General features: G+C 33.3%; 3 protein-coding genes, 3 long non-coding RNA genes and 2 pseudogenes across 8 annotated transcripts; 1 reads left to right on the forward strand and 7 right to left on the reverse strand.

The window, feature by feature from the left end:
* Positions 1-14,835: 14,835 nt before the first annotated feature.
* On the reverse strand, positions 14,836-16,014 carry LOC129889459 (protein ENHANCED DISEASE RESISTANCE 2-like). Its single transcript, XM_055964754.1, has one exon. It carries the CDS (start codon positions 15,907-15,909, stop codon positions 14,968-14,970), a length of 942 nt encoding a protein of 313 aa, XP_055820729.1. The 5' UTR covers positions 15,910-16,014; the 3' UTR covers positions 14,836-14,967.
* Positions 16,015-24,097: 8,083 nt separating this feature from the next.
* LOC129889460 (uncharacterized) lies at positions 24,098-57,658 on the reverse strand. 3 transcript variants are annotated; one of them, XR_008766917.1, is made up of 15 exons: positions 57,307-57,658; positions 52,104-52,227; positions 51,611-51,854; positions 50,458-50,499; positions 46,820-46,891; positions 46,335-46,470; positions 45,730-45,887; positions 44,692-44,773; positions 39,887-40,086; positions 39,597-39,758; positions 36,932-37,081; positions 26,396-26,656; positions 25,633-25,896; positions 24,696-25,109; positions 24,098-24,599 (listed from the first exon to the last, which is right to left on the reverse strand). XR_008766917.1 is itself a non-coding variant. In XM_055964755.1 (14 exons), exons 1-14 carry the CDS (start codon positions 57,359-57,361, stop codon positions 24,861-24,863), a joined length of 2,199 nt encoding a protein of 732 aa, XP_055820730.1. In that variant the 5' UTR covers positions 57,362-57,658; the 3' UTR covers positions 24,099-24,860. The 3 variants fall into 3 exon arrangements, 2 of the variants coding, with proteins under 2 accessions (XP_055820730.1, XP_055820731.1); XM_055964755.1 differs by having other exon boundaries at positions 24,099-25,109; XM_055964756.1 differs by lacking the exon at positions 57,307-57,658 and adding an exon at positions 57,085-57,251 and having other exon boundaries at positions 24,099-25,109.
* A 1,354-nt stretch (positions 57,659-59,012) lies between these two features.
* LOC129889461 (uncharacterized) lies at positions 59,013-59,446 on the forward strand. The gene is made up of 2 exons (XR_008766918.1): positions 59,013-59,190; positions 59,285-59,446. It is a non-coding gene; the product is annotated as an uncharacterized LOC129889461 (long non-coding RNA).
* A 23,194-nt stretch (positions 59,447-82,640) lies between these two features.
* LOC129888414 (uncharacterized) lies at positions 82,641-84,676 on the reverse strand. The gene is made up of 3 exons (XR_008766656.1): positions 84,443-84,676; positions 83,537-83,578; positions 82,641-82,697 (listed from the first exon to the last, which is right to left on the reverse strand). It is a non-coding gene; the product is annotated as an uncharacterized LOC129888414 (long non-coding RNA).
* A 5,337-nt stretch (positions 84,677-90,013) lies between these two features.
* LOC129888415 (uncharacterized) lies at positions 90,014-92,035 on the reverse strand. Its single transcript, XR_008766657.1, has 3 exons — positions 91,816-92,035; positions 90,910-90,951; positions 90,014-90,070 (listed from the first exon to the last, which is right to left on the reverse strand). It is a non-coding gene; the product is annotated as an uncharacterized LOC129888415 (long non-coding RNA).
* A 2,840-nt stretch (positions 92,036-94,875) lies between these two features.
* On the reverse strand, positions 94,876-95,627 carry LOC129890696 (mitogen-activated protein kinase kinase kinase 20-like; annotated as a pseudogene).
* A 9,636-nt stretch (positions 95,628-105,263) lies between these two features.
* On the reverse strand, positions 105,264-109,008 carry LOC129889462 (uncharacterized protein At4g14342). Its single transcript, XM_055964757.1, has 4 exons — positions 108,872-109,008; positions 108,448-108,533; positions 108,215-108,338; positions 105,264-105,520 (listed from the first exon to the last, which is right to left on the reverse strand). Exons 1-4 carry the CDS (start codon positions 108,875-108,877, stop codon positions 105,473-105,475), a joined length of 264 nt encoding a protein of 87 aa, XP_055820732.1. The 5' UTR covers positions 108,878-109,008; the 3' UTR covers positions 105,264-105,472.
* An 18,050-nt stretch (positions 109,009-127,058) lies between these two features.
* LOC129888625 (mitogen-activated protein kinase kinase kinase 20-like) lies at positions 127,059-128,026 on the reverse strand (annotated as a pseudogene).
* Positions 128,027-135,731: the final 7,705 nt, after the last annotated feature.

Below are 135,731 nucleotides of genomic sequence, written 5' to 3' on the forward strand. Positions count from 1 at the left end.
TTGAGTAGACACACATTTTATCTTTCATTTACCAAAACAAAAATATTTATCTTTTGATCTGAATGTCCTTGAAATAAAAGGCATAATCAGTTCTTCCTGATAGACCTCTAATTTAAAAAAATATATTCTAGAAACAAGGTTGCAAGATTATTATGACAATAAAATAGTATGATATCAAAGCAAACCAAGCAACATATAATCTTATATATATTGAAGAATAAGAGACTACGGAACGACCAAATAACCTCCATCTCTCCACATAAAGTGCGACAACACACAAATACTAACTAATCTTCTATCTTAATCATCGACCTCTAAAACTTTCTAAATATTACAACAAAATAATATGATATTAAAGCAAACCAGGCAACATATAATCTTATATATTGAAGAATAAGAGACTACGCAACGACCAAATAACCCCCACCTCTCCACATAAAGTGCGACAACACACAACTACTAACTAATCTTCTATCTTAATCATCGACCTCCAAAACTTTCTATGTAGGGTCATGTTCTCACTAAGCTGAAGTTGTGTTATGTCATTTGTAATCACCCCCTTTGTTCTTTTTGTCTTTCTTAATTTCCGTTACTGTCAACCTCTCACGCCTCTTTACTGACACCAATCTACACAGTTCCTCTTCTCATGCTCGAATCATCTCAATGTCACTTGCCTCATCTTATCAGCCACGGAGACCGCTCCCTGCTTATCCCGTATAACTTCTTTTTTAATCATATGTCTCTTAATTAATAGTTTCATACATCTATTTAAGCATCCACATTTTCACTACCTTCATCTTTTGGTGTGAGTGGGTGTTCTTGATTGACCAACATTCCACGTCATACAATATTGGTCTAATCACCACTCTGTAGAACTTATCTAAGCTTCAATGCTACATTCTTATTACATGTTATCGCAGAGGCGAACCACCATTTTAGCCACCCCGCTGAAATATTCTGTCGACATCATTGTTAATCTCCATATCTCCTTTAAATAGTGATCCAAAATGTTTGAAGCTCTCTCTTGTGTATAGTTTGACAACAATCTTCACTTGCACCTTTATGCCATTAAATTTGTACTTCAAATATTGTATTTTAATCCTATTAACTTTGAATCTTTAAATTCTAAGGCTTATGCTTATATCCAAATTTCCATCTCACTGTTAACTTTACTGCGCATCTCGTTAATTGATTCTATTTTGAAGGTTGTATATGTTAAGATTCAATTTGTTACTAAGATTATATTTTCCTGACATAAAAGTTAAATGGAACGAATGAAATATATGTGAATGAGGTTATATATACCGCAGAATGCAGATCATTTATGAATATCAAAGATTGATGATACCTATATAATAAAAATAAAAATAAAGGGAAGTGGACCAATTAAAATTTTAGGTAAAATAATAAGGATCTAATTTGCAAGTATACATTCTCAATGAGTTAACCGACAATCTTACTTTATTTAGTGACAATTTCAAGCTAGCATTTGTTTCATATTATATCATTTCTATTTACCCAGTTCATATCTTTGTTTCGTGTGTTCCTGGGAGGAATTCGATCTCGGAATACCATCTAAATAACTACGGTCAGAGAGTCAAATAGGTCGCTTAATTCTACAAAAAAAAACAAATTTTAATTATTCAATTCTATATCAAAAATAAACAGTTGATCCTATGAAATCAACGTTAACTTTGTTGCAGGTTCAATGATCAAACAAATCCTATCCCAACGAATTCACGACCACAAAAAGCAAAAGAAAAGTTTCCAATTAGAAAAAACAAATAATTGAGAAGACAAGTAGTAAAGTAGAGACAAAACATTCGTAACCAACCCAAAGATTAAAAAGATATGTAATAATTCCTAGACAAACTATACTTTTCTTTCTCAACTTTATTCGACAACAAAAAAAAGTTTTTGAATAAAAAAGAATGAGAATATATTGCATGATTCGTCCTTCAGTATTAAGACGACTTGTTTGAAGTAGTGACGGTTTAGCACATCACAAAAATAAAATCTGTGGGGTGGTAATGGCATGGAACATGACTTTTCACTTTTAAACCATTTTATTTTTTTAGTTTTGAAAAAAGGCTTAAAATGACTTTGAATTATAGTTTTTAGTATAATAATATCCTTCGTTAATTTTTCAGGTTAAAAATACCTCCGATGTTAATCTTTTAGCTCTAAATTATCCTTATTTTTAACAGTCTTCTTTAAAAATACAATTACGAAATTCATTTATTAGATGGTACAATATTATTGACTGATTTTAAAATAAACTAATTAATTAAATTCTCAACCCACAACCCAAATTCACCTAATAACCCATACCCGCCCCACCTAAAAGCCCTATTAAAAGCGAAGAAAAACCTTCAACTGATACATATTTTATAAGAACAACTTAAACGGCAAATGCCCTTCTGGTGTTCCGCCGTTCAATTCTCAAATGAATTCATTAGGCAAAGCTTTGTACTTGTACTGGTCCACTTCGGTGATTTCGAGTTTCTTCATCCACATAATTTTGATGAAGAAATTGGTGAAATCATTTGTCATCGGTCCATGCGGGCACCCACTCTATAACTTAAGTAAGAGAACCCTTAACCCCTTATATAAAAAGCATTGCGAATTTGAATCAAAACTTGAGTAAATAAACCAGATTTTTATAGAAATCTATAATAATACACTTGTACAAAAAAATGACACATAAACCCCCCATGAATACTAGTCTAAAACAGGTACAAGAGCTCTATAAGAACAAGATATAATACAAATGAAAGACACAACTCCAACCATAGGAAAGGAAAAGTAGGAGTTGTCGGAATATCATCTTCACCTTCACCTAGGTAACTCCACTGACCCTATAACCAGAGTATGCCAAGTGGCATAACAAAAATAGTATCAGTATAAATAAAACGTACTGGTAGGCATCATCGTTCAATCTGATACCTACTGCATATTATATGAACAGAAAAATAAGAGAGATCATAATAATTAAACTTTATTAACTTGTCCACCCCAACCAATAGGTATACTCCTTACCCTCACCCTAAAGGTCTTTATCACTCTACACTCCAGAGATTCAGTACCCACTCTAGTTACAATTTAAGACCTGTGGGTTATGGGCCCACCTTACTATTGTTCATTCACTCCAACGGTCTTCACCTAACAACCTTAACCGCCCAATGATTTCTCCCAGCCTTCACTGATTTGGTCTAATTGTCTCACAACATAAGGGCCTATCTATCTCACGACTGCACCTCCTAACTAAACCCGGTTTAGACAATTACTACTACTTCCACCATTACTCGTGGGAACTTCATTGATAAAACCATCTGTGAACAAACAACTTTCCACTCTAAGCCTATGAACATAAAATACTTCCTACAACACATATATCACACGAAGCCTAATACATGCCAATTCTCTTACCACCATAAGTTTATACATACTCGCATCTCTTTATAACTATCACACCTCAACTCAAGAGTTCCTTCATAGGTCCTTTATCAAGGGTTCATTTACCCCTAATATTATTATTACATGCAAATACCAATATCATCAGGTCCTCTCATGGAACCATCCACACACACATATTTGGCCCTCTCAGAGGATCCAATCCAATCATATATGTGTCGGAACGTGACACTCAATCCAAGAATGTGTCGAAATGTGACACTCGATTCAAATATGTGTCGGAACGTGACATCTGATCCAAATATGCAAACCAACCACAACTATAAACAATAGACCACTTTATATCACCAAAAACTGATTCATCATAAAACAAGCCAACAATTAATCATTTCATCAAGTCTAACTTGTTTCCCTTAATCATACACACTTATGCATATCATGAAGCAATTTAATAAGTATATAAAACACATACGGAAAATCAAAACCATCACGTACACTACCAAACCTTTAAGTTTTATATGTATTTTTTATTTATCATTTTACCTTAAATGTATTTTTTATATAGAAGTTATTAAATTTTTAAAGTTCTTGCCTATCTTTATTACACCCTTTTATAATAAAAAAAATAATCATGATACATATAAGATCACAAGTTCTAATACTTTCTCCATTTCTTTTTAAATGATGTTTTAATCTTTTAAATTTGATCCAAAATAAGTAAATTTGAAGAAATTTAGAAGGTGGTATTCTTTTCTTCACAATCATCCTTATCTAATTTTCGGTTTTGAGTGTGCGTATGAAAAAATCTTTGATAGAGAGCAATTTTTCTGAAATGAGACCCTACACAACGCGAATTTAGATATAATCGACCACTAAGGTGGATATTAACACCCAGTGGGAAATATAAAAAAATTAAAAATCTCTATCTAATACCTAAGATTGGAACAGTTTTTTAAAGAAGTTTTTACAATTCTTATGAGTAAAATTGGGAAGAGATAAATATTAATATAGTAGATAATATTCTTAATACATTTTTCTTTTACTAGTTTATTTTAGTAGATTATTTATTATTCTCTTTTAGTATTATCTTTATATTAAATAACTACATAAAATGCCAATAATTAAATTAAATTTTTTAAACATAATTTAATAAAATAAATTCCTAAGAAGAATGTAAAATTAACAAGAGAAATGTAAAATAAAACAAAGGAAGTAAAAAATCAAATAAAAAGAAATGGAGAGAGTAGTATCTTTTATTTGAGTAATAAAAGTAATGCTCAAAATTTATGTTCAGTCAAGTATATTCGTAAAAAATTAAATGGATGGAATACTTTCTTTGATTAGAACACACCTACTTTCATTTACAAATTTGACTATTCAAAAATTTATTCAGATATTGACAAAAAAAAATTGATGTATTAGAAAATTGAAAAGAAATACCGTGTAATGCAATAATTCAAGCTCAAAAACAATAAAAGAACTGTTCAAAGAAAAGAATGGCTACTCATTAAATACTACCTACTGTTATAAAATTAATAAAATTATAAAAAGAGTAAGCAAAAGACAAGAAAGAAAGACAGAAAATGAAGAGAGTTGAGAGAATTGTTTTCTATGTGTATATCATTTCCACAGAGAACATATGGCTATTTATAGCCAAACTTTCATGAAAAAGAGAAAGAGTCACATAACTTAATTTTGTCATTATGTGGCCCCATTACTAATGGAGCATCCATTTTTCTCTATTTCATAACACTCTCCCTTGGATGTCCATGTATAATGTGCCTTATTAAAAACTTTACAAGAAATAATATATATACTTATCCTGAACACTCATAGATATTGTGCCTCGTTAAAACCTTACTAGGAAAAACTCAATGGAGAAAAAGTCTAGTGAAAGAAAAAGAGTTCACACATCTGGTAATAAACCTGAAGTGCTGCCTCATTAAAAACCTTACCAGAAAAACCTCGTGGGACAAAACCTTGGTTAAGAGAAAAAGAGTACAATGCGTATTTTACTCCCCCTGATGAAAACTTCATTTGACATTTTGAGACAACGCTTTCCAATCTTATATCTTAGCTTCTCAAAAGTTGATGTTGGTAATGCCTTTGTGAATAAATCTACAAGATTATCACTCAAACAAATTTGTTGTACATCTATTTCACCTTTCTTTTGAAGATCATGAGTAAAGAAGAAATTTGGTAAAATATATTTTGTTCTGTCTTCTTTGAGGTATTCTCTCTTCAGTTGAGCTATACATGCAACATTTTCTTCATACAATATTGTTGGAACGTCTTTTTTCAAAGAAAGGCCTCATATTTTTTTAAATGTGTTGAGTTATTGATTTTAACCAAACACATTATCGACTTGCTTCATGAATGACTATTATCTCTGCATGATTTGAAGAAGTGGCAATCATAGTTTGCTTTGTTGAACACCATGATATAGTTGTACCACCACATGTAAATAAGTAGTCTATCTGCGATCGACCTTTATGGCGATCAGAAAAATATCTTGCATTTGCATAATCAATCAATTGTGACGTGGATTCATTTGAGTAAAATAATCCCATATTGGTGGTCCCATGGAGGTATCTGAATATATATGTTTGATTCCATTCCAGTGTCTTCGTGTTGGAGAAGAATTAAATCTTTCTAACAAATTTACAGAGCAAGTTATATCTGGTCTAGAATTGTTGGCAAGATACATTAATGCACCAATTGCACTAAGATATGGTATTTCAGCACCAACAAGCTCTTCATCATTTTCATGAGGTCGGAATGGATCTTTATTAATATCAACAGATCTCACAACCATTGGGTACTCAGTGAATGTGCTTTATTCATGTAAAAAAAATTTAAAACATTTTCAATATATGTTGATTGATGGACAAATATCTCATTTGCAAAATATTCAATTTGTAGACCAAGACAAAATTTTGTCTTACTGAGGTCTTTCATTTCAAATTTCTTTTTCAGACATTTTATTGCCTTTAAAAGTTCATTAGGAGTTCCAATGATATTCAAATCATCAACATATACAGCTATTATGACAAATTCAGATCCAGACCTTTTCATAAAGACACAAGGATAAATTGGATTATTTTTAAATCCTTCTTTTGGCAAATATTCGCTAAGACGATTGTATCGCATTCTCCCTAATTGTTTCAGCCCGTATAAACATTTTTTAAGTTTTATTGAACAAGCTTTTCGAGAATCTTTATATATGTCAGCCATTTTAAATCTTTCGTTGTTCAAAAAGCCATATAAATAGGTTGTAACGATATTTATCAGATGCATGCCAAATTTTTCATGAACTGCCAGATTTATAAGATATCTGAAAGTGATTGCATCCACTACATGAGAATATGTTTTCATATAATCAATGTCAGGTCTTTGCGAAAATCCTTGTCCCACAAGTTGTGCTTTATATCTTACGACTTCATTTTTCTCATTTTTTTTCTCACAAATACCCATTTGTACCCCACTTGATTTACACCTTCAGGTATTCGGATTATCGGTCCGAAAATTTCACGTTTTTCAAGCGAAGCAAATTCAATTTAAATTGCATCTTTCCATTTTGGCCAATCATTCATCTGTCTACGTTCCTCAACAGATTTTGGTTCAAGATCCTCATTTTGTTGTATTATTTCAATAGAAACATTATAAGCAAAACTATTGTCGATAATTACATTATTTCGGTTCCATATATTTCCTGATGAGATATAATTTAATGAAACTTCTTTATTATTTTTAGGCGCCTCAACCTCTTCCAAGGTTTTATCAATTGTTCTGTCTCCTCGCTCCTCTTGAATAGTTTCTTCCATATTATGACCATCTTGATTGTTTGCTTTTTTTCTTTTTCGAAGATTTTTATCTTTAAAACCGATCGGTCTACCATATTTTAAGTGTGATTTAGACTCATTTATATTAATTAATTGTCTTAATGGAACATCAACTTGAATTGGAGCATTAACAGCTGGAATATGAGATTTAGTAACTCTTGATAGTTCAGTGAATGCATCTGGCAGTTGATTTGTAATATTTTATAAATGAATTATCTTTTAAACTTCCAGTTCACATTTATTTGTACAGGGATCTAAAGGAGATAGTGATAAAGCATTTCAATCTATTTTCTTTTTTAATTGCTTATTTTTTTCCCCTAATGTTGGGTATACTGATTCATCAAAATGCAATCAACAAATCTTGCAGTAAATAAATCTCTAGTCATAGGTTCTAAATATTTTATGATAGAAAGAGATTCATACCCAACATATATCTCCAACCTTCTTTGGGTACCCATCTTTGTATGTTGTGGTGGAGCAATTGAAATATATATCGCACATTCAAATATTTTTAAATGAGAAATATTCGGTTCCTGACCAAAAGTCAATTATAATAGGGAGATTTTATGATAACTTGTGGATATGATCCGCACAAGACTTGCTGCATGCAAAATAGGATGACCCCATAATGAAATGAGAAGTTTTGTTCTCATAAGAATTAGTTTAATAATTAATTGGAGATGTTTAATCAATGATCCCGATATACCATTTTGAGTATTAACAAGAGCAACCGGATGCTCAACTATTATCCCAGTGAACAAACAATAATCATTAAATGCCTGAGATGTGAACTCACCTGTATTATCAAGACGAATTGTCTTTATTGCATAATTTAGAAATTGTGATCTTAACTTAATTATTTGTGCAAGTAATCTCGCAAATGTCATATTACGAGTTGATAATAAGTACTCATGTGACCATCTTGTAGATGCAACTATTAAAATCATATAATATTTAAATAGTCCACATGATGGATGAATGGGCACACATATATCACCCTGTATACGCTTCAGAAATGTTGGGGATTCAATTCCCACTTTGATTACTGATGGTCTAGTAATCAATTTGGCTTGAGAACATGCAGAACAAGATAATTCTTTAAATTGAAGAATCTTTTGATTCTTCAAAGAGTGTTCATGTGAACTCTCAATTATTTTGCGAATCATATTAGAGCCGGGATGACCCAATCAGTCATGCCAAATAATAAAATCATTTGAGTTAGTAAACCTTTGGTTTACTATGGCATATGTTTCAACCATGGTAATATTTGTGAAGTATAAGCCGGATGTAAGAGCGGGTAACTTTTCAAGTATAAACTTCTTGTCCGACATCATTGTAGTAATGTAAAGATATTCATTCTTTTCATCATTTGTAGTCTCAATATGATAGACATTTTGACGAATGCCTTTGAAACTTAATAAGTTTCTTTGAGACTTACTACAATATAATGTTTTATTAATTGTTAAATTTGTTACTCCGATAAGTACAACTTTAGTTTTTCCGGATCCTTCAATTAATCTTGTACTATCAAATATTGTATTAACATTAGCTTCTTTCATAATCAAATAAGAGAAATATTTTTTATCTCTTAAAATAGCATGTGTTGTGGCATTATCAATAAGACATATACCATCATAATTGATTTTGGATCCAGCTGATAACTAGGGAACTTCCATATTCTTCATAAACAAAAAGATACATTATAAGAACGTGAAAAACTAACAACATAAGAAACCTTAAAAAATTGCATTGCCTTAAGAAATATTTTTACGAAGAACAACATAATATCAAACATAATAGGAAAACAATAAATATTTTTATAATATTTATCCCTAATTAGATGATCAATTTTTCAGTCAATATTCATAAAGTCTTCAGCTTCCAAATGAGTAATATTTGTTAGACCATCAAAATCATAATCTTTATAAGTAAGATTTGCCTCAATATCTTCATATTTATTTGAGGGAGCTGTTTTACTATCATCATTCCGAAAATTCAAATGCGCCTCCATATTATTATTTTTTCTTTTGAGAGAGGCTTGATAAAGTTTCACAAAATGATCGGGCGTACGACATTCACGTGCCCAATGACCCTTCATGCCACACCGGTGGCAAATATTGAATTTACCACTGGAAAGATTATTTTGAGGAACTTTATTATTCTCATGTTTATTTTCATCATGATGACGATAATTGTTTCATCCTCTACCACATCCTCGCCCACATCCATGACCATGGCTATGTCCGTGGCCACGATAATTATTTTATCTTGATTCAGACTGATTATGTGTTGCTACAACATTCGCTTTAGGGAATGGAGCAGACCCAGTGAGACGGGCTTCATGATTTTTCATCAGCAAAGTATTATTTTGCTCAGTCACAAGTAGGCATGTAATTAATTCAGAATATTTCTTAAACTCCTTTTTCACAATATTGTTGTTGTATCAACACATTTGAAGCGTGAAAAGTGAAAAAAGTTTTCTCAGGTAAGTTATCATCAGTGATAGTATCTCCACATAATTTTAACATGAAACTTACCTTGTGAATAGCAGAATTATACTCTGTCACAGTTTTAAAATCTTGAAATCGAAGATGTATCTAGTCATACAGAGCTTTTGGTAACAAAGTAAGTTTTAGGTGGTGATATCGATCCTTCAAATTATTCCATAATTCAAGAGACTCTTTCACAGTTAAATATTCAATTTTTAATCCTTCATGAATATGATAGATGGAGAAAAATCATGGCCTTTGCCTTATCTTGGCTTGATACTTTATTTTCTTGTTTAATAGTATTACCAAGACCTTTAGCGTCAAGGTGAATTTCAGAATCAAGGATCCATGACAAATAATTTCTTCCGATAATGTCAAGTGCCACAAACTCAAGCTTTAATAAATTTGACATGACAAAAACTGAGATAGAAATTAATTTAGAAATAACAAAGACAACTAAAATTAAATTTCTTTCGTAGATATACCTGATATAGAAGTTAATTTTTCTGGAGAAAATTAGAACTTCGTGTTGATAATGTGTTATAAAAGTAATAAAATTATAAGAAAAGTAAGTAAAAACCAAGAAAGAAAGACAGAAAGCAGAGAGAGTTGAGAGAATTGTTCTCTGTGTGTATATCATTCCACAGAGAACATATGGCTATTTATAGCCAAACTTTCATGAAAAGGAGAAAGAGTCACATAACCTAATTTTGCCATTATGTGGGTCTGATTACTAATGGAGCATCCACTTCTCTCTATTTCATAACACCTATTAAATTATCCCTTTTTTAAAAAAATCACAATTTAATACGCACAACTCTCTATTTTACCACACTAACTGATCAATGGTAAAGGTAAACATTAATAATTTGTTAAAATTTTCTAAAATAACAATAATTTTGAATCAGCTTTTTATATAAGCACGACAGTTAAAATGAGCCGGGATGAAGTAAAACTTACCTCCTAAGTTTAATTTGCTAGGCAGTGGAAATGCATTCAATTGAATTCACAGCGTTCGAACTTCTGTTAGCTTAATTAACTTGAACAATTATCTCTTCTTTTTTAACTTCTTCGTGTAGTTAAAGTCCTTTTTTTTATATATGAAACAACTACTTTAGACTATAAAGCGGGAGATTCGAATTATGAAAATATATATAAAAAAGATAATGTATATACTTATAATAAGATTTCAATCGTCATTTCAAATTTACGAACTCTGACAGAACAACCTTTATATATCATAACCTTAGACAATGAGTGTAATCTTCCTGCTCTAAACATCCAATATATTGTTGCATATGACCAATATATATTTTTCTTCATTCCAAAGGGGCATCCTTTATTAGACAAACAAGTTGCATATGCTAGTTCATATTGTTGACTTCAAAGTTGCAAGTTGATTATTTAGTTTAATTTCTATCCAACCTACCATCTAAAAATCTAGTAGGTAAAGTGAAGATATTTAAGAATCTCTTTCTTGCCTACTCATGCTGAAAATTATTGTATAAACGTGTATTTAAAGTTGGTTATAACTTTCACAATGTCTTGGAGGCTAAGATTTGTTTCCTTCTTTGTGAAATTATAAGTTTTGATAAATATACAAGTTAGGGTCACGTCATAACTCTTTCCGATGTACCTTGAATTTATTAGAAAAAATTAAAAGTAAAACTCAAATAATGGCCAGTTTGTTTAATTTTTAATGGAAAAAAGTTTTTAAATGCCTACCTTCCATCTATTGGATTAAATTTGCCTTCTTTTTTTTCATTTATTGGGTCAAAAATGTCTTTAATGTATTAGAAATGGTTCAAACATGCCATTTATCCACCTATTGGATTAAAAATGGCCTTAACCTATTTAAAATGGTTCAAATTTGCCCTTCCCTCTACTTATTAAATAAAAAATTCCCTTTAACATATTAGAAATGACTCAAAAATTTAATAATTCTAATTATATATGTCAATAATTTTTTTAACAGTACTTTGACAATTATTTAGTTTTTTTATTTGTATTATTTTTGAAAAATTCTTGCTTGTTTGTATGAACTAACGTGTGAATTAACCCGAATGAATGTTGTATAATAACATTGTCTTAGTCACGGAGAAGAGGAATTTCATTATGTATGTCCATAAAAAGATAATATTTGTTGAGTTTTTCTCTGAGTGTAAATACAATATCAGTTAACATAATTTATACAAAAATTTCAATAATTTTAAAAGACTAAAATTGTTAGACAATGAAAAAGATATATATAACTAAGATGCTAATAGAAGTAAAATGAATTTAAAAGGTGAGTTTTAATTTATTCAAATTTGAAGGCCAAAAAAATTTTTAAAAAATATTTTGATGTTATAAAAATATTATATTTGTCGATAAAATATATTAAGATTGTACAAAATACGAGCATATTAAATAGTATTTAATAGTTGATAAACATACTTTTAGGTAGAAATATGGCAAATTTGAACCATTTCTAATAGGTTAAGGGCATTTTTGATCCAATAGATGGAAGGATGGTATTTTTGAACAATTTCTATACGTTAAGGGCATTTTTTATCGAATAGGTGGACGGAGGACATTTTTGATATAATAGGTGGAAATAGGATATTTTTGAACCATTTCTATACGTCAAGGCCATTTTTAATCCAATAGGTGGAAGAATTGACATTTTTGCACAATTTCTAATAAGTTAAAGACATATTTGAACCTTTTCCGTTTTTTAATTTAGAGATATAACTAGAAATAGATTGTTGGCAATGGAAATTTTTCTACTCCCACATTTTAATTTTGATTGTAATCTTTTAATTTGACACGAATTTTAAAAAAAATAAAATTTAAATCTTATGATTCTAAAAAAGATATGTAAAATGTTCTAAAATATTTTTTGATTTTATGGCCTTAAACATATCATATGGAAAGTTCAAACTAAAGAATTGTTCAAAGAGACATTCTTTTTTAAATAAACTAAAAAAAATAAGACAAATAAATTAATATGAAGAAAATATTATTCATCTCACCCAACTAATCCTAATTATATAGGATGTCTGAACACAAAAGTAAAAGATTGGAATTTGTTTTTCGTGAGAGAAAAAGAAGTTAGCGTGCGTTCATAGTTTTCCAAATATAATTAGAAAATCAAATTTTAAGTGAAATTTGAATCGAAGTTTTAAAATATATTTGATCATAATTTTTGAAAATATATTTTACTTTATTTTTAAAAAAACATGAAATATAATTTATACTCCTAAATTCTCTATCAAAATTACTCCTAAGTTTGGTAAAAGTTCTAAATAATAAATTAATTTAAAATCATATTACTATATTTTAATAAAAAATAGTAATAACACAATTAGTAGTTACTACAATTCGTCATCACATTACAAATTAATTATGAAGATCAATAATTAAAAAAAATAACGACAACAATAACTAGCTTTTTTTAATCTTCATAGATTCTACGGACAATTTCTTCATTACTGTACATTTCGAGATCACTGACCAAAAAAGATAAGATAGAAATTTAGTTGAGATCATAAATAGACGTGTTTTTATATTTTGTAATAAAATATAAAATCTTGGCCTAAATGGTCCTTAATAACATGAGACACATGGTAAAAGATTTACCTTAGAAAACTTAAGAAGGGTACTTCTTAATATTTGGGTCCAAAGAAGGGTACTCTAATAGCCTTGATAGATGTGCAAGTGAGAATTTATCAACAAACTTTTTCTTCTCTTTTTTTTTTCTTTTCTTTTGGTGGCTTTCCCTATGCTGCACAAGGATTCCCCTCAATTAGAAAAAGACGCATGGAGAAATTTTGTTTCAATATACGACATTTTCGCCCTCACGTAGTTTTTGGAAAAAATTGACAAAATCGCCAAGTTCCTAAGTTTTTAAAAAAAGTACAACTTAAAAATTTGAAAAGTTTTAAAAAATTTAATAATAACTCCAAACTTTTATATTTTATAAAAATATCAATCATTTATTAATTTTAATTAAATATTTATCTATTAATTTGCTTCATTAATATGATCAATCAAGATTTTATAAAAGAATAATTTGATAATACTTCCTCCGAAAAAAAATAGTTTGAGTGACAAGATTTAGTAAAAAAATAATTTATTTTTAATTCAATTAATGTATTGCTCTTGTCTATAATGCTATTTTATTTATTGATTGTTATCAATTATGTTATAAATTATTTTTTAAAAGAAAATATTTATTATAAAATAATAACACAACCTTATGAATATTTTTAATAATTTTTAGAATTTACAGATATAAAATAATATTTTTTGAAATTTCATCAAAACTTGAAAAAATTTGAAGTCAAACACATAATGTAATTTCATCAAAGCCAAAAATATTTAGAACTTAAAAGGGCGTGGCCTAAGTATTTAGGACAAAGTTCAAGAATAAAATAATTATTTATCCCACCGTAATTTGTCTGTATCTATCTCGATTATCAATTAATTTAAACCACAGAAACACGTGTCTTTATAATCAAACTAACATCCAACTGGCCTTTAAACAGAAAGGGTCAAGCCAACTTTGGAATCGGAGTGCACGCATATAGAAGAATCATTTATGGAACAATCAATAGAGTTATATACAACACCCTTTTCCCATTATTCAGTAAAGGTAAAACAATAATTAAAGTGTCACCAAAAACAAACAAAAATGATGTATTTAGAAGCCAGAAGTACAAATTCCAAATCCATATACGCCGGAACAAGGCAATGCCAGTATTTATTTTAGTTAATCAACCCATAATTGCGATACAAAGACAAACAAATCGAATCCAAACCAAAAAATGACTCATTCAATCCCCATTTTGCTTTTTTGTATTTTATTAGAATTTATCTTATCATCATAGAACATTGTGCATATATTTAACTATATTAGAAAATACATTATCAAAGAGAGTACAAATAAAGTTATATAATTAAAGTGTTTCTTGTTTAGTTAATTTTCTGATCGTAAAGTGTACTAAAAATTTACCCCAAGCCTGAGTTTCCACAAATGAACATTTTGGGTGTGTCAGTTTAACAGGTATGATCAAAGTTAAACTGATATGATTAATAAAGAAAACTAATGAGAGGAAGAAATGAAACTTTTATTAGACAAGAAAAGGTTAAGCTTAAGCTTAGACATCTATCTACATGGATTCCACCAACAATTTCCCACAAAATATGAGAATATCAAATAATTTTGTTTTAATTTCTTCTTAATCATTTTCGTTTTCACCGTTCTCCTCAGCTTGGACTCTGCTACTATTGATAGGATTATGTAAATTAGCACTGGGTAATACCTTCCTTGACGACGTCGTATCAATAAACGTAGCTGAGCTCATCTCCATTTGACAAACCCTAACTGCCCCAAATAGCTTTTCGGGCAACTCCTCCTCCGTCTGTGATTCCACCAGAAAACCCATGTCGATCGTCACCGACGTTACGTAACCTAACGCCAAGTGCAAAATAGCGCTAGCAATCGCTGAGCTGCCGATATCGACGTCAATTTCTAAGTAATTAGGACCTCTATGATAGTAGCAATTCAACGCTTTTCCGAGTATACAAGCTGAGTAATTCCCTACTGCGGCTTTCACGATCCACGGGCCTTTCACGATCCGGTTCACGATCTTAAACCTGCTGTTCCGATACGAGTCATCGCCGTTGACGAACCGATAGAGGAGAGAACCCGGTTCGAGCGGCTCATCGTCGTTTGTAGCGAAGTAGAAGACCGCGCTGTGTTGGTCACGCCCTGGGACTTGGAGATTCACAGCGAATATGAAGGTTTTGAGAGACTTCCCTTCGGAGTGAGATTTCCTCAGCGCGTTCATCACACGGTTGTCGTGTCGAGCGAGGACGTGGTCGAGCTTGGAGTTAGATCGGAGCCAATCGACGCCGGCGGGCTGTAGAAGCCACGCGCCAGAAGGTATTTTCGCTTTTTTCGTGAAGTAATTTGGCCCTCGCAGATTAAACAGGTCTCCCGGTGGTGATGCCCAACCGTTTTTTCCCTTTTCCAAATCCACATGCTTTAGTGATCCGCCGGCTATGGATTCTTCCCTCCAGTCCCCGGCACCTCCACCGCCAGCGACGGAGGTAGAGGTAGGCACGGAGGAGCGCTGATTGTGGAGCTTTTGCTTCTGGTTTTGCTTAGTGGAGCACATTTTCCGGCACCGCTACTTTTCCGTATGGCGATTGGAGTGTAGTATTAGCAGTAATAGTAAAACTCCGATGAAAAAGGGCGCTTCAGTATCCCTTTTGGATGTGTATTTATGTGAGACAGTGAGAGTAGCGGAACAAAAGCACCCTTGAGTTTCGTAGAAACTACGATAATGCCACCTTTTCAATGCCACTGACAAATGACAGCTAATATTGTCAAAATAAATAATGACAGAAAAGTACTCTTCTATCGTTCACTTTTAATATTTATTATTTACAATAGACATCCCTTTGAAAAATACTACACTACTATAAAACATATATTTTTTAATATAATATTTTATATTAACTGAGATTATAAGAATCATTTTTTAGTAAAATTGAAATTTTATGTTTAGTAGAATGATAAATAAAAGTGAAGGGATTAAAACAATTGCACAATTCTTAGAGGCAAAGGTTTTCCTGTTTTGGAATATTAGTGAGAGGTCCATATTCTTTATGGCAGCCTGACCATTGGAAACTATACATGTCAAACCTAGATGGGCCACCGGTACGGGTTGATGCTGAGTCGTGTGTTCTAGGTAGGGTGGATACAGGCAGGCTTAACTCTTAAAGGGTCTTATTCTAAACTTTTTGAAAATAAACGTCAAATGCTATTTTTTTGGTGAACTAAACTATCTCATTTCATAATAAAATTTTTGAGCTTAAAACATGAGAATTGATACACATCTCTTATGTACTTTTTCCTAATCGGTGTGTTGATGATCAATAAGTCTTATTAACTTCTTTATTTTGAAAGTAGTCCATATTCTTGTTGTTGTTTTTTTACTGTTCATACTATACAAAAAATTGTCAAATGTGCATATTTAATTAATATGTAAAAATTAATATAACGTACGAACAAAATAAGCACACTATTGAACACAAAAAGCTACAATTTTAGTTAAAGTTTCAAATTGGAATTTTGGGTATGAAAAATTCTTGGTAGAAAGTGCTTTTCCCAAACCTTATATGTCGCAAATTTAAATTAGTCGGGTTCCAATGCGGATACTAAAAGAGAATTTTTTTTTAAAAAAAAGATGCTCCAACTCGCTAAGGTCCAGAGCGTTAGCAAGTAAAGCATGGTGAAGTGTTTGAATTCGGAAGATTGTATGTTTTTATTTATTTAATTATTTTCAGGTTTTTTATTCGCTAATATTGTAGTTAATATTCGACCCCAAAAAAGGTTTTTTCTTGCAATAACTACAAATAATACTTTTAAAAGGATATTATTCTTATTTAAACAAACTTTAAAACTCGATCAACAAAAGGTTACATTTTCCTCCCATTTGAAATATTTGGGGCTTGGGCATACTATTTGCGTATTTGATTGTTTATCTGGTATTTACAAATCTAACATTTCTAATTAAATACAAAAGAATTTGAAATTATCAACAGAAAATAAGAAATATTACAACTTACTACACACAAAAAAAAAAGCAATTGTTTCTTATTAATGGCTATGTTTTCTTCATTGTTTTTCTTTTTTTCACTTGAGCCAAGGCCTTTCAGAAACATATTTTCTTAAGGTAGTAATAAAATCTGCGTATACTTTACCTTCTCATACCCCACTTAATGGGATTTCAATGAATATGTTGTTGTTTCCGGCTAATCGTGGAATTTAAAAACTTCAACTTCACATATTGATATTGATAGCCCTCAACGTCATTCCTGTTGTGGTTCCCCTAATGAAAACTACTCCTCAACATCAAAATGCAGTTGATATTATCAGTTGGGCTAATTTCATGCCCTTTCATTTAGGAAAATTTTTAGATATGACAAACCTTTTAACTATAATTATTTGATATGGGTATTGTTTCTCTAATTATTTATAATGATAAACATAAATTTTGCTATTATACAAATGTTGTAGCGAATTATACAATCGTTATATACCCACGAATTATTTGTATATTGAAATATACAAACACTAGTATACATAAACATTTATATATCTGGCAAGCGAGATTGAGAGACAGGAGGAGAGAGACGAGCGAGATCGAGAGATGGAGGAGAGAGGATATTGAGAGGCGAATTGTATATGTATATCTGTCAAGAAATTATATATATGTAACTGGTATACATATGTATTTATATATCTGACAAGCGAGATTGAGATAGAGGAGGAGAGAGGCGAGCTAGATTGAGAGAGAGAGGGAGAGAGGCGAATTGTATATGTATATCTATTGAATTGCATATGCATATTTATCAGAAAAATTGTATAATGGTAACTGATATACATATATATTGTATATCTGGCGGTGAGATTTGCCATACCGAGTAAATATGTTTGCTGCGAGCCGTAATTATTTTAAACTATACTCTTATCGCATAATATAGTAGAAAGGTTTGTCATACCGCGTAATTTTCCATTTTATTTATGATACATTTGGCCGTTTAATTAGAAACGATAATCAGTTTAATGAGAAACACCTATGTTAAGGCTGTGGAATTTGATCTAATTGCTAGTTAGGATATTAATAACTATAGGAGGATCACCAACTACGAGAAAAATACAAAATTGTGACAGAGTATTTGGGACGAACAAGTTCGTCACAATTACATGGAAAATTTGTGATAATTTCATGATAGAATTCATTAATGTGGACAAATTTTGTGAAGGACTGGATGATCTGTTACAATTCAATTATAAATTTGTGATTGAAATGATGGTTTGTCACAATTCTGTTACAATTTATAACAAAAATAAGAATCCATCACAATGTCGTTAAATTTGTGACAAACTTATGATTTCGTCACAAAATTGTTACGTAAATAAGGTTTGTGTCACCAATTTTTAACAAGGCAAAAGTTAATAAAAGTACTCATGACCTTAATATTCTTGTACTGGTCTGTATGTTCCTTGGAATTTTATTACTTGCTAATTGAACTCAAAGTCTTAAGGAAAAAATTCTTAGTCTGTTTAGAAAGTCAACTAATAATTAAAATTAGCGTAATTATTAAGTAAGTATACGGTCTAGTAATTACACAACAATTACAATGACCTTTTTATTTTTCATAACATAATTATAAATGTATTATTTTGTTGCATAAATATAATTACATAATTAAATTAAAATTTTAAAATAAAAATTAATGATCAAAAAATTAGAAGTTAATGTTTAATAAAATGTGCCTTTATAGATAATATTACATTAGGTATTTGACATACATATTGTGTCTTAAAAAATATATTAATTAATAAACATATACTCATAATTTTGAATTTTGCATGCCTCTATCTTTAGAAGCAAAGACTAATATGAGTATATTGCCGCAACATCCATATTAATTGATGTATAATCTTAGGTCTTAAAGAATATTTTGAGAAATAAATAATTAATATTCATGCTAAAATATAAAATAGGTATATTTTTTCTCTTTGATATGAAACGTATTAGGTAAAGTTAGAAATGTATTTTTAGTGTAGTGAACATTTTTTTTTAATTGGGGTAAGAAAAAGTAAAATGAGGAAGAAAATAACTAGATAGAAAATTAAATTCTCACAAATAAAACTTAAATAGTAAACTAACTGGACTATAAATTTCTTATATAAAATGAACAAGTAAAATTAAAGTAAAAGGAATAATTTTCTTAAATGATGTATCACGCTCAAAATTCATTTATTTTATATTACAGAAAGTAAAAGAAAAGAAGAAGTAATTGATGACACCAATTGTACGTGGCACTAGAATATTTATTTATATTAAACTAAGTTAGTTAGTTTTAGCTTCAAAATCTAATAATGCCACTGGCTCATCTCCTAAATATTGATGCAACATCTCACTTGAGTATTCTACATAGCTTAATTTTAAAGTAAGATCTATCATACCATCAATTTGAAAAAGAAAAACTTAAAATAGATATGCTATATTAAAAAATATATTTATTATTTATATATTTTTTATTGAATATTTATAATATAGTTTTAGTACATATTATAGAGAACAATTTATAAAAAACATATAAGATAAGTTTTATTCATGAATAATATATTTATCATTCATTTTAATACACTTATAATATATTACATTAATTTTTTATCAAACAAACATAATATATTTTAAAACACTTAGAAGATATTTAATATATTTTTATGGCATGTATAATTTATTTTTTAATACATATCAAATTTATCATATTACTTATAACACATTTTTACCAAATAATTTTTCCTTCAAAAATTAGGTGAAATTGAAAAAATATTAACCTTTTTTTTCTTTATTTTTTCCATCGAGAGTAGGGATGCGGATCGGTCGGTTTGGCTCGATTTTAAGTATTATCGGTTTGGTAATACGCTAAATCGATAACCAAACCAATAAGATATTTGTTATCGGTTTTTAGTTTATCGGTTTTTGGTCTTTAACGGTTCGGTTTTTGATTTAACCAATAAGAAAATGTTTTCAAAATAAATATACGATTTCTCTGACAATTTTCAAAAATCTTGAACATTGCTGAAAAAGTAAAAAGAGTTTTAAAAGGAAAATATTTAAATGTTCATCAAATTTAACCCTAATTAGAATGAAATAATCTCTTAATGGTTTACCAACGAAGTCGAATTTATCAGCGAAATCGAATTTTTTAGAAAGTGGGCATGAAGAAGAGGAGAAATCAGAAAAGGGAGAAGAAGAGAAGTAAAAAAAAGAGAGAAATCAAATTCAAAATTCACAACTTTAACCGTTGCCTAATCCGTGCCTCTTCGTTGCAACTTGCAAATCGTATCCGCTACTATTCTTAGTTTTTTAGGTTTTGAGTTTTGATGTTGTGAACCTAAAGCGACAAAGCCTAAAGGTAAATACAGTGTGAACTGTAAAGTAATGTGAATTGTGAATTGTGTAGGATACTAATAGTTTGTTATAGTAATAAATATATTTATATTAATATTTTTTGTTTGATATTTGTGTATGAGTAAATATTAAAATAGTAAATTATTATAATCTTAATGATTTATCAGTTTACCCAATAATCCAATGTTAAAAAATCAATACCGAATTAATAGTTCAATAATTTTTTAAATAAAATTACTAAATAATCATTAACTCAACAATCCAATTACAATAAATCACTAATACTTTTTCCGATTTAATTTTTTTTCACACTACGAATCGAAAGACCACCATCGCAGTGAGGCCCCAGCATTTTTTTTCCCATTCCAGTCACCATCACGTAAGATCCTAGATGTTTTTTCTGAATAAATTTAGTTATTTTCAATAATATAGAAGTTCACGTCAAATTTCTATTATTGACATTAAGCTGTTATCTAACTAAAAAATTAAGAATAATTAAATACAAAATAGCCTCAGATCAACACGAAAAGAGTCACTACAGATTTTGTCACAAATTTGTCTTTTGACGTTAACATTTCGGGCTTTCAAATACTCCCTCCATCTTATATAATTATATTAATTGTTCATATTATAAAAATAAATTATTTATTTATAAATTCAAGATAAAATTACTTATTTTTTCTTTATAATTATTTTTTTAAAAGTGAAACAAATTTGTAAAGTCTTTTTTAAAAATAAATTAATAAAATTATTATTTTTATTTATAATTTCTCAACTAATGTTTAAAAATAATAAAAAAAAATAGACAACTAGAAATAGAAACTAGTTAGGATAAAGTTGTAATTTGATGGAACAATAGGGCGGAGAAAGAAGTGGTTGACGGAAAGTAAAGGGAATCCTTGGTGACACGTGGCTAATGGACAGCGACTCCTCGTAAGGTATCAAAACAAACCAGTTAGGGTAAACTGGGCAGTAGGGATAACAATGGAGCAGATGCGGAATATATTATAAGTGTGATCGATTCTAATTTAATTTGTAAAATTTTAATCTATTTCTGTTCTGCACCGCATCATATAAATATTTTCACCTACATTCACTTATACCACATTAAATCCGTATTCATTCGCCCTGCCTCGCCTCGCTCCATTAACCCCAACCCACCATCACCTACCTCTAGTCTATCTCTCACTCTTCCCCCTCACCTAACTCCATTTTTAAGAGTTAGTGACTTTATCACGTTATATTTTTTTAAATATTTTCTACTTGCTTACTATATACGAAAACATGTAGAAAAAAAAAGTTTTTTTCCCCTAGAAAATATATTCAATCATTTATACTAAACGTAACCCTCAACTCTTATTTTTCTATGAAACATTTTCAATCCTTTATATTAAACATACTCTTCACGCACATACACATCTTCTAATATTTAAGAGTAATTGAGTCTAGAAAATCTTCAACTATTTCCCCTCAAAACAAATACTCCTAATTTTATGGCGATAGAACTAAAGCTTTAGGCACAAATGGTCTTGAATGAAGTATAATGGAATATCAACTCTTCAGTGAAGTCAATGTATTCGATATAAAACAACTTTACTTTCCATTTTGAAAGTCTCACTAGTGATTTTGTCTTTAGTCAAATGACTCAAATTTGCCATTATGTTTAACTAATAAAAATTAGTATATTTATTTTTTAAAACAAAAAAAAAATACTCCAAATTAATAATGCCGTATACATTAGGGATATATTATGATAAACTTTATGCATATTTTATTTTATATATCTTAATGTAAGGGTAGGTTAGCTTGACATTCGATTTTTTTTTAAAAAGGATAGGTTAACTTACGCTTTGTATACAAATAAATATACATCTTATTGATACTAGCGCATTGGTCTCTCCTTTAGGTATTTTGTACAAGAGAATACAACTTCTTCTTTCTCAAAAATGGGGGTAAAAGAAAAGAAAATACGAGAGAGGAGAGAGAATTACAACGAGGAGCACTGAATTTTTACCAATAAATTAAAGTAAAAATTCAAATAGCCAACTACTAAATTATTATTATTATTTTTTAATTAGAATATAACTTAGACTCAATATGGAAAGAATATTTTAAATTGCTTGTGTACCATCCAGTTAGTTTATTGTGAAACTTAACAAAGTGGAACGAGTTTTTTTTTTCCTTATGAAAATTGTGCACGTTTGTCTTAAACAAGTAAATTGCCTGTGACCACTTCATAACTTTGTTATCATTATGTTCTCTTTAAACTAGCCTTTTCCTTTTTTGGATCTTACTTTTTGTGTGTGTGGGGCATCTGTTGTACAATTGATTCTCCCTGATTAATAGCTACTAATTTGGTCTCTTAAATTCTTATATTTTATTTAATTAATTTTTAGAAAAATCATATATTTATGTAATTTTTTTCATACATGATATATATTAAATATTAAAGATTTAGACTTAAGATTTAGGCACAAGAAATAAATACTTCTCTTAATTATTTGTTTTCCCGCAAAATAACATAAAAAATCTATAAGAATCTATTATTGGCTCGTTGTATCCTAGAGAAGATTATCAATATTTTTTCCAAACCCATATTCAAACAATATCGGAAAATCGTTCTTAAGCCTCAAGCCTTCTTTGTTTTCGTTTCCACATTATTAATTTTTCGAGCTGTGTCATCATTGTAATTGTCAATCACAAGTGTCCGACTCCCCCCTAAACGTCTTCACTCGATCATTTCACATCATCTTTTTCCTAAATCGAACTTATACATAGTGTGCCTGTATAAAATTCTTTTATATTATCAATGCATTTTGATACATGTGCAACTAATAGTTAGATGAAGCTTTTGAGCAGTCACAAATTTTACTGAAGTCCGTCTTCAGTGACTCTGCATGCACTGGCTCAAAAGTAGATGGTGCCAAAGTTCAGTTCACGGGTTCCCCTTTTTCTTTCTTTGGAAGTATAACTCTGTTGGTTGAGAACAAGTTATTCTGACATAAATTATTTCATCATGTATATGAAATAACTTATTCCATCACTATAGTATAAATGTTGAAATGAATAATTCAATAACTACTTAATATCTCAACCCAAACGCAGGATAAAATAATCCTACATTTTATTCCAAAATTATTCATAATGAAATTTTAGTGCACAAATCAAGTAATCTTTTAGTAACTTTCTGCGTGTAAATCCAGATATATTTTTATAGATAGAACACAATGGCTGAACGTCCCAATGTGTTAATTGAGTTTCTTATTGGAATAGTTAGTAGATTATAATGACATTTTCATACATTTAAAGGACTCAGAAAGGGGAACAATCACTCACGTCCTTTATACTCAACCGGACAAGAGCATATGTACACATATAAGTGGGTGAATAGAAGCTTGTCAAACCGCCATTCCTTATATCGAGGGTCAATCAATTGGTAGTCCTGCAATTTCTTTTCAAATGTTTATAAGAAATAGCTTAGACAGTGTTGCGCGTGGTGCGAAAAATAGAAAGGTACCGGCAAGAAATAGGATGTTATGGAAAGAGTATAATGCTCCAAATACTTCATGCTACTACTGTACGTCAGCAAAAACTTAATACAGACGACGGACAAAAATGAGTGTCTTATCACTAAGCTAGTAAGCTTATCATTAAGCTATACACTATAACCAACTTCAAAGTGTGGAAACACTCTGGAATTAGCGGCATTTCACAGAAACCTTAGCGGAACTCTGCTATGTTGAATAGTCTTTGATACTATTAAGTGTTAGTAAACGAAGCGACCTTTGTAGAATGTCAATTAGCTCATTTGAAGACTCTTCTCACTCTGGAGCGTATGCTATATTTTCCCCTCTTGATCCTGTTAGTGTCTGTAAAACAAATTGACGTTTGTATAACGGGATGCTCAGCTCTGTCCCTCCATCCAAAAACGAAAGCAGTCAACTCTATGAGATCCAAAAACATACCTTCAAGCAGAGTGCTTGAACCCACTTCTGACGGCATAATATATGCAAATTTCTCTATGATCTTGAAATTAGTGATCATTCCCTAATCAAACACAAACTCGTTCCATGCATTTCTAACAAGGCCGTAACCATAGATACATAAACGAGAGCACCAACCTTGCTACATCACAATACTTCACCTTCGTCTTTATCAACCATTCTATGCAGTAGCCGAGAAATACCCATCCAAAAGCTGACTGGAAGGTGATACTTGAAGTGACTGATCAATGCTGAACTTACGTCACAAGCAAATTTCTGGAACTCTGGCTTCACCACCATGCGAATCAGCATTGCTGACCACAAATCCGGAGCCAACTTCACTGCACGTCCTAGGGAACGAAACCCACTCACCACCCTAACTAGAATACCCTGTTCCTGAAAAAGAGAAGGAATAATGATTCTCATCAACTTTGCTATGCGTGAAATCAAAAAAGGCCACTAGGAAACTAAAGTACCAAACCAAGAACTTAAGATGCAGACTACGAAGTGGTCACCAAATTAAACAAGAAAACCACAAACCGTCTGCTGACCAAGCAAGAAACTGAATTTCGAGAGATATAGCAAAAGTGACAATGGCATCACATGCAACAATTTACAATGAGTAAATTACACACAACAGAATCACCAAATCAGTGATGACAAAAGAAAATAAGATAGTAATTTTTCTAGTAGGGTGATATATCTGCTTATAATTTCGTATCTCCTGTAATTTGTTTTATATTAGACTGAATATTTGGACTTCAGTGATGAAGATTGGTTAAATTGCTTTGTCCAGCTAATAGTATCACGTTTCATCTGAGATCAGAGCACAATGTTAACAGTAGTAAAATGCACTTTTCTTGTTTTGATAATAAGCAGTGTCGCTCAAGACTTGCATAAATAACAAGATGAAATATACCTCATATCCAAATAAACGTCTCGCTCGAAGCTTCTCATCAAGAAGATTATTTAGAAATTCATCTTGATAGAAAACATCAGCTGCTTTAACTATGTCCCTGACAAGGAATATACGGACTCTTGAACCCTTGTCTGACAAAATAAATTGGAAAAGGTCTTCTGTTGCAGAGACTACGGCCCGTATATCAAATGATCCCAATGGATCCGAATAACTCTCCTGAGTTTCTCCTTCTGTTTCAGAAGCCTGCTGAGATATTGCTGCAATCTGCAGGAAGATACATTTTTAACAATTCGCATAGAAGAGTGTTCTAATGAACAGGAGTCTCCTAAACAACCCATCAGCTCCTTTATCAGTCTCTGTCTTAACAGATGTTGAAGTATTAGAAAAGATGTCAAGCTTCAGAGGGTTGTTTTCTAATAGCAAAATGCATCGTAGCCCAATGAGATTTCTATTTGGACACATTTGAGGGAAGTGTTTTTTTACTGTTTATCTTATCAAACCAAAAAAAAATCCAGAAAAACTGACAACTTCCACTGAGTACTCATCACATCATACTAGTAAATGAGATAATATTAAAAGGAAGACCTAGAAAATTCACATAAAGTTTTCACATATAATAAGTTTTGAATCCAGCAAGAAAAGAACTAAGATAACTTTCTTTTCACGATTTAGACAATGGTTCCTGTGCAGGAAAGAAATAACCTCACTTGTGCTACCTGCAAGAAACAAGTATAACAACACAGAGAAAGAATAAATGACCCACCAGTCTCTCTAGCCGATTCCACCTTATAGAACCATCATTGCGGATGAGAAGCTCCCTCAATATTCTCCTCATATCAGGAGTTGGATCTACCAAGAGTCTTCCAATAACAAAAGGATATGCACTTTCAACAACTTTGAAATCCGGATCCAATGCTTTTGCTGTTCCTTCAAGGGATCCAAGCGCTCGCATCACCAAAGCATAGTCCGGAGGAAGAGAAAAGTTGAACTCATACATCACATCATACAATTGATTCATTATGCCCTGAAATCATTTGAAGTGCTACTAAGTACTTTCAAGGTCATGATCAAGCTAGCACTCGTGTCTCATTGAAGAAGATATCCATGGTATAAATTATAATTGCAATTGGTCAACCAAATTTTGAAGGAAAAATCATCCTTTAGTACAATGACGGGAGGTTCATCCCTGGCATATTCCTTAGACACAGACTAGCTTTGAGAAGTTTATCACATAACTCAGGAAATCAAATCAAGCAGATATAACCAATCCACCTGAGATTGTTAGACTGGTAGAGACATACGAGTATAAAGTTATCATGATCCGCATAGAAAAATGTAACATTTGGTTTCTATCTCGTCAGTTAATATGTGTCTTGATGCATTTTACCTATCTCTCACATGGTATTAGAGCCTCTAAGATTTTTACTAAATACAAAGGCGTTTACACCTAGCGTCAATGCTGTCAACGACAAGCATCGATTCCAACCTAGTTGGAGTTTAACTACATAAATCTTCAATATTCATTCCCCTCCATTGGACTCATTTTAACAAGACTAGACCCTCTTCGCATCCTTCATTGAATTTATCTTGTGTGCGCCACTTGCTTTTTTTTTTTACTTAGATTTTTTTTAATTATATATATATTTGGAAGTATCATAATACAATCATACGGATGGGATGGGTTCCTAGCCCCACCTTCCACCTACCAGCTAATACTTTTTTTTTTGTTGACATATACTATAATAGATTCCTTAAGGCCCCATCCTTAGGAAAAAGGAGAAAACAGAAACCAAGATGACCACTAGCTTTTATGCTTTAGCTCCCCATTCCCCATTGTCTCCTTAAAGGTGATACTCTTATGTATGCGCTGTTTAATTTATCATTGTTTATGATCTTTCTCCCTTTTGTTTCCATGCCGTTGAACTCTGTAAAAATGCAGTTGCCTTAATCTAGTGCATAGTTTGCTATAATCTGCAAGTCGGTTGCCTTCCCTCATTATATGTTGTATTCTGTGTTGCTTTCCTGTAGACATTCCATGATTTCCTCTACCACCTCCTTTATTATCCAAGGGACCTTCCAAATCCCCCCTAACACCTTACAAAGTAGCATAGAATCTGTTTGGATAATTAGTTGTAGATACTGCTTCTGCTTGCAATGTTTAGTAGCTGCTAGAATAGCTTTTGCTTTTGCAAATGTGTTGGTAGTGCTCTCAATATTAGCTCCTTCTGCATATAAAATGTCCCCCTTATAGTCCCTTACACAGAAAGCATAGGAACTAGCTCCTGGATTACCTCTAGATGCTCCATCTGTATTATACTTTACCCATCCTTCAGAAGGCACTTCCCATTTAACTCTTGTCACGTTCATCTGAGCATTTCCTTTCTCCAATTCTGCTAGGATATCTTGCCACACTCTAGGGACCTTCATGTTTGGCCTTCTGACTTTTATAAGCATATAAATGCTCCTGGTGATATTATGAATGACCCTTGGTAGGGAAGTATTTTTTCCTTCGTGCTTCCTCCTATTTCTTCTCCTCCATAATTCCCATATTATAAAGCTTGGAATAGCTATGAAATATGGTTTTATGGTAGAATTGTTGTTTGTTCCCCACCATAACATTACAACTTCTCTGAGTGGTAACCCATCTATGTTTAAAGCTGCAAAAGAACAAAAGTAGGATCAAGTCCTGTTAGCAAAATCTGACTTTAGGAACACATGAGTCATTGTCTCCTGGGCAGGTTGATCACAACACCAACATCTGGAAGGACCTTCATATCCCCACCTTCTTAACACATCATCAACTGGAATCGTGAACTTCCATAATCTCCAGCATATGAAAGTCATTTTAAATGGTACCCCTTTAGTCCATATCCATTTGTAAACTCTGTTAGGATCTTCCTTATGTCTGATATAGTTCCATGCTGATTTGACAGTGAACTTCCCTCTTGATTCCAACATCCATAAAGGCTTGTCCTTCTCTATCCTCCCTCTGGGTGGTTTGATATGAGTGAGAATATGTTCTACTATTTCTGTTGGGAAGATACCTTGCATAACTTCAATATCCCATTCCCCTTGATTAGTACTATCCTCAATCTTTTTATACCTTTCATCCCACTCCCAATTATCTCCTCTAATTGTATAGATATCTCCTAGCCCTGTCCAGTTGTCATGCCAAACTGAAGCTGTTCCTCTTCTTGTCTGCCATAGAATCTGATGTTCTATTAAGTCTCTGGCTTGAAGCATTTTCTTCCACACTTCATCTATTCTTGGGCTAGAGCGTTAATATAGCTTTTCTCTTTTATATGAGAACCTCCTCCTCCTGGTCTCCACATTACAATGTTGGGATTAACCCTTTTGCAATATTTATTTGTCATATAATCACTCCATAGGGACTGCTTTGTTCTAAAATTCCACCACAATTTACAAAAGAAAGCCATAGCTACATCCTGCATAAGTCTGAAACCTAGCCCTCCCTCTTTTTTTGGTAGAAACAAGTTGCTCCATTTACTCCAATGTCTTCCTCTTCCTCCCATGCAACTGCTCCAGAAGAATTGTGCCATCAGTTTTTGTACTTGATTAAGTACATTGTTAGGAGGATTCATCACTGACAGACAGTGAATAGGAGTACTCTGCAAAACATGCTTTATCAATACTACTCTCCCTCCATATGAGGGTAGTTTGCCTTTCCATCCTTGCATCTTTGCCCCTATTCTTTGAATCATTTGCTGGTAGTATGCCTTTTGCTTTCTCATGTAGAAAATAGGGCAACCTAGATAAGTAAAGGGAAAATCCTTTCTCAGGATTCCTGTAGCTAATTGTGCAGTTACTGATTCCCCTCTCTGAACACTGTGGTGCAAATATATAACACTTTTTTCCTTATTCACCTTCTGCCGAGAAATCTTCTCATACCTCCTCAAAGTGTCTGTAATCATCTGCATTGTATTTACCTCTGCCTTGCATAAAATGATCATATCATCTGCAAATGCCAAGTGGTTTAACTTCAAGTTCCCCCTTGGCATGCCAAAACTTTTAAAAGCTTTATTTCTCATAAGAGCATTGAAAGATCTGGATAACACTTCAACAACAATTATAAAAAGAGTGGGAGATAAAGGATCTCCCTGTTTCAACCCTCTAGTTGATTAAAAAAGCCTTTAGGTTGTCCATTCAGAAGAATTGAATACTAGTTATAGCTGATCACTCTATAGATCATATCTATTATACTTTCTCCAAATCCCAATCTTCTTAGCACCTTGGCTAAGAATAGCCATTCTACTCTATCATATGCTTTCATCATATCTAGCTTAATGACTAGATTAGAGGGCCTTCCTCTTTTCCTTATTTCTGATATTATCTCCTGCACCAGTAAAATATTCTCTGATATACTTCTCCCTTGCACAAAACCAGCCTGCTCCTTAGAAATGATATGAGGTAATACTTTCTTGATTCTCTCATGAATAATTCTTGAGAAGATCTTATTCACAAAATTACTCAGTGAAATAGGCCTTAGATCTGAGAAAGTGTTCACCTCCATCGTCTTTGGAATAAGGATAGCTTGGTATGAGTAATATATCTTGGTAGTTCAGCACCTCCAATAAATGCCCTGACCATTCTGTGAATATCCTCCCCTATTATGTCCCATGTACTGTGAAAAAAAGCTCATGTCATTCCATCCGGACCTCCTGCACCATCTTTGTTTAATCCCATAACTGCATTTTTCACTTCCTTCATCTCTGGCATTGCCTGCAGTTCTTCATTCATATCTCCATTAATCACCACTGGTAATTCATTAATCATCTCAGCCTCAACTCTGATATTTTGCATTGTGAATTGCTTCTCATAAAATTCCACAGCAGCACTTGCAATGTCCTCTTGGTGTTCCCACCATTCACCTTCTTCATTTTGAATTCTATTCACTCTTAATCTGCTCCTTCTTCCCTTCACTATTGTGTGGAAAAATTTTGTGTTTCTTTCTCCTTCCTTAAACCATTCCATTCCCGCCTTTTGTCTTCAAATTCTTCTTCCCTTTGAAGTTGTCTTTTTAATTTTGCTTGGGTTTTATGAAGTACTTCTCTGTTGCTGCCTGTTGGGTTAGTTTCAAACTGTGTCTCCTGCACTCTTATTACTTCTTCAAGTGTAGCTATTTCCTGAAAAATGTTTCCACAAGTAACCTTGCTCCATTGAGTTAGAGCTTTCTTGACCTTCTTTAGCTTGCAATGGAACATGCTAAAAGGATCCCCCTCAAAATCTGCCATCCAGTGTTGTTTGACCACCTCCATAAATGAGTCCTCCTTTAACCAGAAATTCAGGAATCTGAAAGGCTTGACCACCTCCCTAGAACTAGCTTTGAACTTGACCTCTATAGGAGTATGATCTGGTCCACTTCTAACCAAATGCTCTCCTTCAATTGATGGAAACACATCTTGCATTTTCTCATTACTCAATATTCTATCAAGCCTTTTAAAGATACACTCCTCTATCCTCCCATTCCACCCTGTGAATTTACTTCTCTTGAATCCCATATCTTCCAAATTACACACATTAATAAAATGATTGAAATCTCTTATTTCTGCCCCTGTAACTGCTGCTCTGCCCCCCAGTTTCTCCTCCTCATTGCAAATCACATTAAAGTCATTCCCTACCATCCATGGGAGATTAATTGTATTAGCAATATCTTCCATAGATTCCCAAAGTTGTAGTCTTTCTCCTTGAGTGCATTTTGCATATACTAACGAAATATAACTTCAATGCCTGTATTCTGATTCTTCAAATTGAGAGTTAACATCTGATCTTCATCCCTTACTGCATCATACTCTAAATCCTCATCTATGAAAGCCCATATCTTCCCATTGGAATTAGTTACAGCATGTTTCATCCCTAGTTTTCTTCTATTCTCTTCTACTCCTTGTTTCTCTTCAAAAGGTTCCATTAGACCCACCAAATAGTATTGATTTCTTTTATGAAGATTAATCTGCCTAGTAAATGCTTTTTGAGTGTTCACTGACCGAATATTCCATAATAGCACCTTCATTGATACCTGAGATTCTTGACAATCGTTCTCTTTGATTGTCTAGATAATGCTTGAGCTTCTTTATTTTCTGCCTCACTTTGTTTCTTTTGTTTAGTGTACATCTCCTTTAGTTTTCCATTGTGCTTGGGAGATAGATCTCCTTCAATGGCAGCCTTTTTAATGTTTATGCTCATATCAATTTTATCACTGTTAACCTTCTTCTGTGCATCCCCTTCCCCTTCATTCTCGTTTTGTATAGCTAGTGGATTTAAATCATCCAGATTCGTTCCATATACCACCATAGTCCCCTCACTCCCTTTGTTTTCCAGTTCTCTTTCATTTGTTTCATTAGTACCATTATTTGGTTCCTCTTGTATATACTGCCCATCTTTCTCATTGCTATCCTTCCCTTTTTGTTTGTCTTCAGCCATAGGTTCTATAGTACAAACCCCTTGTTCCTACTTTTCTGATTCTTCCTCCTCCACTTTTTTGCCAAAATTCTTGTTGATCCATTCTTTGGTGCTTTCTTTATTACCCTCATCTATTTTGTCTTTCTTATCACCTTGCTCTTCTTTTTCCTCCTCCTCCCTAAGTGCCTCGAAAGAATTTTCATCTTGGTAGTCAATTACCCCTTCAATATGCCCATACTTGTCTTTCTTGTATTTATTCCTCCTCCTCACCATCCATTCTTGTTTTATACTTGTTTCCCACTACTTTACCACTTGTCAATGTCTTTCTTCCATTCGCTGCTGTGCCCATTATTTCTTTTGTCTCCCCCTTTTCTTCTACTATTCCTCCCCCCTCTTTACTTGCATCATATAGTTCCGGATGAAGATTCCAACAGTCGTGTTCATCATGACCTTGCAAGCAACATTCTTTACAATACTTTGGCATGTAATCATACTGCACCTTTATCCATTTGTACTTAATTCCCCCGTAGTATCATCTTCTTCATTAATTCCCACCCTTTGTGGCAATTTCGCTGTCAGATCCACCTCAATTTTTACTTTAGCACAACTTGGTCTTGTATGATTTTTTGTTGCCATATCCACCGTTAGTGGTTTTCCAACTGCCCTAGCTATAGAAAATATTGCCTCCCTCGCAAAGAAGTTTGGAGGTAGATCACGAAAGGATATCCACGCCACTCCAATTGTAGTTTCTACATCTGGTTCAAGCCATGGATCCCACTTTAGGGTCCTCATCTGCCAAAAATTCTCTTTTGCCTTTACATAGAATGTTGCAGTTGATAATAGGTGCACAGTCTTCCATTGTCGTCAATCTGATGAGAATATGCCTAGTATCCAAAACACCAATTCTGCAAGATGCTATCATTTCTAATTTTGCATAAGCGGACATCCATCTTAAAGCAATAATTCTACAAAGTAAATTAATATTATTGCTAATCTTGCAACAATACTATAGAACCGGGCTTTCACTTTGATAAGGATCCTTCAATCACATCACACTTCCGCCTACTTGCACCTTCTGCAAGATGCTATCATTTATGATTTTGCATAAGCGGACATCGATTTTAAAGCAACAATTCTACAAAGTTAATTTTGTGGATATATAATATTGCTAGTCTTGCAAAACACTATAGAACCGGGCTTTCACTTTGATAAGGATCCTTCAATCACATCACACTTCCGCTAACTCCTCGATTTTCAACCATCGAATGTTAATCACATGCATTATATATCATCTTATTTTCCCATAATGTTAAATCTAGATATCTCAATTGTTGTATTTAAGCACTGCAACTTACCATCAATGAAACTCTAATCATCTATGATAATCCTTCCAAACAAGCGCAAAATTCTTTGATGAACAAGTATAAATTATAAGTCATTGGCAATGCGATCTTTCTTTGTGCTTTCACAAAGGAAGGATTTCATCTAATCTCAACAAAACTTTATTCGAGTTTTATGTATTTTGTCCTACCTCTACTAATCCTAAAGTCCAAACTTCAGGTTGCATCTCCACCTTAATCTCTAGAATGCATCTCCAAAGTCCAAACTTCACATCGATTCCCCGCTAGTCTCATCAATAAACACATTACTTTCTACAAAGCGCATATATCATGACCAAGGTAAGCAAGTACCGGCTCATTGTAGATCCTTGATATAAACCCACAATAACGGAAAATCCCTCTATATCTCCACATTGTTCTCACACTTGTCATAGAGATTGTCACCATCATGGCTCGACAAATGATTGCGAGTGTGACTGCTCAATGGCAAATACTGGTGCTTGCTTTAATGGTGTTGAAGAAATATGAAACCAAATGTGATAAAAACAAAGAAGAGATGGCGGAAATTGGCCAGACGGAAGGGACAATAATTGTCTCTTGGAGGCAGAGTCACACTAATCAACTCTGTTCTAGATGCCATTCCAACTTACATGATGTAACTATTTCCTACCCCAGCAGGGATTATCAACAGATTAGACACAGTCAGAAGGACGTTCCTATGGCAGGGGAGTAAAGGAAGGGTATAACCTAGTTAAATGGAAGGAGGTGACAATGGAAAAGAGATGTGGGGGACTGGGAATAAAGAACTTGAAAAACTACAAGGCCCACAGAATAAAATGGCTCTGGAAGTATGTAAAAAAACAAACAGCTTTCGTGGGCGGAAGTCAATGATGCAAGATATGAGGATAGGTGGATGACAAAAGAAGTTACTGCACCATACGGAGTTAATTTATGGAGGTCTATCAGAACTCCATGAATGAACTCGAGCGAACTCAAGCAACACCAAGATCAAAGTGAAGAATTGGAAAAGACAATTTTTGGAAAGATGAATGGCATGAGGCAAACATCGTGGAAAGTCTATTCTCATACATACCAACATAGTACTACAACAACACAGAACCATAGCAGAGATGTGGACACGCGAAGGGTGGGACGTCACCCACAGGAGACAGATTAATGATTGGGAAATACCAAGAGTGGCAGAATTTTTCAACATTATTGGTCAGTTCAGTGGTACACAAGCGAGGGAAGATGAGCTATGGTGGCAGGGCAGTGAGAAATGCACATTCGAGGTCAGCAAAGCATACAAGAGACTGAAACTTCCCAACCAACAACTTATCAACTGGCCTTGGAAGAACATCTGGAAGGTCAAAATTCCATATAAGGTAGCCTGTTTTGTCTGACTCATATCCAAAGAGGCAGTGCTTACACAAGATAACTTGATGAAGAGGGGGATAGCCTTATGCCCTAGATGTTTACTTTATGGGGAGAAGGCAGGAACTGTAAACCACCTCTTTTTGCATTGTAAGTTAATAGGACAATTATGGAAGTTGTTTCTAAATTTGAGAGGTATATCTTGGTCTATGCCAAGGAAGGTCACACAAACACTCCAAAGCTGAAAAGAGGTAGGGACTGTGATTTGGACGGCGAAAGGCGACAAAGGTCTGCCTCGTCACAAGGAGAGGCGCTCGCCTTTTTGAAGTGTGGCGCCAATTAATACCAAAAAATTAAAATATTTAATTGCATATATAAATAATCAAAATCTCAATAGCAATAACATATTATTGCATATTTCAATTCAAAAACCGAAAATAGATACTCCCTCCATCCCTTTTTAGTTGTGATGATAAAGTTTTCCCCAACCCTTAGAAAAAATTAATTAGAAGCGTGATTAATGTATCCCTTATTAATTATTTAATTTTTTTTCTATATATGTGTCTCTTAATTCTAGAATAATTAATGCTAAGAGCAAAGTTGGTAAAAGATAATTAATTCTCTCTTGATTGTTTAAATTGACAACTGTTTTGGAACAAGTGTTTTTAGTAATGACAACTAAAAAGGGATGGAGGGAGTAGTAGCTACTAAAACTGTAGAGCTTGAATGAGAAAAAAAAAACAGAAGTCAAAACAGTGAGGGAAAAAACAGTAACTCTGAAGTCTGAAGAGGAAGAAGGAAAAAGGAATACAGGAAGAAGAAATATGAAGAAGAAAAGAAGGAATACGTATTGGTTGGAATTTGGATTTGCCGGAGAAGTCTAGTCGAGTCGACTGGTTGGAGTGACAGTAGTAGTCTAAGAGTGCAATTGTGCAAATTTGGAAAGAAAACCCTAAAATTGCCTTTTAACTTTTAAAACCCTAAATTGGTCGCCTTTTTTAAAGAAAATACAAAAGGCGACGCCTTTCTCGCCTCTTGCCATTGTCGCCATGTCGTCGCCTTTTTGAAGATTAGCTTGCCACAAAGCTAATAGGCGATGAAGGGTCGCCTCACCTCGCCTCTCGCCATTGGCGACAAGGCGATCGCCTTTCACAACACTAGGTAGGGATATGGCCAAAAGCAGAAGTAGATGGAGAATCATACCAGCCAACATATGGTGGACTATTTGGAGGGAAAGAAATGTTAGGTGTTTTGAGAACATAGAGAATAGTATGCAGCAGATCAAGTTGAACTGCATATTGATATGTGTTTTTGGTGTAACAGGATTTGATCTAATGATCCTATGTCTATTATTGATGTTCTAGATTCATTATAGACATAGGATTCTGTAAATATGGTTATTGTACAACCCATGTACTACTCTTCACTTATATATAAAATACAAAGTTACCAGTTTAAAAAAAGAACTTAGAATTTTTGGCAAACAAGGCCATGATCCTAACTAATTTCCGATAGAATAAATGTATATCCACGTTGTCTTATACTACTATTTTCCTTACTTAAAATTTAAATATTTAAAAAGTGACAATACTTTAAGAACTTATTATAGGAAGTAACCTTATTGAGTAAAAGACCATTACACCGCCAGTGGGTATTATTTGAACTCCATAAGTAATACTTATGCAGGAATCTATGTGTTATTTCTTGGGGATAGAATGTGGAATAAATATGTAGGTATTAGTAATAAATAGTTTAAAATAGCTAAAATGACAAAACCAACCCAAACAAACTCCCATTTTGTTTAAGTAGTAAGCATATTAATGCATCATATGCTATTTCTAAATACGTCAACGCAAACATCCATCAAGGAATAACCCATATATCACAACTCCTAGATTACTAATTCCTGGATAACTTGTCTTTAAACCAAACAACTCCATAGTGCCTAAAGAACTCTCTTTGTGGCTTTTTTTTCTTTTGGATGGGGTCTCTAGTTTAAACTCAGATCGAATAAAACATTTCCCTACATAAACTAGCACTGTTAGGTCCTTCTCTAGAGCTCTACTGTACTACCTATATGTATACATCGGAGAATGAGCTTTAGTCTGAAGCATTCTCAAACTAGGGGAAAAAAAGAAAAAGGAACAGAGAGGGAGCAGGTTAAGAACCTGGAAATCTTGGGATTGTCTGGTTCCATCACCAAAGGACGCTCGCAAAGCTTCTGAAACAGATTGAATGTCTACTCCATCAGGTAGAAATCCCAGCGAGAGAAAGTCATTTGCTAAACCCAGAGAGTCTCGATTAACGAAGTGAACAAGCTGCAGTGCACGATACATATCAACTACCAAAAAAGAATTTTCTTACAGAACCAATTATGTTAGCAATAGTATAGTTACTGAGAAACCTTCTGATTCAGAACAAAGCACAGGTGAAAAATAAATAAGCAAATAAATAATAATTGCAAAGCTCTTGAAGTGCAGTCATCTATAGAAACACTGGACGTGTAATAGATCAATGAATACTTAGACAATCCATGCAGACATCAAAATATGCAATGCCTCATAGAACCAAAGTTTCAAATTTTAGAAATTGTTTAAAACGCATGCCAACGCTTTGCTGCTTTTGTAATGCGATCATCTATATAACACTGGGACATGCAACAGGTCAATGAATACTAAAGACCCCATCCATGTGGACATCAAATTATGCAATGCCTTAAAGAACCAAAGCTTCAAATTTAAGGAACTGTCCATAAGCGCATGCCAATACTGGAATTGAAGATGTGACCTCTTCCTATAGAAGTATTTCAGAAACTCAACAATGAAGTTCAAGGAGATAACAGAAACAGAACAGATGAGGATACGCAGAGAAGTTTTTGATTTAGGAATGCAATGCAACTGCTCTTGGTAACAAACCTCATATCTCTGCAAAGATACAGTAGGAACAAATAGTTGATAGACATTTTGTGTTAAATTTTGTAGTTCAATGAAGTTCTCACATCATGAATGATTAAGTGAAGGGTGACGTTAGTCATTCGAGACAGTAGGAACAAATAGTTGATAGACATTTTGAGTTAAATTTTGTAGTTCAATGAAGTTCTCACACCATGAATAATTAAGTGAAGGGTGACTTTAGTCATTCGAGACTCTTTTGTACTCAATACATGCCAAACTTTCATCATCCTAACTCAATTTATTTACTTTTAATTGAATCATAATAAGAAATTGGTGTTCTCGCTCCTTCCCAAATTATACCCAAAATCTGATGCTGCCTACATCATCTGACAAAAGAATTTGGACTTCGAAGAGTTGTTTCATCTCATTTAGCTCATTCTAAGAGATTAATATGTGTTTTCCCTTTTTGTGCTTTTTTCTGGAATCAAGAAATCATAGTTTCACACAGCTTATGCTTTAATTACAAGGTCTCTAGCTCATAACACATTAGCTCAGCACTTAGCATGTACTATAGATTCAGATGCCAAATATCACACATTCATACCTCATCATCCTTCTGCTAAAAGATCGTGGTGGAGCTCAGTTGTGATTGTATGGAGAGCCCTGTGTTTTTACCAAGAGGTCGGTTGATTTTCTGTCATTTTTTGGGGGCTTAAAGTAGGATTTAAGGCACACAATGGGCAGCGCTTACTTCTTGTCTGGGAATGGACAAGTATCCTCGTGGCGGAGGCAAATGAGGCTTTAGAGGGCATCGCTACTGGCAAGAGGACAAAGTTAAGTTGGGCAAGAAAATGATGAAAAAGAACATCACACCAAAGAAGAGAGAAAATATAATAAAAAGAGTAAAGGTGCAATGGGACCCCAATGGATCAGAAAATAACTGTGACAAAACAGGTGAGTCGGCTGGAAAGAGCGATAAAAGGGGAGGTTTGGTTGCACAGTCAAATGTTGAGAGGATAAAGATAATTAAAATGCTGTAACGCCTTTAGACCTGTGATTTATATTTAGAGTCCCAAAGCATTTTTTATCACAGTATTCTAGTATAGAAGCTATACGAGCATATGGGAATGAGATTGATTCACTATTATACATTGTCCCTTAGCCTTATGCGTCTAAATATCTTTTGTGTGATCCCACCAGTTTCAGCGTACCAAGGACAACAGCTTTAATTACCTCCTTCCCTCCCTTCCTTCTCAGAAAGAAAATCTCAATCAAAGAGGGATGCTCAAACAGAATTAGAATGGAAACAAGTTAGAAGAAATATCCAAAGAGTACATGCTCAGCCAGCTCCAAAAAAAAAAGGAGAAAACAAAAAGAAGTCCTACAATCCCTGGTGCCTCAAAGAAAACCCCAAGAGATGATTTCATGAGGACTTAATTGTCTTTAATATATTGCAAGAAACTGCTTTTTGAAAAAAGATATAGTAGAAGAAAGAAAACTGAAATACGTAAATAGAACTATTCATTTTCTAACAGCTCAAGCTTTCAAACACTGGTAAAAAAAAAACTACACGAGCAACTATAGGTCTTGCAGCCCCACCTTAAACAAAGTAAATCATTCACTCTCAAACAATTTTAAACTTAGATGAAATGGTCGCACAACTATATGAAAACATTCTACAGGAATTGATGGACCACAGTACATGGTGATATACAACAAAACAGGATCCCAAAGACATTCAGAAAAACTAAAGAGCGATGCCTGTCAGTAACTACAAACAATTGATGAAGCTAGCCAATACAACTTGAGCTAAAGGTGATGACATAAACCCAAACAGATAATAAAATTTGACACATGAAATGCATCCAAACTATATCCCAATACTCCTATTAACACACCAGTCAACCATGAACAATGAGAATTTATCACTAGAGCTAACCATTTTAATAAGTCCAACACGATAGTGACGTGGAATGTCTCCCATCATGCCAAAGTCAAAATAGGCAAGAGATCCGTCCTCAGTAGCAACTAGGTTCCCAGGATGAGGATCAGCATGGAAAAACCCCACCTCAAGCAACTGCATCAATGAGCAGTATAACCCCTGATAAAACAAAAGTCATTTCACAGCTCAAGAATAGCACAGAGAGGAGAAGATAAACTCGACTAAGAAAGACAACTTCCATCTTATTTTTTATTTTTATTTTTTGTTAAAGAAAGACAGCTACTTACCTGGTCAATAAGTCTCCTCCTATTTAGGTTTGCCTTCCTCAAACGACTTTCATCTGTCAACTTAATCCCATCTATCCACTCCATCGTAAGCACCTCCTTACGGGTAAAGTTCCAGTATATTTTAGGGACCTTGATACCAACAGTTTTCTGACACCCGACATTATCATTTACTGCACTCCCTGGGACAGTTTTCTCTTTATCTATAAGTAAAGGCTAAGTTAGAATAAATTGAAATGATAAGGTTAAGGAAATATTTACTGAGCACTCAAAAGAAGTTCACACGCATTAAGTTCACCTACTTCAAGGTTGCCAAAATATTGATTTTAGTTCACTGTGCTCTACAACTAAGTGACACATTGTCAGAAGGGAGAAGGGAGACGAGAGATGAAAGAGAATGGAAAAGAACAGAAGAAAATGGGAGACATGAGAGAGAGTACAAGAGGATATAGAGAGGCTGTTCACGGAGTCTACATCAAGTAGAGTATGTTCGAATGAAGTGCAAAAGAACCCCCAAATATAGTGAGGGAACCAAGACCAAGCTAGATTCTTAAACTATTGAAACTGAAGTGACAAAGATAAAGATAAAAGCATATAACAAAATAGAATCTAATCTAAATAATGATATAAGGATACAGGTTAATCTCAAAAGGCTCAGGCTAGTCTAAATATATAATAAACAATATAAAAAGCAAGAACAAAAATTCCACAATAGTTAATCTTCCTCTACAATGAGATTTCCCAAATGCTTTAGAAGTTGCATCATTCCTTAGGATCAAAGGGAACTTGACACCGACGAGAGAGACTGCTGGCACTACTCCAAAAGAATAGGATCAAGCCATCAAAACTCATCCTCACCAATCCATGACACATAATGTGATGATTGATCTTTCCAATGGACAAGATACCACACATTTCTACCTGAATCATCTCATCACTCCACACATACTAATATTTAATGTAGAGCCTTGACAGGTGGAGGGGTTTGGGATCTAAAATACCCACAGAGGTACCAATAAATAATGTACCTCTAAAATAGGAGTCAAGTCTTATCTATATTATTATAGAAGCATGAATGTAAATGTTGGTTGACAAAATTATCCTTTAAATATTGAATGAATTTACACTCTTAATGAGCTCCAATCCTATTTCTTAACATAGTTTTTAAACCTATGAGGTAGGAATATAATAAACTGAAATAATTTACTTTCAAAGAACATCATCTAACCCTTATCTTTTAGTTTTCCAGTGCAATAAGATCAATTCTTTCATACAAGAATGTCAATTTCAAATTCCAATATATGTAGCTCATATTATAATATAATATTATCTCATTATTACAATTATCTATCTAACTATCTATCTATATTATTTCTTTGAGAACGATTTTTTTTTAAGAAAGTCTATCCATATCATTATAAAAGTATGAATATAAATGTTGATGGATCGAGCTATTCTTTCTATTGGAAGACTCTTAAGTTAAAATTTTCTCTAAAACATAATTTCATATTGAATAAACTTTAATATTATTTCCCCCTAATATCTAGGATTTCAAATTCAACTGAAAACATAAATTCTCAAACCAACGTAATCCCTAGCTACCTTTCTTTTTTATAAAAAGAATGAGTTACAAGAGGAGAACAACACCTATTTACTCACCGATTTTAACCAAAAAATATATATATTTCTGTGAAATTTAAGAAATTAGCTATATGTAATACTATAATTTTTTTTGCTTCCTTTAAATATGTAGCATGACATGTTTTGTTTCAATACCCAAAAAAATGAAATCTTAAAAGGATCAAACATTCAAAGATTTAATACATAGCAGATAGTTCTAATCCAAAACTCTAATGTGAAAAAAAATTGTACAAATAAAATAAATTATTGTGCAGCTTCAAGACGTCATTTAAAACTTGTGGACTATTTTAAACAAAAAAAATATTAGCTGCTGGTTGTAGCTAAATGTACTTACTTTTATTTTCAGAATGCTTTAATGATACTTTTATTTTAGTGTTTTGCATTTCTTACTGATAACAATAAAGAAAGTGATCTTTTTTTCAACTGTATGTAGGGATATTAATTTCCAGGCTATGATAAATAAATTGTATTTACTTGAGTGTTTATCACCATATTTGTAACCTTTTATTCTAATAGTTCTATTTCATATCGGAGAACTTCATAAAGTTTTTAACTCATTATAACTATCTTATACTATTATTCTATTAAGAAGAAGTTATAAAGTTCTAGAGTAATATATGATATCATATTTACACGCAAGACACTCAAATTGTCAAATCGATAATTTTTTCAAGATCATATGCATAATCTTCATTTCGAATTATGCGAATGGAATCTATAATCATAAGAATATTTTTTTATGTTGATAGGATATGAAAGGCCTATGATCTACCAGAAAATGTCTCATAAAAATAACTCGTCGTTATAATCACAATGCTCAAAAATTGTTCATAATTATTCACGTGATAACTTTTTTTGGGTTCTTATGTTAAAGCTTTGTAGTATGTTTCTAGAAAACTAAGTTCGCAAGGATTTTGACGACCCAAGCTTCTTATAATTAAAAAATGTTTGTTAATATGTATATTTCCTTTAGGTTACAACCTAACTATCCTTTCTAATGCTTTAAAAATGTATGTTGACTCAATATTTGTCTTTCATTAATGTTATTACATCAATTGCATTTACACAAATTCTTTCTTTTGTGTGGTTGTTTATTATAATTGACATGGTATTATCGTGCAACGCATGTTCATAGAAACTAGTACACTTAAAAAGTATACTAATGGCTGTATAATTAGAAACAAACTAACATATTAGATTCCGATTTCTTTGGAATATGATACAAGCATGCTTTCTATCCATTCCTCACCCATGATAAGATAGATGCCCTTGTTAGACCATTGGGGGCCAACCATCAGCAACACATACAAATATTTCATGTAGAGCCTTGACAGGTGGAGGGGTTTGGGCTCTAAAATACCCACAGAGAAACCAGTAAATAATGTACCTCTAAAATAGGACTTGGGAGTCGAGCCTTATACGCTTAAAAAGTATACTAATGGCTGTATAATTAGGAAAATTCACCAAATAACATATCAGATCTCAATTTCTTTGAAATATGATACATCCTCGCCCATGATAAGATAGATCCCCTGTTTAGACCATTGGGGGAAAACCATCAGCAATACAAGTATGTTTCCTTGATGTGTCTGATTCTCACATCAATGAGCTAAGGTATTTGTTCGCTGCGAAGGTTTTCCAACTGTAGCATATAATAAGGTTTTGGTTTATGAATAAAATAAAAGCTAATGCCTCCTAAGGATAACCTTAAAGTTCATTTTAGCAGAGGTGCTGATTAAAATCTCTTTGCATGTGCTAATTGGTAACACTCAATCCTACACCTAGAAATAAAGTGTAGCACGGTCGTAGAAATAATGAACCCAACAAGGTTAGGGTTGATCCCGTGAGGAGTGCGTTTTGTGTTAAAAGTAAGTGTCTAAGAGTATGTAAATCCGGGGATTCCTAAAATAATCCCCAGATAAACAAGTGATTGAGCAGTTACTAAATACAATTACAACTAAAACTTGACTATTACTAGGCTAGGACTTTTAACGAACACTTAGAACGAAAGAAAACTAGAGGTGGTTTCTATAATGAGAAGGACCGAGGCTGTAATCACAATATGGCATAACTAGTTCAGAGTATACTTAGCTTGCTTGAATACTTTGGATTAGTGATTATGATCCAATTGTTTATTGCCCGCTAGAATATTCTAATTCTAACAACCTTATCCTAAGTGTCTTTCTAAACCCAAATAAATGCATTAAAATCCAATTGATAATGACCCAAGTAGAAATCTCCCTATTCCTAGTTTGATTTCATTAATCCAGCATCATTAATTTCTTAATAAGCTCAATTCCTTGCCACTTGTTAAACACCCCGTCCAATTTTCACATTTCCAAGCAAGAAATATATATTCTAGGGCTTAATCTAGTTTTGCAACCACCAAAGTGATCGGAAGTAATGTCCTATTTGACTTTTTACAACTTAGAATAATTTGTGGGGGGTGCTATCTGGCCACACAATTTTTATGACTAGTCAGCACAAATGTAGAGTGATTGATTAGCTATCTGTCTCTTTAGATATTAGGAACAGTAGAACCATAGCCCTCTAAGCTTTTGATAGGTATACAAATAAGGGGTCGTTTGGTAGAGTGTATTAACAAAAATAATGCATGTATTAGCTCTGTATATTAGTAATACCTTGTTTGGTATACTTTTTTATGCTATGTATAACTAATGCTCTATTATGTATTAAGGCGTGTATTACTAATACCATGGATTTCTAGGTATTAGTAATGCAAGGAGATATAATGCATGCATTAACATGGTTAAATACCCAATTACCCCTCAAAACTCCTTTTTTACATCTTTTCCACCATAATTGTGGAGGATATTTTTGTAAATAAATATTTTTAAGCAATGCATGCTATTTTGAATACACCAAACCAAACAATGCATAAGAATTAATCTATGTATAATTAATGCAAGCATAACTAATACAAGTATTATTAATACACTCTATTTAGCATTATTTTTATACACCCTGCCAAACACCCCTAAGATCATTAGAATATCCAGTTGGACTTCGAACATTATCCTATCACGACCCAAATACACTCCATGACATTCAATCTACATTTGTACCGACTAGTTCCAAAAAATGGAAGGGAGAAAAGATATTCCATGATACCAAAACTACTAAAGCAATGTCTGGAAGACACTTACTACTGCATGCATAAAGAGATGCGAATCTTTCGGCATTCTGTGCTTCCAGGATGTAGTCAATTTCTTCAAACATGTGTCTCACCTATCCATGTAAGCAAATCTGTGGGGTTAGCTAGTATATAATAGACAACTATTTAAATAAAGTGCAACACTTCTCTCACATTTACAGAAATGGGAAAATAAGAGGATAATGAACCAATTAGGAAATGAGACATAGGATGAGCAAAAAACAATTACTTAAAAAATACAACTTTGCCATCTTTCTTTGATTTAATCTCTAAACAAAAGAATAGGTTAAGAACTAGAGGCCAACTGATAGTGTCGTTTTAAAGTAACTTTGAGATCTTTTCATCTGCCATGATATCTATTGGTTTGTTCAGTTTCTAATCAAGGTTTTGATTTTTCAAATATTGCAGCTGTTTCATTCAGCTGTACCAAGTGCACCTTGTAAATTTGACTAATACATGCATTAGCTGAATCAGAAATTCACCACACAATCATTCCAAAGAATTAGCAATAGATTAGTAATATACTCTTTGAGATAAAGACAGTCTTGGAGCCCGTTTGGATGGGCTTAAAAAAAGTAACTTTTATGTATGAAGTGCTTTTAGAACTTTAAAGTGCTGAAAGTTATTTTTATAAATAAGCAGTTGAGTGTTTGGATAAAAATGCTTAAATGAGGAAAATGATGTGAATTTTAGGGTTAAAAGAATAAAAAGGGTAGTTTGGGAATTTAGTTAAAATATAAGCGATATAAAAGTAATTTCCATGGTCAAAGAAAATGACTTTAAGCACTTACAAAAAAAAATTTAGGAATCCTAACTTTTCATTTTTGACTGACTTTAAGAACTTTCTGGCTTAAAGTTAGCATTAGGCAAACACGTCCAAAAGCTGAAAAGGGGCTTTAAGTTGGTTTTGACCAACTTAAAGCCAATCCAAACGGGCTCTTGATGTATAACCCATCACACCCACTGACATATTGGCTGCCAGATTCATCTTCTGGAGTACAGAAACATAAGATGGAAATTGGAATCTCACCATCTCATTTACAGCTACCAACAGATCCTTACGAGCTTTTGCAAATCTTTTTAGTTGGCCACCAATCATGTGAAATAACATAGCGTCCAATGTCAGTAAATGTGACATATGAGGCCTCTGGACCTTAACAGCCACAAGCTCTCCAGAATGCAAATGAGCTGCAAAACTTGAAGCCAAGAAGAAACATTAAAAGCTTGAGTACCCCTTAAGCACGGCACTCACTCTTCCAAAACCCGGTACATTCCCCAGTAGAATTATCTTCTCAACGAATTAAGCTACAAAGAGACTCTCAAGAGCCAGAAGTATTATAGGAATGGGTGCATCATGACATCGTAAGATGTCTCGCCAGAATGAATTAATTGGTACTAAAAATGTCACAAAAAGTGAACGATATCTTGGATCAACAGAATGACCAGTTTTGTCTCCATAAGCGGCTCTTACGGCAGGTTCCATGTGGAGTTGGATATAGAAGTTTCCTTCCGGAAGATAAGGTAGAAGGTTAGGAGAAAGGAAGAAAGTGAGAAGTAATGAAACGCCATAGAACTAATAGTTAGAGAACAACTCAACAAGAGTGGCAGAGATTCACAAAAAGTTCAAGCTCTAACCTTTATATACTTGCCCAAGAGATGCTGCAGCAATTGGCTCCTTGCTAATGTCAGCAAATACTTGTGAAACGCGAACACCCAACTGAGACTCAATAGATCTTCTTGCAACATGAGTTGGAAATGGGGGGATTTGATCCTGGCAAGATGTGAATGACAAATTAAAGAATAATACATTCTGTTGAGAAATCTAATACAGGTTTCAAGAATACAACACTTCTTTCCTCCAATTTTGAGTAAGCAATTAGGCCACATTTTTTAAGGTTCTTACAGGATACTTCTGGAAAAGAAGGCCAGAAAGCGGAGATACAAATCAGCCATTTTAAGAATTTGAACTTTCTTTTGAATGAAAGTTTGAGGTCCAGGATATCTTTTTGTAATAAAATATTAAAAGATGAAACATGCTTGGGACAAACCAGCCACAAAAAAAAAATGTAATGGTAAGTTGGGAGATGACCCTAGCAGCACCATTGATGCATTATGTTTACCTGTAACTTTGCAAGTTCTTGACAATAAACTTTTGGTAATATGTCCGCCCTTGTGCTTAAAGCTTGTCCCAGCTGTTATTCAAACAATTGCAGAATTAACCATAAGACCTTTTTCCCTGCTGGAGACAAGTTACAAGCTCCTGTTGGAACCCAGGGCTGATGCACCATGTAAGCAATCTGAAATTACAAGGGCTCTTTGGCCCATTTAACCACATAGAATTGATATCACACAGGAATACTCTGTTTAAAAGCTTATCATAGAATCAGATATGTAGTCAATAAACAGGAAGAATATCACATCAGCACAATATTTCTTCCATAATGGTATTCTATCAATGCTATTCTCCTTATGAGTAGCTGATGAAGTGACATCACTGATCAAACATTCTCTTGCCATTTCATAGATACATCAAAGAAGACCTCAACCCCCCCCCCCCCCCGCCCAAAAAAACACACAGATGCGAGCACATCAAGGAAACAGATGAAGAAAGTATAAATTTTCAATCCCGTTCCAAGCAAATCCAATTGTGTGGAGAAGAATCAGAGACAACCAACCATCTTTTTTACATTGCAAGTCAACTGAACAATTTTGGAGGATTTTCCTTAATTTAAAAGGGATCATGTGAGTGATGCCCAGAGATACACTTGAAGTGCTGGAACAAATATAGCATTCACTCAGAACAGAAAGAAAGATGGAAGATTGTCCTTGCTTGCATTTGGTGGACAGTTTGGAAAGATAGAAATCAAAGGTGTTTTGATGACAATTATAGCTCTATCCATAAACTGAAGATGAAGTGCCTAGCCCTTCTCTATTTTTGGTGTAAACATGCATATATGGAAGACAGAGAATTTTCTGTTGATGTTCTAGGATCTCTGTAAGTAGGTTATAGCTTAGTACATTTTCCTATATTCCCTAGTAAGTATGGACAGGTGCAGTTTTTATGCAGCAAATAGTAATACAATAATGATGCCTTCTCAAAAAAAAAAAAAAAGGAAAAGGGTCAAATATACCCCTATACAATTAGAAATAGTTTAAATATATCCCTCGTTATACTTTGGGTCCAAATATACCCTCTCATTATACTTTGGCACAAATATACCTTTAATTTTAAGGGAAAGACACATGTCAAGCTTAGAATTAAATGATCCACCCCCAATTTTAAATACCCAATTTCTATAGAAACTCACCCATCTAACCGACCCGCCACATTTTCTTTTCTTTTCATCTTCTTCACTTTTGTGTCCAGAAAAAGTATTTCTGGGGATTCTTCCTCCATCTCCTTTCTCAAATCCCAGTCGCTATACACCAAAAATGTAGCCATCATGAACAGAAACATACCAATTTGATTCATCATCATGAGCAGAAACATAAGCTGCCCCTTCAGCTAGCTCAATCAAGAATTCATTGGCAGTTAAATATGATCTGAATCTCAACCCAATCACGACCTGTAGCATGTTGTTAGCAACATCAAGGATCCAAAACCCAATGATGAAAACAGCAATGGCACGAGGTTTAGATCCTTTTCCGAGGGGATCACTGGAGGCATGTCCAAGGTCGGCGACAAATCTGATAAGGAAAACAGCTTTAGTGACAAGTGCAGGGCCGGCGGCAATGAACGGCCGGTGACATCCGAAACGGGATGAGCAATTGTCACTATAATAACCGACAACTGGCTGAACAATCATATCAGAAATTGGTGCACATAGCCAAATAAAAGAGGCAAATCGATGTGGAATTCCAAGCAATTGAACATAAGGTGTAAGCAAAGAGAGCTGAAGTGCTCAACCAAATTGAACAACAGCAGCTAGCCACCATTATAATTTTCATAGCTTTGATGGTAGTAAAGACTGTTCAACTTGTAGAGAAGAAGAAACAGTAAGTTTGATTTATGGGTCGGGTAGTTAGATGGGTGAGTTTCTAAACAAATTGGGTGTGTAAAATTGGGGGTGGGTCATTTAATTTTAAGCTTGACATGTGTCTTTTTGTTAACACTAAGGTTATAGTTGTTCCAAAATATAATGAGAGGGTATATTTAGACCCAAAATATAACCGGGGGGGGGGGGGGTATATTTGGACCCAAAGTATAACGAGGGGTATATTTAAACTATTTCTAATAGTACAGGGGTATATTTGACCCTTTTCCGGAAAAAAATTGAGTCCCATCTACATGTATCTTAATCATTCTTTAGCCAACAACGAAGCAGTAAATGTACTCTTTGCACAATATATATACACGTAATTAGTGCCACCTACACCTCCTTCTCAACATCTGTTTTGCATCATTCCTATGCCAATGAGGAAGATATAAAAGCATTATTTGCACAAAATACCCAGTAAGGAGCCATGTTTAGTTATTCTCTAAATATGCATTTCATCTTTGTCCACTCTTCTCGTAACCCACATGTTTGTGAATAGTATTTTCAAGGTAAGGCAATTGGACTCTGATTGACTTGAGGCTTTATGCAAAAAGCGCCAGCTAGGTTACACGACTGGATTTGTAAGACTCTGACTCTCCAGCCCACCCCTCGGTTGATCAATAAAGCAGGGCGGACAATTTTTTGAGCATAGTCTAATTCAATAGAAAAATACTAAAATCTAAGCTACACATATTACCTTGGTTAGAGTAGAATAATTCAATAAACCTCTCACAGTCTACTTAAATTTTTTGTATTTGAATTACTATCAGCATTTCCAAAAGAACAGGCAGAAGCTTCTGATCTACTCCTATGTACAGGTAACCGGAATTCAAGATACATCCTCTTGACTTCAAGGAGCATGTAAGAATGAAATTTCCTCTATTAATTTAGGATGTAGATGCTGCTTGACAATCAAATTTCGCATGTGAAATTAAATGTACCAATCTATTAGCTATAAAAAGTGATATCATGATAAAAGAAATGGAAGATGACTTAAGATTTGGGTTTAAATTGAAATAAGTGACAATCTCGCCTTGCAGTTTACAGGTCTCAAGATTCCACTGAAGCAACAACTATGGTCTTCTTCAACCTAATGTTGGCCCCTCAATTCTTATTCTCGTTCTTTGCCTGACCCAACAAGATTCTTTCATGCAAAATGTATGCATATCAAGCAGAATCTTAAACAAGAAAAAAGAAACCTGCTAAGTGAAATACAAGCACTTCCGGTGGTCAAAAGCTTTTGCATAAAAAACAGTGTCCTATCTAGTATTGTCTATGTATAACAGAGAATTTAGATTCTGAATAACTTGGTCTCTTTTAGGTCTCTAGTCATGCCTGTAACCTGAGCTTAAACATCTTCCATATTGGTGTGTCAATGTATTCTACAATCTGAAATGCAAATTGAGAATGGAATAGAGTGGTGACCCTGGCCTCTCGGCCGGGGCAGACTTCACCCAAAAACCTTAACAAGATAAATTACTTTCTTTAATTTATACTCCTTCCATGTAATCAGAATGAGGAATGCCATCATGTACATTCTCCTACGAAATTAGTTGTAAGCCTATTGAAGCAGTATCCTCACCCCCTCGTAAAAACAGCACCAAGGACAGAAGTGGTAATAGACAATATCACAGCAGACAGATATGAACATTTCTACAAACAATGATGTTAGTCCACCAACATGAGAAGATAAGATAGACATAACAGATAGTGTAACTTGCCTTTATGTAGAAAGGACCCAAGTGGATAAGAGTTTCACGGAACTGAAAATAAAAGAAGTAAACTCATTGTTAAGGCCTGCGTGGATAGCCAATTAACCACTTGAAATTCAGTAATAGATAGAAAGAAGTAGAAATAAGTAACAGTCATCAGATAACTCGCCCTGAAAAGTATCAAATACTTTAGTAAAGGCTAAGGTCAATATGAACAATAAACAACAGTAAAGAACAAATCAAACCGGAAACAAGAAAGCCTCTGTCTTGATAAAATCTGAATACCAATCTAGTGAATTAATTGAACATACAAGTTAGATGAAATATGAGTGGGGTAAAGTAAGCTATGAGTAGAACCACAAAATTAACTATCAAACCAAGACCACCTTCCACCCAGCACAAAGTGCAAGGCAATTGAATTCGTACTTTTTAACAGCCAAACTCTTTTAAGAAGCGGCAATTGTACGATTCAAAGACATATAGGTGTCAACACGCTCGGAACAACTGCAGGAAAGCATATCTTAATACTCAATTCAATGACAGGTGATTGCTTGACAAAAATGCATTGGAAAGTTCCCATTCAGATCACTGTAATAAGTAAATACCTAAATGAAGGTATTCCCAGTAAATTTAAAACATATAGTATCAAAGAACTACATTCGAATACAGTGTCGCCCATTTTCGCCTTCTCTATTTTTATTTTTTTTTGAGAATCAAAACCCCACTGTACTTAAACACTCCTATTTCTTTCTTTTTTCTGTCACATCAATAAGGAAAGGGTGTTTCAAGGCACACTACCTGTTACTTGGGATAAATAAAGTTGTAAAGCATGTGAAGTTAGTTCCAGTACTATAACAAAAAGAAGAATTTGAGGGGGGGGGGGGGATTTCCTCAACTTTTCCATTTTATCATAGCAAGATGCTAGAAAACAGTGAACAAATAATGGCAAGTCATTTCACAGCTTTCATGCTCTGAAGCTGAAAAAGCCATTCTTGCAATTCTGTCAAAATGCCTATAGAAGACCTACAGTAAAAAATATCTGATCCATTGTATGCAATAGACCGAATAGACAGCACACTGTCATCTGCCAATATGTTCATAGAACACCTACAGTAAAAGATCAAAACTTTTAAATAGAACTTCATTGGAGAACTGAATATACCTTAACAGCACGTCTTCTTAAGTCATGGACAAATAAGCGCCAAATGGTTAGCTTTAACACATAGAATGAAATAATGGCTGCTCTGTACAAAGCCATGAATGGGCCAAAACGATACAATGATGAAAGGTTTTTCGACTTATAAGTAAGTGCATGACCAAATTCACTTTCTAGTGATTCCTTCCTCAACTTAGCATACTCAGCAGTTGGCCTTTCTCCATGCACACTTGAAAAACCGGTAGAAAAGCTGCACCAAAAAGCGCATTAACTCATGAATTCGGAGGTGACAAAGGGAACTCCTTGGGAAGAAAATATTCCACCACAGAATGTATGCAAAAATGTTAGACTACAAGATAAAAATGAGGGGGGTGAAGACGATAAATTGATCAATAATGCAAAAGAGAAGTACAAGGGCGTTTCGGAAGCAGCATTGAACTGGTTCAGTAATCAGACACATATCAAGAGAGAGAAAGTAGAACAATATTCATTCACTTACTATTTTGGGGTTGACAAATATGATCCCACAAAATTGCCATGCTTTCCAGCTAGAATAACCTCAGGAAAATTACCGGATGAGTATTCACACAAAGCAGTCTCAACTGAGCAGCCAAAACGCATAGCTGCAAAGAAATCAGGGGTGGAAAAGTTACCACTTAATTTTTTGTTATTAATTGAACAAGTTGGGTGATAACATAATATCAGAAACTAATTTAAAAGCTATAACTTCATCAATAATAAGCAGAGGGTAATGACAGCTACAGTGAGAAAATTGGCCAGAAATATTGAGGGACGCTCAAAAAGGTGACACCTGGTTCTAAAAGCTACAACAGTTAAACACTTCACAAGCAAGAGGCTGGTTCTATGGGAGGAGATAGAAATCCAAATAATGTGAGTGAGTTCAAAAGGGTCCTGTAAGTTTTGGTACCAAAATTGTACACTTCTATTCATCCACATAGATACAAATTTATAGTACAAAAAATTAAACTAACTAGCAATCAGATGCCTTGATTCTAGGAGAATTCAGAATCAAGGGATGATTTTATTTGATCTAATATCCTAAACTAATTAATAGCATATCAAATATGATTTTAGCGGATCAATTTAAATCCTTCAAAATCATATCTGATCACACTTAGATATTTACAAATCAACACTCCCCTCAAGTTGGCATGTAAATATTTGTCATGCCTAACTTGCTTACAAGAATTTCAAACTTTGGTTTAAACAAGCCTTTTGTGAAAATATCTGCAATTTGTTGATTTGCTGGGACGAAAGGCATGCACACATTTCCTTCTTCAATCTTCTCTTTTATGAAGTGCCTGTCCTCTTCAACATGCTTTGGTCTGTCATGTTGAACTGGATTGTGAGCAATATTTATGGCGGCTTTGTTGTCACAGTATAACTTCATTGGTAACACAAACAGTTTTTTCAGTTCTTCCAACATCTTCTTGAGCCAAATGGTTTCACAGATCCCATGGGCCATAGATCGGCGTTCAACTTCAGTACTGCTACAGGCTACAACATTCTGCTTTTTACTCCTCCAAGTCACGAGATTTCCCCAGATAAAAGAACAATATCCTGATGAAAACCTCCTATCAATAGAAGAACCTGCCCAATCTGCATTTGTAAAGCTTTCAATGCCCCTATGTTGACCCTTTTTAGATATCTTAGAATCCTGTAGACCGCTTCTTGGTGCTCTTCCTTCGGGGAGTGCATAAATTGACTCACTAAACTTACAGCAAAAGCTATATCAGGTCGAGTGTGTGACAAGTAGATCAACTTCCCCACTAGTCTCTAATATTGACTTTGGTCAACTGAATCTCCTTTGTTTTCGAATTTTATATTCGGATCAATAGGTGTTTCAGCAGGACGACAACCGCTCATCCCTGTCTCTTTTAGAAGATCTAGTACATACTTCCTTTGTGAAACCATTTATACATTTTTATTTTTTTACTAAAGGAGTGTAAGTTGAGAAAAAATGGGAATTCCATGTCATGTGATCACTAGCCTCTGAATCTATGATCCAAGGACTTACACCAGTTGAATCTGTACCCATAAAAAACGGATGGTACATTACCTATTTAGGAAAAAGAACAAGAGGGAGTAGAAGGATCAGATTTACTGGTTTGGAGGACTTGGAGGAATTTGTGCAGGAGCTCTACTTGCTCCTTAGTGAATGGTGGCATTTCTAGAGAGCCATTGTTGTCTGCCCTTTTTTGTTCCAGCTAGATGGTTTCCCATGGATATTCCAGCAAGTCTTACGAGTGTGCCCATATTTGTTTGCAAAAATCACACCACGGCTTCATTGTTGTATCGGAACTTTGTTAATAGAACTCTCGGCTTCTATTGATGCCGCTGGGTGACGAAGCCCAGTCAATGTTGTTTTAGTTACAAGAATAACCTTGCACTGATACCATGTAAGTTTTGGTACCAAAATTGTACATTTCTATTCATCCACATAGATACAAATTTGTAGCACAAAAAATAAACTAACTAGCAATCAAATCCCTTGATTCTAGGAGATTTGAGAATCAAGGGATGATTTTATTGATCTAATATCCTAAACTAATTAATAGCATATCAAATATGATTTTGTCGGATCAATTTAAATCCTACAAAATCATATCTGATCACACTTAGATATTTACAAATCAACAGGTCCCATGTAAAATATGTTGAAAGTATTAAATTGAAGGCATAATATAAATCATACACTCAATCTTGAGCTCAGATGACAAGTAAGCACTCCAACTTTGAGAGTGCATGCTCAACTTGGTCTCAAGTGACAATCAAACACTCCAACTCGTCACACTTTTGTCTCTTTGATACTGTGAGAAATATAGGAGAAAAATATTATTGAATTGTGTAAGAACAATATTACACAAAGTCCCTATTTATAGACACTATAAAACATTCCTTTTCCAAATAGGATACTTTAAACTATTCTTAATTCTATTCCTATTCTAAGTAGAATTGTGTACACATATTCCTATTCTAACACTCCCCCTCAAGCTGGTACATACAAATCATATGTACCTAGCTTGTTACAAATATAATTAATACCAGGACCGGTGACGGACTTGGTGAAGATATCTACAAGTTGATCACTTGACTTCACAAACTTTGTAGTTTGTACTAGTATCTCCTGAGAATATCTTTTCTCTGACAAAGTGACAATCAATCTCAATGTGCTTAGTCCTCTCATGGAACACTGGATTTGATGCGCTATGAAGGGCTGCTTGATTATCACACATAAGTTCCATATGATCGGTTTCTCCAAATTTTAGTTCTCTCAGCAACTGTTTGATCCAAACTAGCTCACAAGTTGCTACAACCATTACTCAATATTCTGCTTCTGCACTAGATCAAGCAACCACACTTTGTATCTTACTCTTCCACGACACCAAATTACCTCCTACTAAAACACAATATTTAGATAAAGAACGTCTATCAGAGGGTGATTCTGCCCAATCAACATCTGTATATCCGGTGATATGCTCATGGCCATGATCCTCGAAGAGTAGTCCTTTATCGGGAGTTGACTTAAATATTGCAGAATACGAATAACTGCATCCCACTGACTACCACAAGGAGAAGTCATAAACTGACTTACAACACTCACAGGAAAAGAGATGCCAGGTCTAGTCACTGTGAGATAATTCAATTTCCCAACCAGTTGTCTATACCATTTACGATTACTGAGTGGCTCCCCCTGTCCGGAAAGGAGTTCAACATTTGGATCAATAGGAGTGTCAATGGATCTACATCCTGTCATTCCTGTCTCCTCAAGAATATATAAGGCATACTTGCATTGAGAAATAACAATACCTGATCTACACTGAGCAACCTCAATACCTAGAAAATAATTTAGTCTACCGAGGTAATACATAGATTTGGTGCAAAATGCCAATAAAAGACAGAGTGATCAGCTCCACTACGAGTCATGTCAAATATAACATATGTCACGAGTGTGCCCAAGTTTATGACAATACTACAGGACTAGCTAAAATTTGGTCACGCACTGAATCATGGTCAGTAGGAAGTCCAGCAAGTGTAAGAACTAGAAACAACATATGTCTTTGCTCTTGTTGTTTTTCCACATTCGTAGTAACTGGCATCAACGTTTCAAATTCCTCCATGACTACTTGTACCTGTCCCAAGTAAGTAGACATATCGGATTCTTGTTTCTTTAAGTTGGTTATTCGAGATATCACATCATAGAATCGAGATATGTCATTAGTGTATAAAGCACGAGCCTTTTTTCAAACTGAATAACATGTCTGGGATGGGCAAAACAATGGCATCAACTTGGAATCGATAGTTCGCCATAGGCGACTACATAATTGAGCATCAACCTTCACCTATTGTGCTTTGACTTTTGCATCTTCCTCACTAGCCTTCCCCTTTTCATCTACCACACAAGAATTATTTGTTAAGTGATCTTGAACAACTTGACCCTTGCACCACAACTCAATCGAAGAAGCCCAAGCTAAATATTTGAACTTCCCATTAATGGTTTTAAAGTGATTATAGGGGTTGAACTTCCAATCCCTATATTCTTGGAACAAAAAACACCACACGCAAAAGACATGGTGTGAAATTTATCTTGAAAACAACAAGAAACACTGGATTACAAAGATTTGGTTGCCAAAAAATCAGGACCTCACCGAAAACAGCCTGGAATTCGCCGAAACCCTAATTTCGGCAATCGAATATGGTCAAAAACTGCGTGAATCTGATCGGAATGGCTGGACGACCACAACTAAAAAACAAATTGCTCAAAAAAATCGACCAGATAGCCCTCACTCGCCGGCGCGTGAGCCAAATCTCACCTGAAAATTGTCACCTCTGGTTGGCGCGTGAGAGCACATGGGGTGATATTTTTTTCGGTGGTTCTAGCTGGGGTTTGGTTTCCTGAACCTTCCGAGTCTCGTGGTGGTGTTGGTTTTCGCACAACACCCATAGAACAAAAGATGACACAATCAGTCCCAACAGCCACCGAAAATTGACGCACGGTGACTTGTTTCTACACTTGAATTTTCTCACCAATGCTCTGATATCATGTGAAAAATATAGGAGAAAAATATTATTGAATTGTGTAAGAACAATATTACACAGATACCCTAATTATAGACACTATAAAACAATCATTTTCCAAATAGGATACTACAAACTATTCTTATTTCTATTCATATTCTAAGTAGGATTGTGTACCCCTATTCCTATTCTAATATACCACAAATTTTAGAGGCGTATGGATGATCATTTAGTAAGTTGGGTCTATTGAACTGACACAGTAAAACAAGTCGGGGTGTCTACATGTGCACTCAAAGTTTGAGTGCCTACTTGCCCACTAGGCCAAATTTGAGCATCTATTTATGTATTATGCCTAAATTAAACCATAAAGAGTAAATTCCACATAGGAGTTTCACTCACTCTCTCTCCATAGCAGATGAGGATAGCCAAAAAAAAAATACCTAATTTACACCAGGAATCGGCAGCCTGTAGAAACCTTAATTATGGAAAGAACTAACACACACCATTATATGGTGTAAGCTATTTGCTGACAATATTGTGTCATTTGCTAACAATATTGCTATAACAGGCAAACAATATTCTGAATGAACGAACACTCTTACCTAAAAATAAAATTACCCAGCTAATTCCGTGAATAAGTATTAATAAAAATGGCAAATTACTTGGGGACAGCACTGCACGACGCCGTCGTTTAAGGCATGAAATGATACTCCTCATCGGCAATTTTGAGTGTTCATATAACCTTGCACAGCGATGTATGTCCCGTCCAGTGCATATAAAGTGTTTGAGAATATGCCTCTGAAAGCCTCAATTCAGGCGCAGCGATTGAAGCTGCGGCAACGGTGCTTCTTTTCCTGCTTTCTTTGCTGGTGAGGGTACCTAAGAATGTGCCACGTTCCGCATACGTGGCTCCCAGTGAGAGTGAGCAACTCGAAATCTAAACTTGCAATTGTATTGCGGAAAAACAATATTGCAATCTCTAAACTGTTCAGCATAGGACTATTTTGTCCTAGATCATTTTATTTAATTCTTTAAAGTAGTTGTTGTATTTAGTTATATATTTTTGTCCTTCATAAAAGGGGTGTTTTATTTGAAATTATGAAAATAAAGATAAAGTTTTATAAAATAAGCTATCCATTGTTTTTCAAACTTGGAATGCAACTTCAAATTAAATTTGATATTTCCTTGATCAAATTTTAAATAAGTGAATTTTTTTTAAAAATAAATATTTTTTATAGTCAAATGGGCCTTAGTTCATACACATCATTAATTAAAATAAACTCTACAAATAAAGGCTCAAAATATTAATCACGTCTAATTAAATTTATACATATTCAATTGGGTTGAACTCAATCTAGTCTAATCAATTATGACGCTCTACCATCGAGCTTGAGTCGAATCTCTAATATTTTATACATATCATTGCACCTCAAGAAAGAAGAAGAGTTATTCAAGATGAACATATTATTAAGAAAATATAGAAATAATTGGTTAGGCAAAGATTAACTCTAAATATAATTGAATTATGTGACCTAATTAACTCTAAAGAAGTATTCACTGATTTAAATTATAAATTATATATGAATGTGACCTAATTAAATTAGCGTTTGGCCATCTCAAATATTTTGAGAAATCATATTTGGGTACACTTTAAATTAAAAATTCAAAATATGTTTACAACAACAACAGACCCAGTATAATCCCACAATGTGAGGTCTGGGGAAGGCAGAGTGTAGCAGACCTAACCCCCACCTTGAAAGGTAGGGCGACTGTTTCCGAAAGACCCTCGGCTTTAAGAGAGGACAAGATAAAATGTCAGATAGGGACAAGCATATAGAGAACAAGATGGAAACACGAATAGCAAAAAGAGAAAGTCATGGTAGAGTGGTACGGGAAGAAAGAGGCATTAACTATTATAAATAAATAAGATAAGATAAGATAGATAAGACAGTCAAAGTACAACGGCTCCACAACTATAAACAGCAGTACAATGCAGCAATCAAAAGACAATAAACAATGGGTAGAACTACAACTACTATGGTGCAAAGGATAAATCACCTAGCCTTTTATCCTAATCTGAGTCCTCCACAAAGGAAATTATAGTGCACTAATGCGCCTACTAATAGGGTAGGATAACGCGACTATGTACTAGCCTTCTACCCTAATGCGGGTCCTCCACACACTTCTATCTAAGGTCATGTCCTCGATAATACATATATTTTATTCTTTAATAAATAGTGTTCAAAAGAATTCAAATTTGTACGATATAATATAAGTTTTCATTTATTTATTCTTTTTACCTCATAAATCATTTTTGATAATTAAATAAAATAATTGATTACTTGTAATCATACATTCGAGGCATACATAGTAGAGGCACACGTTTGAACGAAATAGAACACTGAGCGGATGAGAAGCAAAAATATAGGCATACCTATTAGTTAAAAATTGAGAGAATCGGAGATTCGATAATGGCGAATCAGATTCATCTTGAAGCAGTACCTCTTCTTGTAGTCATTCTTATCGGTGCCCATGTCCTCGCTTTGGTACTTTCTTATTCTTTTTCAATTTCTGTTTCTGCACCAATTATGAACATAGTAGAGGGTATAATGTTTGATTCATATGATGAAATTGGTGTAGGTGTACTGGATTTATCGGCTAGCAAATCAGAAGCAACCCATGAGGCTTAAAAAGCACTAGGATTCACTTCGTTTTTTAACTCCTATGTCTCTCTTTTTTCCTGTTGAAATTTTATGTTTGACGACGGTTGAATTAATTGACATTTTCAGTTGAATGGAGCAATTGGGTTTGTATATATTATGTTTTGTGCTTTAATTGTACTGGGGTGGCAACCTCTTGGTTCCTTTTTAATACAATTTTGCTTTTGGTTAAAACTGGTCAACTTTAGTTATTCCTTAATTCTTGAGAGTTCGGGTTCTTGAAAGTCCATTAGGATAGGCTATAACTTTATTGTTCTTTATTTTTTTTGATTGTTAAAGGTATTTCATTGAAAATCCAGCAACAAGAAAGTGCTCTAAAGGTATATACATAGGGAGAAGATTATCACTGCTGCAATTGAAAAGAGCCCAAAATTCTGTATCATTTGCAATAGCCATGTTATACACACAAAAAGAAGTAGAAGTAGAAGATACATTTTCAATAGCCTGGTGCAGACTGGCACTGAATGCTCAAGCACCCATTCAATTTGTGGCCAAAAGCTATTATTTATATTGAGAAACGTGGTTATGCTTACAAATATTTTGCCTTAGCGCCCGATCTCAGTAGCAATTCCAGATTAAAAATAGTTTAGCACCCATCATTTAACATATTTTGGGTTCGCCACGCTCTACTGCAGATTTGACCCCCACCCCACACCCACCAACCCTCTCTCTTGGAGGTTTTCATGTGTTAAACACGCTGCCTGAGAAACGAACCGACTGAAGCATTCCAACTTTAAAGGTGCTTTGTTCCTCCGGATACACTTCATGGCTAAAAGGAGATGCTGGCAGGTAAGTCACTTTAATGTTTGTAACGTGCTCTGACTGTTGATTTCCCTTTTGCATCATACTTCCACATAAGATAATATGATCTGGAACATGAAGGCGTGCTGCTATGAGCTTCTTATTCTCTCTTTTGCTTGAGAATGAAATTTGGTGGGGTTCTGTTCAATTTCTTTTTATATTTGTTCTTTTAATGTTGACAGTTTTAAATTGTTTTCTGGATTTTAACGTTGAATTTGTGTTCTTGATAGTTGAATTGGGTAATATATTATTCAGTCAGGATATGAATATGTGCTTCGTATCGTTGCTCTGGTATATCTGCATGAAAGGCCAAATTATGACCTCTTCCCTTGAACTTCTTTCTTTCCCATTAAGTAAAGGCAAAATACTTGTACATAAAAGGCTAAATACCTAGATAGCCCCTTAAACTTGACACATTTTGTTAGATAGCCTTATAAAGTTAGAGAGTGACGAAGACACTTCTACTTGACAAAAACAGATAGCCTTATAAACTTAGAGAGTGACGAAGACACTTCTACTTGACAAAAACTTGTCTTCTAAACACATAAATCTTCAAAACCAAGCGCGTAAAAATCATATGCTGATGATGTATCAATTATCAAATGAAATAAAAAAAATGTGTCAAAATTGAAGAAAATTAAAAAGATAAAGACAGGCCACTCCGACACGACTACACCCAAACTACCCCGCTGATGATTCTTTTTCATCTCCACCCTACAACAACCCCTCATTGACGTCACCCTTTCTGCCTCACCCCCACCCCTCTACCTATTCTTTCTTCTCTGCAGTCCCCTACTTCATTGGCTCCCAGCTCTCTTTCTCTTTTATTTCTTCTGTGTTATATATAAGCATTATCAACGTACAACTATATATAGGATACAGGTGGGTCTCGAATTTTACTTTGATGGTGAATATTTTTCAGAATTTTATAAAACCGGAAACTTTTAAGCATAAGCATTGTATTTTTTTTCTCTATCATACATAAGCACTATAATTTTTTCCTTTTTTTATGTGATGAAGATGAGGGAGGCGCTCCTTTTTTAATTCTCTGTAGAATTGTGAAAGGACAATAATCATAACGGATGGAGCATAGCTATTTTTTCTGGAGTGAGAAGGTGAAAGGTGGGGACAAAGAAATTATCAGTCTTCATTTCTTGATTAGTTTAGATCTCTTCTTTGATTTTTGTTTTCTACAATATTATCTGAAAAGAAAAAAAAGAAAAAAAAGCATAATTTTAGCTTTCTCATTCACCCAAATATGAGTATAAAACACATGATGAGGTGCTCATGTGACCCATTTTTGTCAAGTATAAGTGTCTAAGTGTTCATTCTATAAGTTTTTAAGGCAATCTTACAAAATGTGCCAAGTTTAAGGGGCTATCTAGGTTTCAGTGTACATAAATTCAAAAATTTTGAGTTCACAAGTTTCACAGTGGGTGATGGAGAGCCGATAGTGTGAGCTGTTGACCTTCTTATTCCTTTATTTATTGGGGATGAAGGTAGTGGGGGAAATGGATTGTCTCGTGTTTGGCCTTGTTCATCTGATTCTTGAAAATTCTTTTCCAAATATGGCATTTTTAGGGAGATTTTGTGTCTGTTGGGTCAGATTTCTATCATTTCTGGTTATTTTTTCCTGTTAGCTGGTCAAAAGTATGTCTAATGGCATTCATTGGTTTGCATGTATTTCTTACAGCACCTAAGGCGAAATCAACTTCTTCTGTTATTCAAGTTAGGTTATTAAGACAAGCAATGTGTCTATTTACTTGTAGTCAAAAGGCCTGTTGTATTCCAAAGAAATTGACTTAAAACTATTCACATGCTAAGAATAGATAGAATGTAGAATTTGACATTTACTTGTGATTGTAGTATTAAATTAGATAAATAAAAAATGTTAACGGGACAAAGGAGATGTTTTGCTTGATTTGGATTAGGTTTTTTCCAGAATAAAGAAAAAAAAAACTGAGGTCTACAAGGTGTGGAGCAATTGTTCTACTAATTGGAATGAGCAGAGTGAATTTTCCACTGTGTAGCTTTGAGGAAGTTCTCCTTTTGCTCAACTTAAAATACCCAACTATTTGGAAGTGATAATCTAGCTGGATTGGCCTCTAATAACCTAGTTGTATTTCTAACTGCCTCCTCTATTGGGTGGGTGGGGGGTGACGGAGGTAGGACTCCTATACTTTTTTAGTGCTTGCGCTCTTATTCTGAAGTCTGAATGGATAGGAATCAATTTCTAATTAAGTAATTTGGTTTGGATTCTCAGGCTCTTGCCAAGTCATGGCGACCTTGCCCCCAGGTGTTGGCTCAATTGGCAAATGTTGAGGGACTTGTGTCTTAGGTCATAGATTCGAGCCCCGTGTCAAGAGAATTAACTATGGTGTTTAAGTGGAGAAGAGTATAGGGGTGGGCCCGCCCATCACCCTGAGTTTCGAAGCCTATGTTTGGCCCAAAGGATCGGTTCCAGATGGATTTCTAGGTCATAAAGAAAAGGTCATGGTGCCGTGGAAACATATGAATTATGTTCCTACTTCTGATAGGACTTGAATCATGTGAAGAAGTTCTTACCCTTACCAAGAAATAAAGTTGAGTATTTCGAAGGAGAGACCACCTTCTATAAGTAACTAGCAACGAGTGATAAATATTGAGGATCTTAGTAGTTAGAGATGAGGAGGTTCTGTTTGAATGGTACGACCAAGGCACTTTGAATTGTACATTCTGCAGTGTTTATGTGTATGTTTGATCAGGTTGAGAAAAAAGGTTGAGTGCCTTTCTTAAAATTCCATTCTCGTCCCCCGTGCTCCAAATGCCATGATCAACAACTCTATAGTGCTAGGGTTTTCAAAGAGAGATGGATGTTATGGGAACTCCACATTTCCAGTCCTCTTTCTTTAGGCTTACTCTGTTTCTCCATGCATCCCACCCTCTCTCGCAAAAGGTTAGGTTTTTCTTCTGTTATCTCCATCTAGGTCTCTCTGAATGTATTTATTTTTCTGTTTTTATTTTATTTTATGTGTTGATGCTTGCTTTGCTATTCTGTGTATATTTGTTTGTTGTATATGTATATGGTTCCATAACCTAACCACAGATCCTTTGTCGGGCATTATTGGTAAAATGGATTTATTTTCATTACGTTTTTAATTTGAAAATCGAGTTTTTAGTGGGTATTGTAAACTTTGGCAAAGTAGAGAAAAAGGCAGGTTTGGAATCAACAGGTTCAATAGGAACAGCAAGCGTGATAATCCTCGTCTAAGGTCTCAGTATAGATAAATGCGGAATTGGTGTATAAATCACATGCTGGAGATAATGCTCAGAAGCATTTATGAGCGTCAATAAGGCAAAAGCATTTATGAACATGAAACTCTTGTGTCAATGTCATCTTCAACTGAAACTGAAGGGAAAACTATGCCAAAAACCCACTGTAGATAAACTATTTGCCTCACTATAAATTAAATACGGAAAAGGGCCAAAATTACCCCTGAACTTCAAAAAATAGTTCATTCATGCCCTTCGTTATACTTTAGGGCCAATTATACCCTTACCGTTATAATTTGGGCCAAATATGCCCTTGAGTATAATAGAGTGCCACGTGTCGGTTTCTTAGTGGCCAACTTATCTCCCCTCTTATTTTTTCATCCGGATCAAATAATATTAGATTCGACCCAATCAATTTAGTATCCGACCCATCAATAATATATCATACCCAAATAAACCTAAACCTAACCCATCAACAATGCTACTCTCTCTCTGTTCTCTCTCTAAAAAAATGCATACCACCTCTCTCTATCGTCTTCAACCTCCATTGATGAAGACTCTTCAACCTCAGTTGAGGAAGATGATGAAGACCCTTTTCTAAGGCCCATAGTGATTTCTGAATTTTCCACAAGACTTCAAATGAGGCAGAAAGCGCAAGAACCAACAGGTAGAAGGGCAATAAACTTTAGAGGTGACGACAATGGTGTTAGTGAGGCAACCAATCTTCCAGTCTCATTAACAAGATTAACTTCGCAAGGGAATGATGCAATTACTACCAGCAAGTTAGAGGCTAAAGCTCAAGAGAGGATTGGAAAATTGAATCCAAGAAGGGGACCTAACAATTGATTTAGCTTTATGAAATGTTATTGTTTTTTGTGAATTATGGTGATGTATTTACTGCTTAAGACTTGTGGTGTATTAGTTTTTGAAATGTCCAGTTATTTTGTCGAATTCAATTATGTTTAGTTTTACTGAAATATTGATGAATGTATAGTTGTGTTGTTCAGTTGAAATATGCAGTTGTAATGTGCAAAAACTGCAGTTGTGCAGTTGAAATGTGTATGGAGTGTAGTAAATTGAGATCTATCAGAAGCAGTAAAGTTTGATACATGAGAATATGATACATAAACTTTCATCTTATATTCGAGTTTGATACATGAGAATAACTGATACATAAGTTGTAGCTGATATATAAGTTGACTTAATACATAAGTTGTAGCTGATACATAGCTAATACATAAGTTATAGATGTATCAGAAGCAATAAGTTGATATATAAGTTGTAGCTGACATATAAGTTGACTTGATACATAAGTTATAGTTGATACATAAGTTGACTTGATACATAAGTTGTAGTTGTTATATAAGTTGGCTTGATACATAAGTTGTAGCTGATACATAAGTTGACTTGATACATAAGTTGTAGCTTATACATAAGTTGTAGCTGATACATAAGTTGACTTGATACATAAGTTGCAGATGATATATAAGTTGTAGCTTATACATAAGTTGCAGTTGATACATAAGTTGTAGATGTATCAGAAGTAGTAAGTTGATACATAAGTTGTAGCTGATACATAAGTTGACTTGATACATAAGTTGCAGCTGATACATAAGCTGTAGTTGATACATAAGTTGACTTGATACATAAGTTGCAGCTGATACATAAGCTGTAGTTGATACATAAGTTGCAGCTGATACATAAGTTGACTTGATTCATAAGTTGTAGCTGATACATAAGTTGACATAATACATAAGTTGTAGCTGATACATAAGGTGTAGCTGATATATAAGTTGCAGTTGATACATAAGTTGTAGATATATTAGAAGTAGTAAGTTGATACATAAGTTGTAGCTGATACATAAATTGGCTTGATACATAAGTTGTAGCTGATACATAAGTTGACTTGATACATAAGTTGCAGATGATACATAAGTTGTAGCTTATACATAAGTTGCAGCTGATACATAAGTTGACTTGATACATAAGTTTCAGATGATACATAAGTTGTAGCTTATATATAAGTTGCAACTGATACATAAGTTGTAGATGTATCAAAAGCAGTAAGTTGATACATAAGTTGTAGATGTATCAAAAGCAGTAAGTTGATACATAAGTTGTAGATGTATCAGAAGCAGTAAGTTGATACATAAGTTGTAGCTGATACATAAGTTGTAGCTGATACATAAGTTAAGCTGATACATAAGTTGCAGCTGATACATAAGTTGCAGCTGATACATAAGTTGCAGCTGATACATAAGTTGACTTGATACATAAGTTGCAGATGATACATAAGTTGCAGCTGATACATAAGTTGTAGATGTATCAGAAGCAGTAAGTTGATACATAAGTTGTAGCTGATACATAAGTTGACTTGATACATAAGTTGCAGTTGATACATAAGCTGTAGCTGATACATAAGTTGCAGCTGATACATAAGTTGTAGCTGATACATAAGTTGACTTGATACATATGTATCAGCTACAACTTATGTATCAAGTCAACTTACTGCTTCTAATACATCTACAACTTAGTATCAGCTATTCTCATGTATCAAACTCGAATATAAGATGAAAGTTTATGTATCATATTCTCATGTATCAAACTTTACTGCTTAAAGTTTATGTATCATATTATCATGTATCAAACTTGTAGCTCAAAAATTCCAAGAATTCATCCATAAATGGTTTCTTCAACACATAAAACTCAACTCTGTGTCCATCAAACACCGGCTAACACAGTGTCTGCAGTTTCTGCACATCTCAATTTACTATACTTCATAACCTGTTGTTCTGCTCTTTTCCTCAAATTGGGTGTTCAAAAATGTCCGACTTCAAGAAAACTACAAACCCACTTCGTTCTTCAAATTCATATAATTTCCTTTATTGCCCTTCTACCTGTTGGTTCTTGCGCTTTCTGCCTCATTTGAAGTCTTGTGGAAAATTCAGAAATCACTATGGGCCTTAGAAAAGGGTCTTCATCATCTTCCTCAACTGAGGTTGAAGAGTCTTCATCAATGGAGGTTGAAGACGATAGAGAGAGGTGGTATGCATTTTTTTAGAGAGAGAGTAGCGTTGTTGATGGGTTAGGTTTAGGTTTATTTGGGTATGATATATTATTGATGGGTCGGATACTAAATTGATTGGGTCGAATCTAATATTATTTGATCCGGATGAAAAAATAAGAGGGGAAATAAGTTGGCCACTAAGAAATCGACACGTGACACTCTATTATACTCAAGAGCATATTTGGCCCAAATTATAACGGTAAGGGTATAATTGGCCCTAAAGTATAACGAAGGGCATGAATGAACTATTTTTCGAAGTTCAAGGATAATTTTGGCCCTTTTTCGAATTAAATATCCAAACACCCATAAAATCTAAACTATTTACCCGAAGTGACGGAAGAGCTGGGTATATGAAAGGGACTGTCTACTAGGCATGTTAGCTTTTAGATAAAATGTTCCTTTCCCCTCGTGTGCAACAGGCAATCAATGCATTCACTATTTTAAAATTATTTTTAATTAGTGTTTTCGTCCTTTTCTGTGTTTGTCTCCCACCTTTCTTACCAAAATATTTGAAAAAATAAAAATATTAACTAATTATTTTTAGACTAAGACTAGTTTATTTTTAACATTTTGTCTCCTAAATTGTTTTATTTTTGTTTCATATTTTTATTTATTAGAGATATTATTTGGTAACATTTTTATTATTTGTTTATTTTTTTAATAATTTATCTTGTTTTTATTTTTTCTCTTTCGATATTTTGATTTTTTAACAAAAACAAAATTAAACTACAAAGATAAAAATATTAGCTAACAACTTTTAAATTAATAAAAATAAAAAAATAATATGAAATTTAAATATAAAAATAAAAATATTATCTAACTATTTTCAAACTAATACAAATATAAAAAATAATAATAATGGAAATATACCATGTCAATAAATACAAAAAATTAAAATACTAACTACCTACTTTCATATTAATAAAAATGTAAATAACTAGATTACAATAATAAATAAATAAGAAAAATACAAAATTATGTGATTTTGGGTCTGCATAATCTACATTTGACAATTAATGTGATTTTTGAAAAATACAGAATTATGTGACCTTCGCTAGGGGTGTTCATGGTTCGGTTTGGATCGGTTATTGACTAAAATCAAAATCAAACCTATTTAATCGTTTTTCAAATTTCTAAAACCAAACCAAATCAAACTAAAAAAATAACCGTTGGTTTGGTTTAATTTTTATGGTTTTTTCTGTTTGAAAATAATAAATTTGTTGAAGACACACATCTCGATAGATACAAACACCTAGTATATGAACAATGAACATGAAAGCTATTGTGGATTCAATTAAGCAATTAAGTAATACTAGAGTTATTATTACACGAAAAAAGTGATTTAGTTAAGCAATACTAAACTCATTATATATCAAGATCAAATCCTTATAGCAAAAAAATAACTTCAAGCTAAACAATTGAGGAATTATCGGAGGGAGGGGTACAAGAAAATTATATACCAAAATTTAAATGTTGAGCTTGAGAAAATGGTAAAGTTAAAGACTTAAGTTAATAAAATTTAATTAAATATTTATATTTTATTTATGAATAATATATAAATAATTATGAAATTTATATATATAATTTCTCGGATCGGTTTGGTTATTTCTACGGTTCATTTCTATTAAAACCAAAACCAAACCAAATAGTATCGATTTTTAAAATTTAAAACCAAACCTATCCAAGCTAAACCAAATATCAGTTTTTTAGTCGATTTGATTCGGATTACGGTTTGGTTTGATTTTTTAACCATAACCATGAACAACTCTAACCTTCGCCGCTGCATTTTTCTTTCTACAGTATACGGTATTTGATTCTTTTGCTTCCGTCCTTAATGATACCATGTCAGTATGATATGTTGTGATGGTATCATTGAGAAATGAGTTGGTTGCACATGAATGATTGTAGGAAATCTTAATGACACCATAACAATATATGAATATATGAAAGTCCTTAATGATATCATGTCAGTATATGATATTTTGTGATGGTATCATTGAGAAGTGAGTTGGTTGTACATGAATGGTTGTAGGAAAACCTTAGTGATACTATAGCAGTATATGAATATATTGTTATGATATCATTAGAGAATGAGTAGTTTTGTAAATGAATGGATGAAGGAAACCTTAGTGTTACCACAATAGTATATTCATATATTTTGATGGTATCATACATGATCTGAGGAGTGTTACCAATATATGAAATAGTCCTTAGATACCATGTCAATATATAATATGTTGTGATGGTATCATTAAAAATAAATTAACAGTCTTCAAGGGAGGAATTCATAATTTCTTTGTTAAATTAAATTAAATCTTTTGATTATGAGGAACACCAACAAACCTCATGTTATGATACATTATGACTATGGACAACTGATCTCTTACCTCCAAAATATACTAGTTATTAAATTATGAATCATGGTTTTAATTTTGAGTATGAAGATATAAACGCTAAGAAAGAATGTGAAACAATGTCAAACAGTCCTCACATCTAAAATCAGTGATATTCTTGTTTAAAATAAACAAAATCAAATAGACATTGTATTCTTTTTTCCTTAATCAGGATTTTGTCCCATTGAATTTTCTTGATAAGGTTTTTAATGAGGCAACACTCAAGGCGTATTACCAGATGTGTATACTCTTTTTCCTTCACTTGGCTTTTTCCACTGAATTTTTTCTAGTAAGGTTTTAATGAGGCACAACATCAATGGGTGTTAAGAATAACTATATATATTTGTTTTTTCACTATAATTTTTATTTTTTTATGGACATCCAAGGAGTAGTGTTGTAAAATTGGGAAGTGGATGTCACTTTTTCCCCACCAACATTTGTCCCACATATATTTCTAACTTGCTACGTTTCCTTTCATTTGCAGTGGCTATAAATAGTCATTGCTATTATGCAATTAAATGGACAATACACATATACGAAAAAATTCTCTCTGGTTTCTCCTTTTCCATTACTCTCTCTTTTTTACTTAATTTGCTAAGTTAGTTTATTTTATAACACGTTATCAGCACAAGACTCCATCACTTTGAGCTATTTTAAGAAGGTAATAAAATGGTAAGAATTTTATTTTCTTAAAATGTGGAATATCTCTAAACTTGAATTTGTTGCTCTTGATATTTCTGGAAAAGGCTACTCATCCATGGGCACTAGATGCCAAAATACACCTAGAATCGATGGGTTTGGCAGACACCATCAAATATGACAATACAATATCTAGTCAAGACCGTGCCAAAGTCATGATATTTCTCCTCCACCGTCTTGAAGAGGGGTTAAAATTACAGTAACTCACATTAAAAAAACCTCCTTAAACTGTGGAAGAATCTAAAAGAAAGATATGACCACCTGAAGTTGGTCATCCTTCCACAGGAACGTCATGATTGACTTAATCTGAGATTAATGGATTTTAAAAATATAACGGAATATAATTCTGTCTTGTTTAGAATTATAGCTCAGTTAAATTTATGCGGAGAAAAAATCACTGAGCAAGACAAACTTGAAAAATTATACTCCACATTTTCACCCGCGAATATGCTCCTGAAGCAGCAATATCGCGAAAAGGGTTTTAAAAAATATTCTGAATTACTTTCTTACCTTCTTATTGCTGAACGCCACAATGAACTGTTAATGAAAAATAAAGATAGTCAATCCGTTGGTTCTTTGCCACTCCCTGAAGTGAATCAGGTAAATTATAACCAACGAGAAAGAGGTCGTGGCCCCAGTCGTGGTTGAAGAAGAAATTATTATCATGATGTTTGGCTGCCACCGAGAAATGATCGACAGTATAAAAAGAAGAGTGAAAAGCCCGAAGCTATAGCAAAGAAAAATTTAGAAAGTATATGTCATAGATATGGACGTATGGGGCACTGATCAAGGACATGACGGTCATCAAAACATCTGGTTCAGCTATATCAGGCATCCTTGAAGAGGGCAGAAAATAATCCAGAGACAATTTTTATCTCTAAAGATAATATTGAGCCTATGCACATGGATGTAGCTGATTTCTTTAATTTTTAAGAAGAAAATATAAATATCGATAACCCAGATAATATTTAAATAATTTTCCTTTTATTTGTCTATACTAAATAATATGTTTGTATTTTTCTAATTCATGCAAATAAATAAATTTTGTATAATTTATGCCTCAAATTTTATTTGAATCAATGATTAATCACGAGGATATTTGTGTAATTGATAATGGAACGACTCATGCAATTTTTAAAGACGAGAATATTTTTTCTACTTGCTTAGAAGAAAAGAAAATGTTATTATAATTTTTGGTAATTCAAAAATTATTGAAGACTCCAAAAGAGCTACTATATTTTCTACCTAAGGGGACAAATATTGTTATAAAAGATGCACTATTCTCTTCTAAATACCCAAGAAACTTGTTAAGTTTTAAAAATATCTGCAGAAATAGATATCATGTTGAGACACTAAAAAAAATAATGAATATCTTGGTATAACCAAGAGTGTCTCAGGCCAGAAGTATATTTTGAAAAAATTACCAACTTTGTCGTCTGACCTATATTATGCAAAAATTAGTGCAATTGAAGCACATTTGATCGAATATGTCATCCTAGATCAATAATGATAAGACGAATTCTTAAAAATTCAACTGGACATCCGTTAAAGAATCTGAAAATTCTTAGAAATGATGAATTTTCATGTGCTGCTTGATATCAAGGCAAATTAATTGTCGACCCTGAAGGTTGATATCGAATCTCCTGATTTTTTAGAGCGTATACATGGAGATATTTGTGGACCTATTCATCCACCTAGTGGATTATTTAGATATTTTATGATCCTAATAAATGTATCATCAAGATTATCTTATGTGTGCCTCTTATCATCTCGCAACCTGGCATTTGCGAAATTGTTGGCACAAAAAATAAGATTAAGAATGCAAAATCCAGATTATCCAATTAAGTCTATTCGCCTTGATAATGCTGGAGAATTTACATTCCAAGATTTTGATGATTATTGCTTATCAATTGGGATAAAAATTGAACATCATGTTGCTCATGTTCATACTCAAAATGGTTTTGAAGATTCATTTACTAAGCACTTACAATTGATAGCAAGACCTCTACTAATAAAAAAAAAATTATCGATTACTGTTTGGGGTCATGCTATCTTACATGCAGCAACACTTGTACGTCTCAGACCGATAAATTATAATAAATACTCTCCGTCACAATTAGTATTTGGTCACGAGCCAAATATAACCCATCTATGAATTTTTGGTTGTGCGGTATACGTGCCTGTAGCACCACCACAACGTACAAAGATGAGCCCTCAACGAAGTTTGAGAATATATATTGAGTTTGACTCATCCTCTATAATTCTCTACCTTTAATCGTTGACAGGAGACTTATTTACTGCTCGATTTGCAGATTGTTGGTTTGATGAAATAATTTTCCCGCAATTAGGGGAAGAGAAAAAGGAACCCGAAAGAAAAATTACATGGAAAATTTCATCACTATCTCATTTTGATCCACGACCCGCACATGTGAGCAGGAGGTCCAGAAGATCATCCACTTACAGAAAATAGCAAATCAAATGCCATATACATTTACTGATTTGAAATGAATAACTAAGTCACATATCCCTATAGTGAATGTGCCTATCCGGATTGATGTCCCAAAAGGATCATCTACTAGTATCATAGCTTCTGAATCTCAAACACGCCTGAAGCGTGGTAGACCATTGGGTTCAAAGAATAAAAATTTTAGAAAGAGAAGTATGAGAAATAATAAAGATGATACTACAAAAGAACCTCCTGAAGAAGGTCATTATTTGAGTAATCCTGATATTCCTGAAGAAATCAGTGAACCCGAGACTCAAGTGAATGAAGAACTTTCAATAAGTTCTACCGGTGATGAGATAAATTTAGATCGATCAAAAATCACGATTAATAATTTTTTTACATATAATGTTGCATTTAACCTTATTCAAGATAGAGAAAGTTTTGAGCCTAAATCCGTCGAAGAATGTCGACGTAGATGTGATTGGCTAGAATGGCAAAAGACAATTCAATCAGAATTAGACTCACTTGCTAAATGTGGGGTTTTTGAACCGGTAGTTCAAACCCCTAAAGTTGTAAATTCAGTTGGCTATAAATGGGTTTTTGTACGAAAATGAAATGAGAGAACTGAAATTGTAAGATACAAGGCACGCCTTGTTGCATAAGGATTCTCTGAAAGACCCGGGGTCAACTATGAAGAAACATATTCACCTGTTATGGATGGAATAACTTTTCGATATCTCATCAGTTTAGCTGTACTTAAAAATCTTGATATACATCTAATGGATGTAGTTACAACTTACATTTATGGTTCACTTGATAATGAAATTTACATGAAAATTCTAAAATGACGAAAATTGCCTGAAGCATGTACTAAATCTTTGAAGATGTACTCAATCAAATTGCAAAGATTATTATATGATTTGAAACAATCAGAGTGTATGTAGTATAATTGCCTTAGTGAGTATTTGATAAATGAAGTATCACGACCCGACCTAGGGCCTTGTCGTAATACGACAATTGAAACTACGAAGGGATCCAACAAAGCCTCATGTTCATATCATAAGAATAAATAAGGTAAAGTAAAAACGGAAACATCATAAGAGAGTCTAAACCATGAATAATAAACGAAGAATGTCACATGGAAACATAGACTCAAAACATTTGTCCAACTAGATGCCTTTACTCATGAGCATGGGCGAGGGATAAGATATGTCCCTAGCTCACCCTCAATATGAAACATAACAAAAGTCTTTGAAAACAAAAACCAACTCGATGACTAGTGCCCAATAAATGAGGACTCACTACAAACACTATCGGGTAGGAAAGCTTAACTAGCCACGTGGATGAATATGATCTTTAATCTCAACCCCTACATTATGAGACAATGTAGGCAAAAAGTATGCATTAGTACGTTGGAATGTACTAAGTATGAGGGAATGATATGCAACGTAAATCATAGGATGCAATGGTCAAGTAAAACACATGATAAGATTAGATAAGTAAAGTCATGAGAAAATCATAATGACCAAAGCATTTGAAAAGCATAATTGAGATCATGAACATACATATGAGGTCGTACATTTGTGGGATAGGAACCATAACCAACAATAAGACAATGCGAGCTATAACATGAAATCTCAATGTTACCCCTACATCGGAGGAAAGGGAAATCTACTTGCCAAGATAGACTCTACCCCGCTAGGCGGGTCATACATACTATATACATGGATCCAATAGCTAGGAGGCAACCTACGGTGGCACGTAGTTATAGGACAAGAGACTTTATATAAGGGCCCTATATTTTGAGCCCTCACCTCAAGTCCACATTCGGTGCTAAGTCAAATCCCACGAAATACATACATAGCATAGAAATCAAAATGACATATATCATAGTCATGATCATAGGTTTGAAATCATGGAGTAGCTCAATTTCATAACATAAGTGAAATGTGGGTATTGTCCTTCCAAATTACAAATCATACATACATAGACATAATTCATACTTAAAAATTCATGATTATAGCTTATACTTGAAATTAGGGTAAGACATGAATGCATGATCAATTGATTTGAAAATCATGAAATTGACTTGAAAGCATGCATAATCATATACCTCCTATCAGCGCATACATAATTCATAAAGATAATATCATTCGGAAGTATAATTAAAAATACTCATAATTAATATAATGAACCCTAGAGATCAATGTAGGCGAATTCATGGAAAAATTCTTCAATTCAATGCAATAACTATCAATTTATATTAAAATAGAATCATAATCATAATTTTAATCATAATTCATGCAATTGGAATAGAGATCATAAAACCCATAAAGTACCATACTTTAATTTGATAGAAAACTTGAAAGTTTGATTGGGCTTCATGGACGAAAGAATCCATGAATCAATATCCACATACCTTAAGTGAGAGAACCAAATAATTTAGAAGAACTTGAGAGTTTTGAGTGAATTTACTTGAAGTCTTCAATGGAGTTTTTGAGAGTCTTTTTGTAGAGAGAGAAATATTTGAGTAGGTAAATTGTAAAAGAATGAATAGAATTTGAGGTTTAGGTCAATTTATAGAGTTGAATTAGATCCTAAAAACATCCAGGTTAATTAACTAACAATTAGAGAAAAGTCTAAAGTGCCCTTATTTAAAATTGAATTCGGACGAAAACCATCGCCCAGGTCGGCGACGCACAGGTGTTCTTCGATAGGCCAATTTTGACTGAATGAAATTTTGGCCAGATTTTAACACGGGAAAAATTACACTAAATGGGAGCAAGTCCACGATGCTTTACTGTTTTGCGTAGTTTTTTAAAATATCTATCTTTTGATATACGGGTTCTAAAAATCCACCGAGACCTTTCCCTAAAGGTTTAATCTCTGATCGATATTCCGGACTCAGATTTGCCAAAAAAATTAAGGATAATGCATTATGTGAGAGGCCTATTTCCAAGGTATTTCTTAAGGCACTGGTGAACATTTTTGAGGAATTTTACATTAAAGTTATATAAATGATGTCATTTGTCCAAATATTTTTATTAAGAAAACGGAATCAGAGTTTGTTATACTCGCTGTTTATGTTGATGATATAAATCTCATTGGAACCCCTGAAGATATCCAAAAGGCGATTGAATATCTAAAGAAAGAATTTGAGATGAAAGACCTTGAAAAGACAAAACTTTGTCTGGATCTGCAAATTGAACATTTAGTAAATGGGGTCTTTGTCCACCAATCTGCCTACACTGAGAAAATCTGAAAACGATTTTACATGGACAAAGCACATCTATTAAGTACTCCAATGGTTGTTCGATCACTTGAAGTGGATAAAGATTCATTTCGACCTCCATAAGAGAATGAAGAACTTCTTGGTCCTGAAGTATCATATCTCAGTGCTATTGGTACACTTATGCATCTTGCTAACGCAATCAGGCCTTATATAATATTTTCTGTTAATTTTCTGGTAAGGTATAGTTCATCCCCAACGCGAAGACATTGAAACGGTATCAAACATATTTTGCGATACCTAAAGGGTACCATTGATATGAGTTTGTTTTATACTAACAAAGGTTGTGCAGACCTTATTGATTATGCAGATGCAGGTTGTTTATCAGACTCACATAAAGCTCGATCACAAATATGCTATTTATTTACACACGAAGGAACTGCTATAACATGACGATCTACAAAGCAATCTATTGTTGCTACTTCTTCAAATCATGCTGAAATAATAACAATTCATGAAGCAAGTAAAGAATGTGTGTAGTTGAAATCGATGATACAACTCATTAAAGAAATATGCGGCCTGAAAAATGATGTCAAAGTACCCATAGTTATATTCGAAGACAATGTCACTTGCATAGCTTTATTAAAAGGTGGCTTCATATAAGGAGACAAAACGAAACATATTTTATCAAAATTATTCTTCACACATGATCTCCAGAAGAATAGTGATATTGATGTACAACAAGTTCGTTCTAGTGATAATCTTGTAAATTTATTCACAAAGACATTATCAACATCAACTTTTGAGAAGCTAAAATATAAAATTAGAATGTGTCGTCTCCAAAATATCAAATAAAATTTTCATCAAGGGAGTAAAATACGCATTGTACTCTTTTTTCCTTAACCAAGGCTTTGTCCCACTAGGTTTTTCTAGTAAGGTTTTTAATGAGGCAACACTCAATTCGTATTATCAAATGTGTGTACTTTTTTTTCTTCATTAGGCTTTTTTTTCCACTGAATTTTTTCTAGTAAGGTTTTAACAAGGCACAACATCTATGGATGTTCAGGATAACTATGTATATTGTTTATTGTAAAGTTTTAATGAGGTACATTACATGTGAACATCCAATGGGGAGTATTATGAAAGGACAAAGGACAATATATAGTGGATGTTCCACTTTGCGGGACCCACTTAAAAATAAAGTATTGTTCTCTCCCTTATCCTCTGAATTCATCAGGCTATAAATAGCCTTATTCAGTGTGTGATTGAAATGCACAGTGATCTTCTCAACTCTCTTTTTTTCCCTCTTATTCCCTTCTTCTTATTTTGCTAAGTTAGTTTCTTTTATAAAAAATCTCAAATGGTTCTTGAAATAAAGGCATTAGAAAAATGGGACCCATTGATTTACTGTCCTATCTCATTTATTTTTCATATTAATTATTTATTTAATTACCTTACATTTTTTAAGAAGCTAATTTAAAAATAATTTAAAAAATAATAATAAAAATATATATTTAATTATGCTCTTAAATATGTATTTTTAAAGGATATATTATTTTCCAACAATTTGATTAATATAAACTAAGAGGAGTATCTTATTGTTAATTTCAAGCTCTGGTTTTCTAGTAAGGTTTCAACGAGACACAACATCTATGGTGTTCAGGATAAATATGTATATTGTTTCTTTTAAATTTTTTAATAAGACATATTGCACGTGGACATTCAAGGAGAGTATTATGAAAGGACAAAGGACAATATGTAGTGCATGTTCCACTTTGTCGGAACCACTTAAAAATAAAATAATGTTCTCTCATTTATCCTCTTAATTCATTAGAGTATAAATAGCCTTATTCAGTGTGTGATTGAAATGCACTCTGATCTTCTCAACTCTTTTTTTTTCTCTTACTCTCTCATTCTTATTTTAATAAGTTGGTTTATTTTATAAAAAATATCAAATGGTTCTTGGAATAAAGACATCAGAAAAATGGGACCCATTGATTTACTCTCCTATCTCCTTTATTCTTCATATTAATTCTTTATTTAATTACCTTACATTTTTTAAGAACCTAATTTTACAAATAATTTTAAAAAATTAATAAAAATATATATTTAATTATGCTCTTAAATATATATTTTTAAAGGATATATTATTTTCCAACAATTTGCTTAATATAAACTAAGGGGAGTATCTTATAGTTAATTTCAAGCTCTGATTTTCTAGTAAGATTTCAACGAGACACAACATATATGGTGTTCACGATAAATATGTATATTATTTTTATAAAGCCTTTTAATGAGGCACATTAAACGTGGACATTCAAGGGGAGTATTATGAAAGGACAAAGGACAATATGTAGTGTATGTTCCACTTTGTCGGAACCACTTAAAAATAAAATAATGTTCTCTCCTTTATCCTCTTAATTCATTAGGGTATAAATAGCCTTATTCAGTGTGTGATTGAAATGCACTCTGATCTTCTCAACTCTCTTTTTTTCCTCTTACTCTTTCCTTCTTATTTTGCTAAATTAGTTTATTTTATAAAAAATCTCAAATGGTTCTTGGAATAAAGGCATCAGAAAAATGGGACCCATGGATTTTCTCTCCCATCTCCTTTTTTCTTCATATTAATTCTTTATTTAATTACTTTACATTTTTTAAGAAGCTAATTTAAAAATAATTAAATTAATAATAATAATATATATTTAATTATTCTCTTAAATATATATTTTTAAAGGATATATTATTTTCCAACAATTTGCTTAATATAAACTAAGGGGAGTATCTTATAGTTAATTTCAAGCTCTGATTTTCTAGTAAAGTTCTTATGAGGCACAACATCTATGAATGCTCAAGATAACTATGTATCTTGTTTCTTGTAAAGTTTTTAATGAGACACATTACACGTGGACATTCAAGGGGAGTATTATGAAAGGACAAAGGACAATATGTAGTGGATGTTCCACTTTGTGGTACTCACTTAAAAATAAAATATTGTTCTCTCCTTTATCCTCTTAATTCATCAGGCTATAAATAGCCTTATTCAGTGTGTGATTGAAATGCACACTGATCATCTCAACTCTTTTTTTTTCTCTTACTCTTTCTTTCTTATTTTGTTAAGTTAGTTTATTTTATAAAAAATCTCAAATGGTTCTTGGAATTAAGGCATTAGAAAAATGGGACCCGTGGATTTACTCTCCTATCTCTTTTTTTCTTCATATTAATTCCAAGCTCTGATTTTCTAGTAAGATTTCAACGAGATACAATATCTATGGGTATTCAAGATAACTATGTATATTGTTTCTTGTAAAGTTTTTAATGAGGCATATTAGGACATCCAAGGGAGAGTGTTATGAAAGGACAAAGGACAATATGTAGTGGATGTTCCACTTTGTGGGACCCACTTAAAAATAAAATATTGTTCTCTCTTATCCTCTTAATTGATCAGACTATAAATAGTCTTATTCAGTGTGATTGAAATGCACACTGATCTTCTCAACTCTTTTTTTTTCTGTTACTCTCTCCTTTTTATTTTAAGTTGATTTATTTTATAAAAAATCTCAAATGGTTCTTTGAATAAAGACATCAGAAAAATGGGACCCATGAATTTACTCTTCTATCTCCTTTTTTCTTCATATTAATTCTTTATTTAATTACTTTACATTTTTTAAGATGCTAATTTAAAAATAATTAAAAAATAAAAATAAAAATATATATTTAATTATGCTCTTAAATATATATTTTTAAAGGATATATTATTTTCCAATAATTTGCTTAATATAAACTTAGGGGAGTATCTTATAGTTAATTCCAAGCTCTGATTTTGGGGAAAGGATCATTTCAGTACTAAATGGTCCAATAAATTTCAATGGCGTCTCGGATAGAAGTCACATGTGCGCTTAGAGTTTTAATGATTTGGATGCATTTGATTTTTCGAAAATAAATCAAATCTAACACACCTTGAGTTCTTTCACAAGAAAAAATCAAAAATCAAAAAGAAGTGAACTATAATTTATAATTCATAAAATCTAAACGGTTAAATATTTATCTTGTTCTTAAACTCCACATCAAATTAAACTACATCATATAATAAAACAACGGAGGCAGTAATAATTAAAAGGTATAAAATTAACAACCCCACTGCTTCCATAACAAAGACTACAAGTAATACATGACTTTCGTAGTCCACTATATAAGGAAGACAAAAAATTTGTATACCCGAAAATTTTCAAATTTGGTAAGCTGCTAGTAGCTAGCCATGAAACTTTAGAAATCTTGATGAATTATAGTATATATAAACTCAGGTTGAACTTTAGAAATCTTGAATTGTAAGATTAATGAACTTAGATTGTGAACTTTAGAAATCTCGATAAATTGTATTCTTTATGAACTAAGGTTGAATTTTAGAAATCTGGAATGGTAGGATTTATGAACTTAGATTGTGAATATTAGAAATCTTGATGAATTATAGTCTTTATGATCGAAGGTGGAACTTTAGACATAAATTAGTTAAATATATAATTAAATTGATATAAGCATGAACTAATTAATTAGGCATCCCTTTAATAAACATTTTGTACTTTTTGTAACTAATTTTGAAAGATTATATAAGTCTTTATATTAGGATTTTAGTGTTTAAGGATATTTGATTGAGTTTGTTATGATATTGTGTGTGTATGCTTAGTTGTTTGGTTTGATTAGAACGGTTGAATTGAATATATATGAATTTGTATTTTTAATTGTAGGTGGACAACAATTTCTATTGTAAAAAAAGAGAGAAAAAGCGATGGACAGAGTTTTTTTGTTTGTCACTTTTATGGAATTTTTCTTAATTTTTTTTCAGAAAAGCAATGATGCCCGTTGCTTTTTTTAAAAGAAAATTAAAAAAATGCGACGCTGTCTGTTGTTTAGGCAGAAAAGTTTTTTTTAAAAAAACCAAACAAAATAAATGACACAGTCCATCGTTAGCGACACCATCCGTTGCTTTTCGAAAAGCGAGAAGGACAAAAGTGAAGGAAGTGACTGCGTCTCTTTTTCGTTGATTTTTACCAAAATAAATACATCGTCCGTCGCTTTTAGCAGTCATTTTTTAATCATTTTTCAGTACTGTTTGAGGTATAACCGAGAAGGATCAATTGTTTTAAGGAAAAGAGACATGATATACCCCTCAACTTTAAGCTTTGAAATTAATATACTCATTAAAAAAATGACTCACATATACGATAGTCGTCCAATAAATACTACTACGTCCTGTCATTTTAGAATCTGGTGTGAACTCGTGCATTTTGAAGATACTCCCTCCAAACCACTTTAATAGTAGCTTATCGTTTTAACGATTCAAAATGCTCTATCTATCCACTTTTATTTATTTTATATTTTTTGATAAACACTTCTTCGTATTCACTATATTAAAATAGATTTTTATTTTGACGATTAGTCTAGTTTATTATTTTATTTTATTTTAGCTCATATAGACCTAAGAGCGGCATCATTCATATCCCTTGCAAATGAAATTGATGGTCCAATTACTGAATAATTCTGAGGAAAGCTCAGCTTCCTATTAGTAATTGAGAAGTAAAAATTGCCATGTTATTGATATGGAATATATTGTTATGGTGACCAGAAATTTGGTCTTTTAAGTGGTTACATGAGAAATATGAGTAAATAGCAAAATAGATAATTACACAGAGAGAGGCTATGCCATGAAAATAAACCAGATTCATATCAAATCCGACTTCAATTCTGTAACGATCTGAACCGTCGTTAGATAAGATAAGGAGAAAACGCAAGGATTTTACTCGACTGGGTCCCACCATACCTCCAGAACAGGATGGTCCCGCCTTAGCGGCGCTGCCAGAGAGAGAATGTGTCCGCTAGAGTGGGATGACGTGGGTCAGAACTTAAGTCGCAATTTTCTTATTTTTCCCACTTCTTCCAAGGGTAAATTAGAGGCGAGAGTTGCTGCAAAAACCCTCCAAAAGGCTGCTCTTGACTTGGAAAGAAGAGGGGAAGGAATTTTAGCATTGTAAGGCTTTCAACCGGTGGAATTCAAACTAGTCTTGCCCGTAGAACATCTGGAACCAAGGATTTCAGCAGCGCACTAATTCTCCACGGTTGTTTGGTTCCCAGGTAGGCTAGGCTTCTCTTTTATGAGTAGTAAATCTATACATATTGTGTAGTATAGAAGGAAGTTTAATGAGAAATCGTATAACTAAGCTGTGGGTCATGGGTCATAGGCAGAAATTCGATTGTGTTAGGGTTTAATTTGAATGGTATAACTAAGCTGTGGGTCATGGGTCATAGGCAGAAATTCGATTGTGTTAGGGTTTAATTTGAATGTGACCTGGGTGAAAGGGTGTTATTATAATTAGGAAAATACATTGGTTGTGATATTATTGTTTACAGATGGTTAAATAGTAGCGGACATAGTAGTGGGTACAAATTTATAAAATAAGTAGGATTTGACGATAAACCTTAAGAGTTTGGTAGAACAGGTGATGGTTTTTTTCCTCGTAAATGTCTTATGTACGTGTCGAATAATTATGATATGTATAGATGTGTAAAGATAGGGGAAACATGTTGGTCTTTATGCCAATGATCACTTGTTGGCTTGATTTTGGGATGAACATGTTCTTGTTGAATATAATGTGGTCTATTATCGATAGTTTGTGGTTGGTTTGCCTAATTGGATCGGGTGTCACATTTCGACACGTATTTGGATCGGATGTCATGTTCCGACATATTCTTGGATCGTGTGTCACGTTTCGACACATTCTTGGATCGGATGTCACATTTCGACACATATATGACTGGAGTGGGTCCCCTGAGAGGGACAAGTATGTGTGTGTGGATGGTCCCTTGAGAGGACCTGATGATATCTGTATTTTCATGTAAGAAATAAGGTTAGTAATAAATGAGTCATGAATTAAGAACCTATAAAGGAACCCTTAAATTAAGGTGTGTTAGTTATAAATGTCACGACCTAGCCCCGTGACTAGTGTCCAAATTGGACCCTCGTATACACACATATTATCTATAGTCAATCGACAATTAAGCATGATAAAGGATTTATATGGGTAGCACGTTGTCTCAAACTGTTACTTATATATATACTAAAATCACCTATTTCTTTGGGAGTCTTAATTGTCAAAAATAAGATAACATAATATGTAAGACGACAAGGCTTCCATTCTGAATGTAAACTTCCAAAAACATAAGTCATACTAGTACACCGGACAACATCTATATACAACCCACTCATATGTCTACAGACCTCTAAGAGAATTAACAATAGCATATGACGGAACAGGGCCCCGTCGTACCCCTACATACACAAATATATACATTATAAGGATTAGTACCCAAAGTTTGGGCTCCGAGACAATGGAGCAATTCAAACCCGTTGAGTAGAATCCTAAGTTGGCGGCTCTCCAAAATGAGTATTTGTACCTGCAGGCATGAAATGCAGCCCCCCGAATAAAAGGGGGTCAGTACGAACTATGTACTGAGTATATAAAGCATAAAATACCGTAAAGGAGATCACATCTGAAATAAAGATTCAGGAGTCAAGTATCATAATCAATAAATCACTGTACCTGTGTCTTATAAAATGAAGACATGCATATCATCATCATATATCGTACCTGGCCCGTTATGGGACTCGGTGTCACAATTATATCAATATATCGTCATATGTATATATATACCATACCCGGCCCTCTAGCAAGGGACTCGGTGAATAGAGTAGTGTACACTGATACCGTACCCGACCCATTATGGGACTCGGTGCCATAATCATATCGTCATATCATCATAATATCATATTATCATATCACATACCCGGCCCTCTAGTAAGGGACTCGGTGAATAATGTAGTGGAATCCATACATGATAACATACCCGGCCTATCGTAGGACTCGGTGAATAATACCATAACAATATGCACGAATAATGTATCATTAGCAACCTTGCGAAATTTGATCATTATCGGAGACTTAATAGAATAAGCAAAATAGTCCATCATTTGAAAACCAAGACAATAGTCATTATGAATCACACCAATTATGGATTATACTAAAATATGAATTATACCACAACATGAGTTATACCAACTAGGATGGCTGGAATCATACACATGAGTCAAGACATAACAATATAAATATTGAAAATCAAGAACGGTAGCCATCCGAGTATATCTACGAATAAGAGTTTCTTTGGAATTTAAGCATACGTCATTCGTTCGTTTCATATGGATCATGCCAAAAGAAGAAAATGTTAACTTTACATACCTTTAGCGTTTATACGTATATGTTGTCCAATATTGTCTCAACCTATATTAAAACGTTAAGCACTATGATTAAGCTATGGACAAGAATAAAACGTAGTCTATCGTTAGTAGATTATTTCTAAAAAAAATTAGACAACACCTCCCCTATACCGCTCACTTTTCCCACTTTCAAACCAGCCATATAATCATCAACCAACATCAACAATCCAAAATATTGACACAAAATAAGATTTATTATTCATGTTACCAAAGTAGTAAATTCGTAAAGTCAAGTACCTCACGTTGTATCTAAATTTTGAAAATGAAAATGGCAAAACTGGACTTTATAACCTTCATGAAACATTTATATCTCTGTCTTAAGTTTCCAATGCAAAAGAAATCAACTCAAAATTCATTTTCTACAAAGAGATATCATCAAAATACGAACAGCTATACATGAAGGAATTTTCAATCCAGAATCTGGACAGAATTTGTCTTATGATTCATGCTCAGTTTTCGACATAATAACAGCAGATATAGACTAAGACATAAACATAAGAGTTGTAGGTACGTGTATTAGATTTCCAAAACATGTTTAATATCTAAAATCTAAGGTCTACACAATGAGATATTCCAGAATTACTACCAGCTACTCAATTCCAAAAACGGGTTTGAACATTCACAATTTTCATACACCTTTTTCCTCCAAATTCAAGAACAACAACTCATCAACAACATCAAAACAATATCAACCATTATTATACATCATCACTAAGATAATTCCATCTATTTAATCTACCTAAAACAACCCTTTAACCCATAACTCTCAACAAATCACCAAACTAGTTTATAACACTATTTTCTCCGTTCTAATCCGTTAAAACTCTAACTAAACTTGTTAACAATGAAAAGAAGACTTTAATATTACCTTAAATTTGCAGCACCACATAAAATCTTCTCCTTATTGGCTGATTTCTAGCTCAAATTGAAGCCAACGCGACGTACAACAATTTTCTCTTCATGAGCTTCGGATTTCGGGACTTGAATTTTGGTCGGATTTGGGATTTCTCTCAAGAACTCCCTTTCTCTCTCTCTCTGGAAATTTCCAGAATTATGTTGGTCTAAAGTATGAAGGAATAGTTACAAAAAATCAGATCTAATTTCGTGGGTATTGGGCCTGACCCGAATTAGAATTGGGTTGGGCCGAATTCACTATTTAGTTTGGCCTGTCAGACTTAAAATGTCTATATCTTATTACTATGATATCCCATTTCGTCCCACGACCTATGGTTGGAAAGATATTTCAATTATCTACAACTTTCATGTTGAGAGTTTTCCCAAATTCTCAAATTATAAAGAGGTTATGGCCTCCCGAAGTCAGCTTACCCAAAACGTGACTTTAAGAAAAACATATTTGATGGCTTCTATTTTGATTTGACTTAAGGGTCCTTCTTGAGATGTATTTTACTACACATAAATTATTCATATAACTTGGCATCTACAACGAATCATGTCATTTTAAAATTCAAAATTAAAAGTCCTTGAATTTATAATCGTTAGCTTACGAATAATCCAAAATGCAAAAATACGGAATGTAACATTCTTCCCCCCTTTAGAACATTCGTCCTCGAATGTTAAACCCGCCTCATAAAGTCTTATAAGAGATTTGGGGGAATAGTCTTTTTTTTTCTTTTTTTTTCTTTTTTTTTTGCAACAACAAATAGTTTCATATGTCAATCAATATAATTAATCGAGAGGTTTAGATTACCTGTAGGCGTAGAAAACAAGTGAGGATACTTATCCTTCATCTCTTCCTCGGCTTCCCAGGTCATCTCTTCTCTATTGTTATTTTGCCATAATACTTTGACGGAAGCCACATCCTTAGTACGTAACCTTCTGACTTGGCGATCAAGTATAGCTATAGGGTTTTCCTCATAAGAAAGCTCCTCCGTCACCTGGATATCATCCATGGGGAATACTTTAGAAGGATCACCAATGCATTTGCGAAGCATCGACACATGAAAAAAAGGGTGCACTGCTTCCAAATCAGATGGTAGGTCCAACTCATATGCAACCTTGCCTATTCTACGAGTAACCTGATAAGGGCCAATGTAGCGCGGGCTAAGATTTCCTTTCTTATCGAATCTCATTACCCCCTTCATGGGTGACACCTTCAAAAACACCCAATCACTAACCTGAAACTCTAAGGGTCGACGTCGATTATCTGCATATGATTTCTGTCAACTCTGGGCTGCTAATAACCTTTCCCGAATAATCTTGACCTTATAAACAGCTTGTTGAATCATATCAGGTCCGATTAACTTAGCCTCACCAACATCAAACCGACCAATAGGTGACCTGCACTTCCTGCCATATAAAGCCTCATACGGTGCCATCTGAATGCTAGAATGGTAGCTGTTATTATAGGTAAACTCAATAAGTGGCAAATGGTCATCCCAAGTACCTCTAAAGTCAATAATACAGGCCCGTAACATATTTTCTAGCGTCTGAATAGTGCGTTCAGCTTGCCCATTAGTCTGAGGGTGAAATGTTGTACTAAGATTTATTTGTGTTCCCAATCCCTTCTGAAATGATCTCCAGAAGCTAGCTATAAATTAAGCCCCTCTGTCTAAGATAATAGATATGGGAATCCCATGAAGTCTTACTATCTCTTTGATAAATAACCTCGCATAGTCCTCTATTGAATATGTAGTTCTAACTGAAAGAAAGTGGGTTGATTTTGTCAGCCTATCTACAATCACCCATATGGAATCATACTTCTGTGGAGTGCTAGGTAAGCCTGTAAAAAAAATTCATATTAATTGCTTCCCAATATTTTCTCAAGTGTTCTCTTAGTTAATTATGCCGTTCATAGACCTCCTCCGTTTGTCGACTCGCTTTAGTTCATTATAACGCACTCCAAGTTCTACTAGTAAATCGAAATTTCACCAGGGTAATATTTTGGTACTCCAATATTCTTTCTTTACCCTATTATGACAATCCGTATTCTGGAATCCTCGGCATCATGTGTAACTTTCTGACTTTGACTTGAAGGTCTTTAACTATCATTTGTTTTTACCTCTTGATCTTGATCTTTTGGGTTGGTTATCAATTAGTGTTAAGGTTCCTTCATCTTATAACCTTACCGTCATCCAGTAACCAGTAACCCGCCTATTCTGATTGTCTCGGTTAAGTCATTTCATAATTTCCTTTACCCTAACTGGCAATATTTTAGGCATAATATCTTGAGTCATTTCTCTATTTTTGACTCAAACTTTTCTATTGCCCCTTTACTCTAATTTTCTCTTACTTCTCTTACCACACATACTATTGCAATCTTTATACGAATATGTGTAGGTGCTTAAATCAGCCCAGAAAATACCTAAATGTCGCCACGTTAGTCTTTATGCAGTCCCTATATTTTCTCTTACCTCTTTCAGTTGATATCAGGATTCACCTATGGCTTTTGCCCCCAATACTAATTATATCTCTATAGTTTTTCCTCAAACCATCTTATACTTTTCTTTGATGTATCCGGAATATTGCAATCGCATTGTGGTTACTAAATTCTTATTCTGCTTATCAAGTAATCACTTGATATCACCCTTAGCATACCAATATTCATAGGCTGCATAACCAATCTTGTAGAATTTGTACAACGTGTATTCAATTCTAATCATAGTCTTTCCTTCTCTTGGCTTATTCTGCTATAAATTTCTTATTGTACTAACACTCACTTGCTGTCTATTTTGTCATACTTGCATCCCTTCCTTTACTTACTATTAAGTTTTCTCATATTCTACCATATGAGAGATTTCTCTCCTTTGCTACTTGTATATCCCAATCTTATTAGCCGATAATTACGGTGCCAACATCTCAACCTCTAATCCAGTATAACCTTGCTATCATTTATAATATCTTCGAGCTACTTGTTACTATTCTCATGTTGTATTCGTCCTTTTTATAAGCATACATCTTTTGATGTCACACTATCCAAGATCTTTACCAATAATTCTGAGCACCGTCTCAAATATCATCTTGGTTTTATTTTTCCATTTATTGCTGACTTTCAAATTTTTCTAACTTGTTCCAGCATGGGATCTCATATGAAGTTTAGGTGTTCACCTTAACGTGTTGCAGTGTCAGTTAATTTCATCTTACAGTTATATTTTTCTCATCCACTTCCCCCCTTTAGGGTGTACCCATATCATTATCTATTTATATTCTACTCTATGTCCCCATTTCAAATTTTCAAATTCATGTGATTCTTTTCCAATACATTATCTCTGTCTTTCTTTATATCATCAATAACTTAGATTACCCATGTACGAAACCTTAACACAATCACAAGGTGATGAGAATTCCCGATATATAGTACAAAATCTCGTCTGATAAATGGTACTCAAATGATATAATTAATGTAGCAATTCATTCAAAGCCACATTCCATTTATTCTAATCAGTAATTAGATAGTGTTTATAATCGTTTTAAATTCTCTATTCGGTAGCACTTATATTCTAGTGATCAGTGTTCCAAGCTTTCTTATAACGCTATCTTTATCTCAATAGATATCACATGTTCCTCTAGTAAACTCACAATACATCCGTTATTTTTGCAAATCTACATTTCCTATCATCTAAGGATTTCACTATTTTTCGAGGTGAAGTCACATATACATAATACTCCTTTATGCCTTATACGCTTTCACCCTTGTCGTGTACCCAATACTAACTTTTAATCTTACTCAAAATCATATCCATTAGCCACTTTTCTGCTAGACTTTACTTATTTTCATAACGATTCTCATCATACTCACATTATATTCTGTTCTTACTCAATCCCATAGTGTAACACTTTTTAACCTTATTCACGATTCTTACTAAGGGTCAATTATACTCGGTGGAGTAAGCGTACTTAACCTTTTTGTAAATTATCCCTTAGTATCAAAACCCCTTTCGAATCATCCTAGCATTTCATGAACAACACATGAAATACATGATCCTGAATATTCCACAAGTTTATGTTTTCCATTCACCAGTTCCATATCCAATTAATTGGTTAAGGACTAATAAAATGTTATCGTAAGGCATTCTTCAACCACCACCAAAAGGAAGCTAGAATCCAACGAGCACCACTGGACCTCTTAGTGCTTGATGCACCTGGTTTACCTCCAAGGTTATTCTTAAATTTTGAATGAATTATTTAATTCACAAACTAATTATTGAGTGCCTTGTACTTCTCAATGGAAGTAAAACTTAATTATGAGACGTATTTTTTTTTTCGTCAACAAAAGCTTCTTTTAAGGAAAACATGCGATTGGAAGTTATCTTGGTTCGTTTAAATCAATTCTAAATAGGCTTTTTCCGAAATAAAATTTCCCAAATAAAAATGGTGTCCCTTAATGATGACATTGGGGTATTTCTTAACTCTTTACTACAACACAATAAATTTACCTCATGGTTATCAACCTTCAAAATATATTATGAACTTATGTCCTACTTTCTCTTCTTTTTTTTTTTCTGAAAAAAAATGGGCAGAGTTTCCTCTGTATTTCTTACTATCCCAAAATCTGCACGCAGAAAATACCAACAATGCCTCACAGGTTCAACATATATATATTCATATCATATCGCAGCCACACAAGGCACCCAATATCAACAACAGTATGAAAATGATGGACTTACCTCTTATGTCCGACTCGAACTGCACCTGTTACACTTTCATGTCTACTTTTTCTTTCAATTTTCAACTTTACATTTCAATCATACTTCAATATGCTTACCTTATCCACCATACCTCTTTCGCATCATTACTTACCCGTATATTGTGTAGCTTCCAATATCATCAATCGTTTTCTTCTATCAATGTCGTTCTTCAGCTGAAATCAAAAGATAGAAAAAAAGAATTTCATGTCCTATGGCTGGGCTCTATCGCACGATCTTAGATATGAAAGAAAGGCAACGTCCTAAATGTCTTGTAGCCTCCTGTTTATAGATGTGGTGCACAACACACCGATAAACAAGACTCTACTAGACACGGTCTGTAGACACTCCGAGGATGAACTGCTCTGATACCACTTTTGTCACGACCTAGCCCCGTGACTAGTGTCCAAATTGGACCCTCGTATACACACATATTATCTATAGTCAATCGACAATTAAGCATGATAAAGGATTTATATGGGTAGCACGTTGTCTCAAACTGTTACTTATATATATACTAAAATCACCTATTTCTTGGTGAGTCTTAATTGTCAAAAATAAGATAACATAATATGTAAGCCGACAAGGCTTCCATTCTGAATGTAAACTTCCAAAAACATAAGTCATACTAGTACACCGGACAACATCTATATACAACCCACTCATATGTCTACAGACCTCTAAGAGAATTAACAATAGCATATGACGGAACAGGGCCCCGTCGTACCCCTACATACACAAATATATACATTATAAGGATTAGTACCCAAAGTTTGGGCTCCGAGACAATGGAGCAATTCAAACCCGTTGAGTAGAATCCTAAGTTGGCGGCTCTCCAAAATGAGTATTTGTACCTGCAGGCATGAAATGCAGCCCCCCGAATAAAAGGGGGTCAGTACGAACTATGTACTGAGTATATAAAGCATAAAATACCGTAAAGGAGATCACATCTGAAATAAAGATTCAGGAGTCAAGTATCATAATCAATAAATCACTGTACCTGTGTCTTATAAAATGAAGACATGCATATCATCATCATATATCGTACCTGGCCCGTTATGGGACTCGGTGTCACAATTATATCAATATATCGTCATATGTATATATATACCATACCCGGCCCTCTAGCAAGGGACTCGGTGAATAGAGTAGTGTACACTGATACCGTACCCGACCCATTATGGGACTCGGTGCCATAATCATATCGTCATATCATCATAATATCATATTATCATATCACGTACCCGGCCCTCTAGTAAGGGACTCGGTGAATAATGTAGTGGAATCCATACATGATAACATACCCGGCCTATCGTAGGACTCGGTGAATAATACCATAACAATATGCACGAATAATGTATCATTAGCAACCTTGCGAAATTTGATCATTATCGGAGACTTAATAGAATAAGCAAAATAGTCCATCATTTGAAAACCAAGACAATAGTCATTATAAATCACACCAATTATGGATTATACTAAAATATGAATTATACCACAACATGAGTTATACCAACTAGGATGGCTGGAATCATACACATGAGTCAAGACATAACAATATAAATATTGAAAATCAAGAACGGTAGCCATCCGAGTATATCTACGAATAAGAGTTTCTTTGGAATTTAAGCATACGTCATTCGTTCGTTTCATATGGATCATGCCAAAAGAAGAAAATGTTAACTTTACATACCTTTAGCGTTTATACGTATATGTTGTCCAATATTGTCTCAACCTATATTAAAACGTTAAGCACTATGATTAAGCTATGGACAAGAATAAAACGTAGTCTATCGTTAGTAGATTATTTCTAAAAAAAATTAGACAACACCTCCCCTATACCGCTCACTTTTCCCACTTTCAAACCAGCCATATAATCATCAACCAACATCAACAATCCAAAATATTGACACAAAATAAGATTTATTATTCATGTTACCAAAGTAGTAAATTCGTAAAGTCAAGTACCTCACGTTGTATCTAAATTTTGAAAATGAAAATGACAAAACTGGACTTTATAACCTTCATGAAACATTTATATCTCTGTCTTAAGTTTCCAATGCAAAAGAAATCAACTCAAAATTCATTTTCTACAAAGAGATATCATCAAAATACGAACAGCTATACATGAAGGAATTTTCAATCCAGAATCTGGACAGAATTTGTCTTATGATTCATGCTCAGTTTTCGACATAATAACAGCAGATATAGACTAAGACATAAACATAAGAGTTGTAGGTACGTGTATTAGATTTCCAAAACATGTTTAATATCTAAAATCTAATGTCTACACAATGAGATATTCCAGAATTACTACCAGCTACTCAATTCCAAAAACGGGTTTGAACATTCACAATTTTCATACACCTTTTTCCTCCAAATTCAAGAACAACAACTCATCAACAACATCAAAACAATATCAACCATTATTATACATCATCACTAAGATAATTCCATCTATTTAATCTACCTAAAACAACCCTTTAACCCATAACTCTCAACAAATCACCAAACTAGTTTATAACACTATTTTCTCCGTTCTAATCCGTTAAAACTCTAACTAAACTTGTTAACAATGAAAAGAAGACTTTAATATTACCTTAAATTTGCAGCACCACATAAAATCTTCTCCTTATTGGCTGATTTCTAGCTCAAATTGAAGCCAACGCGACGTACAATAATTTTCTCTTCATGAGCTTCGGATTTCGGGACTTGAATTTTGGTCGGATTTGGGATTTCTCTCAAGAACTCCCTTTCTCTCTCTCTCTGGAAATTTCCAGAATTATGTTGGTCTAAAGTATGAAGGAATAGTTACAAAAAATCAGATCTAATTTCGTGGGTATTGGGCCTGACCCGAATTAGAATTGGGTTGGGCCGAATTCACTATTTAGTTTGGCCTGTCAGACTTAAAATGTCTATATCTTATTACTATGATATCCCATTTCGTCCCACGACCTATGGTTGGAAAGATATTTCAATTATCTACAACTTTCATGTTGAGAGTTTTCCCAAATTCTCAAATTATAAAGAGGTTATGGCCTCCCGAAGTCAGCTTACCCGAAACGTGACTTTAAGAAAAACATATTTGATGGCTTCTATTTTGATTTGACTTAAGGGTCCTTCTTGAGATGTATTTTACTACACATAAATTATTCATATAACTTGGCATCTACAACGAATCATGTCATTTTAAAATTCAAAATTAAAAGTCCTTGAATTTATAATCGTTAGCTTACGAATAATCCAAAATGCAAAAATACGGAATGTAACAATAAAGAATTGCGAGCACGTATAAACTTATTCGTGGGAAAGAGAATGGGCCATTTTAGGCTTGATGCGACATATTTTTTATATGAAGTATTCTATATTCATAGGCTTAGAGGTGGAGGTTGCTTGTTGACTGGCGGTTTTATCTTTGAAATATCACGAGTAATTATGGTAATAGCAGTGGTTATGTAGAATCGAGTTTTAGTGCGGAAGTGTAGTTATGTAATGGCTAGGCTCCTATGTTGTGAGACAAGTGGACTAAGACCAGTGGTGGCTAGGTGGAATCCTTGAGTGGTTAAGGGTGTTAGGTGGAGACTGTTAGAGTGAATAAATGAAAGTATAGTGGGCCCTTAACCCATAGATCTTAAGTTGTAACGGGTGTGGGTAGTGGAACCCTGGAGTGTAGAGTGGTGAAGATTTTAAGGGTGAGGGTAAGGAGTGCACTTATTTGATTTGGGGGGACAAGTTGATAAAGTTTAATTATTATGATCTCTCTTATTTGTCTGTTCATATACTATGCAGTGGGTATCAGATTGAACAATGATGCCTATCAGTATGTGTTGTTTGTATTGATACTACTCTTGTTATGCCACTTGACATAGTTTGGTTGCAGGGTCAGTTATGTCTTTTAGGTGAAGACGAAAGCGATCCTCCAGCAGCATCTATTTCTCCTTCCTTATGGTGGAAGTTGGATCATTGGTCTTTTATTTATTAGTACTCTTAGAAGCTCTTGTATTTGTCTTAGACTAGTATTCATGGGGGTTTTATGTGTTATTTTTGTACAAGTGTATATTTTTACAAAATTCTATAAGCATCTGGTTTAATTACTTGAGTCTTGATTTAAATTCCGTAATATTTTTTATATAAGGAGTTAAGAATTTTCCTATTTAAGTCATAGAATAGATGCCCGCACGATCTGGTGGGTTGTATCGTGACAGATTCTTGATGAAAATAGGACCATATAGAGATGCTTCAAGACATGTACATGATATTTTGATTAATGCTCTATATAGATCCTTCCGTTTTTCATTTTCTCGCCTTTAGCAAGAGCTGAGAGAAAATCTCATTCTAGAGAGTTGTTAATTCTATCTTCTATATAGCATGCATTATGTAATCATATTTATAGCTCGCCACTATATCAATACTGCAGATTGGATCAAATGATCAATCAATTTATTAGTTTCAAAAACAATCATGACTTTAATAATTCATCTCGACGCAAGAGTTGGGTCTTTGAAACAATTTCTTTTTCTCTTAGGAGCATTTGGATGTCCAGAAACCACAATCATTTTAGGCAAAATTACTTGTACGAACACTTTTTAATTAATAATTATTAATTTTAGTAATATTTTTTATTTATTATCATTTATAGTAATATATAACAATACTATGATAAATTTTTTATGTATTAAAAGTGAATTATGCATGCAATATAAATATATTATAAGTGTTTTAAAATATATTATACTTGTTTGGTAAGAAATTGATACAATGTATTATAAGCGTATTAAAGTGTGATAAATATATTATTCATTAATAAAATTTGTATTATATGTGTTTTATAGATTATTCTCGATCATATGTATTAAACCTATATTATAAATGTATTATAAGTGTCTAATGAAAAAAATGTTATTACTATAAATGATAAATACTTTTTTAATATAGCATATTTATATAAATTTCCCATTATTTTAATCATATATAAGCATACTAACTTCTCAACCCAAGACACTATAGTGGAGATAATTTTTTTTATATAACTAACATGTATAAATCATTGTCTTTATAGCTATAGCCATAAAAGTTAAGTATTAGTCGGGCCATTTGGGTTTCGGATACAAGATTTAGACACCCAAAAAAGATATGAATCTTTATAGCTAGAGTCACTATAACAAATTAACAATACCTAAAACTATATTGGTACAATTAATGGGTCTTAAGAATATTTTGAACGATAGACTTCTTAACTCAAAAGTCTACCACCACAGAAACAACAGAGACAATCTACTAAATAGTGTAGTGGAGACAAAATACATTAATTCCTTTTAGCACAATAGTAACATGCTTAAATGAAAGTCTTCATAAAGATATAATCGTTGTATAATTAATAATATATGTATAAATCGTTTTTGATTAAAAATTGAGAGATCAAATCCTGATTACAGATTGTTTATATTTACCACCACTCCTACATATTTCTTTTACATGGAATTTAAGTCATCAACTATGCATATACTAGCTTACCTTCCTATATATAATACATATCTACTATTTGAGATAAACTAATCAGCCAGTTTCAACTTTCAAGTTGTAAGTCTTCACTTCAGTAGTTGAGCTTTGTTGAAGAGTCACACACCGAAGATGAAAAAGGGATGAATGGTAAGCTCCATCACATATGTAAGTTTCTGAAATTCATCCGTCGTAGAGGCCCTTCTTCTATTCTACCTTTTGCCTTATTATTATTAGTCTCTGGAAAACTTGTAATATTACTGCTTGATCCTCTCAAGTAGGAGTTATGAGGATAATAGCAACTAATTTTTGTGAATAATTGCTCCAGAGAGATCAATGTTTTGTGTCCTGCATCACCAAAAGGCTGCTGGATCAGCCCATCAACCATCTTCTTATTAGCATTTCTCTGGATGAATGGATGATCAAGTAGCATCTCCGCATTACATCTCCAATTATGATCCCTATCCAAACACTTGCTCAGAAAGTCTTTCGCATCATCAGTATATTGTCCGGTATCTCCGGTTCTTCATGTGCAATCTTCAACTCTAATTCATTCCTGTTCTTACATCCCGACCATAGCTGCCTCACGGTTATCATTTCTACAACTATGCATCCGAGTGCCCAAATATCAACGGCTTTATCTTGAGTTCCACACACTATAGATTCTGATGCTGCATATAGCAGAGTCCCTCTGCGGTTATGATGCTTCTTTGACTCGAATGATCTGTCCCAACATGAGAATGTTTCATGTGATCTCAACAATAGCCCAAAATCAGCCAATTTCAAATCTGCAATCTCATGTTGTCCGCGAGGAAAAACAAGTATATTAGCCGGTTTTAGATCACAACGAATAAATTCTTTACGATGAACATGAGAAATCCCGACTAAGATTTGAAAAGCGTTAGTATGCATCCTCTTATTCGACTTATGAATTAACTCATGCAAAGTTCCTTGTGTGTTAAAATATTTGTTATTCGTAATATTGTTCCTTGTGTGTTAAAATATTTGGAGTATAATTATTTCTATTAATTATATAAAATATATGACTATTATTTAAATAGTGTGTCTAATTAAAAACGGTTATCTCTATAATTTAAATAGCGTGACAAACTGACAATAGTGTGACCAAATTGCTCAAACTAGATGAATTTACGTATATATATATAGAGCTGTATAGATAATTTATTTTCGTATAAGAATCTTTAGTTACAAGGTCAAATGCAAAAAGGAATTCACACAATAAATTTTCTTGCACATAATTTTTTTTTAAAAAAATCATCATCATGTTCTCCTATCAATGTGTTTTTAAAAATGTCAAAGATTTCATGTTATTTGGTACAGTTCCTTCATTTAATTTGACCATGAAAATAGCATGGGCTTGCTACTTTTGGATATGTAATTACAAAATATTTAATAAAAAAAAGTACTATAGTAATTGAGAAATAGTCACTATCTAAATTATTGGACAAAAATATTTACAATTTGAGTGCCATAGACCCACTTTTTCATTTTTGAACTACATGAGCCTTGAAGTTCACTTGGAGTTTTTTTTACCTGTTGAAATTTGAACTCCAAATTAAATTCTTAGTTTGAATCCGAGGATAATGTCCTGAAATTTCAACTTCTAAAATGGAACTCTAGGATAATGCTATGGAGATTACTTATTGCAAAAGGACCATTTTTTTCCTTCTAAAATGCACAAAGGATCGCTTATTTTTTCAGTTAACCAAAACGGATATTTCGCTCAGTAATAAACGAATTGTCTTTTTGATTTACCTGATATTGGATGCTATCTATTTTTTTTATATCTCGCTCACTACTGAGCGATTTTCTAGTAAATTTTTTTTAGTTCTCGCTCATACCTGAAGAATTAGGATTTAATTTATTTTTTAAAAAAGTTTGCACTGTCTTACACGAGAACAAGATACCTATTTATATAATTTTATTTTTTTAAAGCTTCTCGTTCCATTGTGAGCGATTATCTCTCGTTTCTTTTTTTATGTCTCGCTCCACTGTGAGAGTTTTGTATTGAATTTTCTTTTTTGTTTTTATGTAACTCGCTCCACTGTGGTTACATAAAAAATAAATTAAATACAAAACGTTCACAGTAGAGCGAGACATTAAAAAAAAGAAAATTAATCGCTCACAATGAAGCGAGAAGATTTATAAAAATAAAATTATATATATGAGGATCTCATTCTCGTGTGAGCGAGTGCAAACTTTAAAAAAAAAAACCTTATCGCTCAGGTATGTGCGGGAACTGAAAAGAAATTCACTACAAATTGCTCGATAGCGAGCGAGATATAAAAGAAATAGATGGCATTCAATGTCAGTTAAATCAAAAAGACAAATCGTTAACTATTGAGTGGAATGTTTGTTTTGGTTAATTGGAAAAATAAGTGGTCCTTTGTGCATTTTAGAAGGAAAAAGTGACTCTTTTGGCTCCCGACTCACTCAAAAATTAAGGATAGTGTAATGAAGTACACATTAAGAAATCTAAGTTTCAAGTTGTAGTTGTGTTGTAGTTGTTGAGTTTGTAGTATTGGAGTGATATAATATTTTTTAAGTTGAATCCATCGGTGATCCTTTAAAGTTGACAACAATTTTTACTTAGACACCTTAACTAAGCTTTGTTCATTTTAGACATCATGTCAGGTCCCGCTGTATCATTTTGACACTTTTTGCTTACATATCATAGTAAGTGTCATACACTCGTTGACCACGCGGAAAAAAACTTATTTAGCCAATTTTTAATTTTTTTTTTTGTTCTTCTTCTTCCCCCTTTTTCAGCCACCATTTTCCCAAAAGTTTAAACTTCAACCATGGTGAATGAAGATAGTTACAACAAAATGATGGAAAACGATAAAAAACGTTTTAGAAATTTAGGAATAGACTCATTTCAAGATTTAAATATTGAAAAGATTTGATAATTTTAATTTTAGATAAAATGTGATTTGGTAGAATAGAGGGAGGGAGAGAGAAAGAGAGTGCCGACGGTGGTGGATCTCCATTTTTTCTGGTGAACATGGTGGCCTATAATGATATTTTCAAGATCTGAAAAAATAAAGAAAATGGTGATTGAAAAATATATTTCACACAAAATAATTTTTAAGTAAAGAATAAACTAAAAAAAGAGCAATCGTCGGAATTGTTTGGGATTGCTTTGGGATTTTTCTGCAAAATGAGTAATCCCGGAGAAGACAATCAGCAGGGGAGGGGAGAGGGGGTGGGTGGGTGCTTCTGCAAAAAAATTTTTAATTTGGTCAAATCTTTTTTTTGAAAATTCTCTATCCTCTTCGAAAACCACTTTGTGAGATTCCATTAGGTATGTTGTTGTTATTGTCTTTTTTAAAAATTATTTGGGCAAAAATTCTAAGTGTCATGGATTCATTCGCCATTTTTTAATTTTTAGTTAAAATTTATTATTTAATAATTACTTTGGGTACAAATGACAAATGTCGTCATTTAATTCGTTACTTTACAATTTACACGTCATTCGCGAGTGTAACACACACATATTATATATTTTGATTGATTGATCCAAAAAGTGTCAAAATAATACAGCGGGACCTGATATAAGGTGTCTAAAATGAACAAAATATAGGTAAAATGTCTAAGTGAAATTAGTGTCAACTTTTAGGGGTCACCGATGAGTTGAGCCTACTTTTTATGTATCATAAGTGAAACGTACAAGTATCTTGGGACAAAGAAATATCATTTATCACTATCTTAACATTTAAAATTTAAAATTATGGGATAATTTCATAAGCGATCTCCTTAAATTTGGCTTCGTAAAAACAAGAAACAGAAAAATTGTGGAATCTTAATTCAGATACAAATTTTTATGATATATTTAGATGCTCAATTGAAACACATGTAATTGAAATAGATAAAAATAAACTTAATGGTAAATTTAAGGAACTATCGATTCATTGAGCCTATTTTTAAGATAATAATTTCATATCTATCTACTGCTTTTTAAATAATTTTTTACATATAATTTATCCTCACACCAAAAATATCGTGTTTAGATGAACCAATAAAATAAGTTTCGATAAGTTCAAATTATTTCGACCTGAGAGAGCCATAAATACACATGTCCTAAAATGACTGTCATGTTATGCCTCGATAAAGGTGAATGAGGAGTGAAAGTATAAAGAAAGAGGTGTAATGCCCATGCTACTGGGTCCCTAATCCCTAAGGATATCTACTTAATTATTCACAACACTTCTCCTTGAATGTTCATGTATGAAAAAAGAAAGAAAAATATGTACGTAATTATTTGTAATTATATTGTACCCCTGCACTTAAAATTTTGTACAAAAATATTTAACCTTAATTAATTATTTCAAGTATCCTAAGTTCAAATATCTAAAGTTGAGAATTTATACAAACCAAAATAATTTCTAACTACTTAATTAAAAAATTCTAAAGTTCAAGTTTTAAAATCTAAGTTCAAGTAAAAAAATCCTAAAATTCAACTTAAAAATCCTAAAGTTCAAGTTTTAAATTCAAGTTAAAAGTTTACAACTTAAAGTTTACATGCATATCCTTCAAAAATTCAAGAATTCTCAAGTTCAACATTTCTAAAGTTCAAGTTGATTTTTTTCTAAGTTAAAGTACAAACTTTCAAATTTCAAGATAATTAAAGCTCAAGCATCTAAATTTGAGAATTTATACAAACCAAAAAAATTCCTAAATACTTCAAAAATCCTAAAATTCAAATTCTAAAATCTAAGCTCAAGTTAAAATATCCAAATATTCAACTTAAAAAATCCAAAATTTCAAGTTCAACATTTAAGTTGAAAGTTCATAACTTAAAGTTCATATATCCTACAATAATTCAACATTTCTAAAGTTTTAAGCTTAATTAATTCTTAAAAACCACAATTCAAGAAATCAAAGTTAATAACGTCATGAAAAATATAAATAATTCACAATTTCTAAAGTTCACAACCTGTTCAAATAAGTAAATGCTACACCAAAAAAAATTCTAAGTTCAACTTAAAAAATTTGGCCTAAAGTTCAAGTTCAAAGTTCTAAATTCATTACAAGTTATGATTAAATTCTAAGTTATAATTAGAAGCTCTAAATAAGTTCTAAGATTCTAACTTCTAATTAACTTCTATAATTTCTTCTTAAATCTAACGTTTAACTTCAACAACACTTCAATTCAAACTAAAAAATACCCAAATTTACAATCTAATTCAAAAAACTCAATTCAACTAAAACCCAAAAATCTTCAGTAACTAATTCACAATTAAATATACAAACTAACAATGTTAATAACTTTATAACTTCAAAAACACTTCAATTCCAACTCAGAAAAACCCAAATCACAAACTAATTCAAAAAACCCCAATTCAAAGTAAAACCCTAAAATCAAAACTATAACTTTTTATTCACTAATTCACAATCAATGTTACAAATTAACTATGTTAACAATATATATTCAACAACATAAATGAAATAAACTAACTAACAATTCAAAATTTTCTCAATTTACAAAAAAATAAAACTCTAACTAAGTTTAACAAGGAGAGAAAAAGAGATGAGAGAGAGGGTCGGACGGAATACCTGAGAGAGAGAGAGGAACAACGGCGACGGAGGTGGGAGTGGGCGTCAGGGATCGAAGAGAGAGAGAGAGAGAGATTTAAGAGAGTATACAAAATAAAAAAATAAGAGAAGTTGTGGCTGATATTTAGTAGGGGGCAACGGACAGCGTCGCAAAGTCTGTCGCTCCATTTAAAAAAATTTGACCAAAAAAGCGACAAACTAAACAACACTGTCCTTCGCTATTTTTAAAAAAAATAAAAAAATTATAAATAATAAAATAAAACTTTATAAAAAAAATAAAATTAAAAATAAGCGAAGGACTCCGTCGCTTATTTTAAATTAAAAATAATTATTTTTATCGGAAGCAACGGACGGAATCGCCATTTATATTAAATTATTAATTATTAATTAAAAATATTTTCAGCGCAAAAATCCATCAAACAAGGATGGACATAGAGTCACTGTCCGTCGCTTTTTAAAATAATTTTTTTTAAAAAAATATAAGCGACGGAAGGTGTCCCTTTGTCCGTCGCTTTTTACCATCAACATAGTCCGTCGCTTTTTAAAATAAAAAAATTTAAAAAATATAAGCGACGGATGGTCCCCCTTTGTCCGTCGCTTTTTACTATCAACGCAGTCATTCGCTTTTCTTTCCGTCGTTTTTTCACCATTTTTTAGTAGTAATTACTGATGGTCTAGTAATTAATTTGCCTTGAGAACATGCAGGATAAGAAAATTCTTTAAATTGAAAAATCTTTTGATTCTTCAAAGAGTGTTCATGAGAATTCTCAATTATTTTGCATATCATATTAGAACCGAAATGACCCAACCGGTCATGACAAATGATAAAATCATTTGAGTTAGAAAATCTTTGATTTTCTATGGCATGTGTTTTAACCATGCTAATACTTGTGAAGTATAAGCCGGATGAAATAGTGGTAATATTTCAATTATAAATTTCTTGCCCGACATCATTATAATTAGGGGTGTTCATGGTTCGATTTGGATCGGTTATTGATTAAAACCATAACCAAACCAATTTAATCGGTTATTAAATGTCTAAAACCATAATCAAACCAAGTAAAATAATAACCACGGGTTTGGTTATTGTCGGTTTGGTTCGGTTTGGTTCGATTATTCTATTTATGACTAGCCGAGACAATTCAAATATTCTCTCTCTACATTCTTCAAATTTTTACGAAGCTCTTTTTTTCTCACGGCTCAAAAAAGTTCGAAACAGAAAAGGAAACAACTTAAACATTCAAAACAAAAAAGAAAACAACTTAAAATCAATTTAAAATTTAAAAAATTTCTTACAAACCTTCTCAAAATTTGACAATCTTGTACTTGGGGTTGAGGATGCTCTTGAGCCTTCACTGTTAGTCTATGACTGTAAGTCTGTGACTTTGTGAGAAACCAACGTGAGAGGAACAGAAATGTAAAAGGAAAACAGATACTAGGGTTTTAAAGTTTTAACTTTTACCTTATGTTGCTGCCTGCTGCTTAAGTGCTTAGTGCTTATTAGGAATTTAGAATTTAGAATTAAGGATTTAAAATTGGGCTTGAGAGTTGGGCTAATGGGCTTGAATTGTTGGATTTGGACTGCGGTTTAGTGTTTATTAGAATTTATAATTGAGCTTGAGCGTTGAGCTTGGATTGTTGGGCCTTAAAAATAAGTAGATTAATATTAAATTAATAATTAAAAGGTATAAAATATCTTTAATTATTTATGAAAAACTAATATTATACATATAAATAATTATAAATTTTATGTATATAATTATCGGTTTGGTTCAGTTATTTATTTGGTTATTTTTTCCTATAACCATAACCAAACCAAATATTATTGGTTATTCAAATTTAAAATCAAACCAAATGTCGGTTTTTTTATTCGATTTGGTTAAATTTTCGATTTGGTTTTGATTTTAACCAAAACTGTGAACAGCCCTAATTGTAATAATATGAAGATATTCATTATTTTCATCATTTGTAGTCTCAATATGATAGTCATTTTAACGAATGTCTTTGAAACTTAATAAGTTTCTTTGAGACTTACTACAATATAATGTTTCATTAATTGTCAAATTTGTTCCTCCGATAAGTACTACTATAACTTTTTTAGAGTTTTCAATTAATCTTGTACTACCAAATATTGCATTAACATTAGCTTCTTTCATAATCAAATACAAAAAATATTTCTTATCTCTTAAAATAAAATAGTGTGTCTTGTGGCACTATCCAGAAGACATATATCATCATAATTGATTTTGAATCTAATTGATGACTGAGGAATTTTCATATTCTTCATATAAAAAAGGATATGTTATAAGAACGTGAAAAACTAACATAAGAAACCTTAAAAATTGCACTAAAAATATAGAAATTAGTAAGACATAATGCCTTAAAAAAATATTTAGGAAGGACAACATAATAGCAAACATAATAGGAAAACAATAACTGTTTTTATAATTTTTATCCCCAGTTAGATGATCAGTTCTTCGGTCAATATTCTTATAAAAGTTTTTAGCTTCCAAATGAGTAATATTTGGGAGACCTTCAAAATCATCATCTTTATAAGCAAGATTTGTCTCAATAGCTTCATATTTATTTGAGGGGGTGCTTCATTATCATCATTCCGAAAATTCAAGTGTGCTTTCAAATTATTATTTTTCTTTTGAGAGAGACTTGATACTTCAAGTGTACGACAATCACGTACCCAATGACACTTCATACCATACCGATGGCAAATAATAATTTTACCTTTAGAAGGATTATTTTGAAAAACTTTATTATTCCCATGTTTATTTCCATTATGATGACGATAATTAATTCGTCCTCTACTACGTCCTCACCCACGTGTACGACCGTGGACGTGGCCACAATAATTATTTTGTCTTGATTTAGGAATATTATGTGCTGCTATAATATTCATTTCAGGAAATGGAGCAGACCCAGTGGGACAGACTTTATGATTTTTCATCAGCAAAGTGTTATTTTTCTCAGCCACAAGTAGGGAAGTAATTAATTCAGAATATTTCTTAAACCCTTTTTCACGATATTGTTGTTATAGCAACACATTTGAAGCATGGAAAATGAAAAAAGTTTTCTCAATTAAGTCATCATCAGTGATAGTATCTCCACATAATTTTAATATGGAACTTACTTTGTGAATAGTAGAAGTATATTCTATCACAGTTTTAAAATCTTGAAATTGAAGGTGTATCCACTCATATCGAGTTTTTAGTAATACCGTAAATTTTAGGTGGTCATATCTATCATTCAAATTTGTGCATAATTCAAGAGAGTCTTTCACAGTTACATATTCAGTTTTTAATCTTTCATGAATATGATAGTGGAGAAAAATCATGATTTTTGTTTTATCTTGGCTTGATGCTTTATTTCCTTGTTTAATAGTATTACCAAGACCTTTAGTATCAAGGTGAATTTTTGTATCAAGGATTCATAACAAATAATTTTTTTCGATAATATCAAGTGCCACAAACTCAAATTTTGATAAATTTGATATGATGAAAACTGAGATAGTTAGAAATAACAAAGACAACTAAAATAAAATTTCTTCAATAGATCCACTAGATATAAAAATATAATTTATGTGTTCATCATACCTAAGATAGAAATTAATTTATCTGGTAAAATTAGAGTTTCGTACTAATAACGTGTTATGAAATAAAATATTAAAAGTAAAGAAAGAAAGAAAGAAAGAGGAGAAGTGGCAGTATAAAGAAAGAGGCAGAGAAGTAGAAGTATAAAGAAAGAGGCAGAGGAGTAATTGTTCTTCTAATGTGTGTATTTTTTCATTGCAGTGTAATACCCTTATATAGGGATATAATTCACTAATGCTACATTAATGGTGGTCTCTAATCCCTATGGACATCTACTTAATTATTCACAAGAAGTTTGAATTTAAAGGTTTTTAGTTTTAAATTTATCATATTTTCAAGATTTTAATATATCGATAACTTCTTAAATTGTCATTAATTTTTGTTTACACCTTAATTTGTTTCAATTGAGTACCTCAACCCATAATAAAATGTTCCTATTATACATTTTTTATTCACATTTTGAAGAAAAATTATGTGAAGTTAATGCATATAATTAAAGAAGATGACATTTTTTTGACTTAACTTAACTATATCTAATATACAAATGAATTTTTAATTAACTTAACTATATCTAATATACAAATGAAAACACACGCATTTTTTTCTTCAAAATTTGAGTCGATAGTATCTAATTAAAACATTTTATTAAAAATTGAGGCATTCAATTGAAACATGACTTACTTCGAGTGCCTAAATGAAATATCTTGACAAGTTTAAAGAAATGATTATGTATTAAACCTATATATTATTAATTTACTAAGTGTGTTGGTATGTATATTCATGCATTTATACCATCCTAATTTCTTTTTCCTTTTGGGTCCGTATAGAAAGGAAGTCTTTCAATATGTAAATATTTGTTTCATCAGGTAATTTGCACAAATCATATTTCACTCTTTTAAATAACTCCAGCCAAAATAGCTTGTTGATCAAAACTTGGCCTAATCGATCACCAAGAGGTTTTGATGGATTGTGTTATATGTAATTGTGTCGTACCTCTAGAATTTTTCTACAAATTATGTTATACCTCTACAAATAATTGTTTATAGGTTTTGGGGAATCACCAAGACTTGCTTAGAAATCTCAGTGACACATAGTTGCTTCAAACTTGATCAAAATCAACTTCAATTAACTCGTGAAATTTGATATTCAGTCTTCTAATACCAATTGAAACAATTCTCAATGGTTAGGTTTCAACCCTAACCTTAAAAAATTCAATAGACCTACTTTGTCTTCTTCAACAATCAAGCCCAACAAAATTCAACAATAGTGTTCAAAGGGCTTCTACATCCAAAATCTTAAATCAGCCACACATGAGAAATGAGTCTCAGTTTTCTACCACACTTAAGAAGAATGAAAGAAAGAGGAGGGGTAGTTTCGACGCATTTCTATATTTGACAAAGTTCATAAATTGAAGACAAAAGTTAAAGACTTTGATCTTTAAAACGGACATCCAGTGAGAATTCTTGCATTAGACCATTCCCCCCTATTATAGAATAAACTTAGGTTTTTTTTTTTATAATCGCCTATGACCATCAAAGGACAATACAGCTTGCAGCTTGCCTTCATTTATGGCAACTCTTAATCATCTTCTCTTTCAGGGGGAAGGCCACACGGCAAAAGCATTTTCTGCACAAGCAGAAGAAACTATGCATTGTTAGTAATTGTATAAGACCAAATCAAGGATGTATATTCACAATCTATCATATATACGTCAAATGATATAGAAATTCAATACTTCTGCGTGTTCTATCTTATAAAATGGCAAGAATATTAGCAAGTTGTAATCTTTCCGTGGGTGGTGATAAATAAACTTGAACATTCTGTCTTCCACGTGAACCACCTAACCCTTTCATCAACCTGTTAGACCATACAAACATCCACAAGCGGGATAATGTCGAGATGACAACTAACTGCATATTTACTATAGCCTTTCCAAAAGGCATACGCATATGAGATAAGTCTGCTTTTCTTAATGTTTTCTGACTAACCTCAGCCTATAAAAATATATAAGTGGCAACATAGCAATGGTTGTTGGGCTTAACAAGGTTTAACCACTATAAATAATTACAGGCAAAACAGGCAAGTCAAATGTAGCTCTACATCAGAGACTTTAAGACTTATAAGTTCACAAAAATAGTTACTCCCTCCATCCCAATTTATGTGGCATACTTTCATTTTTAGTCTGTCCGAAAAAGAATGTCATACTTATTTATAAACAATGTAACTTTAAACTTCTAATTTTACCATTAATGAGATGATTTATAGAAACACCAATGTCTATAGCTTGTTTTAGAACACAAGTTCACAAGTTTTACTTTCTCAACTCTGTGCTCAATCAAAAATCGCCACAAAAATTGGGATGGAGGGAGAACTGTTTTGGAAGTTTCTATTCGAGCAAGTGTGACAACCTTCTAGTATATAGTCACAAAAACTCTATTTGTTAATGTTTCAGTCAAAAGACTTCATGTTTTCCTCCTCAAAAATGTTAACTTCCATCTACCTTACCACCCCTCTGTGGCAGTGTTGTCAAAGGCGCGCTTTAAGCGCTCTTAAGCCCTGAAGCGAGGCTTAAAACGTGTTTAGCGCTTCGCCTCGCTTTATGTGTGCTTCAGTTTGGTCATTAAGGTTCTAAGGCAAACTTTTCCTTGCCAATGAGCCTCTTTTGAAGAAATGACATTAAACAATTGATATTTCACTTTATCATACCTTTTTTTCAATTTCTTTGGTCATATATTTGTCATTCATCTTTATAATTATTGGTCTTGGACTAAACATATATATTTGTATTTTTTTCTCCCCTTTGCACCTTTTTTCATTAAAGCCCACACTTTATTTGCGCTCTGCGCTTAAAGCCCCAATGGACCTTAGAGCTTTTTTGCGCTTTTCACCTTTCATAACACTGCTCTGTGGTAAGAAAGTAAGATTATTGTTGGGATGTCCTTTATATGTTGGAAGCAAGACGATGATTACAAGAAGTCCCTACAGGAAGGTTCAAGAAACACATCTTCCCTTTCAATTCTTTCAGTAGAGCTTGACCTGAAACGATTCAAACCAGAGGAAGATTTGGGAATCCTCAAGGACTAGTCTTTCCAGAATGCAGATAGAATTAGCATAACAAAATGTAGGTACACCGTTATATAAAGGGCCAAATGGAGCTCAACAGTAAACTAGTACCCAAACAGCTCCCTTTAGCTCTATGCAATTCAAAATTCAAAGGCATAAACTCGCACACTTTAGCACTGCAAAGTGGTGAACCCGCTCGGGGGCAATGAAGTCATATGCATCTTCCCCTCTAGAGATGAAGTTGAATGGTTTCAAGTAGCAGGTTTTAGTCAGCAAAAAGGACACACTTGCTTTAGGTAGAGCCAACTCACTCAAGTCTAGCAATCACATTTAAAAATGGACAAACTAGCTTAAGTTAGAGCTAACTCACTCAAGTCCAGCAAGCATACAGCAAGAGGATAAAAAATACACGCAAAAGGTGGGTAAAGCTCATGACAACACTAGTTCCTTGACATACCCTTAAACTATAGGTATACATGTTTCAACCCCACTGATGATTACAAATATCATGAAATCTCTTCTCTACATTTTCTAAACCTGGCAACTAAGCATAATCGCCTAGATTTACCAACCAAAAGCTCCCCAGAAACTGCATGTCCATTCCTATGTTTGCTAGACTTGAGTGAGTTAGCTCTACCTGCAAAGCTCGTGACAGCACTAGTGCCTTGACATACCCTCAAACTATAGGTAAACATGTTCCAACCTTCACTGATCATTACAAATATCACGAAATCTCCTCTACATTTTCTAAACCTGGCAACTTAGCATAATCTCCTCGATTTACCAACCAAAGCTCCCCAGAAGCTGCATATCCATTCCAACTTAATGGTCTAGCATCTCCAAATTTGTGTTAGTTCAGATCCTTGGTAGTTTCTTTTGGAGTCTCAACTAAAACTTGATAATAATTCAAATAGGGGAAACCAAATACTAAGATTAACACCCATCCTTCTAACACGCTGATTTACAAGAAATCTTGGCATTCTTTAATGGAAAGCACTAGGTGCTACAACTTATTAGTGCAGGCAAATCATTTTTTCAACAAAAGACAATACTCTTGCACAACCTATAATCTTAACATAAAAGCAGCAAGTTCTATTATCTAGTTGGTAAAGGAACACACAAAAGTACACTAATAGCACTTAGTTCACACATTATGCAAGTCAAAATAAAACAATTCATTACGCAAGGCAGCACATTAAGATCTAAAAAAACAAAGTAGCTGCAAAACAAGATAAGCATTTTCAAGAAAGCACAAACCTGCATAAAATTGTAACGTTCTCTTCCAATTGATTCATTTTCTGCAATGGCAAAATACGCCAACATTGGATAGTGCCCAACATAGGAAGCATAGCTGTCGCGCTGAATGTTTACCGCCCACTCACTAAACCAAATAAAGCATATACAAAAAATCAGTTATTATGGTGTAACAATAAATGTCAAACCAAATAAAGCATATCCAATTTGAATTAATGCAAAAGCAGGTAAGTTACAATCTAGTCAAGTCGGCATGTCCTGTTCCAACGTATTTAGCTTGTAAGTGCTCAAGCTGGGAGTTGATATTGAACCTATCACTAGCCTGTATAAAAATAAAAAAATAAAAAGAAGGGATAATCTCGTTAATCAACTGTATATTCAACGAATTCACGAACAGAGAAAAATTAGAGTAACATGTACACTGAGCTAGAGAAAATAAATTAGGGTTTTGGGAAAAAGATACACAAACATATGTCAATTAAAAACTATGGTTATGATGAGAAAAAAAGTGAAAATTAGTGGTTTAGATTGGATAGAAGGACATATAAATCGAAAATTGAATCATGAATTTGAAGAACATGCATATTAGGGTTTTGGGTAAGAAGGGGGCCGAATATAAGATAATCCAAAATTGAATATATGGAATTGATTTTACTTTACCTGCATTTTTTGAAAACCACAGTAGGAAGATCAAACGAGATGAGGGGAATCAAACAGAGAGCTTTGGGTATATTTATATAGCAGAGTATACTGGCGACAAAAGTCGCCTTATAGCACAATAAAACTGCATAGACCCGCAACCCGCAACCCGCAACCTGCCCCATATTAATTTCAAAAAAATTACTTCTGTCCGCCACACATCCGCCCCCACCCCTCACAACTTTAAAATCACCCCGCCCCATTTCCATCCCTACACAATATAAGTATTGAAAATACTACTAATTGAACTTAAATACATTTCCGATCTTGCAATATGAATAAAACACACTCTTAAATTCTCATCAAATTTAGGAATGTTTTCAACACTTTTTTCGGCTTTTTATTAAGAGTCCTATGCTCTTGCAAGAGTTTGAGACCACTTGCTATGTCATGTGGCAGATCGGGGGTGTATCTAAATTTAATTAGTCAAGTAGAGAGTGTTTTAAGACTATCAATAATTCGGAGACGAAACTAATGATTTGCATCAAGTTTAAGGGTGTTTCAATACTTCTCTCTCTAAAATTTGAAGTATTGGACTGAAGTAAAGTATCATTAGTTTTAATTAGTAATCTTAAATTTGTCTATTTACTTATTTTTACACTTAAATGTTGACGTGGAAAAGAAAGTGGTCAATCTATCTATCTGTACTATAGTAAAAGCAAGAAGATTCTTAGAAATATTGATTAAATTATTAAAAAAAAGTTATACAGACAAAATTGTCATTTGCTATTTTTTTAATATTTAAGATTTTAAAATTAATTAAATTTTATATTATAAATCCTTCCTTATTTGAACTTTGCAACATAAGAAATTAAATTTGTAAAAGAAAGGCAACAATCTCACTCGCTTGCTTGCAGGAAAGATGGAGACTAGTGCAAAACTCATGTTAGTAATTTTGAATTCATTCTTAAAGGAATGAATCACAAAATCCTTCGAGAATTTTGAGGCTTTCATACTTGAATATAATGAGACAGTAGAAGTGGTCGTTCGTGCCTTCGGATTGAATATAAAAATTTTGATTTGAATTTTTTGTTTTTGATTAAAGAAATTTTGATCCAAATACGATTAGAATAAGCTCGGATTGGATGGAATTTTTTTTTAGTTTGGAGGCTTTCATACTTGAAAATAATGACACAGTAGGAGTGGTCGTTCGTGCCTTCGGATTGAATACAAAAAATTTGATTTGAATTTTTTATTTCTTGTTAAAGAAATTTCGATCCAAATACGATTCAAATAAGCTCGGATTGGATTGAATTTTTTTTAAGTTCGTTTTTGGATTAACCAATTTTTTATTTTTACTTCTAAGTCTCGACCATAATAATTAACATGGATACACAGTTACTACATATAGGGTCAAGACATCTTTACAATGGAGGCTCCCAAACAGGCAGCTTGGATGACTAGGAAAAATTTTCATGTGAGAAAATATTGGCAAGGCCTGGGAGATACTCGAAGCTTGATCACTGGAGAAAAATTCCACTTGTCTACTGCATACAAGAGGCTTAGAGGGGAAGTAAACAACGTAGCATAGAGTACACTGCTAGTCCATAACATAGCTAAACCTAGACATAATTTCATCTTATGGCTGAGTCTACAGGGGAAATTAAGAACTAAAGATTTACTCTTGAGATCCTTCTTGCATCTTCTGCAGCAATGAGGTTGAGATCGAAAAACACTTATTTTTCGAGTGTCAGTTTACTAAAAGATATATGGAGCGACATACTCAAATGGCAAAAAAGAATCAGGGGAATAAGGGATTGGGAGCTAGAAAGGAGTTGGGTGCAACAAAATTTCAGAGGCAAAGATCTAAGAAAGATGATACTTAAAGCTAGCCTAGCAATGGTGGTATATGGTATATGGCTGAAAAGAAATGGACGTATTTTCAGAACAAATCCATGCCTAAAGAGGAAATCGTACACCAGATGAAGCTATCTCTATGCACAAAAACTAGGAACAATAGGCGGTTGGTTAGATATCTAGAATCACTAAATGAGTAGTTAGCTGTACTTTGTTGTTGTTTCTGGTTTTTAGCAGATGAGATGAGAAAGGAGTGAATTGGTTAATTCACCCTAGTTTTGTAAAGAGCTCACTTGGTAATTAATAAAAATTCCTTTAATTGCCAAAAAAACAGTTTCAACTCACCTGATAGTTTTGTTTCTTAAAATGTATAACTTTCTACAATTTACAAGAATCGAGGCCACCCTTCATCTCATGTCGAGCAATTTCATATTAGACTTTGTTATACCTCGTACCTTTGTGCTTTAGAACGTCTTCTTAAGCTTTTTGAAAGTTGTTCCGTGACCCAAATTATCTATAACATGATTAAATAACTCTAAGGAAGGGAGGACGTGACGCCCCTTAAGAGTGAAGGTTGGAAATAGGTCTATAAGGATTTGAAACGAGTTGGAGGCCAAAATATCAAGTCATGGGACTCGACTTACTTACGTAAGCTATCAACTTGGACGTCTTACATAACTAAGCTACTGGAGTACATGTTGATCTTACGTAGCAAAAATTACATAGACTCATAAAGAAAGACGAGATTACGAACTCACGAAAGAGGCGGAAGGAGGCGTAGCACCTACTCGGACGCAAGCAGGTGATGCACCTACTTTGACTAAGTAGGTGATGCACCTACTTGGACCAAGTAGGTGATGCACCTATTTGGACCAAGTAGGTGACACACCTACTTGGGGTGGACCCCACGCTGCCACATGACAGCGTATGATTGGTTGCATGGCGTGAGGTGGCACCCTAGGGGGCTGCCATGTGTCCCCTTTTAAGGACACATATATATACATATGTATTGCTGATCAACATCATTTTCAACATCTTAGCCTTAGAAAAAGTTGAGAGAAAAGCTAGAGAGTAAGAATAAGGGAGCTACGACTAGGGTTCTTTCAAGGTAAGTTCCCCGATTTTGTTCCGTGAATTAATTATTTAAGGTATCCTACGGTGATATAGAGGTGTTTAATAACGAAAAACTTCTATTTGGGGCAGCAAAAACGTGACACAAACAGCCCCAAACAGTCCGCTAATTTTCAGCACGCTAAGGACTTTCCGAGGCTAGTTTTGACAAGTTTTGAATAAGGTAAGGTCTTTCCCTTCAATTTGGAGCTTTTGATGTTGTTATGGAGTGTATTATAATTCTTTTAAGTGGCTGGAAACATGAAAAGTTCATAGGGATGCTTGACGTTCGAAATAAACTAAATTGGAGTCACTATAGTTAAATTAAAGTCGAGTAGGGCATTGCACTGTGGTGATGCGGCTGTATGTGGTGTGGTGATGTGTTGCAGGGACTAAAAGTATTCTAAAAGAGGTGTGGGAGTTATTGATTGAAGCCACACGACCCTCCATTGCGTATGATTAAAGATTTTATGAAATAAAGATTAAAAACCCTATTTTGGTATCCTAGTTTTAAGCGAGTTGTTTGGAGTTTGTTTTGTGTAATATTGAAGTTGTATGATTGTTTGTTAGCTGCTGATTTTTGTTGTTGGTTGGCTGTTCTAATTGAAAATGTGATTGAAAGTTCGTATAGGGCGAGTTATAGAGGAGATGCTGCCCGAATTCCGTTAACTTCTTAACTAGTTAATAGACTAGTCGAGACTAGTCGAGAAAGGCGAATAAGGAGTTGGTTCCTATGGGCGCTTGATTGTGGACTTAGAATATGGAAAGTTAAAGGTTGCTAATATTAGTATTACCTTCGTGTTAAATAGGTTCAGAGGACGACGAGACAAGCCGGGTTAAAAGCAATCGATAAGAGGTATGTAAAGCTATTCTTCTTTCTTTTGGTATGTCTTAGATATAAGTTATAAATGGTTTATATATGAAACATGGGGATATTTCCATTCGTAAAGCTTTGAGTATAGTTCGTAGTTCTCATCCACTTTGTGATGGTAGAACTCCTAAAATAGTTGAGCTATTGTCTTTTTAGGCTTCTATATGATAAAAGGTAATATATGTAGAGCCTATTGCTTCTTTCTTTTGGGATGTCTTAACTGTAAATGAAGTGAGATATGATATGAGTGTAGAGGTAGTTCCAGTTGTAAGTTCTAAGTATAACTCGTGACTCGAGTTCACTCCCAATGCTAAGGCTCTTAAGGTAGTTGAGCTATCCCCCTCGAGCCTTCTATATGTGAAGACATGATCCATGACTCTTAGTCACGTTTGAACGTAAAGTTCTCAAGTCTCCTATAAGATGAATAGTAATCGAATGTATAAGCTCTCATTCCTAAGGACTCTATGATGACTAGTGTCTCGGATTGCATAAGCTGTGCAATATTGTCTTGATGCACGTCTATGAACCCTGAGGCCTCACTTAATATGATCTGTAATGACCTTTACAAGGTACTTGAGGTAGTTACTACTCTGATCATCAAGTGACGGTTCGCTTGACTATTTCATGGAGTCACAGGTAATGATCCACTTGTGCGTGTTTGCGAATGATACCGAGTCCCATAAAGGGTCGGTATGGTATATGATAATGATACTGAGTCCCATAAAGGGCCGAGTACGGTATATGATAATGACATCGAGTCCCATAAAGGGCCGGGTACGGTATATGATAATGACACCGAGTCTCATAAAGGGTCGAGTACGGTATATGATAATGACACCGAGCCCCATAAAGGGCCGGATACGGTATATGATGATTATAACATCGAGTCCCCTAGTAGGTCGGGTACGGTATATGATGATATAATTATAACACCGAGACCCATAGTGGGTCGGGTACAGTATGATAAGATATGATGGTATGAGAAGGTAACAGTACGATATAGATGCACATTACTCTCTTGACCGAGTCCCTCGCTAAAGGGTCGAATATGATAGATAGGCATGCATATAAAACCATAATGATGTATTTGTAATGTATGAGATGATGTCGTATACGATTGCATGATGCCATATACGAAGATATGGTGACACTGAGTCCCACTGCGGGCTGGGTACGGTATATGAGGATGATGTACATGCCCTCATGTTATAAGGTGCAGGTATAGTGTTTTACTAACTGTTACACTTGTGTCCTACATCTTTATTTCAGTTATTATCTTAATTATGATGTTTTATGCTTTATATACTCAGTACATGTATCGTACTGACCCCCCTTTCTTCGGAGGGGCTGCGTTTCATGCCCGCAGGTACAGGTACACGTGTTGGGGATCTGTCAGCTTAGGATTTTCACTTAGCTATGTTGGAAGTGCTCCACCATTCCGGAGCCTAGCTTTTGGTGCTGATCTTTTAGAGTACATATTGGTTTATTCAGGGGTACGGTGGGGGCCCTGTCCCGCCATATGATACCGTTACTATTCTTAGAGGTCTGTAGACATATGTAAATGGGTTGTTTATGAGTTTATTTCGGTTGTGCCTATACGTCATGTTGTAAATGTTTTTACGATATGGCAGCCTTGTTGGCTTGCGTGCCCTTTCATGGTATGATACGAATGAAAGAGGCTACATGTACATGAAAAAGTCTTAATTCGGTGGGGTTTTTGTGAGTAGTATCTCTTTTTCATAGTTCGATTTGACTACAGTTGATAGGTTTGTGTACGGGGGTCCAGGTCGGACCCTAGTCGCGACCCACGGGTTTGGGTCGTGACAGACTTAATATTATAATAGGTGATTGTAGGGTACTAATTTATTGTACCTTTAGAAAATTGAACTTATTAATATTGGATATAATTTTTTTGAATTTTTGAATATTTGAAATTGAAAGTACTAAATCTAATACACAATCTAAAATGCATACCAATCCAAAATCCAAAAAAAATAATTGATTTCTATTTAAATTTCTAGTTAACCCAAACTATGTCCACACCTAAATGAGAGTTCATACAAATTCCCTAGAAAAATCAAAAATAATGTTGAAGAATAGAGTATTTTCGTAGGTACAAATTTCCTAGAGTGAAATATGATTTATTTTAGTTCTTTAAAATTAAATAAATTACTGGGTCTTTATGCTTTTAATATAGTGTAGATTATAATAATGCACCCATCCTAATAACTAAACTCATTCAGAATTTACAAAGATGTTTTCTTTCTCGAATAAGAGATAATGAACTTTAATTTTCCTTTTTGCTTAGTAAAAGGTATTAAAATACACTGTTGACATCTAATTTTGACCCTCCACGAACGTATATTAGTTATTGAGCTTCTTCAATTTAAAATTAAATTTTTCTCTAGAAGTTAAAATTAATTTTAAACCGGCTTTTTCCAACACAACATACACAATGGGTTAGTTATCAAGTTGTTAGGCAAAGTTAGTTGTCAAATTGTTAGAGTTGTGCAGTTAGAGATTGTTAGACAAGTCACACAACAGTTCTGAGAAGTTAGTTGGTTAGTCTTCTATTTATAGAAGACATTGTAAACTGGTTGAGTATTGAATGAAATGTAAACTCTCTAGAAAAGTTCACTATGAAGTAGTCTTCCTGATTAATAGAAGTCTGTTTTCTTTTTCTTGATTAAAGATTCTACACAGTTAATATGGTATTAGAGCAGGTTAGAGGGCCAGTTTTATGTTGAAATTTCCCTTGACAGATCTTTGAAGGTTCAACATTGGTGGAAAATCAAAGAACAGAGGCAGAAAATGATCCACTGACAAATCACAATCATCCTCTTCATTTAGAAGCATCTGATACCCCTGGTGTTGCCTTGATTCCTATGAAGCTCACATGTCCAGAGAATTATGGAGTATGGAGCAGGTCGATGCGTTTGGCACTTCTAGTCAAATACAAATTAGGATTTGTTGACGGCACTTGTGCTAAAAGCTCGTACAAAAGAGAATTGGCGATTAGATGGGAGAGGTGTAATGGAGTTGTGTTATCATGGATTAGTGCAGTAGTGGCACCAGAATTAATGATTAGCATTGTATATGCATCAAGTTCAAAGAAGCTCTGGAGTGATTTCAAGGAGAGATTTGATAAATCCAACCTAACCAGAAATTTCCACCTATGGAAGAAGATCAGTATGCTGAGTCAGGGAACAGATATTGTGACATGCTACTACTCAAAAATGAGAGATCTATGGGATAAGATGGATGTAATGGTGCCATCTCTTTCCTGTGATTGTACAGAATCTAGTTCACATGTTGAACATGTAAAACACAAAGACTACTGTAATTTCTGATAGGGTTGAATGAAAGCTATGCCCAAGTGAGGAGTTTAGTCCTACTTAGCTCAACAATTTCTAATGTGAACCAAGCTTATGACACGGCAATTCAGGAGGAAATTCAAAGGAAATTGGGACTAGTAGAAGGAAGCAAGAAGCCCTTGACAATGCTGGCAAAAAGAGGTAATCAACCACATAATTTTCAGACTCAGACTCATAATCTCCAAGCTAGGAAGAGTTCACAAGGGAAGAGATTGGGCCTGATCTGTGATCATTGTGGATACAAAGGTCACACTAAGGACAGTTGCTATAGGATTGTTGGTTTTTCAGCTGATTTTAAGAGTAAAAGAAAGGTACAAGCAAATGAAGTTGTGCCTCATGCTAATATTTCAATAGTTGATGCAGCTGGTGCATCAAGCATAGGAAAGGCTGAGGAATTAGGATCACTGTTCTATTTTCCAGGAGGATATTTCACCAAAGAGTAGTATGATCAGGTACTTGAGATGATGGCTCCAACACCAACAGGGACTTGCAACATAAATGCTGGAGAAGGTATAAATGTTTTGACTGATAATGTAAGTAATAATGAAGTGAAGTGGATTGTTGACTCTGGAGCTAATCACCACATAACATATTGTGAAAAAAATTCTAAATGAATGTAAAAAGTTATCAGAATCATATCACAATAAAGTTCAGGTGCCCACAGAAAACAAAATTCATATAGAACACATTGAAAGTGTAGTAATTCTTAGGAATTGCAAGCTTAAAAATATTCTTCATGTTCCATACTTTAAATTCAACTTATTGTCAATGTCTAAACTAAGGATTTGAATTGCATGGTGTCCTTCTATCCTGATCTATGTGTGATGCAGGCTCTCTTTATTAGAGAGGTGATTGAGATTGATCAGGAGGAAGAGGTCCTATACATTTTAAGGCATGAAATAAAACTAGTAGTTGGATCAGTCCTCAAAAATAAGAAATCAATGGAGCAAAGGTTGTGACATCTTAGATTGGGACACCTCTCTATGCAAGTAATGAAGTATATCTCCATTTTGAAGGAAACTGTTGATGAATCTGTGCAAGAAGACTACATGATTTTCCCTTTAGCCAGACAATGCTGACTCAAGATTCCCCTTAGTGTCACTAAAACCATAAAAATATTTCAGCTTGTACATCTAGATGTGTGGGGACCTCAAGCAGCCCACTTATGATAGAAAATATTATTTTCTGACTATAGTTGATGACTTTAACAAATTCACATGGATTACTTTGTTACAATCTAAGAAGGAAGTAGTAGTTGTGTTGAAGAGTTTCATATCCATGATTTGTAATTAGTTTGATAGTTCAATAAAAATTCTGAGATCTGAGAATGGTACTGAGTTCTTTAACAGTAAGTGAATGATTTGCTTTCATCCTTAGGGATCATACATCAAAGTAGTTGTCCTTACACACCACAATAAAATAGTGTTGTTGAAAGGAAGCATAGACATATCCTGGATATAGGAAGAGCATTAAAACTGCAGTATCATATTCCTAGTAGTTTTTCGGGTGATTGTGTGCAAACAACAGTCTATTTGATAAACAGACTTCCTACTGTTGTACTAGATGGTAAATCTCCTTTTGAAATGTTATTTGGAGAGTCTCCAAGATTGGAACACATAAGGGTATTTGGTTGTTTATGTTTTTCTAGTAGGATGCCCAAATGTGACAAGTTTGAAGCCAGAGCCAAGAGAGCCATTTTGATAGGGTTCTCTACAACACAAAAAGGATACAAGCTCTATGACTTGGATACTAAAACTATATTCATCAGTAGGGATGTTATTTTTAGAGAAGAAGTATTTCCTTTTAAGGTTTTGAAACCACATGATGAAGGTCTTTATCCTTTATTTTCTTCTTTTATAGAATTTCCAGATAACACAGGCATACAAAAGCAAACTTCATCTGTTGTAGAGACATTATCCCAGCCTACTGATGAGGATCCTACTGAGTTAACTGATATCCATGCACATGTTCCAAGTTCAAACTTAGATCCTATTGATGATTTGAGTGTGCCTCATAAAGAAGGTTTAGCACCAGATGTAGCACAACCAGTGTCTGCAGATGACCAAATTCATCCTGATGAATTGCCCATTGAACATGTTGGTGCAAGAAAGACCAGTAGAACTACTGTGTGGATCAAGGACTATGTTGTGCCTAAGAAGTCTAGTCCTCATTCCATCACTAATAGTGTGTGCTATGATAATGTGTCCACAAGTTATTAGACTTACTTACAGACCTTCTCAACAACTACAGGGCATTCATTTCATGAGTCATCTCAACACAAATAATGGATAGATGCCATGCAGCAATAAATCGATGCCTTAGGAGACAACAATACTTGGAGCATTGTGGACTCACCTCCAAAATCAAGAGCCATTGGATCAAAATGGGTCTATAAGATTAAATATAAGCCCAGTGGTAAGGTGGATAGATACAAAGCCAAACTTATTGCTGATACTCAAACTACACTTCTTACGATTCAGAGTGTAAATGATCTCTAGCAATATAAACCCAATGTGTGAGGTCCGGGTCGAATCTCACAAGGAACGGTTAAGAGTAGACTTCAACTACAAAGTAAGAACGTACTCTAGACTTTTGTAGCATAAAAATAAGTAAATTACAACATAAATTAAATCTGTAAATTTCATTATCAAAATTCTGAGAGTTATCAAGAATCGATATTAGAACAATTTCAACAATTTGATTTATAACAAGTTTACAAAGGCTTTTATGGGAGGTGAAAAGTAAAATTAAGGTTCTAATAAGGGCAAGTGTAGAGCTCAACATCATTAATTCTCAATGGATAGGCAAAGGTTAATCAATTGCACGAAATAGCATCTGTCAATCGCTATTCGTTTCTACATGCCAGCACTTTCGAGCCTAAACATGCAATCTAGCAAAACTAACCCGATCCTTAGCAAAACCTCCTCTCTCGAGAGAGATTACAATTGATAAACATAAATCAATGGCTATTTGATAATTTGGTCACTTCACATCACTATTTCTAGCTAATAAAGAAGATCTAACATAGAAATATGTTTGCAACCATATTTCATAATTTATTCCACACCAAATTAACAAAACCCATTTCAAATTAACAATTGATAAGTTGTAAAAAAAAATGTAGAACAACAATCTAACTCATTAGCACCCCCTAGAAGTAGGGGATTTAGCCACACATTACAGAAATTAAAGTAATTATACCAAAGTAATTATCATCCATTTGATTCAGCAAAGTTTGAATTCCAAAATCCAAAGCCCAAAGCTAAGATCTCTAAGATAAATTCAAAACCCCAAGATAGCTTCAAGGTTCTTGTCTCTAAGTCTTAGCAGTCAAAAACATCTTTCATTTGCCTTTGAAAATTCTATTTATACGAGTGTAAAATGTTAGGCAAAATTATCACTTAGAACCACTTCGGCGACGTTAGTTGGGCTCGCCGAAGTGGTCGGCGTATTGCCAACTTGATCGTTGCCTCGCCTATTGGTGTTTTTCTCCTTCAATCCATGATCTCTAGTTAGGCGAGCTCGATCTCTCTCGCCGACAAGTTTGGCGAGTCACCTTTTTCGCCTCTCACATGGGTCTTCAGTCTCTTTCTTTCGCTGAGGCTCTGTTGTTTTGGGTGATCTTAGACTTGCTCGCCTTCACCATCTGCGAGTCACCGAGTTGATTTTGACTCTCGCCTTTCTGTGATTCTCTCAAACCCTTTCTTCCAATGACATTAGGCGATTGTGATGCAACTCGCCTAAATCAATTCGGTGGATCACCGAATTTTTGTTTCTCTCGCCAAAGTGTTCAAGCTTTAGGCCTTGATTTCTGATGACATGAGAGAGCTAGTGAGGCCTTTGGCAACTCACAAAGAGCTCTTTGCAAGCTTCAACTTTCATTTCGCCCAATTTTGTCCTTTTTTTACTTCTTTTCTTCAATGTTTAACTCATGATTGATCCTCAACACCTTTCACCTGTAAATGATTACTTTGAAGTTAGTTTTGGACACAACAAAGACAAAGAGGACACTGATTTCTTGCATTTTGAGCTATAAATGAGTCCAAAATCCTGACTCATCAACACCCCCAACTTAAACTTTTGCTTATCCTTAAGTAAATCAAGAAGCTAATTAATTCAAAACCAAGGACTACAAATAGTGCTAAATGAGACTCAACATAAGAAGTGCACACGAGGTTCAAATTAGCCTGCAATGTTCAATCGTGTACTCAAGGCTTCAAATGATGACTAATCAATTCACAATGCAAGTTCATGCTTTTCAATTATTCACTCCCAACTGCAAAATTATGTCCAATGCTCAAATTAGAATGCCCTCACGTCAAAGAAATGATTCCATTCCACACTCTCAATATGACAATCACATGTTATAGCATAGGAATCACACACTACTCTCGCACTCAAAACGACAAAAACATGCATAATTACACCCATAGGCTTGCTCTTATTTTCTAATCAATAAAGTAATCAGATCATGTAAGATCAAAAAGGACTCTTCAGGCTTGTAATGGGGCTGAGTGCAAGGCAAGATCATTCTGGTTTTAGTGACTTAAACTCCTAGGAGGATGGATCAATTTTGAAAACATCTCCTCTTTTCCTTTCTTTTACTCTTTTGACATCACAGATCACCCTTTTCCATTCATGTTACTCTTGTATCTTGCTTTGTTCATTTGTCCACCTCCCCTTTTCTTGTACTCATTTGAAAAGACTAACCCAAAGTTCATTTATTTCTCTCTTTTATGAAATGAGTATATGGGGGTGTCCTATTTCCTTTTATCGATCATCAAAGGATAACCTTTCTCAAACTACAGATTGTTTCAATGTTGCTAAAGAAACGTAAAAAAGAAGACACGATATTCTTTGATGACTAAATATAGAGTCCAAAATCTTAGGACTCTTACCATATATTAAATTCTAAAAAATAAAAATAAGAAAAATCCTATAGTGATATAATTTTTGAATCCTAATCTATTATATTTTTTTCCTTTTACTTACTCAACGGCAACTATTTAACTATTTTTTTGAATAATTGAATCTTGAAAACATTTATTTAGTCCTAAATCTATTACTTAAGACAATGTTATATTAGTTTATGGATACATAAAGTAATAATTTGGAGTTGAATAGTCAGGAGTTAAATAATTAATTGATTAAAATTTAATAATAAAAAAAACTCCTAAATATAAAGCAGTAGTTTAATGTTTCCAGCATAATTTTACTGAATGTTTTCCTATTTAAATTGTTATATTGAATATTATTATTAAGAAAATATTTGACAATCTAAATTTTAATTAATTTCAAAATCTTAAATATTTTAAAATAGTACAATATATTTTCTTTCCTTTCCTTTGCAACCTAAATCAAAAGTGAATAGTTCTAAATCAAAAGTAAATTCTAAATATAAAGAAATTCTCATTCAACAGTGAATTTTGAAAATAAATAAACAAAATATTAATAAGAAATTAAGAAAAATAGTGAAAATATGATTTTGTTAAAAGCGGGGTCTTTTAATAAAGGATAAAAAGTTAAAACAACAATTTTAAAGGTCTTTATGCTATTAATATAGTATAGGTTATCCGATATCTTCGGTTCTTCATGTGCTATCTTCAACGTTAATTTGTTATCGAAAAAGGGCCTAAAATGCCCTCGAACTATTGAAAATAGTATAAAAATGCCCCTCATCCATCTATTGGGCCTAAAATGAATGAGAGGCTTTTTTGTTAAATAATTTTAGGCCCAATAGATGGATGGGGGCTTTTTATACCATTTTCTATAGTTCAAGGGCATTTTAGACTTTTTTCGTAATAAAAATTCTGTTAAATAAATTTTGATTTTTAATTAATTTTAAATAATTAAATTATAATCAATAGATGGCCACCACGTGTTTAAAAAATTATTTAATTAAAATTATGTTAAATAAATTTTGATTTATAATTAATTTTAAATAATTAAATTGTAACCAATAGATGGTCGTCACATGTTTAAAAAAATTATTCAAATTATTTAATTAAAATTTTGTTAAATAAATTTTGATTTTTAAATAATTAAATTATAACTAATAAATGGCCGCCGTGTTTAAAAAAACTATTCAAATTATTTAATTAAAATTCTGTTAAATAAATTTTAATTTATAATTAATTTTAAATAATTAAATTGTAACCAATAGATGGCCGCCACATGTTTAAAAAAATTATTTAAATTATTTAATTAAAATTCTGTTAAAAGGGCCTAAAATGCCCTCGAACTATTGGAAATGGTACAAAAGTGCCCCTCATCCATTTATTGGCTTAAAATGCATTTTTCTATTAAAGAAAATGTCAATTTTGGACCTAAAGATATTCAAGGGCATTTTAGGCCTAATAGATGGATAAGGGGCATTTTTATACGATTTTTAATAGTTTAAAAGCATTTTAGACCCTTTTTCGATTTGTTATTACCTTTACATTCTGACCATAGTCGCGTCCCCATCATCATCTCCACTACTATGCATCCAAGAGCTCAAATATCAACATATTTACAATAAATAGATTTTGGGGATGCATATACCAGAGTCAGGGACGACTCAATATTATATATGAGGCATAAAGCCAATTTTTTTAAAAAAGAGATCTTATGCTTATTTAATAGTTTTTTATATATATATATATATTTTATTTTCATAAATTTTAAAAATATATGATAGTTATTTTTTTCAATTGTCCGTATAATATTTCTTGTAATAATTTGTAAGACACTAATAGGCATATATAAATTATTATATGTTACATAACACCACAAATATTTATATCTTAAATAAGTTCTTATTGATTATGATTTTAAATTTTTTTCCAATTGAATCAATTGTTATATGAACTATCAAAATATTATAAAAGTAGTAGAAGTATTTAAAATAAAATTGGACTTCACCTAATTGAGTATACCAATTAAAGTATCATTTTTACTTGTATCACATTTAATTACAAATATAGGACTAAATCATAGTGATTGTTATGCTTTAGAAGGCATTCAAAGTTAAGATAATGTCTTTTTAAATTTAATTATTTAATATTTAATTAGCTGAGCTTGAAATATCTAAGAAATATCTCAAAAAATCGAAGACACTCTTACAAAGCTAATTTTAAAATATGATTAATTCAAATTGAAGTGAATTAGACAAATTAAGAAGTACAAAGTAAATGCAAATTTAATTGCCTACAACTTTACTTATAATTACATCAACTATCAACTGTATTTAAAAAAATAAAAATATGTGCATAATAATTGATAAAAGATTGACAACAAACTATTAAGAAAATTTCAATTAATACTAACAATAAATGCATAATTATTTATATTTATATACATTATCATTGAATAATTTTGAGATCTTATTCGGGGGCCTAAAGTCCTTGCTTCGATGGCTTTAGGATTAAGTCTCCCCTGACCAGAGTCCCTCTATGATGGCGATGCTTCTTCGAGCTGTAGTGTATTTCAGTTGATTTTAATGACAGCCCAAAATTAGCCAATTTGAGCTGCATATATTCCTTAGTAGGAGGAAAAACAAGTATATTAGTAGACTTTAGAGTATTTTTGTTATTTCTATTCATATAGATTTGGTTATGGAGGAATAGAAGGAAAATACATTTCGTTGAGGAACAATATAATAGTTGGACTTTTTAAGATAATATTATGATTTAATATGTTCGGACAAGATATCATAATCTAAAATAATTAAAAATAATAGTTTAATATTATACGAATCACATAAGTACGTATACTAGTTATAAATTTTAAAAAATGTTCGTGCAGTTAAAAAAGAATTTATAAAAAGAAACTGCCAGCAAAATTCAATTTCGTGACTTAAGGCATGAACATTCAACCTCTTACTAGTACTTTTGTTTTCTAGTAGCATGTTTATTATTTATATTTATATTGTATATAGAGAGAGATTGTTTTTGTAGAAGCTTGTGGATGGCATGACACCTTCACGTATCTTAATAGATTCGCCTCTGGACATGGCTACCTATTTGGAATGTCATTTGACATCCTGAATTTTGTGCATTCCGTGTTTATTGAAATGTATAAATGTGCACAATACTTGTTTAAAAATTCTAATACTAGTCTATGTTGTTGGGGTGTTATTAAAGTTGAAGTCCTAAAGAAGAGATGGAATTGAGTTGGAAAGCGGAGGAAATAAGAAGAGGGATTATAAAGTTTATTTCTATCTCATTGGAGGTGAATAAAAGCTTTTTTGTATTTTTAAATAGAAATACTCCTAGCTATTAAAGAGTGAAGAAGAGGGTCTCCTTTGCACTTCCGTCATTATCGTTGTTTAGCTCGGACTTTGACAAATGTTGTGAGCAGAAAATATTCGAAAAGGACTTAATCCTTTCGAACTGCATTTTCTTCCAACAAATATCATACATGTTCTTAATACGTGAGTTCGCACCCCTTCAATCCATATCATTACTTTTGAGTTCCATTTTATCCTAGAAGAAAGTAATCCATAACATTGGGGTACAATGAGAGAATTAAATTTCTTAAGATGACACAGTAAATTTTATGGTCTCGGGTTTTTATTCTTTTGTTTTTAAGAATTTCTGATTTATGTCTTTCCATTTTAATTTGATTTTCTGATTTACTGTTTTAAACACAAAGTAACAACAATAATTGTGTGTGCGTCCGTAGGTGGGAAGCTAGTGTAGTAGAGCATATGTGTTCGACCTAATCCATTGCTTAAGTGTTATATTTGTCTTAAGAAATTTATTGAATAAGTAGAAACTATTACTTTAAAATTGAATGGTTTAAAGGAACAAGAATTTCAAATTTATAAACTTCAAATCTTAGTTCCGCCTTCTTCCCTTTTATGCGTATGACGAGTTTGAATTTAGATGGCGTACATTTTTATACATTTTAGGTTCTCATTTGCCCTTTAGGCTTATTTTTTATGTTTTTCTTTCTTTCACCTTCTTTCTCTCCAATAAAATTGATTAAGAATAATTTATAAAATCAAATGAATAATAAATTGTTGATTGATCATTTGGTGTTCTATATAAAAAAAATATATATTTAGAATTATTATTTTTTATGAGGTTATTTTAAACATATATATCAGAAAAAGAAAATTCATGGAGAAAAAGTTATAATATTTTTTTCAAACTTTTATTTTTTTAGAAAAAGCATAATAGTGTAAGTGAATTGTGTTTTGATTATATTTTATTTTTTTAATATAGTGTTACATTGTTTTATTTATTGTTTTTTATTTTAAAAGGTGATAACGCTGATAAAAAATTCTGCCTAAACTACTGTGTGTGAAATCTTTTAACCATGTCAATCCATTTTGGGAAAAGAAAAAAACCTTTAAGAGCATTCATTAAAATATTTCATGTGATAATAGTCATGTTACAATTCAAAATTCTTTTTATTAATTAATACCTTGTATAATTTGATGGGTTAAGAGGACATTTTCAGTAATGGATCGATCTTCCTTTGAGGAAACTGATTTTGATTTTGAGAAATAATTTTGGGAAACACTGCTAATAACTAAACTCATTCAGAATTTACAAAGATTGTCTTTTTCTTGGATAAGAAAGAATAATGAACTTCATTTTCCTTTGCTAAATAGAAGGGGCTGAAGCTAAAAGTATTTCCTCATATTACGTGCATTACCAAGGTTTACAATATATAAACTCATTCAGAAATCCCTTTCACACAAATAGTAAGTCCCTCTATCATAATATTGGAACACACAATATATATTGAATATATCAACGAGGATCATAGTGAAATGGATAAAATCTCTCCACCATTAATCAGAGATCTCAGGATTCGAGTGCTAGTATGGAACACAGATTTTTTAGAGGGTGTTTTCCCCTTAAATGGGTCTTACACGTTGCAAATCTAGATAATTAGTATTGAACACTGGATGAAAAACAAAATAAAAAAAAAGAATGGTAGAGCTTACAAGTTCAGCCTAACCTGATCGTTTTAGTTCAAATCTTGTATTAGTCTTAATTAAGAGATCCATTGAACATATATAACCGATTAATTTAGAACTTAATAACTTAAAAAAACTAGAATTTCGAACTCATAAGCTTTAAATCGTGATACTGCCTACGCCTTTGTATGTATGTGTGAAAATCACTAATTTTCAATAAATATAAATTAGATGAACATATAATTTTAAAATTACAATAAAGTCAATAGTAAAAACTTTAAAACGTCAAACTCATCAAGTTAAGAGCTAGCCATTTGGATTGATCGAAAAAAGTAGCTTTTAACTAAAAAAAAAAAGAAGTCAAACTAATGACTTTTAAGTCAAAAAAATAAAAAATAGTAAGAATCCTATTTTTGATTTTTAACTTTTTAAAAATAATTTTAAATTTATTTTAAGTTATTTTTAATTTTGTCAAACACTCTCAAAAGTTAAAAATAACTTAAAAATAGATTTGACCAATTTTTAAGCTAATTCAAACATGATCTAAATCTCTGATTGCTTCCGCTTGCTAATTAAACCGAGAATTCCATTTCTCTAGGACTTGATCTATATTAAACGACTTTTCAAATCTTCTCCACTCTTCTCATATTCAACAGTTAACACACATTCAATGGCCAATATATATTCTGACACTTTTGTAACAAGGGAAACCAAATAAGCACAAACTTAATTCCTTTTTTAAACCAAATGATCACTAGATCAAGGCTACATATATAACCCAATGAACAGAAACAAATTTAAGAGAGCATTCAATATTGGAGACAAAAGAACATCCCTCTTAGGTCAATATATAACAAGTATTATAACATACTTACATTAAGAATATTCAGTAAGAATGTAAGATATATATTATAGTGGGATGAAGCCCCAAGTATAATTTGTTTTACATCAATTAAGTCATTAGCTGCATATTTATACTAGCTTCCTATATATATTTGAAAATGTTTCTAAAATATTCACGCAAATAACAAGTTGATGAGGTCCCAAATCCCTAATACAGGGTTTTGATGATCCGTTGTGTGTTGTGCCTTGTTACTATTACTCTATGGAGAACTAATATTACTGCTTGATCCTCTTGAGGAGGAGTTATGATGAGAATAATAGCCACTAATTGTTGAAAATAAGTGCTCCTTAGAAATCCAAGTAGATTTTGTCGAAAGGATGGATCAGCTCATCTTCCATCTTCTTGGCATAGTTCTTGATGAAAGGATGATTAAGTAACATCTCCATAGTCCATCTTTGATTATGATCCTTCTCCAAGCACTTCCTTAGAAAGTCCTTCACGTCATTAGATATATTATATGGAATCTCCGGCTCTTCATTTGCAATTTTCAAGGCTAATACATAATTATTTTTATATCCCAACCATAACCGCCTCCCAGTAGGCATCTCCACCACTATGCATCCAACGGCCCAAATATCGACTTCTTTACCATAAAACCCACTTATTATAGATTCTGGGGATGCATATACCAGAGTCCCTCTATGATGATGGCGATGCTTCTTCAAGTTTTCGTCTGCTTCAGTTGATTTCAACGACAGCCCAAAATCAGCCAATTTGAGACGCATATATTTCTCAGTAGGAGGAAAAACAAGAATATTCGTGGGTTTCAGATCGCAATGGATAAACCCTTTATGATAAACATGAGAAATCCCCTCTAAGAGCTGAAAAGCGTAGTATGCAGACTCTGATTCAACATACAAATTAAATCATGTAAAGTTACGTCCGCTGCATATTCGAGCATGAGATTATAAGTGTTATTACCATTTTCGACACTCACATCTTCTCCGAAGCACTCAACAACATACTCCGACCCTCTCAACGCTTGCAATATTTTTCCTTCCTCTTGGAGCGAAGCCGAACGAGCAATTTCCGCGGATTTCACTGCTGCCTATAATGTAGACGAGCAGACGAATACGTTCGTCGGCGCTGCAAGAGACACCGTACCGTAAGAACCCGAACCCAACACCTTAAGCTTTTTCCAGTGCATACTTTACTTTACGTATTTTCTAGATTGATTGATTGATGAGAAAGTTTTGATACTTAAATGGCTTCTTAGAGTATGTATTTATATAGAAATTGTGATTTGCATGTGTACTCTTTTCCTATTTCTATTCTATTTAGGAATTCAAGATGGTTTCCCGTTGAGGATTAGGCATGCAGGATATATATTACTTTTGTTAATTTTTTTAATTTCCTTTTATTCATTAATGGGATTTAATTAGAATATGTTTTCCTAACAATAATCTCAACTTTATACGGAAGGGAAAAAAAATTCACATCATTGTTTTATTGCATTAGAAATTCACAAAGTAACCATATCTATTTAAGACTGAAGTAACTAAAATTCAAATTATCAAATATTTCCTTATTAAAAGTATGTAATATACCAAATTTTGAAAGAAGAAAAAAACAGTAAAGTCACGTTAGGGAACATTGAACTACTCCTTTTATGTCCCTATATATATTCATCATATGTATGGAAAGACTCTCCAGGACCATTGATATGGCAGTCTCTGCTAAGAGCTGGACCCCAATCAGCATCTTTATCTCTAGACCTAAGATCTCACATTTTTTCTTTGCTGATGATTTGATTCTTTTCTCCCAGGCCATCCCTGACAACTGTAGAACCATTCTAGATATTCTTCATTCCTTCTATAAGGAATCTGGGCAGAAGATCTGCCTTAGCAAGTCCAAAATCCTTTTCTCTAGGAACAGTACCAGAGCTAACCCAGCCACTTGTGCTGGCATCCTTGGCATCAAAGATAGCCCTCATTTTGGAAAATACCTAGGCTTTCCCATCTTCTACTCCAGATCAGTCAATAATGACTTTCAATTCATAATTGACAACATGCAGGCAAAGCTTAGAAGCTGGAAAATCAAATTTCTTTCTATGGCTAGCAGAGTAGTGCTAGCAAAAGCCTCCCTCAGCAGTATCCCTTCCCGTGTGATGCAGTTCATTCATCTTCCCTCCAAGGTAAGCAAAACTATTGAAAAAATTCAGAGGGACTTTATCTGGGGTACCACCTCTGAGAAAAAGAAGCTCCATCGCATAGGTTGGCAAACCATCACCAAAACTAAGAGAGGGAGGACTGGGGCTCCAAAGGTGTGAAATAAAGAACCAAGCTCTCCATATACCAACCTAACATGGAGGATGTAGCATAACAACCAGGCACTTTGGTCCCAAGTTCTCTATTTTAAACACTGTCATAATAAGGATATGTTTAGAGGGAGGGGCCCCATGGGTATACATTAGAAGAGGGTGGAGACAATGCATGCTAGGATCTAGATGGGTGGTGGGGAAGGGAAACAAAATTAACTTCTTTGAAAACAAATGGATCCCTAACCATGATACTGTAAGAAGCTTTGTGCAGGGTCCAGTCCCCTAAGTAGAGAGGGCCTTAACTTCAGGGTTGCCTCCTTAAGAGATAAGAGGGGAATGGAATCTCAGCAACCTTTCCATCACAATCCATGAGATCATTATCTCCAGTATCAGAGATTGTTATCTCCCTCACAATACCAATGGGGAAGATAAACTAATCTGGAACCTAACCAAGAATGGTCTTTTCTCCAACAGCAGTGCTTATAGCCGTCTCAATAACCTTAAAAGCCCCCAACCCCCACAAGCTACTCCTGGATATGGAAAATCCAAACCCCTCCCAAAATCAAATTCTTTATTTGTCTCCTAGCACATGAAAGACTGCCAACCAACTGCTATCTCAACCACATAGGGTTAACCATCAACCCCAACTGTATCTATTGTAATTCTGCCTTAGAGAACAATGATCACATCTTTTTCCTTTTATTCTAAAACCACCTCCTTCTGAAGTTACATGACTTCATGTAGCACTCCACCCATCCTGATTGACTCCAATGTCATCACCTCGAATAACATGAGGCAGATTTGGAACACCCTCCAAAATAAACAGTTTAATAGGTGGATCACTTGGGGTGACATTCTCCCCTACTGTCTGTGGGGAATTTGGCTTAGAAGAAATGATAATGTCTTCAACCATAACACCTCTTGCCCTAATCCTGAGTCTATCAAAGCTTGGGCCTTGGAATACCACTTTATTGCCTCTAGGCAGGACCAGGTCAAACCATCTGTGACTACCATTAACCTAAAGTGGCAACCACCTCCTGAGGGAACCTTTAAACTTAACACTGATGGTTCTGTGGATACAGTCCCTGGTAGAGGAATGATAAGGGGGATTTTTAGAGACCATGGAGGAGGTGGGGTAACAGGCTTCTCTAAACAATGTGCACACACAACCCCCATACAAGCCGAGCTACTAGCCATTTTGTTTGGGCTAAGGATTGTTATGAGGAGAAACCTCAAACCTCTCATCATCAATGCTGACTCCTAAGGAAGCTATTTCCATAATTCATAATCAGTGCCTACCTTTCTCTAACATAGTCTTGGAGTGCAGGTATCTTATGCAGATTCTGGAGGACCCAATCACTGAGCACGTCTTCAGAGAGGAAAACAAAGTTGCAGATGGACTGATTAAAGGAAGAGCCAAAGAGTACTACAGTAATTTTGATTTTGATGTAGTTATGTATGATGTTGCACCGCCTTTCATGGAAAACTATACTTAGCAGTGGATACTTCGAACAATACCTTTACTAGGAGTATCCGTTTTTGCAATGGCCATAAAACGGCCCTAACTGTGGGGGGGTTCCTCCTCCACACATGTTCCAGACCACTAATTATATATATATATATATATATCTTTCTAACCAAAAAAAAAAAGAACTACTCCTTTTATGTTTAGGATTAAGAGTCAATTAACTATTCAAATTATGTATTCATAAACTAATGTAACATTGTGTTAAAGCAATAGGTTTAGGAATAAATAATTAACATATTTTTAGATTCAATGATTTAAAAAAGTTGTCAAATAATTCAGAAATTAATAAAAAAAAAATCAATCTTCAAATCCAAATATATTAAATAACAAATTCTGACACTTAGGTTTGTAATTTTAACTTAGATTCATGGAATATTGATTTTATCCATGAATATATATACACACAAAATATATATATAGATACACACCTGTAAGAAACTCCAAAACATAAAAGTTGAATTCCTAAATGCCCTTTTATAGTCTGTTAGGGGAGATTATGTGATAAGGTGAAAATTTTGATTAAAAAATATGTTTTTCACACAAACTTTCTTTGTTGCACCACTTCTCATGAGCCTAATATGTTACTTCTTTCCTTATAGATGAAACAAATATGATATAGAGTGCGGTTTAATGGACTATATAAGAGAAAAAACATTGTAAAGTAAAAAATGTGGGGACTGTAATTTGTGTAAATGAAAAACTTATAGTTAGCTATATAGTAAAGAACTATGGTTAAATCTCTTTTTCAATTCTAGATAGGTTGTATATAGACAAAGTTGTCAAAGTAAGTTTTGAATTTTCTTTTGGTGTTGTAAGTCTCTTGCTCCATTTTTATTGACTTAGACTTTGCCATTACGAAGAATGATATCAAAAATAATAAGCCGTAATATTTCAAAATAAAGCATGTTTAGTTGATGATTGTGAATTGATCAGATTTTTCGAAAAGCAGGTTTAATATTAGACTATATTTAATTTGTAGATTTATTCATTTGAATATACTGTTTATGATATATATGACGGTAAAATTTTCAAGTAGAAAAAATAAATTGTAATCACAAAATAAATAAAAAGTAATTTAATTTATCAAGATTGTGAGTATAACTTTGTTTATTTCTTAATTATTTTCTCGAAATTTTCTCTATTATTTGAAGCTCATTAATAGCATATCTCCAAACGTAGGTTGATTTGGACCTCCTTGAGATATATTTGATCATAGGACAAACTTTGAAAATGTAACGATTTGTCCCCGTCGTTTGTAATAGACCATTGAGGAAGGAATTCAGACCTGAAAAATTCGGGCAGTAACTTTGAAAAAAATTAGCCTAGGTCAGACTTGGTCAGGTGAGGCCTAGGGTGATCATGTGAATGGTGGGAGATTGAATCTCTGATTTATTTAGATAAGCTGATAGCCAAGACAAAATGGAGCATTTACGGCTTCAAGGAATCGTATTCGGGTGAATAAAACTCCTGAAATTGGATTTGGCGTGAAGGGTATATTTTAATACGTCCTTGGGAAGGGAGTGTTGTGAAATGGGGGCTTATGGCTCAAACTCTGAGTTCACTGTTTCTACATATCCCGCCAGAGCGGGATTTCTCCCGCCAAAGTGGGATGGATCCCGCCAGAGCGGAACAGTCGCGACTTAAGTCAGAAAAAACCCTAGAAATGATCTTTTTCTATAAAAACAGATTCTAAAACGACATGAGGCGACCTAAGGCGATTTTTATTGATTTTTCATGGATTTTCACGCATAAGGTAAAGATTTTATTCCCTAAATTTATCATTTGATTCCTAGAACCTAGAGACTATGGTTGGTCATGATTAGGGGAGGGTTTGAACTGAAACTAATGGTGGGAAATAGATTTGAGGTGGGTTAGAATCATGGGTTTTGGCCTTGGGTAAGAATTTAGTTATAATTCTTGTGAATTAGGCTATTTTATCGATCCTTATGTATATGTGACTTGTTTTAGACCAAGAACTAGTAGAAAGAACCCGAAAAGGGAAAGCTCTTGCACTTTAAAATTGTTGAAGCTCGAATTCGAGGTAGGTGAAGATTTTGTTTTCCATATGTGTTTCATATACTTGTTAAATTGCTTCATGATATGCATGTGTATATGAGTAGGAAAACATGCTAGATTATATGTGAAATGATCACTTGCTGGCCTATTGTGTGATGAATATGTTCTTGGTGATAAAAAGTTGAATATTGAATGTAATTGTGGTTGTTTGCATGACTAAAATTGGGTATTACGTTTCGATACATATTTGAATCGGGTGTCAAGTTTTGACACATATTTGGATTGGATGTCACCTTCTGACACAAAACTTAGATCAAGTGTTACATTCTGACACAAAGTTGAGTTTTTGTAGGTCCCATGAGAGGACTCTGTGTGAAGTTATAGTATGTTGAAATTATAGAACTATGATCTTGCTGAATATTGTGGGAGATGAGATTGGATAACTTATTTTGTATATGTGTACTTGTCATGTTAAGTTTACTTCTCTATGATCCGCTTACTAGCTAACCGCGTGATCCTACCAGTACATTGTTGTTGTTATGTACTGATACTACACTTGCTCTGCCTTTTGTTGAGTACAGGGTATATTCAGCCGGCTGCGGAGAGACCTCACCTAGAGGAGTAGTAAATCTTGTTCAAGTCTAAGGATAAGCTATTCTATTATGTTGTCGTGGACTTTCTCATTTGTCTTAGTCCTTCGTCCGGGACTTAGATGTTCAAACAATTGTTATTTTCATTAATGATTTCTTTTGGGACTTGTATTTTCCTTTCTAGACTGGTTTATTTTTAGAATTTTGGTACGATGACTTTCAGTTCGTAGGATGTGTTTACTTCCACATATTTTGGGTTGATAATTAGTTGGCCTGTTTTGCATCTTTAAACGTTGGTATACTTCGAAATTATTGTTGTTAGGCTGTTGAAAATGACTTTCCCACCGGAGCGTTAGTGTGGTTGTCAGTCACGGTGTGTCGGGGTCGTGACAAAAAAAAATTATATTTGACGTCTTGATCTCTTTAGATTCCTTTGAAGAAAGATTGTAATTGATGTTTTGATCTCTCTAGATGCCCTCTTCAAGAACCAAAGTAGAACTATCAGAATAATGTATATTTTTTTCACATATGATAAAATTTTGCTTATGATAATATTGTTGTTACACCTCAGAAAATTTCATGTTACTAAGGTTACAGATGGCTTAATGTGAGCTCGAGAAGGAACAAATATTACAAGTATAAAGAATGAAATTCCACTATAGTAGCATGAGAATAGCATGAGTATAATAATTGGAATTCGAACAATATGATTGAAATGATATGTTAAAAGATATATAGCCCTCGTAACCGTAAGCTGAGGTGGGGCCCACATGATGAGATTTTTATAAAAAGGACATATGATAAGTTATATGGACAATATATGTGAAGTTAAACACAACTCAAGAAGGGCCCTTGAGCCAATTCAAAGTGGAAGCCATCAAAAAGATATTTTTTAAGTCATGTTTTCAGGTGATTTGACTTTGGGAGGCCATAACCTCTCCGACATTTGGAAATTTGGGAAAACTTTCAAAATGAAAGTTGTAGATAATTGAAATAGCTTTCCAACCATAGATCGTGGATCGGAATGTGACAATTATATTGCATTAGAAGTCATAATCTACGAAACCTTTAAGACTTTAAATTTTGTTTCTTTCAAATTCAAAGTTAGTAGACATTTTATAATGGATCATTTATAGTGTAATTGATGTATTTTGTAATTGTAAATTGATACCAATATACATTTCTATGCCCCCCACCCCCCTAAAAAATGGATGATACATGATTGTGAAAAATTGTGTTTATTCATGATTAAATTGGACGTTATGAGGGGCTTTCACAAATTATTTTTTAACTATTCTTTATATTATGAAGAAATATTTTAACCAGTGACGGAGCCAGAAAATTTGTTAAGGGGTGTCAAAATATAAAGTAAAAAAATGTTACTAGGGTAGAACACACAACCTCTAGGAACTTTTGCAACCTCTTAACCACTACATTAAACTTTCAACTTGTGTTAAAAAGTGTCCATATTTATATATATATTTATTAAAACCAAATTTTGATCTCTGTATACCACGTAATTTTCCGACAAAGGGGTGTTGCTTGAGACCCTTGGAGCAAGGGTAGCTCCGCTCATGATTTTAAAGCGACTGTTGCTTAGTCTTAAATATATCACACATATATATAATTTGGTATACATGTGCAACGCACGTATCGAAAAACTAGTATATATATATATATATATATATATATATATATATATATATAAGATCAATACGTCTCTTTGATAGCTGAGAAGAAAAGATTATGAAAAATATATAAAGAACACAACAAATTTAAAGACTCGAAATGGTACAAAATGTTTTTTTAAAAGTGATATTTGCTTCTTGTAATATGATTGTATTCAAATAATTGTTGTTAGAACTTGGAGGTTCATACAACTACATATTGTTGTATACTATTTAAATGTTAGTATATCTTTGCGATAATTATCTTTATTAATTATTCCTTGTATATTAGAATATATTTTTAGTATATTTATTCCATTTCAGGGACTTCTGAAAAAATTGAACAAATATATTCTAATTTGATCTACAAAACCAAGAAAAGACACAATGCTTAAAAAAATTTCAAACGTCTATACATGTATTCATATATTACTAGTTTAGTTTACTCGATTTGCATATGTGTTTCGTATCAATCAATAAATTTATAAAAAAAAGAACAAAATATTCTTTTTTAAATGGCAATTGACCTTAAAATAAATGTTATATCTATCTAAGTACAAGAATTCATATAAAAAGGTTTAAAAGTTATTAAACTAAACGTGAACCTCTTTCTTTAATATTTTTAATTAATTAATTAATTAATTTTATTTACTATAATTTAAGTAAGATTTAAATAATGTAAAAATATTGATTGTAAGGTCTTAAATACTAGAAATTTTAATATAGTTCAAATAAAGAAAGATTACGGAACCAAATTTTAGTCAATTATAAATTATTGTGGCAAATATGAT

The sequence above is a fragment of the Solanum dulcamara genome, chromosome 5 (assembly GCF_947179165.1).
Source record: "Solanum dulcamara chromosome 5, daSolDulc1.2, whole genome shotgun sequence".
In the NCBI taxonomy this organism is placed as follows: domain Eukaryota; kingdom Viridiplantae; phylum Streptophyta; class Magnoliopsida; order Solanales; family Solanaceae; genus Solanum; species Solanum dulcamara.

Bases quoted from the DNA above. Each gene is read 5' to 3' on its own strand.
- LOC129889460 (XM_055964755.1), bottom strand. From the start codon at position 57,361: ATGAGGAGTATCATTTCATGCCTTAAACGACGGCGTCGTGCAGTGCTG. The intron at 40,087-44,691 runs GTAAGTGTCTTC...CTTTACTTATAG, and splicing joins ATCTCTTTATGCATGCAGTA to ATAAAGAGAAAACTGTCCCA. The intron at 25,110-25,632 runs GTATATTTCATC...TCTCTTTTTCAG, and splicing joins GACGTTTATTTGGATATGAG to GAACAGGGTATTCTAGTTAG.
- LOC129889462 (XM_055964757.1), bottom strand. The intron at 108,339-108,447 runs GTAACTTACCTG...TATTTGGTTTAG, and splicing joins CATGCCGACTTGACTAGATT to TGAGTGGGCGGTAAACATTC. The intron at 105,521-108,214 runs GTTTGTGCTTTC...CTGCTTGTGCAG, and splicing joins AACGTTACAATTTTATGCAG to AAAATGCTTTTGCCGTGTGG.
- LOC129889459 (XM_055964754.1), bottom strand. From the start codon at position 15,909: ATGTGCTCCACTAAGCAAAACCAGAAGCAAAAGCTCCACAATCAGCGC.